Source organism: Mytilus californianus, unplaced genomic scaffold, assembly GCF_021869535.1.
Source record: "Mytilus californianus isolate M0D057914Y unplaced genomic scaffold, xbMytCali1.0.p SCAF_7, whole genome shotgun sequence".
NCBI classification, from domain to species: Eukaryota; Metazoa; Mollusca; class Bivalvia; order Mytilida; family Mytilidae; genus Mytilus; species Mytilus californianus.
Genome location: NW_026262723.1, coordinates 101697542 through 101841720, shown reverse-complemented (window position 1 = coordinate 101841720; position 144179 = coordinate 101697542). Strand labels below are relative to the sequence as shown.

General features: G+C 32.9%; 5 protein-coding genes and 1 long non-coding RNA gene across 7 annotated transcripts in view; 2 read left to right on the top strand and 4 right to left on the bottom strand.

Annotated features, from left to right (window-relative positions):
• Nucleotides 1-74636: 74636 nt before the first annotated feature.
• On the bottom strand, nt 74637-77414 carry LOC127708198 (kappa-type opioid receptor-like). Its single transcript, XM_052213048.1, has one exon. The coding sequence runs from the start codon at nt 77179-77181 to the stop codon at nt 76135-76137; it is 1047 nt and encodes a 348-aa protein (XP_052069008.1). The 5' UTR covers nt 77182-77414; the 3' UTR covers nt 74637-76134.
• Nucleotides 77415-86090: 8676 nt separating this feature from the next.
• Nucleotides 86091-89835, bottom strand: LOC127708201 (uncharacterized). The gene is made up of 2 exons (XM_052213050.1): nt 89400-89835; nt 86091-87680 (listed from the first exon to the last, which is right to left on the bottom strand). Exons 1-2 carry the CDS (start codon nt 89821-89823, stop codon nt 87463-87465), a joined length of 642 nt encoding a protein of 213 aa, XP_052069010.1. The 5' UTR covers nt 89824-89835; the 3' UTR covers nt 86091-87462.
• A 71-nt stretch (nt 89836-89906) lies between these two features.
• LOC127708202 (Golgi apparatus membrane protein TVP23 homolog A-like) lies at nt 89907-105062 on the top strand. Its single transcript, XM_052213051.1, has 6 exons — nt 89907-90072; nt 93045-93199; nt 94866-94945; nt 99587-99712; nt 102818-102946; nt 104869-105062. The coding sequence occupies exons 1-6, from the start codon at nt 90002-90004 to the stop codon at nt 104914-104916; spliced, it is 609 nt and encodes a 202-aa protein (XP_052069011.1). The 5' UTR covers nt 89907-90001; the 3' UTR covers nt 104917-105062.
• Nucleotides 105063-107754: 2692 nt separating this feature from the next.
• LOC127708194 (pentatricopeptide repeat-containing protein 1, mitochondrial-like) lies at nt 107755-131323 on the bottom strand. Its single transcript, XM_052213044.1, has 9 exons — nt 131244-131323; nt 119119-119814; nt 116709-116829; nt 116091-116231; nt 115491-115808; nt 114154-114855; nt 113247-113363; nt 110219-110401; nt 107755-108019 (listed from the first exon to the last, which is right to left on the bottom strand). Exons 2-9 carry the CDS (start codon nt 119802-119804, stop codon nt 107858-107860), a joined length of 2430 nt encoding a protein of 809 aa, XP_052069004.1. The 5' UTR covers nt 119805-119814; nt 131244-131323; the 3' UTR covers nt 107755-107857.
• Nucleotides 131324-136638: 5315 nt separating this feature from the next.
• LOC127708209 (uncharacterized) lies at nt 136639-137183 on the bottom strand. Of its 2 annotated transcripts, none has more exons than XR_007985187.1 (2): nt 137031-137183; nt 136639-136944 (listed from the first exon to the last, which is right to left on the bottom strand). It is a non-coding gene; the product is annotated as an uncharacterized LOC127708209 (long non-coding RNA). The 2 variants fall into 2 exon arrangements; XR_007985186.1 differs by having other exon boundaries at nt 136639-136901.
• A 5945-nt stretch (nt 137184-143128) lies between these two features.
• LOC127709593 (uncharacterized) overlaps nt 143129-144179 on the top strand; it is a 20747-nt gene continuing 19696 nt past the window's right edge. Inside the window, exon 1 of the mRNA XM_052215194.1 lies at nt 143129-143174. The gene's annotated coding sequence lies outside the window, so the exon portion shown is untranslated. The remainder of the gene's footprint in view (nt 143175-144179) is intronic.

Genomic DNA, 144179 nt, shown 5'->3' with positions numbered 1-144179 from the left:
TAACATCGGCGCTGAACTGCTGTTGCCTATATAATTAATTGTGTACCTCAGTTTACAGATTATTTTCCCCTTAATTTGAAGTCGAGTTCATGAATGATTTATTGTTGTTCGCTTAACGTCCACTGAAGAGTTCTTGTTTGGGTGTTTACATAATATGAAAAAAATAAAAAAAGGTTTAAAATCTTTTTTCGTAAAGTTTCAAGGAGATGAGTTTAAATATCATCTTAAGTTCCGAATGTCTGAAAAAATAATGATAAAATCATCCATCAATTCCATAATAGCTAATAGCTGATGCACAATATTCACATGTGTATAATCTATGTGAATCCTTTCACACTAAACTAGAACTCCTTTTATCAATTTTGCTGAGAAAAAAAGTACTTCTATTTTTAAACTTCGAAGAGTTGATGATACTCGAAGAACAAATACTAAGTTAACAAGTCTAAATAGTGGGAAAAATTATTAAAACTATTCCATTATATCAGGTGCAAAACTTCAATATGAACGCAATCTTTCGGTGAAGTTTCAAGGATGTGGTGTGATTAGGACTGTAGCAGGAGTGAGTAAACAAATTTGATACCGACTTTTCCTTGCCAACCCCATAGACATTATCATAAAATAAACCAGTTTTGTCTCCGTGCAACCAGGCCAAGAACATCATGTATACGATACCGTGTTGAGTAAATTGCTATGGTAAAATTTCAGTGATACATTGTTTGTTCAAGATCCGTTTTTATGGCTATTTGCCAAATAATTGTACCAGTCAAATTACAATTCTATGTTGCCGTTTAAATTGGTATATTAGCCTGAAAAAATAGATATTTAGCCTTGAAATTGAAATGTACGTTTATTGCATTCATTTACAACAAGAATTGTTTAATTTGGCCTCATGCTTTTTATCTTGTCAAAATATAGGACACAACATTGTTATTTCATGACGAAACTGGCTGAGTAAAAGTGCAAGGTTTATTGGCATTAATTGTATAATGAGAATACACAGGTATCTTAAGATAGTTTGACTAATTGCTTTTTATTTTTTATGTAAAAAAAAAAGTCTTCATAACAAATGGACAAAAATGGTTGTATTTACCCTTCGAACATTTCTCGAAATACCGACAAACCAGTGCAGGCTAGCTGGAAAAGTTTTAATGCCTAGCATCCAATATATAATGTATATATATATATGTTCAGTCTAGGTGACCGAGTGGTCAAGAGCGCTGAATACAGTGCAGGCTGTGTTGTCTCGATATCCCCATAGCATGAGTTCGAATCCCGGCGATGGAAGAACAAAAATTTGATTCCGCAAGTCTGAATTGAAAACAACGTTCAAACTTATGATTGCGTTAGATTTATATAGAAGTCTATAAAAAGGACCAACCAGCAAATCCAATATGTACCGGATCGTCTAGAATATAAATTTGTTGAAATTGAATGCGTTTTCTCTTTTAGAAAAAAATAATCTTTTTGTGATTTTGATGGGCATTTTGATTCATCACGTACTGCAGATGATGGTAAAATAAACAAACATTTGAGTTATATTTGATACAATGTCTACTCAGTTACACCCTTTAAATCACCTACTGCTGTATAGATATCTTTTCTATTGGCTCTATCAATCAATCGGCGCTTTTTCATAGGATATTTGAGCATTTTGTTATAGACATTTGGGCTTTTTTGATTTACACTTCAATTTTTAGAACATTTGCACATTTTCTACAGGACATGTGCATTTAACAAAATAACATTTTAATGAAGGCGTTTTATGTTTTCCTCCTCATTTTCCGGGCTGGAAGAAATTGATCTAACCATTTTCCTACTTCACATGAACAATTTTTATTCCGTAGAGTGTCTTTCTGACTGAATCTTTCGCAACCATTTTTGTGTCAGAAGAAAACGACATTACTTTATCGAATACAAAAAAATAAATCACAAATAATAACCAATGGTATTGAATGTTTTTGAATTTCGTGTGTTTAAAGCGCTTTCCTAGATTTAAAGGAATGCTTAAACCCAAAAAATTGAAAGCCAAAATGTACAAATATATAAAAACATCCGTTGGCTTAAAGATCACTTTTTGATCTCCGCCAATTTTAATAAGCTTAGATGAAGAATGATGATAGTTCTCCTTGAACTTTCCAGGCAATAGAATGAAACATAAGAGGAATGTCATTAAAGTAGTACATGTGTATATGCAAACAGCGCAATTGTCCTGTCAATATATACAGATATATCAAAGTTTAAAGCGCAAATGTCCTCTAGTGCTACAGGTAAAAATCGCAATTAAACGTTCTGTGTCCCAATCAGTACATGGAAAAAATGTTACCTTTCTGGTAAAATTAAATGCATTTTACATTTATGTGTCTAGTGGATGCATTGAAACTTTTCCATCTGCACAGGTTTATGTGTACTGTAGAATAAATTTTTAGTTGCAAATAAAGGCATTATTGTTCATATGTTATGATGACCCTTAAGATAGAAAAAGAATTTCAGCTCTCTTTTGAATCATTTTCAACTACACAATTATCCATCAGTTTTGTATCACAAATGAACTACCATGTAATAAAAAATCCAATTCAAAGGCCTAAATGACACACAAAATAATTAAATATTGACATATTTTGAAGGAATAATTGAAGATATAAAAACTTTTCAAGTTTACGTATGGGTCAAAATATAGGGTTGTTTTTTACTCTAAATATACAATATCGCAATGACATTTGAGTTACTTAAATTTTGGACAAGGTAAATGGCATGACGTCAAATTTATCACTTGGGGTAAGCTGACCTATTAATTGTCAAGGCTAAATATATATTTTCTATGTTAATATACCATTTAAACGGCAACATAGAATTGTAATTTGACTGTTACAGATATTTTGTAAGTAGTCATAAAGCTACGAATTAGTAAATGCATGCAACCGTGGTTTGCTTCGGTAATAAAAATTATTCTACGTGGTTTATGTTAAAATCTTGGGTTCTAAACTAGGTCTGTTTCAATATCAATATACTAATACTCTGGATACAGTACTGTTGTAAATATAGTCATTTTTTGTTTGTTTGTTTGTTTGTTTGTTTTCTTTCTTTCTTCTTTCGTGTCAATATTCCTTCAACCACTGTGGCTACCTTAACTAGCTTCTTGTAGAAATAAAACATTTTGACACAGTTTTCTGTCTGGCTTTTACGCCATATTTTCTAAATAGTCTGTTATTGCTCTGACGTCTGACGACCTATATTAGCGTACTGTGGTCGCTAGACGTCAGAGCAATCTCGGATTAGGTTTATATATGCAAAAAGGGAAAAAGAGCGGGGTTTAGGGTGTGGACATAAAACTGGTTTAACCTCACCACATAATATTTTTGAAACAAGTTTTTTTCATCCTAAGGGGTGTCTATTGTATTGTCAATTTCAGTTGTCCTTTTTGTGTACTATCATAATTTGATGTCTCCTTGAATTAATACTATTCATACCTTGGACACACTGTTTAGTCATATTAAAATCCATCCATGCTTTGTGACAAGTCTTCCCGTCGTCTACTTCATATTCGACATTCTAAAAGCATTGAATACATGAACCCAGAAAAGCGATTCGGACGCATGAAATTTATAACGTGTTGTTTTCATTTTTTTTATCTGAAACTGACGGCTTTTTATGATACCTCATTTTTTTAAACAGCCGCATTCATAATGTAAAGGTTTCATAACTGTAAAGTTATTTTTTGTTTCATATTTGATAAGCAGACGAAAATTTAAATTCCTGTATATTGCTAGATAGAAAATTTATTTCATTCTGTCTGGGGGGAGTTTTTTTTTCGTTTTAACTAAGCGAGGATAGTTATTTCCAAATTACTATCCCCCACCCAAACCGAAAATCAAAGGTTCGTACTCTCATCTGAATTGATCAAAGTAGTGACGATACGGTGAAAAGGATTCAAAAGTACTTAGTATTTAGATTTAAAATAAAAACTTCGTATTATATAATTGTTTTCTCCTCTAATGTAAATCTAAGCATTTTTGTACAATATGCTAAAGCCGTACGATAAACTGATAAAGATGTTCTTTTGAATGGGTATTTCAATTAATTTAGATATCGGGGGGTCAGATTTTATATATTTTTTTTTATTATGTAGTAGAAGATTATTTGCCAAAAAGACAAAAAAAAAATAATTAAGAATACAAAAATCAAATCACACCAAACAAAATTAACGACACGAAAATACAAAAAGGAACAAAATCTTTGGACGAACCTTTGAATTGTGTAAAGGGTTCGACGAAATCAAGAGGGAACCTTATGCCTTTCAATACTGTACAACAAATGCTTCAACGACTTTCCTTTTAGTATTTAACACGGATTTACACTGCTTTACAATCAAAACAACGAATATTCTTTAAAAAAAACACAATTTTGCTGTTGAAGATCGTATAGCTACTGTTAAGCATAGCGATATATGCGAAATCGTTGTAATCCTGGTATCTATGATCGATTAGATGATCCACACTGTGGCTGCGTTATTATTTTGTAAATTACCGGAGAAATTAACTATTTTATTGATAGTTCAGAGACGACTGTTATTTTTGAAAATATATCATCTTCTTTTGATATGGATAACAAAAGAATGTTTAAATACATGTATACGATACCTACATTTGTGTCATGTATACGATACCTACATTTTTGTAGTCTTCGATATATAGTACGGAATGTCGTTGTAATTTTGGTTTCAATACGAGGCTTATTTGGACAACAGTTGCATTTATAAAGGCTCTAGAGTTAGTGAAATCGTAGGCAACGTCCGCAGAACCATTTATATGTATGTAGTAAAAAATCTGTGCATCGTCTATATACAGGCGTCCTTCCCATTGATCCGGAGTACAACACACAGAATCCGATTCCAATCCATTCCCAATTCTTAAAATTATAGCCAGTATAAGCACCACTGTCGATCGCGGTTTATTCATATTGGCTGGTTTAAAGAATGACACGATAACAATATATACTTATAACATATCAATATCATATCATCATGAAGATAACCTGGATTACATTCGCACTAATCACTGAGAGACAAACTATGTTTACTGGTTATCGTGTTGCTCTACCTTACGTTATCTTTGATGTGTTTTGTTTACTGTTGTGTTTATTTTTGGTCGTTTTGTTTCGTTTTTTTGCCATGGATTTGTCAATTTGTTTTCGCCTAGAGAGTCGGAATAATCCTTTAGTATCTTTCGCCTCTCTTTTATCTCATTTCAATTGCCAAATTTTGCGAATTCTGGATCAATACTTAGACCTTTAACTCAGACACGATTAGCTAGTTTATGATCCCCGTCTATGCTAAATCGGGCTATATCTATATAGACTACAGCCTTAAATCACTGATTTCTTAAACACGACCTAAAATGACTATCTTAACACTTGTTTTGATGTATCTAGACAGAGCAATCGCATTGACAAAGTAGTGTAAACCTCATGATTCAATTTTGTATCTGCTGATTGATTTTCCAAGAAAAACTGATGTTATAATCTTCCGTGCTGTGCACAACTTGGTTGCAGAAAAAAAAATTATCTTCTTAAACTTAAATTTACAATATATCATATTACTCTCTTTTTAATATGTTGCATATTATTTATTAACCGAACTGTATATTGTGTTCTAACAAGTACTAACCTTATCTCTGAAATGCTTTATACTAACGTTAACGAGGCCGGGATAAGGTACCGGTACTTTATGTATCTCTAACAAATGGAAATTTCAAATAAAATTATATAACTAAAAAAAGCTTGAGAATAGTCTTATATAAGAACTCATTTAAGATTTAACAATAATAAAATCTGAAATAGTTATATGCCACATGTGGAGCAGGATCTGCTTACCCTTCCTAAGCATCTGAGATCACCCACAGTTTTTGGTGGGATTCGTGTTGCTTAGTCTTTAGTTTTCTATGTTGTGTCATCTGTACTATTACTTGTCTGTGTGTCTTTTTATTTTTGGCCATGGCTTTGTCAGTTTGTTTTAGATCTATTAGTTTGACTGTCCCACTGGTATCTCTCTTCCATCTTTTATAAAGTAATGGATTAGATATTTTAAATGACTACGATTGCTTTCATCTTTGATTTATTCCACATCCTAAAAACAGGAATGCTGTTAATTTCAGATCATTGTGAGCATTTTGTACAAGGATATTGATAAGGAGTCCTGAAATTTTGACCCCCCATTAATCATAATGGAAGTGTTGCAAAACTTTCTTTTAGAAGTATATAACATTAAGGTATATATGTAAAAACAATCAGAGACCACTGCCTGTCACAGCTTTTTCTCATTTTCGTTAAATAAATTGTATTTGAAAGGTTAATGTCATCAATATCTCATACATATTTTATGAAATTTATGCCAAAAGTTATGTCGGCAATATCGCAAATAAATTTAAAAAAAATTAGCGTGGACAAACGATCACACCAGTACTGATATAATGTGCTCCATAAGGCTAAGCAAATCCTGGTCTACATGTGGCACCCGTCGTGTTGCTCATGTAAGTACAAACCCGGTGATAAGTCTTATTCGTGATGTCACATTCGAGAAAAAGAGGACGGGATAGTTGTTACGACAATTGGAACATATCCTTCGTCATATATGAAACACATTTCATAACGGTCAACAAACTCGTGATTGCGTCCGTAACATTTACAAAGAGTTGAGTTTTACCTCACCAATTGGAACTCTTAGTTCAATAACTTCCTTGTAAGTAGCAACCCGATATCAAGAATATGTAAGCTCTGGAATATCATATCAAATGGGAGATATATACTCCATATGCGGATGCTACTGAAATGTTCCTACATAGAAATGTAATGTTCACATCTGGGCAGCTTAAATTATCTCTTTGGTTATAAAGGTTTGTTCTTAGCCAAGACCCATTGTCAATTTCTAGATGTAAGTCAAGATATGAGACTTAACTGTGTCTTTTGTATACTTTATACTTTATTCCAAGTTCTGGGGATAGATGCGTGCAACATTATTATTAAATTTTGAATTATTTAGTGCGAGGACATCATTTATATAGCAGATCGTGAAGTTAAAGGATAATGCTAGCTTCTTTTCGAGAAAGCTCATGTATGAAGTCAGTGTCAAATAAATATGGAAACAAGGCGGCAAGAAGAGGAGCACAGTTGGTTCCAATTGAAATGCAGATTTTTCGTTAAAAAACACAGCCTCCAAACGTAATAAATACGTTGTCAACCTAGAAATCAAGCATCTTGATAGTATCAATTTCTACATAAGAAAATGTCTGTACCAAGTCAGATTTATGACAGTTGTTATCCATTCGTTTGATGTGTTTGAGCTTTTGATTTTGCCATTTGATTAGGACTTTATCTAGAAATTGACTATGAGGGTAAGTTGAAAACAAAACTTTGCGACAAAAAAGATGATTCCGGCTTCTTAATTGTGACCTTTCCATTTTAATATCAAGAGTTCCAAATGGTGAAGTTGAAATCATCACTTCGTAAATTTTACGAACGCCATCACGAGTTGGTTGACCGTTATGGAATATCCGTTATATGGATGATATCGGATATGTTCCTTATGTCGTAACTACAATCCCGTTTCCTTTTCACGAATGTGACCTACCGAATTAGACTATTTACCGGCCTTGTAATAACATGAGCAACATGACGGGTGCTACATGTGGAGCAGGGTCTGCTTACCATTTCAGGTGCTATCACCCCCAGTTTTTGGTGGTGTTCGTGTTGTTGTTGTACCCCTATTTGTGACATTTTGTTCACGCATCGTTGTCAATATAATGTAATATTTTGCGACTGTCGTACAAGTGAGAGGTTTAGCGCTACAAAACCAGGTTCAATCCACCATTTTCGACATAAGAAAATGCCTGTACCAAGTCAGGACTATGACAGTTGATGTCTATTCGTTTGATGTGTTTGTGCTTTTGATTTTGCCATTTGATTAGGGACTTTCCGTTTTGAATTTTCCTCGGAGTTCAGTATTTTTGTGATTTTACTTTTTCAGAGAATTTTATGTTTGATTAAGAGTGATGATTTTTGCAAATATAAAAATAAGAAGATTTGGTATGGTTCCCAATGAGACAACTCTCTGCCAGAAACCAAATGACATAGAATTATATTTACCTAAGTTGTCTATCTTTCAACGTCAATTGTGACTTATTCAATAGCTCTGGTCCTGTCTTGGTACAAGTGATATGATCTGTATGTAACGTCTCAATATTTAGCTGTGTCGATCAGGGTCTTAATTCTGACAATTGATATTCTTGTATTTCTTTCATGCTACTACTAGCTACATATTGGTTATAAGCAATACAATGGTGCTAGTTCCATGGACCAAATTGGTTACATATAATGCATTTATCCCTTCGTTTTTGTTATTTGAGTTTCAAAGAGCTTCTACTGTTTTTCTGTTTTCATTTCAGGTTGGAATGCAATTGGATTTGATCAGTGTATTGTGTTAAGACAATTACCAGGTGCCCTTTCAAATGGAAAATAGCAGGTTCGTTTCAGAACCGGAAAACAGTCAGTTTATGCATAGTGTGCGACCAGAGGTGAGCTCCTTAGATCCTTTTGTTGTTTTTACTAATTATTGCAATATATTGTCTTTACTGTGCTATACCGAAGTGTAGCAGTTTAGCTTACGTACGTATTTTTTTAAGGCATGTTTTAGCGGTCTTTTCTAAAGCTAATTCACTTAAAAACCTTCATTATCCAAATAGTACTATGAATAAACTCATCATAGATACCAGGATTGAAATTTTGTATTTGCGCCAGTCTACAAAAGACTCATCAGTGACGCTCGAATAAAAAAAAGTTAAAAAGGCCAAATAAAGTACGAAGTTGAAGAGTATTGAGGACCAAAATTCCTAGAAGTTTTGCCAAATACAGCTAAGGTAATCTATTCCTGAGGTAGAAAAGCCTTTGTATTTCAAAAATTCAAAGTTTTGTAAACAGTTAATTTATAACTATGACCATATCAACGATGGTTCATATCAACACAGAAGTGCTGACTACTAGGCTGGTAATACCCTCGGGGAATAAAAACTCCACCAGCAATGGTTCTTGCATAACACATCACCAAAGATTCACAATGCATCATTGTCATGTCATTCTGATAATTCTTTAGAGTGACATGACTGAAGTATAATAGTTTCTCCTACATATTTGATATGTCTTTCTATATGAAACCTTAATAAAGATTTTGTCTCCCATATAATGCTAAATATTACACGTGTTACATTATAAAAGAGGCACGAAAGATGCCAGAGGGACAGTCAAACTCATAGATCGAAAACAAACTGACAACGCCATGGCCAAAAATAAAAAGACAAACAGACAAATAATAGTACAGATAACACAACATAGAAAAATAAAGACTAAGCAACACGAACCCCACCAAAAACTGGGGGTGATCTCGTGTGCTCCGGAAGGGTAAGCAGATCCTGCTCCACATGTGGCACCCGTCGTGGTGCTTATGTTATAATATTACAAATCCGGTAATTCGGTAGGTCACATTCGTGAAAAGGGAAAGATATTGTAGTTACGACATAAGGAACATATCCGATATCATCTGTGAAACGGTTATTCCATAACGGTCAACCAACTCGTGATGGCGTCCGTAAAATTTACGAAGGGATGAATTCAACTTTACCATTTGGAACTCTTGGTTTAATAGCTTCCTTGTGAGCAGCAATCATCTATCAAGGAAATCATGATAGGAAATACAAACCCGGGAATATCGTATCAAATGGGAGATATATACTCCGTATGCGCTGCTGGAATCTTGCTACATAGAAATGGAAAGTTCACACAATTGGGAAGCTGAAATCATCTCTCTTGTCGTAAAGTTTTGTTTTCAACCGACCCTCATTGTCAATTTCTAGATGTAAGTCAAGATATGAGGCAGACTTAACTGTATCTGTAGTATCCTTTATCTCTAGTTTGATGGGATTGATTCGTTCAACATAGTCACGAAATTTTGTGTTATTTAGTGAGAGAACATCATCTATATAGCGGAACATAAAGTTAAAGGATATTGCTAACTTCTTATCTTTCTTGCTAAGAAGTTCCTGTACGAAGTCAGCCTCATAATAATAAAGAAACAAGTCAGCAAGAAGAGGGCACAATTAGTTCCTATTGGAATTCCGACAGTCTGTTGAAAAACACGTCCTCCAAACGTAACAAATATGTTGTCAATCAAGAAATCAAGCATCTTGATAATGTCAGTTTCAGAGAATTTTTTGTTTGAATCAGAGTGATTCTTTACAAAGTAGGATTTATCCATTCCCAAGACAAGATACTTGTAACTACGTTCGCCATTCTTTTTAATGAAACTTAGTAATACTAACTCTTTCAATTTGTCTTTTAGTTTGGAATGGGGAATACTTGTGTAAAGTGTAGAAAAGTCAAATGTTTTAATACTATTGCAAGATGAGAGAGTCTTAGATTGTATGTACTCTAAAAGATTTTTGTAATTTTCTAGTATCCACATCTGATTCATGCCACCTCTAGAAAAGGCAGTTTCATAACAACTTTGGAGCCCGGCTTTGATTGCTGATTAATGGATGTTAATAATTTAGAAAGAGGTTTCGTGGAGCACTTGGAAGACCCAGCAATATACCGTTGTTTGTAAGGACACTTATGTAGTTTAGGTATCCAATTAAGTGATCTTTGGTTGAATTTCCAAAGGAACAGAGAACAGACCTATGATTATCCAGGATTTCCTGGATAAAATTTTATATCAGTTATCAGAACATTTATCAAATGAAACATTTCAAGATTTTGTTAAACCCATTGAGGAATAATTTAGGAGACGTAGCTGATATCTATTTTTCTTTGATTCAGAAGTGATTCCTGACATGTACAAATCCTGCACTCACAGTTGACTTTAGCTTCTCGGCAAATAGAAACTTGCAAAATCTTACTAACCATTGAAATTATCATGTCTGACTTGTTTACTTCAGTGTTAGCCAGAAGTAAGAAATAAATATTTCATCTTTTCTATTGTTCTAAAAAGGGCAGGAAAAGTGTCATTATCTTAAAATTTCAAGATGAATAACAATTCCAGAAGATAATTTGTAATTTGGATTTGGATTGAAAATTTAATTGCGTTTTTTTATTCTGTCATCAAATTGATACCTTATCAAGGCTTTTGTATGATAATATGAATCGCTGTACTATCTTGTTTTTTTTTCTGGTTACATTTCCAAAATCTGAATTTATTGCCTGATAAATTATAACACTTCAATGTAAGTTATAAAGTATAACCTCCTATTTCAGGGCCAGTTACTGTGGAGGTTACCAAGCTGACTGTTACAAACAGAATAAATAAGAAAACAGGATAATTGACACCAGTTAATAGTTAGAAATAACAAAATAACTAGTTTTTTTTGTATTCTTTATTTTTTCTAGAAAAAAACTTATTCACTTAAAATAGAGATCGTATTGCCTTATATTATAGCGGGCCATGGTTTTTACGAAAATATTGAGGCGTAGAGTGCGTTGATGGTTTAGCATTTTTACTAGCACAATGTGCGGTAAGGTGCATTTTTATCACAGATTTAATAAAACTAACCTAGATTTACCGTTCTTAAATCAACACTCATTGTTGGTTGTAGATAACTAATGTACTTAACTTCAAGGTCTATCATCGATGTCAATGTCCATAGATGCAAATCTCTTCAAACGATCATCACTAATTGGCTATTAACTATCATAGTCATGACTTGGTAAAGGCAGTTTCAAATGAAAGTACCACAAGGGTTGACTGCAGTGTAGAATGATAGTTAAAGGGACTTCCGCCTTTCGACTGTAAAACACATGCTAAAAAGAGACATTCTTTCTGTGTTGGATCTATGAATTCGCAGCAATGTTCAGACATTATTGGAATATTAAATCTGATGCCTCATGTTATTAGCTCACCTGGCCAGAAGGGCCAAGTGAACTTTTCTCATCATTTGGCGTCCGTCGACGACCGTCGTCGTTAATTTTTTACATTTTGCACCTCTTCTAGAGAACCACTAATTGGAATAAAACCAAACATGGCATGACTGTTCCTTATTAGGTGCTGACCAAGTGTTGTTACTTTGAAGCCGATCCATTATCCAAGATGGCCCCAAGCGGTGGACTTCGTTTAACATAGGTCCCTATATACAATACATACAAATGTCGTTTTTAGAGAACCACTGGATGGAATCAAATCAAATATGGCATGATGTTTCTTATGAGGTGCTGACCAAGTGTTGTTACTTTGAAGCCGATCCATTATCCAAGATGGCCCCAAGCGGTGGACTTCGTTTAACATAGGTCCCTATGGACAATACATACAAATGTCTTCTTTTAGAGAACCACTGAATGGAATCAAATCAAACATGGCATGAATGTTCCTTATGAGGTGCTAACAAAGTGGTGTTACTTTGAAGCCGATCCATAATCTAAGATGGCCCCAAGCGGTGGACTTCGTTTAACATAGGACCCTATGGACAACACATACAAATGTCCTCTTTTAGAGAACCACTGAATGGAATGAAACCAAACATGGCATGAATGTTCCTTATGAGGTGATGACCAAGTTTTGTTACTTTGAAGCCGATCCAGCATTCAAGATGGCCACCAGCGGGGGACTTAGTTTAACATAGGACCCTATGGACAATACATACGAATGTCTTCTTTTAAAGAACCACTGAATGGAATGAAACCAAACATGGCATGAATGTACCTTATGAGGTGCTGACCAAGTGTTGTTACTTTGTAGCCGATCCATCATCCGAGATGGCCGCCAGCGGGAGACTTCGTTGAACAAAGGACCATATTGGAAATATATACAAATGTCTTCTTCTAGAGAGCCACTTAATAGAATGAAACCAAACATTGCATGAATGTTTCTAACGAGGTGCTGACTAAGTGTTGATACTTTGTTGTCGATTTACTGTTCAACATGGCCTCCGGGAATTTTTATTACATTACGGGGCCAATATTAAACCAAATTTGACCTCAATCATTATTAGAGTATCTATTATGACCTTAAACTATTTTTACATGACTTCCAAAACGTAGAATCAGGTAAGCGACACAGGCTCTTGAGAGCCTCTAGTTTTTCTCTTCACGTTATAAAACTCTTCCAACAACTCTGAGGATCTGAAGGTAGCATGTAACAATGTAAATTCTAGTCACTATCCAACATACCCGCTTTTAACAAAAGAAGTCAAATTTCCCACTGGACTTATTGTTGATTTGTTCAATCCATGAATATGCATGCAATATTAACAAAAAGTAAAATAACAAAAACACCGAACTCCAAGGAAAATTCTAATCGGAAAGTCCCTTATAAAATGTCAAAATCAAAAGCTCCAACACATTAAACGAAAGGAAAACAACTGTCATATTCCTTACTTGGTACAGGCATTTTCTTATGTAGAAAATGGTGGATTAAACCTGGTTGTATAGCTAGCTAAACCTCTCACTTGTATGACAGTCGCATAAAATTCCATTATATTGACAACAATGTGTGAACAAAACAAACAGACATAGTAGGTAAACATGTCAAAAATGGGTACAGCAGTCAACATTGTGTTATAATCTTAATCATTTTAAAAACAAACAAATATGTCAACTAAAAAATACAAAATGGCATATAGACATAGCACGTAAGCAAAAATGAAAGACAAGAATACAAAAAATGACCACAGCACAACACATTGGCGAGATGCATAAGTACCGAGCCACGCCAAAATGACATTACCAAAAATGGTTAATAATCTAAAAATGAAGAACACTATAACACGTAATTAAGATAATAAACAACGTCAGTACCTAGAATCTATACTTCAAGACCATCATGTATTATTTGTGAAGTTAATACGGAATATTTATCAACAAGGTCTTGGTATCTTCCGATAAACTTTTTTAGAAAAAAGGACGAGACGTTCTTTAACATAACCCTGGTTCATCAACTTTCTGCTCAGACACTGGTGTCGTTCTTTAAAGTCTGGGTAGCAGCTGCAAGATCTTGAATACCGAATGAGTTGGGAAATGTATATTCCAAATACAGGTGAAGTTGGTATATTGCTTCTAAGGTTGGGAAATTGATAATTTTAAAATTAAAATCGTCTCGTTTGTCATAGCTTCTGGTATTTAGATTACCGCTTATGGCAAATTCGATGTATAAGTCTAATAAACTGTTAACACAGAGATATGTCTCGCATATTTGTTATTTTGATAATGCAAATGTTGAAATCAAAATAGCAATACTTTAACATGTAAGTTATGCAAATATTCAAAGTCAATGAACCATGACTGAAGGTACAGGGCTAAACCATCTCCATGGAAATGAGTTGTGACAATGCTAATATAACTGCATACCAAATACCATTGAGTTTTCATAAGTCGTTCCCTTTAAACAAACCTTAACACAAAACATTAACTTGTCAAAGTTTCAAAATCAATTAACAATAATGACAGAGTGGGGTAATATAATCTCCATTGAAATGAAACTTGTATACCAAATATCTTTGACTTAACATTAGTGGTTCAACTTAAACTGACCTAATCACAAACTAATACATGTTAATAAGTAAAAGTTTCAAAGTCAACAGTTCATAACTGAGGGGTAAGAACCAAATATTTTCCATGGAAATGAGATGTGCTAATGCTTATACAACTGCACACCAATTATCATTGACCTACCACTAACGGTTCCCCTTAAATTGACCTAATCACAAACTAATACATAAAAACTAAGCAAAAGTTTCAAATGTTTCATGACTGAGGGGGCGGGCCAAATAATCTCCATGGTACTGAGATGTGCCAATGCTTATACAAAAGCATACTAAATATTATTGACCTATCACTAGTGGTTCACCATAAACTGGACCTAATAAAAAACTAATACAATGTTGACGCCGCTGCCGCCGACACCGGAAACATCATACCTATGTCTCGCTTTTTGACTCCGTCAAGGCGAGACAAAAATGAGGCGGAGGAAGCCGTGTCTGTTGTTTCTTTGATTTCTATTTCTGGAGGATATATTAATGGAACCCAATCAGAATAGTTTGAATTGTTAACGGAAAGAACATCATCAATATATCTGAATGTGAAATTAAATGATCTGGCTTCTTTGATCTTCTTGGTCTTGACAAGTGTCTGAAGGAACTCCGACTCATATGAAAATAAGAAGAGGTCGGCAAGGAGTGGCGCACTGTTCGTTCCCATAGGAATACCGACAATTGAAAAAGTCTACCTCCAAATTCAACAAATATGTTGTCAATAAGAAACTCCAGCATACTGATCACTTGTAACTCTGTGTAGCATGTTTTACCTTTTTGTTCGCTATTAACAAAATATGCCGTATGGTATCCTAAAGTAATAAATTTTTAGCGTATGCTACCATTTTTTTATTGAAAAGCATTGTGGATAATTGCATTTAGACGATTTTTCAATTTCACATGGGAAATGGTGGTATACAGGGTTGAAAAATCAAAAGTTTTGATAGAATTAATTTCAGAGAAAGATCAAGATTTAAACTTATCCAGAAATTCTTTCAAGGGGCACTAGCTGTCAAATTCATGTTCACCGATTTGACTCAACTTCTCATATTTGTTATAAAACAATGTAAAACATTCAAGTTATAAAAATCTAAAATAAACAATTTACAGGGCATAGGGTCGATAATCTGTAGCTTCGTTTTGTGTGTAAGTTAGTCTAGACACCATCTAATTAACTGTCGAGTTGACCTCACGAAAACCACCGATGACCATATAAGGGATATAAACATAAATAAAGATATAAATAGATAGAACAACTCGTGCAATTGGATTCTTCTATGTCTGTTTAATTTCATTTATAGATTAAAAATATATGTTAATCATCATTTTTACCTGTATAAGAATGATTTTTTTGAGAATCGAATCAGTTAATTAAATGAATTACCTTTGTTTACTTTCAATGTTGACATTCTTTTACTTTAAATAATCAAACATGCACACAATTCATGCGTTATCCAACTCTATCTAAGGGGTTAAATTAAGGTTCACATGAATACGGATTCAATGAGGTCGAATTATTCACTTGTAAGTGAATAATTCATCATCAATATGTATTTGCTTATTTTGACAAAATTAGACAATACTGGCTGCTAAAAGCGAATTATTATTTCATTATTCCACTTTCATTAATGATTGAACAAAAAAAAAATCATATTTTATAAATTTTTTATATCTCGTTGCTAGTGCCCCTTTAAAGATTTTTTAAAATTCACATATGGTTAATACCAGTTCGCGAGTAAACAGTTCCACAGTATTTCTGAAGACCGTCTTACACTGCGGACAGAATATTTGTCAATCTAATGTACAATTCCTTTGTAGAACATGCAGTTTGGCGGCAATGTACAGTTGATTGTACGGACTTTTGTGAAGCTTAGGTATCCAATACAAACAAGGTAAGTCCTCAGATTTGCTGTTCAATGTAACGTTCATTGAAGCCACGAAGGACTTCTGATTCACCAAAATATCATTTTTGTCATATGATATGTTTTTGTATGTGGGATTACCTGAGTATAAAAAAGAAGATGTGGTATGATTGATAATGAGACAACTCTCCACAAGAGACCAAATGACACAGAAATTATCAACTATAGGTCACAGTACAGCCTTCAACAATGAGCAAAGCCCATACCGCACAGTTAGCTATAAAAGGTCACGAACGAAATAACAATGTAAAACTATTCAAACGAGAAAACTAACGGCCTAATTTATGTACAAAAAATGAACGAATAACAAATATGTAACACATATACAACGACAACCACTGAATAACAGGCTCCTGACTTCAGACAGTGCTCATTTATTCCTAATTCTTTTACAAGACACTCGCAGTAGTACGATTTCCATACAAAGACAATAGTATTTGAAGCTAAGGATTTTCTTATTCCAGGAATAGATAACCTTAGCCGTATTTGGCACAACTTTTTGGAATTTTGGGTCCTCAGTGCTCTTCAACTTTGTACTTGTTTGGCTTTATAACTATTTTGATCTGAGCGTCACTGATGAGTCTTATGCAGACGAAACGCGCGTCTGGCGTATTAAATTATAATCCTGGTACCTTTGATAACTATTAACACCACTGGGTCGATGCCGCTGCTGGTGGACGTTTCGTCCACGAGGGTATCACCATCCCAATAGTCAGCACTTCGGTGTTGACATGAATATCAATTATATGGTCATTTTTATAAATTTCCTGTTACAAAACTTTGAATTTTTCGGAAAACTAGGATTTTCTTATCCCAGGAATAGATAACCTTAGCCGTATTTGGCACAACTTTTTGGAATTTTGGGTCCTCAATGCTCTTCAACTTTGTACTTGTTTGGCTTTATAACTATTTTGATCTGAGCGTCACTGATGAGTCTTATGTAGTCGAAACGCGCGTCTGGCGTATTAAATTATAATCCTGGTACCCGCAGGAACAACAACATATTTTTCGTGAAGAGATGATAGACATTTAACAGCTTCTTTGTCTCTGAAAACGGACTTTGGTCGATTATAAGACGTAAAGCAAACAACAAAAGTGTGTATGTGTGTCCAAAAATTGTCAATTTCTCCTCTGACTTCTGTAAGGTTTCTCTGTCAAGATAAATAGTATATCAAAAATACCGAACTCCATGGCAAATTCAAAACGGGAAAGTCTATCAAAACTTAAAAAATTAAAAGTTATTAATCAACGGAACAAGTGAAAAACAACTTCCATTTTGCTGATTTGGTACAGACATTTTCCGACGAAAACGGTGGGTTAAACCTGGTTATATAGCTAGCTAAACCTCCAACTCTCGGATAAATTTCAGTTGTAATTTTCTTTTTTTTAGAGACTCAAAATGACCGATACTTATGTTTAAAAAAAGATACACAGGGTGTCCATAGCATTTGAAGTCACATCTTTGGCCTAGCAAATAAAAAACTCAATCTATGTGATGAAGTCAACATTCATGCAAAATGAAGTTCATTTATATGGTTTGATTGATTTTTATAGTTCAAATGAATTAGTTGTCCAAATCATTTTACACGAGTTTTTTGTCCAGTTGAAGCTACCTGATCTTTTCATCCCTTTCTCCCTCCAAACAAAACCTGCTGAAGTGTTTCTCGTATGTTCAATTTGAAAACATGCATACCGTCTTCCTGAAATGAGATATATGATGTATATTTTACACAACCTTAAATCTTTATTAAAAAGTATAAAACCCAAAATATCTGTACTTTATCATTCAATTACTAACAAGATTTTTTTTTTTCAAATTAAAGTCAACCACATCGTTATATAGACGCATCGATTGTGATAGGAATATCCTCTCTCGAGACCGTTAAATCTTTAAGATTTAATCGTCGATAACAGAGATAAAAACATATTCATGAAGTTTGGAGGACATCTTTTTCTAAAAACAGTTATCGGCATTCCAATGGGAACCAACTGTGCACCTCTCCCTGCCTATTTGTTCCTTTATTTATATGAAGCAGACTTCATACAGGATCTTCTTCGGAAGACTGAAAATAAGCTAGAATTATCCTATGAAATCACTTTCCACTATGTAGATGCTGTCTTCTCACTAAATAATTCAAAGTTTGGTGACTATATGAACGCATGTATCCCATTTAAATTAGAATAAAAAAAAACAACAACAGATACAGTTAAGTCTGTCTCATATCTTGACTCACATTTAAAAATTGACAATAGGGGTCGTTTGAGAACAAAACTTTCTGACAGAGATGATTTTAGCTACTCAACTGTGAAATTTTCATTTCTATGTAGCAACATTCCAGCAGCGCATGCATGTTGACTATATATCTACCAGTTGATACGATATTCCCAAGCTTGTATTTCATATCATGATTTCTTTTGTAGAGAGTTACTGCTTACAAGGAAGCTTTCAAACCAAGAGTTTCAAGTGATGAAGTTGAAATCATCCCTTCGAAAATTAAACGGACGTCATTTCAAGTTGGTTGACCGTTATAGTATATCTGGTTCACAGACGACGGATATGTTCCAATTGTCGTAACCACAATCCTGTCTTTTACTGCTATTCATGTTCACCTGGATTAAATTTTTTACTAGAGACGACTGGGATATCGTTTATAAGTTGTTAATGCTAAGGAGTGGGGAGCTGGATCTAATTTTTTTCTGTTTGTGTCCTTCCTCAATAATTGCAACATTTATTTATTAGACAAAAAAGATGGTTTAACGTGAATGAAACGATTTCCTAATAGAACAAGTTAACAAAAGAAAGGCAATCAGTGCTCATCGTATGGTCATAGACGGTAGATAATCACTCACTTTGTAAGACGAGCTCTAAATAGACCCGGTTGTAAACAAGCCCATACCGCGTATGAAAAGCTCTAAATTAATACGGGTTTCGACAAGCACACACAGCGTAATATAACAAGCTCTTAATTGGCCAGATTATATTTAAGGCCTTACAGCATGTTACAAGCCTTACACTCTGCTAACCATCCACATCATATGGTAAGCTAAAAATCGACAAGTTACACACAAGAACCTACAGCTTAGGACTTGTTTTCAATCGAGCCCGGTATAGACGAGCATTCATACCGAAGGGCAAGTTCTTAAACGACTCAGATTATAGACAAACATAATTTGCGTAGGACAAGTTTTAACTCGACCCAGGTAAAGTCAAGCACTAAGAGCGTATGACAAGCGTTTAATTAACTTGCGGGTATAGAAAAATACTCATAGCTCTACAAGGGACGATCGTTTATCTTTCACTTTTATACAATTCAAAAGAAAAAAAACATAGAGTGTTAGAGCTTTTGAGTATAGATCTATTATGGCTTTCTTTTTGAAAATTCACTATATGCTTATAAGGTTTATATCCAACAACATATAAAAATGAGGTGGGAGAAGACAAGACCACAAAACACTACATATAAACATACAGGTCTATAAAGTCAACTTGATTTGTTTACTAGTTGCTCTCATGAAATTATTAATCATTCACACATTTCAAGATTTTATTTCTTACCATCGTCATTCTGTGTTTTGGACTAGCATGTTTACATTGAGGAGGTATGTCAAATATCTTTGTGTCTTTTATACCCGTTGTCAAATTATAAACATCCACATTTGTCACAACTACTTTATGAGTGAAGTATAAATGCACAGGAACACAGCTACCTAAAACAAAAAAATCTGACATGAATATATTAATGTCAACAGGTTAAACAAAGTCTATATCAGGACTGATATGAACCATTAAAATATACAATTTCTGAAAAGATTTTTATAATATTGGTGTTGTTCAAGTGTACATGTTGACTGGTTAACAAGGAACTAGTCGGGATTAAATTTATTGATAAACAAACCCACACCAAAATTTGACCAAATAAATTCTAAACTGATTTTTGGTAAATAAGAAACTAATGAAATCATCATATACTAGTGAAGAGCTACGCGACACAAAATCAAGTATAAATTGACGAAGTCAACATATACTAGGGAAGAGCACTGCAACACAATACAAAGTTGGAATTGATGAAGCCAAATTGTACTAGTGAAGTCCTTCAATACACAAAACAAGTATGAATTGATGAAGTAAACATGCACTAGTGAAGAGCTATGCGACACAAAACCATGAATTAGTTGATAAAGTCAATGTGTACTAGTGGACAGCTATGCAACACAAAACCATGAATGAATTAATGGAGCCCACATATACTAGTGAAGAGCTTTGTGACACAAAACTAAGTATGAATTGATGAAATCAGTATGTACTTGTGAAGAGCTAGGCGACACAAAACCAAGTATGAATTGACGAAGTCAACATGTACTAGTGAAGAGCTAAGCGTCACAAAACAAAGTCTGAATTAATGAAGCCAAAGTGTACTTTGCGATACAAAGCCAAGTATCCGTCAACATAAAAGTAAAGACCTATGCAACACAAAACCATATATGAATTGATGAAGCCCACATATACTTGTAAAGATCTAGAAGTCACACACCTAAGTATGTTCTGTTTAGGAACCGATGTAGATCAAATGTACACGCATTTTGTTCTTTTTTTTTACTTTAATCTACTGTAATCTACTTTAATCGTAAAAGATTGTAAGCAATACCAATACATACCTCTCTCTATTGATGCTCTAATGTTTGGGACACTCTTATCAAGAGTTATATTGTATGTGTCAGTTATAATGTGTTCTCCGACTACACCACTATACAACAAATTATCTCCATCTTCAATATGAAAAGTAAATGAAAAGAAAAAAAATCGACAACATGTCACACAGTGGTTCCTGATATCTGAAACTCTCATTCGTCATTTTTTAAATATTATGACTTATATTTACAAGTATTTTTGTCTATAACTTTGACACTTGTCAAAGATTAAAAAATGCAGAGATTTCTAGTTTACTAATCGAATCTTATTTTACCTTGCATTATGTTTATATTTTATATCCGTTGTCTAGACATTCCATTTTTATTAGTATTCCAATTTAGTGATACTCATAACTAGTATTTAAAGTGTATTCGTTGTCTAGGCATACCATATTTGTGTGTTTTCCAATTAAGTGATACTCTGTATTTAAAGTTTCTTTGTTGTGTAGACATACCATATTTTTAGTATTAAAATCTAGTGATACTCTGTATTTAAGGTTTATTCGTTGTCTAGCCTTATACGTATACATTTATGTATCGTTTTTACATACACTGTTTTCCATGGCCAAATTCAACGAGGTAGTTCACCGGTATTCAAAACTCGTGAATCGAACAAGAAGAGACAAATCAAAATTACAAACAAAGAAATGACCCAATCGCATTGACTTCAAAAGGGGTAAGTGTCTCCTGCTATGCATGCATCACATACCATGCGGATTCACTCAGTCAAAATGTCAACATCGGGAATAGGAAACAATATGTAAAATTATAGATCAGACAAGAATATTGGTTTTAAAATATCTAAGACAGCGGAAACATGTCGAGTGAGTTGAGACACCGACACATCGCATCGGCTAAGCAATTCATGAAGATGACCGTAAAAGTGTGTTTGAGCAGTTTCTGTTTAAGGGGCACACCTCGGTTAATGAATTTATATTGTGTGAACATGCACCAGCGTAAAGTAATAGCTGCGATATGAAAACCTCACACGATGGAGCAGAGGGTATGTTACTTCTGAAAAATGGAAGTTTACAATTGGATAGTTTAAATCATCACGTTTGTCATAGATTCTAGTTTTAAAGTGGTTCATCTGTGTCAATTTTGAGAAAAAAGATCCAGGTATGAAGCAGACCCTTTACTTTCGGTAGTATCCTTGATGTCAATTTCATTAGGATATATGAGATTTTAGCACTCATTGATATGTGGGTTATAGAGTGGCAGAACACTATCAACATGTCTGAAAGTGAAATTAAAGAACTTTGCAAGATGCTGTCTTTAAGAAGGTTAATACGAGTATAAAAAAAGTCGGCCAGTGGTGGTGGACAATTAGTATCAATTGGAATACCGACTGTCTGATGAAATATCTATCCACTTAACTCAACAAATATGTTGTCGATAAAAAAGACCAGCATTTTGCTAATATCATATTCAGTGTATTTGCTGTGGAAATTAGTGTGTTTCTTCACAAAGTAAGGTATTTCATTACCTAAAACAATGAATTTTTATCTACAATTCCAATGTTTTGTTTAATGAGACGATGTAGTCGACCTTGTGTTGGTAGTCGATGTAGTCGATCTTTATCATAAAATTGTTTGGAATAAATGAGAAATTGAGGACGGAAACGGGGAATGTGTCAAAGAGCCAATAACCCGACCAATGTACATTTAGTTGTGGTCTGTACATACTGGATTGATTTATTACCTAGACATGCATATTTTATTCATCGTCTATGTATACTCTTTTTATGCATGCTCTAGATTTAGTGTGGTAGCTCATTGTGTCCGTTATTTTGTATGGAAGCCATAAAATGACATGAATCGAGATAACAAACACAAAAATCTAGGTACTAAATTGACATTTTTATATATATAACGAACATATAAGTCGTGATAACAGAAATGAATAGAATTGAAGTTTGTCCCTTCATGGCTTCCGTCACATTTTTATTCTGATTCATAAATCAAGTAATCATATATTTGATTTTTCACACTTTTTTTTTAATTTTTGTATTTGCGTTGGTAATTTTAATCAAAAAGTCATATCCCCTATACTTGTTTAGGCCTAAGCAAGATTCAATTCATACCTTGGACACATTGTTTAGTCATATTAACATCCAACCTAGTTTTCTGGCAATATATACCGTTGTCTAATTCATATTCATAATTCTGAAAACACAAATATCGTTTTATAATAAATGACAAAAAAGTCTTCTTTGCCATACTGCCATACAAACAAACTTTGGTCAAATCGCAGAACTTTGAAATGACACTTCATAACACATGCAACGAATGTATGCAAGTAATTATTCATCTATCACAATACATTATGCCGTTGTCTTTTCATGACATTTCTTGTTTACCATTATATTTGTTGGGAACTCATTTTTCACTAACCCTTTTGGTAATCAATGTACACCGCTAACGTTTTGTATGCTTTATTCCAATCAAATTAAAATGTAGATCTCGGATTTCGTTATGTTCGATAAGACTGAAATAATTTTATGCTTCAAGTTTTCAACCACATTTGTAGATAATTGTTATCTTTCCTAAACGAATTTTACCTTTTTCCTTTGCAACAGATCCAGTGTATATTAAGTTTGAATTCAGTTAGTTTATTTTCACTGTCGTATGCGAATATTATTATTGTAGAATAAAAGATGATGGGAAAAACTGTGTTTGTTTACGTGTTGAAAATACAAAATAATTGATTAGAATGAATGTTTTAACACAAATTCATCAGAATATAACTTTTTAATGTATATCAACAGTATTAAAGTCCAAAAAGTGTAATTAAAGCAGCGAAATCTATAATATTGATTACTGAATGCGATTCATTTTAACTATAAATGCGATGAATTATCACTGTAAGTGATATCATTTCTGATGTGAAATTTTTGAAGGTGAGATGAATTTTCATTGTTGTTTTATATGATAATTCGACATGCAGCAACTGAAAATAGTCTTTTAATGACTTTAATATTGATGATATTTACAATTTGAAATACAAGCTAGTCGTAGATGCTTACTTTAATATACACGGGTATAACCAACGTATGGTTGATTCCGGACGTTGTGCGTTGTGTACCGTTCGTCGATTGTATTTTCTGTACGTTCGTTGCGTGTTTTCGTCATTGTTCTGTACCGTTCGTTAGTAAAACATCGATAACATAATTAGCTGTTTCTATTAAAATACCTATCTTTTATTTTTTGTTAGCAAGAATTTGCAACTACTAAAACTATTTGACATCTCTAACATTTCATACTGAAGATAAAAACAACCTGAATTTTGTATTTGTTTGACGTGAAACAGAACTTACTGAATGAATGAATGAATGAATATTTTATTGCAGAAGCAAACATAATGCTATAGCAAAATAACATAATATATAATGACTATAATGACAGTAAACATGAAGAGAACAACACAATAAGGTCATAACAAGCACAGAACTACTAGAGCAAGAGAAGACCATTTATCGGGAGCGCCTGATTGCAATCTAGTTTCTTAGAAATCCAGTATTTTAATCTTCAGGTCAAATGTCAAGCTCATATGAAGGTCAGGGTGATATGCGTCACATCGTCCTAAGGTGATACACGTTCATATCATGCATATTCAAATATTGTTGGTGAGTTTGCTATTAGTGTGTCCTGGGTCCGAAAATATACTCGACTAGAACATATTTGAATATAACGTATTTTTATGGCGATTTTTCTTGAAAAGTTTTAGTACTCGCTTAAAAAAGCTTTGAAAATTTGTCACGCCGTTTCGTACATATTTCTACCATATTGATAGTCTTTCGCACAACGAACAGTACAAGAATTTACAACACACGGTACTAAAGAAAACAAACAAACTAAAAAGAGAATGAATCGTACAGTGCTGAAATTCTAAGGTCATTTTTTTCAAGTAAATGTCTACAAATAAAATAAAACAACGGGTTTCTCATTCGCATTATGTATTTTAAACAACAACAAATCACAAAATACACGGTCGCATTTAGTGTAAGAGCCAACCAACTATGCTTTATTTGTAGTTTAATGAAGTTTGAGTTCTCAGAGTGTTTGTTTCGCGATGTTAACAAGTAATTCACAGACCTGTCTATTTAAAATAGTCGCAGGGTGTTTATGTAATATAAATAGTATACAATGCTGTCAGGAGCAGTAAACATTGTTTTCATAAACATTGAATACTTAACTGAACAGTACGTCATTTAGTCTTTGGTGAAAATATTAGGACGGTCTATCTACCAACCTCGCTTCGCGATGCAGCGATTAACGTCCGGAAATAACTCTACGGCGGTTACACCCCGTGGCATAGAACTATTGAAACATGTAACAATAAACTGTATTCAATATATCCTTGTATTCTTACAATTATGTATATGCTTATTTGTAACAACAATTTATAAGAAATTCAAACATAAATTAAGGTGACTCGATTGTTGCTCGAACATTCTTTACTGTATAAGATGTATACACAATGGCATGTAAAATATCTATATCCAGTCATCCAAGCGTCAAATGTAGGGCCATTGTGTGTGCGAGATGAAAACGTTACCACTCACTCAATCGTTGAATTAAGATCGTTTTGTGAACGCTCTTTGTTATCTAAGATGCATCTAGTAGAGCTATTTTCCTAATGCTTGTAGTTTAAATGTTTGGTTGGCTTGCTTGCTTTGTTTGTATAAATGTTTGCTCAATCTTACTTACAATGCTTAAGCAAACATTTTTTCAAACAAAGAAAGCAAGCCAACCACACCGTTGAACTACAAGCATTTGGAAAATAGCGCTAATTACGTTTTATTAGTATGTGATGTAGATTTAGACCGAAATCGAAAACTTTTTTTCGGTGTTGTGGATTGGCTTAACTGTCCAAGATATATGTATTCAATGATGGCGTGTCATAAGAAAGGATAAATTTTATCCTACATTTGAATCTCGACAAATTATCAGAGAAAATGGAATTAACTATATTAGCAATAAATGTATTTTTACGGAATTTATTGATATATTACCTCATCTAAACTTCATTACAGAAAAATCTGTTAAAAAATGGCCATCAAAGCAGATCTTATTTTAGAAAAAAATATCTAGGCAAAAAACGAAAAACGACCAAAAGACAAACAACGGTTTACAACCAAAATAAAAACTAAAGACTAAATAACACGAACCCCACCAGAAACCGGAAAGGTAAACAGATCCTGCTCCACATGTGGCACGCGTCGTGCTGCTCATATAAGTAAAGCCAGTGTTAAATCTAAATCTGTAGGTATTTTTCGAGGAAAAGAGGACCTGATTGTGGTTACGACAATTGGAATAGATCCGTCGTCATCTGTAAAACAGATATTCCATTACTGTCAATCAAATCGTGATGGAGTCCTTAAATTTTACGAAGGGATGATTTCAACTTCACCACTTTTGAAATTTTGGTTTAAAAGCTTCCTTTTAAGCAGCAACCAACTATCAAGGAAATCGTGATAGGAAATTTAAGCCATGGAATATCGTATCAACTAGGAGATATATAGTCCATATGCAGGCGCTGCTGGGATGTTGCTACATAAAAATGGAAAATCAGAATTGGGAAACTGAAATCATTGCTTTTGTCATAAAGTTTTGTTTTCAACCAACCCCATTGTCAATTTCTATATGCAAGTCAAGATATGAGGCAGACTTAACTGTATCTGCTGTATCCTTTATTTCAAGTTCAATGGGATAGATGCGTTTAACATAGTCACCAAACTTTGAATTATTCAGTGAGAGGACATCATCTGCATAGCGGAACGTGACTTTAAAGTATAATGCTAGCTTCTTTTCAGTCTTCCGAAGAAGCTGCTGTATGAAGTATGCATCATATGAATAAAGGAACAAGTCTGCAAGAAGATGGGCATAATTGGTTTTTACGGGAATGTCGATTGTTTGTTAAAAAACACGTCTCCCAAACGTAACATATACTAGTATGCTGTCATTCAAGAAATCAAGCACTTATTGTTAGAGTCCGAATGTTTTTGTTTTACAAAGTACGATTTGTTCCTCTACAAGACAAATACTTTATTTATGTTGGCCATTTTTTTATTTGAATAAAGCAAGACCAATTCTTGCAATGTATCTTTTACTTTGGAATGGGGTATACTTGTGTAAACGGTAGAAAAGTATTGATCTTGGCAACCCTTTTTAGGAATCAAAAGATTGATCTCGGAGACTTCTGTGACCTTACTGTCTCTGACAATTTGCTCTAAGACTTTTGAATTCTTCATGTTCTTTGGATATCAAACCATTTGCAGGCGCGGATCGTGGTTCGAGGACAGGGGTGTAAGTGTCTTATAATGAAATGATATTGTCGAGCATCGCAGTTGGAAATATTTTGCCATATCTGTGGGAAATATAGTGAACGAAAACAAAGTAAATTCACTCTTCTTATGATCGAGTCGAGAAAATCAAAAATAAGACAATGCCGGTGACGATACTGATCAAAAGTTATTTCTAAATAACAATCGTACATTTTAAAGAAACAATCTATTAAACTGTGTCATTAGAAATGTACATGCAAAAACACGATGTTTTATGTTCAGTATTTATCGATATAGAAGCTTGTGAAACTGAAATCTAAAAAATGTTAATCTTTGCTCCATATTGATAAAAAAAACATGGGAAAAAATCATGTACATACAAAATCTAAAGATCTTTCGGGTCACCAATTTTCAAAGTTTTCGAGTACACCGGTCTGCCTTTGTCACATGAACATTCAATATAGAAATATTGTCTTTTCATGAATATAGCAATTTAAAAGTTTGTCTGTGCAGGTTTAAAATTAAAGATAAATATTTTTATAAAGTAGGTATCTTTTTACTATCTTTTCATACTATTTTCAGAAAAAGTCGCCTCGATTTTTGTACATGTATTTGCGGTCTTCTCGATCTATTCACATTCAATGTTTATATAGGGATAAGGTCCGTTTGAATTTGCTTAGTAACTTAATTTCAAAAGTGTTAATCTTTGTTGCATATCAATCGATTCCTTTGGAATTTTTTCCCCGACTTTCTCTGATCTAGCTGCATATATACACGGATAATTAGCATGTTCCAGAGAGGTAAACAGCCAGTAGAAAAATAAATTGAAGTTGTTTCTTCAGGAATTTATTCGCATAGCAACATTTTAAACAAATTTTATATCAAGCTCCTTTAGTCTATTGTACTCGTCGTTTGCTATTTAAGGAGGGAAATGGAAGTTTTGTTTTTATGTCAACTTATTTCTATTTTCACTTTTTGAATGAACGTTTTCCCGTGAATTTATAATTGATAGCGTCCTTGCTAAAACGGGAAAAACATTGAAAAGTTCTAGTTTTCAGTGTTTACAGGGGAGATAATGATTTGTCACTAGATTTCCCACTTCATATATTTAATGACATCTTCCATTCTGTACATTTAGTCTAGTGATCAATGCCGTAATTTATCGCTTCAGCATAGTCACTGTTTGGTGACAACTTTATTAAATAGTTTTTTGCTATTCACAATATATATTTATTTAATTATTGGTGAAAACAATTTTTTTTGGTAACTTTTTAAAAACAAACAGAAAAAAAAATCTCTCTAGTACACTCTTCCACGGAATCAAATAGTTGCTCCCTAATGTTTCATCAACTCTGCTCTACTCAGTTTTGATAACGTCGTTTTGTAAGCATGTGCTTCTCCAATATTGATAAAATATACACAATTAAAAAAGACCGTATTTTTAGTTAATGCATTGTTTCATAGTGTATGACCAGCTGCTTCTATTTCATGTTTTTTTTATTGGTAACTAAATCACAAGCCAAAATAATAACATTGCATGTTAACCAATAAATAAATAATGTTGCATTATTGGAACGACATTGATTCAGACATCCGATTTACTAGGACGTTGACACTATGTGCACCGTTTTTACAAATACGGAAGTTTAAGTTTTGGATGTGCCTGTTGTTTTTTAATAAAAAAAAATGAACAACAAAGAAATAAAACAAACGTATAAAATACTTTACATGTACCAGAACTTTTAAAAACAACTTAATATGTATAAAAAAGAAGCAGAAGATACTAAAGGGACAATAAAAAAATAATGTCGATGAAAAACAGACAATGGCCAAAAAGAAAAACGCCGAAAAGACAAACACCAGCCCACAAATCACTACAATGAAAACTTGTGGATACAATCATCATAGATACAGGCTTAAAATTTTGTACGCCAGACAAAAAAAAAAAATGAAGTTGAAGATCATTGGAAACCCAAAATTCCGAAAGGTTTTACCAAATACAGCTAAAGTAAAATATTCCTGTGTCTTAGTAGCATGAACCCAATCACAAATTTGGAGGGATACCAGATGCACTGGAAAAATATCCAGATTACTTTCAAAATCCATTTGACATTTAAGTTACCAGGTAAAAGAAGACAGTTATTTTTAAGGTAAAATTCAGACAATAAATGCAAATTTAAAGGGGCATTAGCTGTCAAATTCATGTTAACCGATTTGACAAAAATTCTCATATTCGATTTATAACATACAACACAGTATATCCAAATTACAAAAAGTCTAAAATGAACAATTAACAATGCATGGACTCGGTGATATATATCAGGATTTCCTGTCTGTTTTAGTTCAGACGCCGTCTAATTGACCTTCGAGATAAACTCCGAAAACTGCCAACGGTCATATAACCCGATATTAACATAGATATAAATATAAATAGATAGCGACCACGTGGAAATGAATTTTTCTAGGTCTGTTTGATTTCGTGTTATAGGTTAAAAAATATATTAATCATCGTTACAGTGTATAAGAATGATTTTTTTGTAGATCGAATCAGTCAACCAAATGGTTAACTCATGTTTCACTTTCAATGTTCACTTGCAAGTCAATAATACATCAGCGATGTTGTTGAGCTTATTTTGACAAATATGGGCCAAACTAACTACTTATAACGAAATATTATTTCAAACTTCCGCTTTTATCATTAAGTGAAACAAACAGAATCGTATTTTAAATGGTTGTCTAAATTGTAGCTAATGCCCCTTTAAAATAATCGCATCTGCGCTTTATCAATGAAATCTTTACAGTGTAATGTACTTCTTTTGGTATAAATTATATCAAAATTATAGAAAACTTCATCAGACCTAATTCTAAATATGAACAAGTTTATATTTTGGGGGTCTTGAATAACATTTGACGGCTTCAGAATATTTTTTTTTCAAATGGAACAAATCACTACTTTACCTTAAAATTAATGACCTAATTTATTTAAAGCGTAATTTCATCCTCCATACGTTCTATTTAATGCAAACATGAAGAAGTAATAAAAAGTTGCAAGTAATACCTTTCGAAATTGTGGGACCTCAGTGCTCTACAACTTCGTACTTTATTTGGCCTTTTAACTTTTTTGACTCGAGCGTCACTTATAAGTCTTTTGTATACGAGATGTGCGAGTAAAAAAATTAAATCCTGGTATCTGAGTTCTTATAATACACTGTCCACGCTTGGGACTATATTCGTAGACGACAATAACTAACTGCCGAGCAATCAGTAACACTTTACTTTTACTGCAAACTTCCAATAATATTCAGGACCGTAAAGGTAAATAAAGGTCGATTTTGAATAGATATCAAACTTTGTCAAACTACTTTTTGTAGTTTTCAAACGTCTTGTGCTGATAATTTTTTTTTTATTATTTCGTTTTATTAATTCAAAAATCTTAATTCATTCCACTGCTTTACAATGATAAATGAATATTTAAAAAAAAACTTTTAAAGTTTTAAAATTAAGGTCAATGTCAAACGACATTTGTCCAAAGTCTTATCACACCCTTCAATATAACTTAGACAAAATATCCTCGACATGACATGTGCGGTCCAAAGCTGTTTATAAACAGACCTAACCCTTAAAAATTAACAAAGCACTTATGATGAAATGATCTCTGATTATCCAGACCAAAATAATGGTCATCGAACTAACTTGCAAAGTATAATGCATCCGCCCCTCATAGCTATTTAGAGTTAGACATGTAAGAATCCTTACCACCGTAGCACGAGGTCAAGATCTAGTAACAACAACGTACAAGGATTATAATTTGGTACGCCAGACGCGGCTACATTAGACTCATCAGTGGCGCTCGAATCGAAACAATTAGAATGCAAAATACAAAATTGAACAGCATTGTAAAAACCGATTATTCCGAAATGTTGTGCCAAATATGGCTAAGGCAATCTATACCTGGAAGTAGACAAACTGTAGTGTTTCAAATAATTCAACATTTTATGAACAATAAATTTACAAAACTCCAATAAAAATCTAATCTGACTATAGGAGCATAACATTCTTCTTATATTTTACTCTTTTTGGCTTAAAGTTCAGTGGCAAATATTTCATGCTAATTCAGAAAGAGATCATATAAACCAAATAAGTATGAAGAAAAAGGGGGTGGAAAGAGTCGATTTCCATTAAAAAGTGTATATGTTGGATAGGACAGAAACATACTCAGTTACTTAGTATCATTAATAATAGTTCAACTTTATTTGGTGTACAGAACCATCGTAAGGTGTAAATGTTCACTTTCACTTGATCTATTTTTTATGGTTTATTGGTCAACAAATAGTATTTTTGATACATCTAATAACAACTGACCTGTATCTCAAAAACTGTCAACATTTGATTCAGTGATAATCAATTAAGCGGGCGAGACATTTCAGTATCTAATAAACATGTTTTATTGAATTCATAGGTCATTTATTTTCTATGATTTATAGCTATGATCAAAAGAAGTGGTTATATACGGACAAATGTACATATGCACAAAATCATACTTACATTTTTATAATCTTCGAGATATAATGTTGAATACTGCTTCCTTTTCGGATCTGCAAAGGGACTCTCTCCGACAAGTGTTAAGTTAATAACAGCTCTAGAATTTGTGAAATCGTAAGCAACATCAGCCGTACCATAAGTATGAACGGCATATGGAAACACAAAACTGTCTACATACAGGCGTCCCTCCCATTGGTCAGGAGCACAACATACAGGAGTCGATGTCAATACACATAGCCTTGTTAACACTACAATTAGTACTAAACTCAGTCCTCTTACTTTATCCATGTTCTTTGGCTCACAGAAAGTGTGGCACAATGAAAAATATATTTTAAAAATATCTTTATCTCATAGAAATGGAGATAAATAATGTAACAGTTATTGTACAATCACGTAATGATGTCGTTCGGGTCAAGTTTATAGGGTTATCCATTTGGTTGTGCAGTATACCTATCAAAGTGTTTTAAGATATGACGCCATCAGCTTACTTGAGCGTTTTTTCAAGCAAATATATTATATATGTGAAAAATCAAATATACAATAAATATTAAAAAGCACAACATGTTCATTTCAAAACCAAACAATCCCCCTCGGCAAAAATAGTTCATTATTATTATTATTATCATTATTATTATTATTAATATTATTATTATCAAGTTTGTATTACAGTTCTTATGTCGATACTGTGATCACGTAGTATGATCTATTGTCAACTTGTTTTAATGTTGAGATGTAACAACCAAGGATAGGGACGATAACCGTCAAAGATAATCGAAAAATAATCGATTACTTGAAGGATTTTTGTGTAATAACAGATTATTCTGGTGTGTATGTGTGTCTGTTACATTTCTTGCGTTATTTTTTCATATTTTGTAGCATGTAGGTAACAGTATTAAATCGAAAAGTAATGTAATAACTTTTGATAAAGTAATCGAGTGTAAAACTCTGAAATTAAAATATAAAATGTAGATTACTATCAATAAATAAGTTAACTTTTTATTTATTGTTTGTTTGTTTGCGATAAACTGATTCATCTCGAATTAGTTTAACTAAGATGTTCATTCTAATTTTAGCAATAATAACACGTAATAGTAGTTCCCTTTGAAAGTTTTTTTTTATAATTAAAAAGGGTATAACTACGCATAAAATTTAAATTGTTAGTAATCTACATCTTAGATTTTAATTTCAGAGCAATTTCATTAAGCTACTTCTCAATGTTAATCATGATTCTTGTGATCTGCTGACTCTTCCGAGTACCTGAGGTCCCCTCGGTTTTTGGTAGTGTTCGTGTTGCTCAGTCTTTAGTTTTCTATGTTGTGTTTTTTATACTGTTGTTTGACTTTTGAATGTCCCTTTGGTATCTTTCGCCTCTCTTTTTCTGAGACACACAATTCAAATTTTCCATACTGTTCGTATGCCCAAACTGTGATACAAACTTAAACAATATGACTCAAAATGGTAGAATTTAACCATGTATCAATCCGGTCGTTTAGTGCTGTATGACATGAATGAAAATGTCTCAAACCGGGTTGTGATGTGTGTAAAAGACAATTTTCGACCAAGTATTTATACATTTTATTACAAATATGTATCTATTATTTTTGAAAATTTTGGTAATACAAATACTTTTCTTTATAATTATCTGGATAAAAAAAGGTTCGAATTTGAAAATCTAATGTACTCGTCCTTGTTAATTTTTTTTCAAAAATACTACCTTAGATAAAATTTGATAAATCAAATATACTAAGAAATGATCAATTATGTCGCAATATTGAAAGAGTGTTTTGTTTGGGGTAACTCCCTATAGCATTTTGCTTTGCTGAAGGCTTTTTTATCCTTCATTACTTATTATTTTGATTCTGAGTTTAACATTGTAGTAACAAGTTCAGACCGTTTTGTAAAATAAACGCAAACCAGGAGGATTCTGAGAAGACAATTAATGAATAGAGGTCTCAATTCAATCTGTTTGTTTTGTTTTACTCTTTAATACAAATCAATCTTAAGAATTTTAAGAGTTGTTCCTCATATAAAAACACAAAACGGTTGACGTGAGAGTCTTGGAAGGTAGAAATAAACGTTTAGTAAATGGTAGCAAGGTCAATGTATTCAATTTCAAAATCCTCCTCCCAGAAAATCAATTCGTCTATGTATAATTACCAGGTACTCATGGCTATTGACAAGCTCTTAATCGGAACGGGTGTTGACACAATCGTCCACTGCATTTGAAAAGCTCTAAATTGCTCCTGGTATAGCAAGGACAAAAAATGTATAATGTGATATATTAGTTCGACAATATAAACCCATATGAGTTATACATACATACAGCTTCTGAGAAAATATCTAATATACATTTATACCAATTTAGGCAAACATAAACCTAGGGCATTCCTCTGGTTAGAAGTTTTTTTTTCTTAAAAAAATGATGGTCATTGTGTAACATAGTTTACAATAAAATCATGTTGTAAATCGATACAAAAAGCTTCCTTTCCAAAAGCAGTCCTGAACATTATAACCAAATATTGAATGAATGAAACTATTTTAATTTTTAGCTTTTGCGACTAATCTGAAATCCATGTTGGTTCTCACTATAGCTTTTGGACACTGTTTCATATAGAGCCCTATGAGAAAGACTTAAAACCTATTCAGAAAACATCTGGCAGGGGCACTAACATTCATAGATTGCCGCAGAAAAGTTTTTCAAACGATGGAAGTATTATATATTACAAAATAATACTTTCAAGGTCAACATACTTACATTAATCAAACAAGTACTATCCACACTTATCTGCAAAACGAAGTATCAGGAATATAGGGAATTTATGTAGACATAAATTGTGTATAGTAATTGTTCTCACATATTGTTCATTTTCTTGATATATATTGTTTAATGTGGTCTATATGTATTGTCTTATTCAGTTATCCTATAATTACATTTTTAGTGTATATGCAATTCTAATTATAAGGACACGATCCAAATCAATCTAATGCTAGTGACCCCATTAACTTATAATGCCCAACTCTGAGCAGAATAATATTAATGGTTTGGTTATCCCTTATAATATTGTCTCCTTTAATTTACAATGCAGTTATCGCTACATGTCAGAAAATACAATCCTGAATGATATTCGAGGGATTGGATTTCCTATCATGATTTCCTTGATAGAGGGTTGCTGCTCACAAGGAAGCTATTAAACCAAGAGTTTCAAGTAGTGAAGTTAAAATCATCCCTTCGTAAATTTTACGGACGCCACCACGAGTTGGTTGACCGTTATGGAATATCCGTTTCACAGATGATAGCAGATATGTTCCAAATGTCGTTACTACAATCCCGTCCCCTTTTCCAAGAATGTGACCTACCGAATTAGACTTATTACTGGGTTTGTTCTAACATGAGCTACACGACGGGTGCCACATGTGGAACAAGATTTGCTGACCCTTCCGGAGCACCTGAGATCACCCCAAGTTTTTGGTAGGGTTCGTGTTGTTCAGTCATTCGTTTTCTATGCTGTGTTTTGTGTACTACTGTTTGTCTGTTTGTCTTTTCTTTTTTAGCCATGGCGTTGTCAGTTTATTTTCGACTTATGAGTTTGAATGTCCCTTTGGTATCTTTCGCCTCTTTTTTATTGAATTGAATATAACATGAAACTTGTATTAAAATTAAGTATAACTTATAAAAAGTAAGAAACAGTCCACGTTGTACACACACTTGATATCATGCAGGATAAAGATCTTAGTCCCTCAATTATTCTTTTTGGAACATAAGGTTCAATAGTTTAATTTATATGATAACCTTATTTACATTACTTAAAAGCCGAATTATTTTTATTTTCATCAGAGAGTTTAATAAAAACTATCATTGTAATTGAATATTTAATCAGTAAACAAAGTAATCTTTTCAAAAGCGTTTACGTTCTTAGACAAATAACGTTGCCATTCGTCAATATCAATGTTACAATATATTTCTTTCTCAGATTGTATAGAATGACTCTAAATGTTGTTAACAATATTTTATCATTTTCAGTTCAACAACTTAAATTTTGTTCTTGTATGATAATTTTGGCCGTCTTCAAATTTGATCTTTGACAAGTATGACAATTCAAGTTTCCCACTGTGGACTTCTCTTTTTCAGTAGTTACGTAATAACTGTCCAATCGTATAGCGCTTTTATTTATTTTATTTTATTCTACACGAGCGGCTATGCGTTGTTACTCAATCGTGTGTCTGTGTCTCAACTCACTAGCAACATCTTTTCGCTGTCTTAGATCTTTAGATGTTAGAATAGTCGCATGATCTGTAAATTTACTGATTGTGTCTTATTATTTACTATTTTGAAATTGTATGCGGATTCCCATAGCGGATGGTGAATGCATAGAACGACACTTATTTGGAGTTCTAGCGATTCCTCTTGATGTCTTTTTAATCTTTATGAGATTGGAACATCAGTAAACTACTGTTGCCTCTAAACCAGCAGGATCATCAGGAAAAACAACTGAAATCGACAATGTCAGCATCGCGAGTTGATTGACCTATACGAATTGTCCATATCTCAGCTCAATAGAGACATGTTATCGTGGCCTTAGATCTTTCGATACAAGAAAAGTCGTAAGATATGTAAATCTATCGATTGTGTCCTATTCCATATCATAAATTTTTTTTTTTGATTTACTCTGGATTCGTTTGGCGGGTGTTACATGATAGCCGGAGACGCACATAGCCTCGTTTTTATGCGACTCCTTCAGCCTTTTTATCTTCTTTTGTGTATCCAAAATGGTCTTACGAGATTTGTACGTCCTTAAACTATTGTTGCATCTTATGTTAATGTGAAGTATGATATTAACTATTTTCCAACTTTAAAACGTATCTTATTATCTTTAAAAAGACCTTTTAACAAAATTCGTTTAAATTTAGTTTGTGGACAACTTAACCTTTTATTATAATATAATTCATCTATAACAACCATAAACCCTATTTAAAAAAATAATCGCATTTCATATTAGAAAGAGGTTTTAGTATATAACGAATTATTTATTTCCTGAATTCACCAAACTTGATTCTCGAAAAGGCTGAAATATCAGATAAGATTTTTAAAGCAGTCCATATTCGTGTTGGTAACATTAACCAAATTGTCCTAAGCCTAATACTTCGAAAAGGCAAGCTTAGATTTATACCTTGGACACATTGATTAGTAATATTGAAATCATCCAAGAATTCTGGAAAGGAGAAAGTCCGGTAAGGGCTAGTTTTGGCCTAAAATTCGAAGTACATCTGATGAAAGAATTTCTACATTTTTAAAACATCATCAAATACAACATATATCTAAACATTAAGGCTGGACACAAATGCGGCCACTTCCATTTTAGACAAAAACCGTCTTAAAATTAGCACAAAAGCTAAAATTGTGAAGATTTCAGTAATATTGCATGAAATTATGATAATAGTTTCTGATGCATGTGCATTGTATTGTCAAAAACAGTCCATATTTATGGACCAGAAGTATTCTTCCTTCCAATAAATAGCTAAAAGTTTACATTTCAACAAATTTGTAAAAATGCTTTATTTTGGGGCCAAAAAGGAGTCTTACCGGACCTACTCCTTTGTCCCGTTGTCAAAATCATATTCATTATTCTGAAATCATCAATATCGTTAAAAAACAACAAAAAAATTTCTTCTATACAAAATAAGTAAATTTCATAATTTGCTTATGTATAAGAATGTGTATTTATATGAAATCCTTTCAAATGGTTTTTTGAATACCAATGGTATATCTTCTTTAAATAAACATTGACCATAAAAATAATTAGTATTTTTCTGAAATTGAACTTGGTAGTTAAGTCATTTTATCTGATATTCGTAACGGATATGTTCAATACCAAAAACGGAAAAGATATGTTTTTTTTTATATAGCTGAATATATAGGTAAAGGTAAACATTCATGTACAAGGGAGCACTCTTCAATATAATGGGATAGCATAGTGTTGGAATACAGGTACCTGAAATGCTATTGTTTAATGATCATAATTAATATGAAATTGATTTTTTTATAATTTTTTAGTCATTTATCCAATACTGTGGATTCGCTATTATTCTTGGGATACTAATTTTCGTGGATTTCATGGATATAGGTGAACCACGAATTTAAATGTGCATCGAAGTATACATGTTCATTTTATTTAGGATTGCATACAGAATTTGTAAAAATTAGATGAAAAGTGCTAGAATCATTAGAACGGTGTTATAATCCAGCCAGCGGACACTGTGATGTCAAAATGGATAAGGATCGTCCACTTATGATATATGAAAGCTTAAATTTTAATCCCGTGTAAATTTCTAGAGTTACAATCCGTTTACTCCTTTCCTGTATTAATTTCGATCCGTTTTAGTTATTATGATATCAGACGTTAAAATTAAAAGGCGTCTTCCTCTCATATGTGCATATGACCATATATACATGTGTATCTAAGTAGAGTGGCAATCTGATATAAGTATTTGATTTATCTTCCGGAAACCAAGATGATTTACCAAAGAACGTTCAAACGAGTCAAAATAGATTTATTCTGCTTCGTAGCTCGGAGTACAAGATCAACGTAGTATTTTTATATTTCGAGTTCATATGCACAAAACACAAGCAGCGTAAATGTCACATGTGCTAAAATACACCAAGGGTTCGATCATGTAAATTGACACTTATTGTAAATTTGCATGCACGTTTCATACATATATGTATTTCTACATGCATGTGCATATAAGCATATATGTGCAAAAGAGTGCATGTGAACTGGGCTAAGACTAACATTAACGGTACAAACAAATTTTACTGCACCAGCTTCGCATTTCGACACTTAATGTCTCACGGCCAAATACTTGAAACAAATTATAATAATTTACAAATATATTCAAACGTATGCGTACTATTAGTGAATGTAAGCACCAGCTCATTTAAGGCAATGTCTATGTGCCAATTTTATCTATTTCTTACAATCACATTAGAAACCTTTTGTTATACCAAAATGTGCAATTACCTTTTATGTAGAGAATACAAAGAAACATTGGAAAGAGAGTTTACATATCATTACCATATAAACTCATCTTAGATACCAGGATTATTTGTTTACGACAGGAGCGCGTTTGTTTCGTCTACAAAATACTCATCAGTGACGCTCGCCTAAAAATTGTTAAAAAGGCCAATAAAGTACGAAGTCGAAGAGCATTGAGGACAAAAAAATCCGAAAGGATTTGCCAAATACAGCTAAGGCAATCTATTCCTGGTATAGAAGATCCTTAGTTTTAATGAGAAACAGAAGTAATAAGAAAACTTTAACCTAACCAATGCATTAATTACAAAAATATTCTCCTCTGTAACTATTGGACCAAATTTAATCAAACTTGGCCACAATCATTATTGGGTTATCTAGTTTAAAAATGTGTCCGATGACCTTGCTTGCCAACCTAGATGGCCAAAATGCCTAAAAATAGAACAGTGGTAAACGTTTTGCCTATTATTTTGAAAACCGCGATTAAAAGAGAAATCTGACAGTGGCAAAAATGTTCCGAATGCTGAGCACTTCTTATTGAAATTTTACGTCATAACTTTCAGTCGTCTTCTTATAGGAGTTATGGCCCTTAAATGATGAATTTTACCATTTTAAAACTGCCTATTATCTTAAAAACTACAATAGATAAATAGAAACTTTAAAAAGCAAACATGATCAGCAAGACAAAATCCACAAATGAGCTATAATGGCCAAAATCTTCAGTCGACTCGTTATTGGAGTAATTGCCTTTAATGATAATTTTTAACATTTGTTTGCATTTTTTGACCATTATCTTAAAATCTATAATAGAGAGATAAAAACTTTAAAAAAAAAAGAATAATTATACTCTTTATAGAGTTATTCCCCTTCAATGATGAATTTTACTAAAAAGTGGGCATTGTTAAAGATGCAGGTGAGCGACACAGGCTCTTTAGAGCATCTAGTTTTTATATGAGGATGATTGAGTTGTATGTCTTTATCCAAATCTAGCTTGATGTCCTGCACTTTTACTGTACAGTAGTTATACCATCTATCTGATTTGTACATCCCTACTGCAGTAGTTTCTCGGTTAATTGCGTCGTATTGCGTGGTTTTCAAGAAAATGGATGTTATACATAGTAATTCGGAAACGAGAATGATCTGCACGGAAGATTGTTTTTTTTTTTTTATTTGGGTTATGTAAGTTATTCTGTTGCTTATTCCCTCGCACTAATATTATGCCTTTCACAGGTTTGGAAAGAACGTTGCTCATTTTTACAACTCCGCTTCCTATCAAATTGCTTATCCCCTCGCACTAATGTTATGCCTTTTCATTGACTAACTATTAGGTTACACATTTTATCAGTTCGGAGTACATTCGGAATGCATTGAAATTGAATACAAATCAAATCAAATTAAATAATTTTATTGGCGTAAATTCCAATACAAGAAAAATACCATCTGACATTTACAAAATACAAATACAAAAATAAACAAAGATAAATATACAGAGACACATTTTCTCAAAGATAAGAGACACATATTATATATCTACATTGCGTTGAGGTGTTATTCATACTTTGTTATCAAGCTATTACAATAAGCTTTAATACTACAACAGCATTTGACAGCATTATGTTTGCTTTAAATGAATGTTATTATCTTACATAACGCTTATTCCAGCTACACATAGAGTAAAAATGTTAGTATCATTACTTTTTAAAATGAAACTAAATCTATCTTATTCACACATATTAATAAAAGATCGAACTATATCACTTAAATCACATAAGGTTATATTTCCCTTAATTTCTAACGCTTTACATATAATGAGGAAATGCCGGGAATTCATCTTCAATTCCATCCTTGCAAAGTGGACTAAAGACGTTTTAGCATATCTGCCTATTTCTATAAGTAAATTGCTATTACTAATTTTAATTTATACCATTTTAGAAATAACGCTTTTGTTAAGGTCCAGTAGGAGATATTTAACTAATTCGAAATTATTTTTAACTTTGCGATACGCTCTTAGTTTATTACCATGACTATCTTTATTAGAGTCACACAAAAAAAAGAGTTCGTTTCCAGGATTTTATGAATTCCTCCTCTAATTTCTTTTCTTTTGATATTTCTTACCCATCGTCATATACCAATATTTTGTTTTGTCTATTTGGCAGTAATAACTTTATTTCTTAAAGTTTTTGTTATAGAGTATGTATTGTTTGTTAAGAATCAATTATTTTTTCCCTCTATAAATGAATATAAATTGCAGAAATGCAATACCTAATTTTTACAAAAATATGCACTTCGGAATATTCCGGACTGAATGAGAAATTAGAAAAACGGACACATAAAAGGCTTCTTATTTTTTATCACCATGTGATATATATCGGAATATTGATGTTTTGTATTAAGGATAATCAATATACTACCAAAAAATCTAAAAAAGATCGACCAGTTGTTACAACCCATTAGAAAAAAATTAAAAAAGGGGAAGTCTATAAAAACTGACAAAATCAAACGCTATTAATCAACGGAACAAGTGAAAAACAACTGTTATTTTCCTGACTTGGTACAGACATCATCCGAAGAAAATGGTAGGACCTGGTTTTATAGCTAGCTAAAGCTCCCACCCTTAAATAAATCTGAGTTGTAATTTTCTTTTTTTCCGAAACTTTAAAGGACCGATATTTGTGTTTATAAAAAGATGCACAGGGTGTCCACAACATTTTAAGTCACCTCCTCGGCTTAGTAAATAAACAACTCAATCTTTGTGATGAAATCAAAATTCATGCAAAATGAAGTGCATTTATAAGGTTTGATTTATATATTTATAATACAAATGAATTAGTTGTCCAAATCATTTTTATACTGGTTTTTGGTCCAGTTGAATCTTTCTGATCTTTTCATCCCATTCTCCCTCCTAGCAAAAACTGCTGAAGTGTTTCTTGTATGCTCAATTTGAAAACATACATAACTTCCTGAAATGAGATATCACATGAATATTTTACACAACCTTCTATCTTTGTTATTAAGTATAAAACCCAAAATATCTGCACTCTATCATTCAATTACTAAAAAGAAATATTTTATTTCAAATTAAAGTCAACCACATCGTTATATAGATGCATCGATTGTGATAGGATTTTCATCTCTCGAAACCGTTAAATCTTTAAGATTTAACTGTCAAGAACAAAGAAAAATATCGTATATGATGACGAAATATAATCAAACTTTATCAAGATGCTTGATTTATAGAAAAAAAATATATTTATTAAGTTTGGAGGATATGTTTTTCTACAAATGTTCATCGGCATTCCAATGGGAACCAACTGTGCTCTTCTTCTTGCCTACTTTTTCCTTTATTCATTATGAAACAGAATTCATACAGGATCTTCTTCGGAAGACTGAAAAGAAACTAGCATTATCCTATGACTTCACTCTCTAATGTGTAGATGATGTCTTCTCACTAAATAATTCAAAGTTTGGTGACTATATGAACACATGTATCCCATTTAAATTAGAATTAAAAAAAACCATCAGATACAGTTGAGGCCGTCTCATATCTTGACTTGCATCTAGAAAATTGACAGTGAGGGTCGTTTGAGAACAAAACTTTACGACAACAAAGACGAGTTTAGCTTCTCAATTGTGAAATTTCCATTTCGATTAAGCAACATTCAAGCAGCGCATGCATATTGACTATAAATCTCCCAGTTGATACGATATTCCCGAGCTTGCATTTCATATCATCATTTCCTTGATAGAGAGTTTCTGCTTACAAGGAAGCTTTTTAAACCAAGAGTTTCAAGTGGTGAAGTTGAAATCATCCCTTCGAAAATTAAACGGATGCCATCACAAGTTGGTTGACTGTTATGATATATCTGGTTCACAGATTAGGACGGTTATGTTCCAATTGTCGTAACCACAATCCGGCCTTAACTGCTTTTCGTGTTCACTTGGATTCCAATTTCAGTTATAAGTCGACTGGGATCTCGTTTATCAGTTGTTTATGCTAAGGAGTGGGGAACTGGATCTAATTTTTTCTGTTTGTATCCTTCCTCAATAATCTCAACATTTACGTTTTAGAAAAAAAGATGCTTTAACGTGAATGAAATGATTTCCTAAAAGAAGTCAATCAGGGGTCATCGTTTGGTCATCGACCGTAGATAAGCACTCGCTTCGTATAACGACCTCTAAAGAGACAAGCCCCTACATGGTATGAAAAGCTCTAAATTGATAGGGTTTCGACAAGCACCGACAGCGTAATATAACAAGCTCCAAAGTATACTTAAGCACTTGTTACATGCTTTAAATTCTGCAAAGCATCCACATCATATGACAAGCTCAAAATCGACCAGGTTCAGACAAGGAACCTACAGCTTAGGAATACTTTTCAATCGAGCCCGGTATAGACGAGCATTTATTACGAAGGGCAAGTTCTTAAACGACTCAGTTTATAGACAAACATCCGTTGCGTAGAGCAAGTTTTTAATCGACCAAGGTGAATACAAACACTAAGAGGGTATGACAAGCGTTTAATTAACCCGCGGGTATAGACAAATACCCATATAGTTCTACAAGGGACCACCATGTATCTTACGCTTTCATAAAATTCTATAACAAAACAATGACAGCGTCAACCCATAAAAAGTAAAATAACAAAAATACCGAACTCCAAGAAAGTTCAAATCGAAAAGTCCCTTTAATCCGAATATGAGACAGTCACACAAACATGTGACTTAGCTAACTTATTTTATTCTTTTATTGCAGAGTGAATGTTTTCAATCCGATTCTATTTGACTAGCTTTTGAGTATAGTCCTATCATGGCTTTCATTTTGAAAATTCACTTTATGCTTATAAGCTTTATATCCAACATTATATAAAAAAGAGGCGGGAGAAAAACAAGACCACAAACACTACATATCAACATACAGGTCTATAAAGTCAACTTGATTTTTTTTACTAGTTGCTCTCATGAAATTATTAATCATTCACACATTTCAAGATTTTATTTCTTACCATTGTCTTTCTGTGTTTTGGACTAGCATGTTTACATTGAGGAGGTATGTCAAATATCTTTGTGTCTTTAATACCCGGTGTCAAATTATAAACATCCACATTTGTCACAACTACTTTATGAGTGAAGTATAAATGTACAGGAACACAGCTACCTAAAACAAAAAATCTGAAATGAATATATATAAATGTCAAATAAATAGGTTAAACAGAATCTATATTAGGACTGATATGAACCAATAAATTATACAACTTCTGAAAAGAGAGATTCTTTATGATATTGGTGTTGTTCAAGTGTACATGTTGACAGGTAAACAAGGAACTAGTCGGGCTTAAATTTACTGGTGAATTTAAAAAAAAATTTAAACACACACCAAAATTTGACCAAATACATTTTAAACTTATTTTTGGCAAATAAGGAACTAATATTAGGCACTGAGCAATTGGAGGGCGGCAAAGTTGAAATTCAGATAACATAAAAAAAAACAACAACTACGCGACACAAAACCAAGTATAGATTGATAAGCCGGCAATACCCAGTGAAGATCTAACCGATACAAAATCCAATAGAAATTGATCAGCCCACATGTACTAGTGAAGAGCTACAAGACACACATCTGTGTATGAATTGATGAAGCCAGCGTTTACCAGTGAAGAACTACAAAACCAAATGTGAATTAATGAAGCCCATATGTTCTGACTTGATGAAGCCTACAATAACCAGTGAAGATCTACCTGATACAAAACCAAATATGAATTGATCAGCACACATGTTCCATGTTCTGAGCTACGCTTCACACAATCCAGTATGAATTAATGAAAACAACATGTACTAATGAAAAACTACTCGACTCAAAACCAAGTAAGAATAGATGAAGTCAACATGTACTAGTGAAGAGCTTCACGACGCAAAACAAGTATGAACTGATGAAGTCAATATGTACTAGTGAAGAGCTTCTATTTCGAATGTACACGCATTTTATTCTTATATTTTTACTTTAATCTACTGTGCTTTAATCATAATAGATTGTAAGCCATATTCATACATACCCCTCTCTATTGATGCCCTAATGTTTGGGACACTCTTATCAAGAGTTATATTGTATGTGTCAGTGATAATGTGTTCTCCAACTACACCACTATACAACAAATTATCTCCACCTTCAATATGAAAAGTAAATGAAAAGAAAAATAATCGACAACATGTCACACAGTGGTTCCGGTTATCTGGAACCCTTATTTGTTATTTTATAAATATTATGACTTATATTTACAAGTATTTTTTTTCTATAACTTTGACACTTTTCAAAGATGAGATTTCTAATTTACTTATCGAATCTTATTCTACCCTGCATAGTGTTCATATTTTATATCCGTTGTCTAGACATACCATATTTATTAGTATTCAAATTTAATGATACTCTTTATTTAAAGTGTAATCGTTGTCTAGACATCCCATATCTATTAGTTTTCCATTTTAGTGATACTCTTTGTGTAAAGCGTATTCGTTGTCTAGACATATCATATTTATTTGTATTCTAATTTAGTGAAATTCTGTATTTAAAGTGTATGTTTTATCTAGACACCATATTTTTGTATTTTCCAATTTAGTCATACTCTGTATTTAAAGTTTCTTTGTTGTCTAGACATACCATATTTATTAGTATTCAAATTTAGTGATACTTTGTATATAAAGTTTATTCGTTGTCTAGATTTACACGTGTACTTTTATGTATCGTCTTGACAAACACTGTTTCCCATGGCCGAAATCATCGAAAAAAGAAAAGACAAATCAAAATTACAAACAATAAATGACCCAAATCGCATGAACTTCCAGTTGGGTAAGTGTCTCCTGCTATGCATGCATCACATACCATGCGGATTCACTCAGTCAAAATGTCACCATCGGGAATAGGAAACAATATGTAAAATTAAAGATAAGACAATAATACTGGTTTTTAAAAAATTTAAGACCGCGGAAACATGTTGAGTCATTTGATATATGGACACATCGCATCGGCTAACTAATTCATGATGGTGACCGTAAAAGTCTGTTGGTGCAGTTTTTGTTTAAGAGGCACAACCCGGTTAATGAATTTATATAGTGTGAACATGTACCAGCGTAAAGTAATAGCTGCGAATTGTAAACGTCATACGATGGAGCAGAGGGTAGGTTACTGCTGAGAAATGGAAGTTGACAATTGGATAGTTTAAATCATCACATTTGTCATAGATTCTAGTTCAAAGTGGTTCATCTGTGTCAATTTTGAGGAAAAGATCCAAATATGAGGCAGACCTTTTACTTTCGGTAGTATCCTTAATGTCAAGTTCATTAGGATATATGTGGGTTATAGAGTGGCAGAACATCATCAACATATCTGAAAGTGAAATTAAAGAACTTTGCAAGATTGTTTCTCTTTTTGTTGGTAGCGAAGGTTCTGTATAAATTCTACTTAATAAGAGATAAGAGTATAAAACAAGTCGGCCAGTAGTGGTGCACAATTAGTATCAATTGGAATACCGACTGTCTGGTGAAATGTCTATCCAGCAAACTCAACAAATATGTTGTCGATAAAAAAAGTGCAGCACTTTGCTGATATTATCTTCGTTGTATTTATTGTGGGAATCAGTGTGCTTCTTCACAAAGTAAGATTTTTCATTACCAAAAACAAGGAATTTTTATCTACAATTCACTTTTTTGTAGAAAAAGATCTGTTGAACGAGACGATGTAGTCTACCTTGTCGCTGCAGTCGCTGTAGCCGATCTTGATCATAATAAATGTACATTTAGTTGTGGTCTGTATATACCGGGTTTATTCATGACATAGACATGCATATTTTATTCACGGAATATTTATATACTTTTATGTATGCTCTAGATTTAGTTTGGTAAATCAGTGTGTCCGTTATTTTGTATGGAAGCCATGAAATGACATGAATCGAGATAACGGACAAACAAATCGGGATAACGTAAACAATAATCGGGATAGCTATCAGACAAATTCAATTACTAAATCGAGATAACGAACAAATAAATCGTAATTACAAAAATATATAAAATTATAAAATTGATATGTGTCCCTTGATGAATTCCGTCAGACTTTTTCTCTTATTCAATAATCAAGTTATCACATATTTGATTTTCCACACTCTGTGTATTCGCCGGGGTTATTCTAATCAAATATTCATATCCCCTAGTGTACCTTGTTTAGGCCTAAACAAGATTTAATTTATACCTTGGACACATTGTTTAGTCATATTAACATCCAGCCTAGTTTTCTGGCAATATATCCCGTTGTCTAATTCATATTCATAATTCTGAAAACACAAATATCGTTTTATAATAAATGATAAAAAAAAAGTATCCTTTGCCAAACTGCCATACAAAGAAACTTAGGTCAAGTCAAAGAACTGTAGATGAATAATTCATTCAAATAAAAATGACACTTTATAACAAATGCAATGAATGTATGCAAGCAATTCATCCATCACAACACATTATGCCGTTGTCGACGAATTTTCCCTTTCACCTTTATGACAGATCGGCATTTTAATCAGTTTAGCTAACTTTAAGGAAATATCAGTCAAAAATTGGCCATAAAAGAAGATCGTATTTTAAAAAAATATCCAGACGAAAAACCTCTCAAATTCACATACCTAAAAGAGTAGACAAAAGATACTAAACGGAAAATCAAACTCATGAATCGAAAATGAAACAGATTGTAGGTATTCCTATGGGCACCAATTGTGCCCCTTTAATAGCAGACTTGTTCCTTTACTGTTATGAATCATAGTTTATGGCAAAACTCATTAAAGAACCGTCTAAATTCCATTTAATTTACTACATTCTTTCATAGATACAAAGATCTGGTCTGCAAGTTTGGCTGTACCTGTACTTACTGCAAACAGAATAGCGCATCCTAAATTTTACGGTGATGTTGTAAACCGAGCCCGGAAATTTAGATACGACCCGGGTAAACTTATCAATCCTTTAAATTAACTTATTCTAAAAGGTTAACTATTCAACACTGTAATTCAATCTTTGAATATTGTTTTTATTGGTGTAAATATTGATATTATAATCAATAAATTAAAACAATACTAAATATTACACTTATGTACTTTTACGGTACTACAATCTCTCGATACTTATAGCTTGGCATTTCACAAGGTCATGTTTTTCTCTGACTGTTAATGACGTCTTTTACACTAAATCCATTGGATGTTAGATGTGCACTGATTGATATTTCAGTCTTAGATACATGATTTTTTTATTAGTTGTTATAGGCTTGCTTTGAACTAGCTGTTAGTAACTGCGAGTACTCTCAGATCTGTACTTAGTGTCTTTTTGTTTTGGGATATATAAGTACCCGTCCACGTCCACTTTGTGTTTTTGTTTGATGTATTTCTATTTGTATCCATCTGATGTGTTAAGCCTTTTTCAACTGATCTTTATAGTTTGTTCAAATGTTGTACTGTTACACCACTGTCCCAGGTTAGAGGAGGGTTGAGCGCTCATAAACATGTTTAATCCCGCCACATTCTTTATGTGCCTGTCCAAAGTCAGGAGCCTGTAGTTCAGTGGTTGTCGTTGGTTCATGTCTGTCATATTTGTTTTGTTATAAATTAGCCCGTTAGTTTTCTCAATTGAATAGTTTCATATTGTTCATGTAAGGGGCCTTTTATAGCCGACTATACGGTATGGGTTTTTCTCATTGTTTAAGGCCGTACGGTTGCCTACATATAATTGCTTACATCCACTTCATTTAAACTTTGGTGGAAATTTGTCTCATTGACAATCAGACTAGTACCACATCTCCTTATTTTTATATTGACAATGCCATGGCAAAAAACGATAAACCACAAAAGACAAACCACGGTATACAAAACACAAAAAAAAACCCTTAAGACTGAATAACACGAACCCCACCAAAGTCCGAGGTGGTCTTAGGTGATCTGGAAAGGTAAGCAGATCCTGCTCCACATGTGGCACCTGTCGTGCTGCTCATGTAAGTACAAACCAAGTGTTCAATCTAAATCGATAGGTCACTTTCGAGGAAAAGAAGACCGGATTGTAGTTACGATAATTACAATGATATTCCAGAGCTTGTATTTCCTATCATGACTTTTTTGATAGAGAGTTGCTGCTCACAAGGAAGCTATTAAAGAATAAGAGTTCTAAGTTGTGAAGTTGAAATCATCCCTTCGTAAATTTTACGGAAGCTATCACGAGTTGGTTAACCGTTATGGAATATCCGTTTCACAGATGATAGCGGATATGTTCCAATCGTCGTAATTATAATCCCGTCCCCCTTTCCTCGAATGTGACCTACCGAATTAGACTAATTATTACCTAGCTTGTAATAACATGAGCAACACGACGGGGTGCCACATGTGGATCAGGATCTTCTTACCCTTCCGAAGCACCAGGGGCGGATCCAGGATTTAAGATTAGGGGGGCGCAAACTTAAATTTTCGCCGAGCGGAGCGAGGCAAAAATGTTTTTGAGGTAAATTATCGAAATATTCTTTATTAAGCTGAGGACAACCCATGCTTTGCAAATTTTTTTTTTTTTTTGGGGGGGGGGGGGGGGGCTGGAATGTTGCTACATAAAAATGGAAAATCACAATTGACAAACTTAAATCATCTTTTTGTCGTAAAGTGTTGTTCTCAACCGACCCTCATTGTCAATTTCTATGACAATGAGGCAGACGTAACTATATCTGTTGTATCCTTTATTTCAAGTTCGATGGGATAGATGCGTTTAACATAGTCATCAAACTTTGAACTATTTAGTAAGAGAACATCATCTATATAGCGAAAATTAAAGCTAAAAGATACTGCTAACCTCTTTTCTTTCTTCCGAAGAACTTCCTGTAAAAGGTCAGCATCATATGAATAAAGGAACAAGTCGACAAGAAGATGAGCGCAGTTGGTTTCCGTTTGAATGCCGATTGTTTGTTGAAAAATACGTCCTCCAAACGTAACGAATATGTTGACAATCAAGAAATTTTTGATAATGTCAGTTTCTGAGAATTTTTAGAGTGATTTTTACAAAATTCAATTTCTCCCTCCCTTAGACAAGATACCTGTATCTACGTTTTCCATTCTTTTTTATGAAACGAAGCAGGACCAATTCTTTCAATTTGTCTTTCTTTCCGTTTTGAATGGGGAATACTTGCGTAAAGTGTAGAAAAGTCAAATGTTTTAATACTTTTGCAACATGAAAGAGTCTAAGATTGTGTGTACTCTAAAAGATATTTGGAATTTTTTATTATCCACATCTGATTCATGCCACCTCTAGAATAGGTAGTTTCATAATAACTTTGAAGCGTGGTTTTGATTGCTGTTAAAATTGATGCTAATAGTTTAGAAAGAGGTCTCGTCGAGCACTTGGAAGAACCAGCAATATAAGGTTGGTTGTTTCGTATAATAAAAAAGCAAAATGAGGATGTTAAATTTGATGTATGCCTTTTTGTGCTTCTTCGTTACATTTGTTTGTTTTTATAGTGATTAAGATGATAACACAATGGTGACTGCTGTACCCCTATTTTTGACATTTTTACCTATTGTGTCTGTTTGTTTTGTTCACGCATCGTTGTCAATATAATGGAATTTGATGGAACTGTCATACAAGTGAGACGATTAGCTAGCTATAAAACCAGGTTCAATTCCACCATTTTCTACATAAGAAAATGCCTGTACCAAGTCAGGAATATGACAGTTGTTATCCATTCGTTTGATGTGTTTGAGCTTTTGATTTTGCCATTTGATTATGACCTATATCTAGAAATTGACAATGAGGGTCGGTTGAAAACAAAACTTTAAGACAAAAGAGATGATTTCAGCTTCCCAATTGTGAATTTTCATTTTTTAACCAAGAGTTCCAAATGGTGAAGTTGAAATCATCACTTTGTAAATTTTACGGACGCCGTCACGAGTTTGTTGACCGTTATGGAATATCCGTTTCACAGATGATATCGGATATGTTCCTTATGTCGTAACTACAATCCCGTTCCCTTTTCACGAATGTGACCTACCGAATTAGACTATTTACCCCTATTTGTGACATTTTTACCTATTGTTTTTGTTTGTTTTGTTCACACATCGTTGTCAATATAATGGAATTTGATGCGACTGTCATACAAGTGAGAGGTCTAGCTAGCTTTAAAACCAGGTTCAATCCACCATTTTCTACATAAGAAAATGCCTGTACCAAGTCAGATTGAGCTTTTGATTTTGCCATTTGATTGAGGACTTTCCTTTTTGAATTTTCCTCGGAGTCCAGTATTTTTGTGATTTTACATTTTGCAAGGACACTTATGTACTTTAGGTGTCCAATACAGTAAAGGAAGATCCAGTTCTTCATCTTTGATTAAAATTTCAAAAGGAATATAGAACAGACTTATGATTATCCAGATTTCCTCCTTGGTAAGTATCGTAGGGGTATATGTGAGTTTCAATACCGAATTAATTTATCAAGCAGTTTATGTAATGTAATTTACACACAAGTACGATGTTTTTTGGGGCTATATCTGCGGGGACAACAACATATGGGTCATGGAGGGAGAACAGGTGTTTTGCACATTTGAGTCCTTAAAGATTGATGTAGCATGGGTATTCATAGACCAATTGTGTCTTTTAATTCTGATTTGTATCAACGACTTCACAGTCTTAATCAATTCGGAAAGAGTATCTTCGTCTTCTTTCTCGCGTTTAACCTGGCATAATCCTCGACTGAATCCTTCAGTTTTTTGAAGTTGTGTTTCCAATTGATGGATTTAAGATTTCGATATTCGGGCCTTTGGATAGCACATTTTGCAGAGAAGTGTTATTGACAATGTTTAGGTCACCAGTAATAACGTGGCCAGTCGGAGTACATATGAATGGGGAACTAGGTGCAATCAGGAGGTTTGGACTTGAAGTAGTCAATATTGATATCCTGCAAAACGTGTTTGTAATTGAAAATTTTAGTTGCAATTGGTTTGGTATAGTATAAGATATGATAGGTACAGACTGATCTTTGAAATATGGAGGTATTTTGGAGTGAACTGATTTATGATGAAGTTGATGGCATCAAGACCTTGTTGGCAAAGGAAAGTTTTAGAAAGGATCTTTTCTCCTTATCATCTTTTCCAATGCAAACTGGTTTGAAAAATCTGTGATTGGCAATATCCGAGAAGATAGCTGTAAGTTTGTATAGGTTTGAAGAGGGGTTTGTAACAGTGGTTTCCAAACATAAGTTGTACAGAGAATGAAGTTTTTAAAGGGATAATGATTCAAGCTTCGTGCTAATGTGGCTTTTGTATAAATGACAGCAGGTCATTAATAGAGACATCATGGAGAGTACGTGAAGTATAATGACGATGACCATTACTTCGTTTACGTCGAGGAGTAGAGTTGAAAATGTTCATCACATTCACCGAGCTACTGGAAGGACTAGATAAAATACCTATACCATCAATGTTGTCATTGCAACCATATGGTGTCAGTTCCCATTTCTAGAATCGAAATATTTCATGATATTAGAAAGAGATCATATAAAGTAGGAAGAAAAGGTGGTGGAAGGAGTTGACTAAAATAAAAAAGTGTATCTGTTGGATAGGACAGAAACTTACTAAGTTACACAGTACCATTAATAATAGTTCAACTTTATTTGGTGTACAGAACCATCGTAAGGTGTAAATGTTCATTTTCACTTGATCTATTTTTTATGGTTTATTGATCAACAAATATTAATTTTGATGCATCTAATAACAACTGACCTGTATCTCAAAAACTGTCAACATTTGATTCAGTGCTAATCAATTAAGCGGGCGAGACAGTATCTAATAAACATATTTTTATTGAATTCATACTTCATTTATTTTTCTATGATTGATGACTATGACAAAAGGTGTGGTTATATACGGACAAATGTACAAATGCATAAAATCCCACTTACATTATTATAGTCTTCGAGATATAATGCTGAATACTGCTTTATTTTAGGATCCACAAAGGGACTCTCATCGACAAGTGTTGCGTTTATTAAAGCTCTAGAATTTGTGAAATCGTAAGCAACATCAGCCGTACCATAGGTATGAATGGCATATGGAAACAAAAAACTGTCAATATACAGGTGTCCCTCCCATTGGTCAGGAGCACAACATACAGGAGTCGATGTCAATGCACATATCCTTGTTAACACTACAATTAGAATTAACCACATTCCTCTTGCTGCATACATGTTTTTGGCTCACAGAAAGTGTGACACACTGATAAATATATTTTAAAAGTATCTATAACTCATCATAATGAAGATAAATTATGTAACAGTTATTGTACAATCATGTACTGATGTCGTTGGGGTCAAATATATAGGGTTATCCATTTGAGTGTGAAGTATATAAACTCATCATAGATACCAGGATTAAAATTTCGTACGCCAGACGCGCATTTCGTCCACACAAGACTCATCAGTGACTCTCGTCTCACAAAAAATTAAAAAGGTACCTAACAAAGGTTTTAAGATATGACGCCTTCAGCTGACCTGTGCGTTTTTTTAGATAAATTTTTTCACGCAAATATATTTCATATGCGAAAAATCAAACAAATACAATAAGTATAAAGAAAAGCACAACATGTTCATTTCAAAGCCAAACAAACACCACTCTTGGCAAGAATAGTTGTAACGATAATCGAAATCTGACATATGTATAAAATACTATGCATGCATATATACTATACTTAGTCCTCTATGCACGTGTTTTAAATTTATCATGCATCTAGAACGTATAATCGACAAATAATATTTCATTCAGTGATTGTTGATCTTTCAAGTTTTTTGCCGAAGTTTACCGGATCGTGTCATTGATAAACAATCAACATAGAAGCAGGTGGGGCATGTCAAAAATAAGTGATAGAGTGATGTTATTATTTTTATATTTCCCATCCATTCCCATTTGCTTATTAAACTTCTCCATAACGGCTGTTCAATGATTTGTCGTATTCAATTTGTTCTTTTAGAGTCAATTATTACTGTTTACTTTCCAGTGCACGTTTGTTTACATTCTTTCATCACCGGTTTTCCCTCGCACTTGCGCTATGCGGTGGACGAAGTTCTAACGAAAGTTTTCGTAGTTAAGGTCACTGCATACGGAAAAGTGTCGGCGAATTAGAGTACGGGAAGACAATAATTCAAAAGCAGTACATTTATGAAGATTTTGATAAGATAAAGGATTTTCTTTTACAAGAAAGTCCACGTATACTTGTTTTGTAGTATAGCCATTCAATAGATATAGGAAGAAGTGGTATGAGTGCCAATGAGACAACTCTCCATCTAAGTAACAACTAATAAAAGTAAACCATTATAGGTCAAGGTACGGCCTTCAACACGGAGCATTGGCTCACACCGAACAGCAAGCTATTAAGGGCCCCAAAAATGACTAGTGTAAAACCATTCAAACGGGAAAACCAACCGTCTTATCTATATAAAAACGAGAGACAGACGAGAAACACGTATGAACTACATAAACAGACGACAACTACTGTACATCAAATTCTAAGATATATTCAAGTATGTAAAATATATTCAATTTTTTTTTTAGATTTGAAGTATCATATGACTTTAATGTAAAACAAAAAACAGTTCACGTGAGAGTTTTGGACAGTAGAATTAAACGTCTAGTCAATGGTAGCAAGGTCAATTTATTCATTTTCAAAATCCTCCTCCCTGAAACACAACTGGTCGTCCATGTATAAACAGGTATTCGTGGCTATTGACAAGCTCTTAATCGGAACGGATATTGACACAATCGTCCACTGCTTTTGAAAAGTTCTAAATTGCTCCTGGTATAGGCAAGGACAAACAACGTATAATCTGATATATTAGTTCGACAATATAAACCCATATGGGTTATACATACATACAGCTTCTGAGAAAACATCTCATACATTTAAAACAAATTATGCAAACATAAACCTAAAGCATTTCTCTAGTTATAAGTTTTTTTTCTTAAAATAATGATGGTCACTACTGTGTAACATAGTTTACAATAGAATTATGTTGGAACTCGATACAAATAGCTCCCTTTCCCAAACAGTCTGAACATTATAACCAAATATTGAATGATTGAAACTATGTTAACTTTGAGCTATTGCTACTAATCTGAAATCCGTGTTGACTCTAACTATAGCTTTTGGACACAGTTTAACATAGAACTCTATAAGATAGACTTAAAAAAATGTTCAAAAAACATCTGGCAGGGGGCACTAACATACATAGATTTCCAGATAAAAATTTGTCAAACGATGGAAGTATTTTACATTACAAAATAATACATCCAAGTCAACATACTAACATTAATCAAACAAGTACTATCCACACTGATCTGTGTCTTAGTCGACCCATGTAAAGACAAATAATACTATAAATCGACAAGGGTTATGTAGTGCTGTAAATATTTTCTTGATAAAAAGTTTACAGGAAACTAGGACGACTCAAATGTTCAGGTAAAAGCTAATTGGGACAGGTTCAAACCCTACGCGTATACAGGATCAATACAGGGAAACAGCAATCTGAAACACAATATCGGAACATATTCATATGTGTAGATAGCTAACGAAAGACGTGTTTATGGCTCATTTTTTGTCCAATGAAAAAACTTGATTATGAACCGATTGTGCAAGTTGATAATTACGTAGTTTCATTTACAAAGGGTTACATCCTCATTTAATAACTGCATGTCAATAGCAGTGAAAAGCTAGATGGTGCAAAACTAGGTATCAGGAATATAGAAAATTCATGTAGACATAGATTGTATACAGTAATTGTTCTCACATATTATTCATTATTTTAGTATATATTGTTTAATATGGTCTATATGTATTGTCCGATTCAGTAATCCAATAATTAAATTTTTGGAGTATATTTAATTCTCATTCAAGGGACAAAATCCAAATCGGCTTAATGCTAGTGACTTCATTAACTTATAATACCACACTCTGAGAAGAAGAATATTAATGGTCCCCTTATTGTATTTTCTCCTTTAGTTTACAATACAGTTGTGCATGTCAGAACATACAATCCTGAATGATATTTTTTTTTTAAATGAATATAACATGAGACATGTATTTAGATTAAGTATATAAACACATCACAGATACCAGGATTGAAAATTTCAAGATTTTTTATAGTATCAAGAATGAACATATAATAAACTTATAAAAAGTAAGAAAAGTCCACGTAGTACACACACTTGATTTCATACAGGATAAAGCTTTTAAACTAGTCCCTCAATTATTCATTTAGGTAATTCTTTTTTGGAACAGTAGGTTCAATAGTTTAATATATATGATAACCTTATTTATCACTTACATTACTTCAAAGCCGAATTACTTTTACTTTTATCAGAGAGTTTGATAAAACTATCATTGTAATTGATTATTTAATCAAAATATGGTTTCCGTATTGGCATTGAACTCGGGCATTAAAGTAAACAACACATTTCTTTTCAATCGAGTTCTTACACACAAAACATTTCCATTCATCAATATCAAGGTTACAATATATTCCTTTCTGTATGTTCAGGCTGTATGTTCTTGCTCTAAATATTGTTAACAATATTTTATTATTTTTATTTCAACCACTTAAATATTGTTCTGGTATGATAATGTTTGACAACTACAAATTGAATCTTTGACAAGTATGGCAGTTTCAGTTTTCTCACTTTGACGTATCTTTTCTCAGTAGTTAAGTATTCACTGTCCAAGCACATATCGTTTAAATATTTTAACTCATTCCCACGAGCGTATATGCGTTTATTGCCCAATCATGTGTCTGTGTCTGTTAAACAGCGGTATACTACTGTTGCAATTATCTAAATTCACTAGGAAATGTTCTCGCGGTCTTAGATGTTTAGATGCAAGAATAGTCGCATGATCTGTAAATTTACCGAATGTGTCTTATATTACTGTTGTAAAAGTGTATGCAGATTCGCATTGTTGATCATGAATGGATAGCACAACACGCTAACCATGCATGTTGACACGCCAATTTGGAGTTCTAGTGATTCGTCCAGATTTGATTTGTTTTAACTTTATGAGATTTAAACAGCGGTAAACTATGTTGCCTCTAAACCAGCATGATTCATGTCTTAGTTCAAAAGAGACATGTTATCGTGGCATCAGATCTTTAGATGCCAGAAAAGTCGCAAGATCTGTAAATCAACCAATCGTGTCCTATTCCATATCCTGAAATTTATCTTGAGTAAAGCTTGATTCGTATGGCGGGTGTTTCATGATAGCCGGAGACTCACACAGCCTCGTTTTCATGCGACTCCTTCTGTCTTTTTTTTTTATCTTCTTTGTTGTATTCAAAATGGTCTTAAGAGATTTGTACATCGGTGAACTATTGCTGCATCTTATCTAATGTAAGATATGATCTTAACTATTTTCCAACTTTAAAACGTGTCTTATTATCTTTGAAAAGTCCTATTAACAAATTTCGGTTGAATTTAGTTCGTGGACAGCTTAAACTTTTATTATAATATAATCAAACTATAACAACCATGACCCCTATGTACAAAATAATCGCGTTTCATATTGGAAAGAGGTTTTTGTATATAACGTATCCCGGATTCTTTATTTCCTGAATTAATTAAACTTGAGCCATGAAAAAACTGGTATATCTGACAAGATTTTAGAGCAGTGCTTTTTCTTGGTGGTGAAATTATGCAAATCGTTCTCACTCCGATACTTATAAGCAAGCTTAAATTCAAAGCTTGGACACATTGTTTAGTCAAATTGGAATTTTCCAAGATTTCTGGCAATTTGTCCCGTTGTCCAATTAATATTCATAATTCTGAAATAATCAATATCGTTAAAAAATAATAAAGTCTTCTATGCAAAATAAAACAAACTTTCATCTGCTCGTGAGCAAATTTGCCTATGTACTTAAATGATAATTTACATGAAGTGCATTCACATAGTTTTTATACCAGAGGTATATCTTCTTTAAATACACATTAACCATAAAGAGAATGGGTTTTTTTTTAAATTGAACTTAGTAGTCAAGTTATGTTATCTGATATTCATAATGGATATATTTTAATACCAAAAGAAATCAAAGTACTGAAGTACTGAACATCGGATGACCGCAGGTTCTTGTGGATGGTCAAAAGCACATGTCACAGAAACAGATCACATCTCTATACCTGAAACTGAGGTTAATTTACAGAGATTTTTTTTTCTTATACAAGTTCGTGCTTGGATGATGAATAAATGACAGGAAATTCAACCTCACCGTAATAACTATTATATTGTAGTGATACAAATCAGTATACCTTAGACTATTATACTAATATATTAATAGTTCCAGAGAATACACTGGTTTGTTGTTATATATTATATTAATATTACGGTTGCATGTATATATAATTTTCATCTATTTGTATATCATACTATTCTACTATTATTATAGTGTAATGCAAGTGCATGGTGGACACTCTTCTGTAAAAAAAAATCAAAGTCTTAAAGGCTGTAAAAGCAATTGCTGCCATGTTAATGTTTTGTGGACTTTTATTTTTCATCCATATATATAAGAATTAAACCTAACAGGACAGGAGTGTTGACTAGTGAGAAGCAAGACGGTTTTAACTTTATATCAATATCAGACTTTAGCAGGAAATCATTTTAAATATGCTAAAAATATTTTACTAGGAGACATAAACATGTAAAAAATAAATATATATTTCAGCTTACTAAAAATATTTTCATAATGTTACTTTGACATCATTTCTTAAAACTAAGTCCCAAACATAATTGTTCAGTTGACATGTGTCATCCTCATGCGATACGAGATAACTATAATTCTGATGCAATCCCGAAAAGGGGGGTCATCACAAACAAACATGACATTAAATTGTCATTATACGAACTAGAACAAACAGCTCTATGTTGCTTTGATATTTATCAATTTTCAGGAAACATGTGAAATAAATTTCAGGTCCATTTCATTATAGTGCCTAACAAGATTGTGTGAGGTAGACGAAATTGACCTTAAAACGATCGTATTGTCTTTTGATGTCCAAATATAGGCAGATCGGACATATAAGGACTTTATCTAATGACTACATAAATTTGGGATTTATTATTATTATAATATTCTAATGAAACTGAAAATTGTATTTTTTTTTAGGATAAACAACAATTTTACCTGGCGTAGCCGTTCATAAATGTTTTTCTGCATTTATCTTCGAAAAATGGCGTATTTAATGGAATAGAACGTTAATACAGTAAACTTTCTCTTTTTTCTCCGCAATAGGCTATCAAAAATAATTTATCTAATGTGTATGTGGAAAATTATGTAAAAAGATAAAAATTGGCAATTGTTACCTTTCATACCTTAAGTTTCGTTCATCTGATTCTGACCAATGCTTATTAACTAAATATCTATTTATATGCCGCTATTATTGTTGTTGTTACCAATTATGTAAATCAATTGTATCTGATTTTATGCCCTTTATGGGCCCTGTAATTTGGGAAATAAAAAAAAAATCTATTCATTGATAAAACGTAATATGGACTGGTCCAGTGTCCAGTTTGCAGGTCATTTAATTTTCTGTACAAATTCATGCACGCTCTGATTTAATCAATATACTCGTACGAAAAAGCATGAACAGTTTGATGGTAATCTAATAATAACTTAATCCAATCAAATTGCATAAGATTCAATAACAATGTCAAGTCCACATCATAATGAGTAATAGAGGTAAACTGGGTAGGGAGAAAATGACAGATATTTCAAGTTAATATTTATGCAATAACGAATTAAAATTTGTCAACCAAAAGTTTTGCTACAATTTCAAAAACATGTCGTTCTGTATGGGTATAGTTTTCGGATCTTTCATTAGCGTATTTAAGGCTATAAAAAGTTTGGGCTTCAAAAGTTCACACAATTATTGACTTTATACAGAAAATTCGTCCTTGTAAAACATTTAATAGTTCACAAATGATACACGATTTTAAAGTAAAATTATTTCTTAAAACACTGCAAAAAATTTCATTCATATTGATAAAGTGGTATCGTCATAAAGTGCGTTAAAATGAACAGTGGTATAGCAAACATCGAATTCCCTCACAAAATGTTATCACACACTACAGTAAGGGGAGTCAGTTAAGTTTGTCTATTTTTAGATACTATTATTGCTATATAATTTTAACATTTGCCTTGGCAGGGCACCTATTGACTAGAAATCGTTAGGTTGTAAAATTTTTATTTATTCATATTGGTGAATCAAAGTGCCGTAATTTGTAACGTGTGAATAATATTATTTTTTTTTGTTTGTATTAATATCTTTTAAAATATCATCAAAGACATTATAAACTTTTATTTTATTCACTTTAACTAACTAATTTTATTTTAAAATTATATTTTTCATATCGTAAATATAAAAATATCCGCTTTTTCGGTTAAATATTTAAAATTTTAATACTCATTCGATAAGTGGAGTGCTCCGATAAAACGGAGGAATATACCAGAACAGAACAGATACTATACAGGTAATCTTTTGACACTACGTATACAACCCGTGTGACCTGTGTAGTGATTTTGATTTTACGATAAATTCATGAATGAACGATAATTTTATGAATGAACATGAGCACCTGACCTCTTTCTTAAACACCTATTAAACATATAAAACCGTATTTAATAAGGAGATAATTCAGTCAAATTTTCAGTACTAAATCAACAACTGAAATGATTCCATTTTTTGATGAAACATCGTACGAACGGAGAACGGAATCGCAGGTATAAAAATGCACTTATTTCCCTTGTAATGACCGCGGATCTATAATTTTTATAGATCGGTTGAAATCCCAAAACTAATTTGCATAATGGAAATTTAGGCGATAGCAATACATCGGAGTGACCTCAAGGTCATCCTCTGTAAAAAGATATGTACTTCTCTTGTATATAGCTGAAGGTAAATATCCATGTACAAGGGAGCACTCTTCAATATAGTGTGGTCGCATAGTTTTGACATACAGGTACCTGAAATGCTATTTTTAAAGATCATAATCGATATCAAAATGTTTTTGAATTTTTTTTTTAGTAATTTTATCAAATACTGTGAATTTACTTTTATTTTTGGAATACTAATTTTCCTGGATTTCATGGGTATAGGTGAACCACGAATCTAAATGTGCAACGAAGTATACATTTTCTATAGACTGGCATACAGAATTGTCAACAGTTAATATTAAAACAAACTGTAAAAAATTGGTGTTATTATCAAGTTATGACCCTGCTAGCGGACACTGTGATGTCAAAATGGATAAGGATGGTCCCTTAATCATATATTAGAGCTTAAATTTCAATACTTCTAACGTTCTAGAGTTATAATCCGTTAACTCCTTTCCTGTACAGTGTATTAATTTCGGTCTATTTTAGTTACTAGTATTATGACATCGGACGTCAAAATTAAATGGCGTCTTTCTCTCATATGTGCACATGACCATGTATACATGTGAATATGGTGGACTCTTTTTTTAAATCAGTAATGAACATAGTTGATATACGTATTCAACATTTTAAAGAACATTTTACTCTTAACAATAACTACAATAAACCTATTTCTCGTATCAAACATAAACTAAAAGAACTAGCCAAGGAATTTGTTTTTGTCCCGGCCGATAAAGCTGCTAATAATATTATTATTGTTTGACGTAAATTTTACATTGAGGTTCTGAAAAAAGAAATCACCAATTCACCAACATTCCAACTGACTCCATTTTCAGAAAACGACATCTGTAACAAACATAAACTTTTAGCTACCGCTTTACAAGCAGAACCAAATACAATGAAAGTCCCAACTATGTATTGGCTTCCGAAGCTACACAAAACACCTTACAAATATAGATTCATTTCGTCTTCAAGCCATTGTTCCACTACTAAATTGTCTATTCTTCTTACCAGTACACTTGGTACAATCAAAAACCTGATAATAAATTGTTCAAATAAGGCCTTCGAAAATAGTGGAATTAATTACTTTTGGAGTGTCAAGAACTCGTTGGAAGTACTTGATAAATTGCATGCATATATTGGTGATTTTGAATCTGTTCAAAGTTTTGATTTTTCTACCCTATATACCACATTGCCTCACATTCTCATTAAGAAAAAATTCACACACCTAATTAAATGGGCATTTAAAAAGTCAGAATGTGAATATATATGTTCAAACTCTTTTAGGTCATTTTTTAGTAGCAATAAACAAAAAAACTATGTCAATTGGACATGCTTTGATACTATATATGCCCTTGAATTTTTACTAGATAACATTTTTGTTCGCTTTGGAGATTCCGTATATCGTCAGGTTATCGGAATTCCAATGGGGACTAACTGTGCACAACTTATTGCGGACCTTTTTTTGTATTGCTATGAGTTACAATTTATGACAAAAATCAGTAAAGACCCATCGAAACAACATCTGATACACAAATTTAATAATACTTTTAGATATTTGGATGATATTTTGGCTCTCAATAATGACGACTTCAGTATGTATACTAAAGAAATTTATCCTGTTGAACTTACTTTAAATAAAGCTAATACTAACAATGACCACTGCCCTTTCCTCGATCTTGATATCTATATCATTAACGGAAAGCTTAATACTAAAATATATGATAAAAGAGATGATTTTTCATTTCCTATCGTTAATTATCCATTTTTAGATGGTGACGTTCCCTTGTCACCATCTTACGGTGTTTATATATCTCAACTTGTACGATTCGCTCGTGTATGTAACAATGTTTTAGATTTTAACGAGAGAAATTTATGTATTACTGAAAAAATATTACACCAGGGTTTTCGATATCACAAACTAGTCAAAACATTTACTAAATTTTATCATCGGTATAAGGACATCATTCGTAAATATAGCTCAACATGCAGACTTCTTATACGTTCAGGTATTTCACATCCAATTTTTTATGGAAATATTCTTTATAAAGCACAAAAATGTCAGTATTCACCTCTGAAACTAACAAAACCTTTAAATAGACTTATTAAGAAGGGATATAGTTACGATACTGTTGTCAGGTCATTAAAGATTGCATATTTTGGCGTTAATATTGATTCACTTATAGGGTCTTTGCATCGGCACTAAACACATTTATTTAAAAACCAGTTGTTGGCATGACACGGGTTATGTTCTTCTCATATATGTTATGATGGTATGATACTAAACCCCTAACGGGAAGGATTGTGCCTGATATTCATATGATGAAGACATAATCTTTCAATCAGTTTAATTGAAGTCTGGAGCTGGCATGTCAGTTAACTGCTAGTAGTCTGTTGTTATTTATGTATTATTGTCATTTTGTTTATTTTCTTTGGTTACATCTTCTGACATCAGACTCGGACTTCTCTTGAACTGAATTTTAATGTGCGTATTGTTATGCGTTTACTTTTCTTCATTGGCTAGAGGTATAGGGGGAGGGTTGAGATCTCATAAACATGTTTAACCCCGCCGCATTTTTGCGCCTGTCCCAAGTCAGGAGCCTCTAGCCTTTGTTAGTCTTGTATTATTTTTAATTTTAGTTTCTTGTGTACAATTTGGAGTTTAGTATGGCGTTCATTATCACTGAACTAGTATATATATTTGTTTAGGGGCCAGCTGAAGGACGCCTCCGGGTGCGGGAATTTCTCGCTGCATTGAAGACCTGTTGGTGGCCTTCTGCTGTTGTCGCTTCTGTGGTCGGGTTGTTGTCTCTTTGACACATTCCCCATTTCCATTCTCAATTTTATGTGAATCCAATTAAAGTGGCGATCCGTTGTTAGTAACTGATTTATCTTCCGGAAACCAAGATGATTTACTGACGAACGTTCAAACGATTCGGAATAGATTCTTTCCGCTTCTTCGTAGCTCGGAGTACAAAAACAAAGTAGTATTTTTATAGTTCGCGTTCATATGCAAATAGTACACGAAGCATAAATGTGCATATGTGCTATAATACTTTTGTAGCAAGGGTTCGATCATGTAAATTGACACTCATTGTAAATTTGCATGGACTTTTTACATATATATGTATTTCTACATGTGTGCATATATGTGCAAATGTGCGCAAATGGGGCGCACCAAAAATTGTGAAACCATCAATCAAATCGAAAGTCACCTCTGAAGCATATTTTGACTTGAGAGCTCTAATGTTACAAACTTTTGTTTGGTGATTTTATAAAAAATTATATTTTCCATCTGGGTTTTACTAGTATTGAAAATCCATTAAACCAATCTGTCTTCTACTGTTGACCTCTTTGGATAAAATAGGTTTCACTACTATTCCCTTCCCATAATACTTTTTCTTCATGTTACAATTTTCACAAAGTGAAAGAAAAAGTTCGAAAAGGACAATTTGTCTAAATTCTACATTCCGTAGATATTCAAATTCTCAGTTAAAATAATCCAGAACATTAAAATCAAAGATGATGATGGGAAACACGCTGTATATTAACTAATATGAAAAACCATTATCGGATAGAAATGGAATACTCCGGTAAACATGAAATTATTTAAAATATTGTAATATTGTAATGTAATATCAATTTACTCTTATTAGATATTCTCCCTGGATACCTAATAACTACTAGTAATATATCAGGGATACTTAGTGCAATGCTGTACACTAAGTAAATTGTTAACAGCAGTAGTGTGCAATAAAATATATTTGTCACGTTAAATAAAAAAGATATAATTCGATGGAATCAGGAGAAATATTTGCATAGCCATGGAATCTCGAGAAATATATGCATAATCATGGAATAACGAGAATTATTAGCATAGCCATGGAATCACGAGAAATATTTGCAATGACATTATTAAGTTGGTTAAATCATACAGTATCTGTCGCCATGATCTGTGTATGTACCTTTTCCAAAGTACCATACAGTTCCTCTAGAAAAACATTTTCTTTTAATTTTTTCTCTTAATTCTCCCTTACTCTGCATTTTATCTTTCAAAGCATTCAAAGTAGTCTATGGTTGCTGTCTTTTCTGAGGATTCTAAAAGGTAAAAGTTCAATCTTTGCCAAAAGATCACTGTACTATCTTGGGTTTATGCTCCTTGTTTTCACTGATTCAAATTTAGACCGCAAAGATTCAAATATAATCACTTGTTTAAAACATATCAGTTTTTGTAATACCACAAAGAAATACTAGTTAATTATGTTCTGAATATGAAAAAATACTAACATTTGATGAAGATCTGTTAAATTAATGTATATTAATACGTGGAATATAATATAAACAAAACTTTACATAAAGAATATTTCACCGGATGTAAATTTACATTGAAGACAAAGCAAAAATCTCAAATTTCACTTATTGCCTGAAATGATGTTTGGCAATAGGTTGAATAATCATCTTCAGATTTCTGGAAATAAGCTTAATGCCTGAAAATTTCAGTCAATAACTTAATGCCTATGGATGAGCTTATTGCCAAGTATTTAAGCTTAATGCCCAGTTTTACTTATTGTCGCTAATATATACATATTATTACTACTAGTATATAAACTCATCATAGATACCCGGTAGACGCGCGTTTTGTCTACAAAAGACTCATCCGTGACGCTCGAATAAAAAAAGTAAAAAAGGCAAAATAAAGTACGAAGTTGGAGAGCATTGAGGACAAAAATAGGTTTTGTCAAATACAGCTAAGGCAATCTATTCCGGGGGTAGAAAATCCTTAGTATTTTGAATTTTGGCCTATAAAATGATAAGTTAATGAGAAACAGAAATAATTAGAAAACTTTAACCTAACCAATGCATTAACTAATTTCGAAGAAACACTGATATCAAAATAATGCGCATTTGTCAAGCAAACAAAAAGCTTAAAACAAGATCAAACATATGAAATTCCATTCTTACTATAACCAAAGGCAGACACGAAACATACGGATAACGTTATATTATGCCTGTCGGGCGGGATCGAACAATGAAGCACACAAATTAAATTATCTGATACCCGTCATTTGAATGTGAACAATGAAGCACACAAATTCGGCATCTGATACATGTCAGGCGGATGTGAACGTGAACAATGAATAATGCAGATTGGGTCATCTGATACCTGACAGACCGACGTGAACAATGAAGCATACATATAGTGTCATTTGTAACCTGACAGACCTATGTGAACAATGACACATACAGATAGGGTCATCATTTGATACCAGTTATAGACGGATGTCAACAATGAGGAAAAAAGCACAAAAATAGGGTCATTTGATACCGGTCACACGGATTTGAACAGTAAAGAATACAGATGGGGTCATCTAATACGTATATATGCACTCAGTACAAGAAACTTGCTTTTTTATAATCATCGATATATGATAATGAATACTGCTGCGTTTTAGGCTTCAAAAATGGGTTCTCTTGGACAATTGTTGCATTTATAAAGGCTCTAGAGTTTGTGAAATCGTAAGCAATATCAGTTGATGTGTATAACATAGATTAACCCAGCACTTTTTAAATACAGGTGTGGTTCCCATTGGTCCGGGGCACAACACTCAGGTGTCAATGCAAATACTAAACCTTGTTAATGCTACACCTAGTATAAATATCATTCTCTTGATATAAACATGTTGTTTGGTTCATAGAAAGTATGACACATACCAGATAAAATGTATTTCAAAAGTATCATTATAAAGGATGTTCACATGCACAGCCTATATAGATATATACTATACATCGTTTACATGTATTTTCTTTTCTACGTTGTTTTAATGCATTTCAAGAAAGTTTCTTTGTATTGGATTTTGTATTTTTGAGAGTATTGTATTTCTGTATGTCTTGCTGACGATCCTGTATTTGGATTATAAACCAAAAGATAATTTGGTTTAATTTGATTACTGATCGGATGTTTATGATTGAGTTTTATTGATGAAAGGAATATGTCCAACACATATAAATAAAATTGGGATGGTTATTTATTAGTATATCTCAAACAGCCAAACGGACTTGGCTGTATATTTTTAAAACCTTGATGACATTTTACAATAATCAAAAGACTTTACCATCGACCTAATAAAAATCTGACGTCATGGGTTTTTTTTTTTAAATGCAAAAAATGTATATCAAAAGTAGGGGTAATCGAAAGCCGCAACTCGAAGGCAGACATACTACGTCATGACCAAAAAGAAAACAGAAGCCTCCAAAGAGTGTGAATCGCTCATCTGGCAAGGCTATAGCATTTTTATATTTATTGTTACCCTTTTTCTCAATAAAATAATGTTTCTTATAGGAAACAAATAAATTACTTTTAAATATACAGCTTTTTGAAAGCATTCAAATCATCAAGGGGGTAAATTATTTTATCTTCAGTACCGGAATCACATAAGCAATTGACGAAAAAAATCACTTGTTTGTCAACTTCTTCCATGCACCTACCCCAACCCCTCCTTAACTCAAATGGCCCTGCAGTAACAAGTCAGCACAATATTAAAGACCAATGAAATGATTTGTAGATCTCAATTTGCTTGTTTATCAATTTTAATTACTGTTAAGTTTCATTCTACCCATAACAGTTTTCAAGATAATACCCCTAAACCAGTAAAAGTTCATAAAGAAAAAAATCATCATTAAAGTGCAATAACTCTTATCTGTACCAATTGATGGTTTCAGTCATATAACCATTGTTGTAGATCTTGAATCTCAGACCATATTCTTGTTTACTACTACGGTGTGTTTTTCGACCTTTGACTACCCATGAGGGTATCGAACGATCGGTAATTTTCTTGTTTACAGTTTCTGTTTATTTATTATACTTATCAAGATGATAAGCAAAAACATCGCAAAAACGGGCACAAACCCTCGTTTTAGAGCAATAGCTCCTATAGGCAAGCATTTTGTAGGTCTTGTCTTAATAGATATAAGAAGATGTCGTATGAGTGCCAATGTGACAACTCTCCATCCAAGTCTAAATTTGTAAAAGTAAACCATTATAGGTCAAAGTACGGCCTTCAACACGGAGCCTTGGCTCACACCAAACAGCAAGCTATAAAGGGCCCCAAAAATAACAAGTGTAAAACCATTCAAACAGTAAAACCAACGGTCTAATCTATATAAAAAACGAGAAACACTTATGAACCACATCAACAAACGACTACCACTGAACATCAGGTTCCTGACTTAGGACATGTGCAAACAAATGCAGCGGGTTTAAACGTTTTAATAGGCGCCAACTGTCACCCTACCTGAAACAATAGTGTAACATCACAACATACAAAGACACACTATAAAATATCAATTGAAATGACTTAACTTAATCAAAAGACATATTAATAAAAACAAGTGAACATACGCTGAACGAAAAAAATTGATCTATGACACAATGTAAATACAAAATTAATAAAACAAGGGGGTTAGATGTTTAACAATATCAGAAAAACAATCATAACCTTGGACAAAATGCCGCCAAATAAAAAAACGTACACAGGTAAATAAAAATAATTTTGTTGTAAGGTATACAAGGAGTAGGGAAATAATTTTTACAAAATAAATAATTTTGTTGTTCCTAGTACGAGAACAAAAGTGAAAAATTATCGTCATACTAAACACTTATCAAAGGTGGTATATATTAAAAATAGTGAGACGAGATATAACACAAAATAAGTAAACATTAAATAACAAATATGCATTACAAATTGTATCAACAGGTCAAATAAACACGAACATACGATTTGAGAGTACTCGCAGTTACTGAAAGCTAGTTAAAAGCCAAAAACAATTAATAATAAAAAAATCATGCATCAGAGACTAAAATCAACTAGAACACATCCCAGGAATTTAGTGTTTTAACGTCATGGACAGTCAAAGAAGACATAACTTGTGCAATGCCAAAATATCGACAGGCAGTAGGATATTTAGGAGTTAATCTGTTAATAAATATGTAGAATGTACTATATGGATAGAGTAATCTCTATATAGAAAATGAACGTGGATGTGTATTTATACATCCAAAAAAATGGTTTGAAAATAATACAAATTTAGTTATGTTGTAATCTGCTGATGACAAAATCGATATTTGTGCCAATTTAAACTATATTCAAAGATCTAATTACAACATTGGTAAGATAACCTTTACTAATAAGTTTGTTTAAAGGTTCGATGAGTTTACACGGATCACATAGTGATTTCCGCGCTTTTAGTACAATATTACCGTAAAATTTAGGATGTGAAATATCGTTTTTAATCAGTTTTCTACAGGTACAGCCAAATTTACTTATCAAATCTTTGTATCTATGAAAGAATTTAGTAAAAGTTTTAAGCAATTATGGTAACGAAATCCCTGACTTAATAATTTACCAGTGATGCATTGATTACGTTCGTTAAAATCTATGACATCACTACACACACGGGCATAACGAACGAGTTGGGATATATAAACACTATATGATGGAGCCAAAGGAACATCGCCATCTAAAAAGGGAAAATTAACAATAGGGAATGAAAAATCGTCTCTTTTGTCATAAATTTTAGTATGGAGTTTCCCTTTAAAAATTGAAATGTCTAAATCTAGAAAAGGACAACTACTGCTGTTTGTGTTTGATTTATTTAAAGTAAGTTCCTTTGGGTAAATTTCGGTAGTATATTTAGAGAACTCTGGATTATTTAACGAAAAAATATATTCAATATAACGGTAGGTATTGTTGAATGTATCAACCAAATGTAACAATGACGTGTCTTTACTGAGTTTGGTCATAAACTGAGATTCATAGCAATACAGGAATAAATCTGCTATTAAAGGGCGCAGTTAGTGCCCATAGGAATACCTACTACCTGTCGATACATTTTATCGCCGAAACGTACATATATTTTGTCCAGGAGAAAATTTAAAGCTTCAATCATATCTTCACATTTCCAGTAAGTGTATCTAGCATACTTTCCTTTTTCGTTACAGAAAAGGCTTTAAACGAGTTACAGCAAATAAATTTGCAATGAGATTTTTCAAAAGATCATTTAATTAAATATGAAAACTTTTTCTTGATAAGATTGTGTGGAAGTGTAGTGTAGAGAGTAGAAAAATCATAACTGTCAACAGAATTAAAATGACCATCAAAAGCACGTATTTTATCTTAAACCTTTAATGAATTTTTAACACTCCAAAAATAATTAATACCATTATTTTCATAAGCTTTATTACAAAATTTAATAACAAGTTCTTTGATAGTAGTACTAGTAAGGGATGTAGTTAGAAGCACTGACAGATTAGTAGTAGAACACTTACTAGATGCGGAGATGAAACGGAATTTAAATGGTTGCTTGTGTAATTTAGGTAACCAGTACATAGTTGGGACTTTCAAATGTTCGGAAGAGGCTTTAGGCTGGGTAGTGGCAGTGATATGCTTGTTTACAATTTGACTCTCTACCTGAATGTAGACGAATTGATAATTTCGTTTTGGAGAACTTCCGTGTAGTATATGCGTCACACCACCACTACATTACTGGTTGCTTTCTCGGCCGGTACGAACACAAACCGCTTTGCGAGTACTTGGAGTTTATTTTTATTCTAGAAATGGGTATATCATGGACCCTATTATTAATTTCAGAATTGTTTTCAAATGAGATATACGAATATCAACAGTATTCATAATTTTATTCAAATAATCGTCAAGAGATTTTTTATCAGATTTTTCACGTTAACACAAACAGACAAATAAGCGTCTTTAATGACCTGACGACACTGTTTCCAATCTATTATAGATGGAGAACGATATTTAGGTCCTTTCTTAAGAAAGTTTTGACCTCACGGTCTTCGACGATGTTGAGGTCTCCTGTAATGACATGACCATAGGGAACATATCTAAAACTAGATGTTTCACAGTCTCAAGTGGAAGGAGCATTATTTTCTATATTAACGTCTGCTGTAACTGACGTATAGTTAAAAATGTTCATTTTTTCTGTTAACAGTTTATGTCAAGCTATTAAAGTTTTCGAGAGTGTATATGAAAACTCTATAAATAAATTTAAATCTTCGATTCAGGGCAATAACCCTTATATAATATAGTGTTATTAACTGGTTGTTTCTGTATTGGCCCTGTTATAGATTCGAGGTTAGCTGTATTGGACCCGAGACTCGAAGAGTCGAGGTCCAATACAGCTGATCGAGAATCTATAACAGGGCCAATACAGAAACAGCCAGTTCATAACACTTTTATTAAATGATTTTAATTCTTTTAATTAGAATAAACTAAGAAACTTTCCGTGAAGAAGATGCAGAATTTCATATCTAACTTGTCTTTTCGCATTCACGTCCATGGATTTTTTGTCAACATTGTCAGATGTAATTTCTGTACTTAATATTATGCTATTACAATTCATTTTATCTAGCAAATATAAAGAAGCTGGGAAGAATGAATCAGAAAGTTTAACTATTCTTACTCTTGGATCGTCTGCGTTCTGATGCTTTTTTTTCAGTATTGGCCCTGTTTTTTTCCGTATTAGCCCTGTCCGAAAAGCAATATTAACTCTTGATTTATATCGACAGGGCAACGTCATCAGTATTTCACATGCTGATTTATCCGCATTAGGGCTGATTTGCTCATATCATTTAATAGTAGAAGTCGTCTGATAGTTTCGATCATATCGGCATTTTTGTAGATCTTGTATTACTGATCATTTGTGCAGGTCATAGTTTTGATCATTTGTGCAGGTCATAGTTTTTTGTCCATCTATTATGGTATATTTTAAGATAATAGGCAAATACACGAAATTAAGTCAAAAATCGTCACTATAGGACAATAACTCGGTTAATGTCATATTAACATTTTGTAGATCTTGTATAGCTGATCATTTTTACTGTTCACAGTGTGTGCCTATCTATTATATTTTCGATATATTTGGCAAAATCACGAAAATTGTCAAAAACTTCCTTTAACGGCATTCGAATATCTATAAGGAATCCTCTTAATGTCGTGATCATTTGACATATTTGTAGGTTTTATATTGCTGATCATCTTTGCTTGAACGATTTCTACCTACATGTATATCATACTTTTTTTTTCATTCAAGTACAGGCAATTTTTTTTAGCAGAAAATGTCTAATGGATTTGGCCATTTCTGATTTTTTATACATCTTGTATTGGTGTTAATTTTCTATGTTTACAGCTTCTATCTTTCTATTTAGTTTTCGAGATAATAGATCAAACACGAAAATTAGCATAAAAACTTCGTTTAATGGCAATAGCTCCTATAATGAGTCATCAAATAATTTTGGTGAAAATGGGAAATAGGTAGATCTTTATTTTTGTGAGCATTTTGGCATCGTCAATTTTCTATATTCATCACTGGTTTTTTTTCCAAGAAATAAGCCCATTAATCCATTTTACCCTAATGTTGTTTTTTTTTAATTTTAGCTATGGAATTCATATCGATTGATTGTAGGATAAACACACAAATGTATACGATATACCCTAAGGACCATTCAGTTAAAATTTGGCTGTAATTGGTGCAGTGGTTTCAGAGAAGATTACAAAAGCTTACCACGAACGATGACGGCGGATGCCAAGTGATGGCAATAGCTGGCACGGCTCATAGGGTAAGGTGGGATAAACATAATATTCAATAACCAAAAATTCATACAAATCTGCATTAAATAGATGACGAAGATGGATTAGATGCACTAGTCTAGTGGCGATTATTACATGCATATAGAACATGTTAATGTGATATGAGTCTAAACTCTGTTTCGTACTAGTCTGACAAGCTAAGCAGGGTTCAAACGTGCATGTTTACAAGGTGACAATCCTTAGGAAGACATGTCGTCCAACAAAGTAACATTATTCCGACTCCGAGCAGACCAATATTTGCTCTTACTCTGACTCATAGTAGAGAATAAAGAAAGACGTAGACACCCGAATTTAGAAATGTAACTTATGTAAAGAAACAGTAGAAGATTAAATGCATTTTTATTAGACTGTCCTGTTCTTGAAAATTTATCAATGGTCTGAATTATAAATATTATAGTTATTAAGCTTTCTTCAGAGAATTTTGTTTATGGTTAATACCCTTGTGAAGATATTTCTATTAAAAAAACTTGTATTAAATATGATATCAGAACTAAGAGAAAATCGTGATTTATTACTAAATCAAACCCAAATCTGAACTATGAGGATGATTGAGTGGTTTCTCTTTGTCCAAATCTAGCTAGATGTACTGCAACCCTACTGTAAGCAGTTTCTCGGTTACTCGGTTTCGTCGTGTTGCGTCGTTTTCAAGAAAATAGATGTTATATAGAGTAATTTGGAATCGAGAATGATCTGTACGGAAGATTGGTTTATTATTAGGATTGATGGAAGTTATTCTGTTGCTTTTCCCCTCACACTTATCTTATGCCTTTCATAGGTTTACAAAGAACATTAGCTCATTTTTACAACTCCGCGTCCTATCATATTGCTTATCCCCTAGCGCTAATATTATGCCTTTGCATTTACTAGCCATTACTTGATGGTCGTAATGGGTACCTTCTTGATAAATAACGGTAAAAAATCTTGCCAAATGACGTTAACGGTAATTTTTGGTGCATGACGATAAAATGTACATGTTTTTAATTTATGACGATAAAAAAATCGGCTGATTTTGACGAATCACGTTAAGTTCTTTCCAAAATAACGGTAACAGATAATTATTTGAGACCTCTGACGAATCACGATAAGGATATTTTGACGAATTTTTATACATTTACTTAAAATTTCGGTTTCTTGGATATGTCTATCATTTTTTTTGTTTTTTTTTTTAAAGATTTGGAATATCTACTTTTCTAAAGTATGCTCTTAATTTCTATAACAATTCTTTGGAAATAATTCATTTATATCAAATGTTCATGATTTTAGAAAAAACGGCATTTTTTGCTGTATATCTATCGAATTTAAAAAATATTCATCGGTGATTTCTTCATAAAAATGGAACAAATAATCTTCATACAGTGTCAAGTCGAATTTCATTTTAAAAAAGAAGGGTCCATGTACTCGTTTTCAAGCTAATGATTAAAATCACTCGAAAAATGCATCTTTTCCCGATATGTCTCCGTTTGACGTCGCGAAAAATAACATTTTACGTTAGCAACGTCATAGCATACGATACAGTTACAGCAACTGAAGATTATTTGTTCCAATTTTTATGAAGAAGTCACTGAAGTATCTTTTTTTAAATTAGATAAATATACAGCAAAAAATGCCGTTTTTCTAAAATCAAGAAAATCTAATATAAATGAATTATTTACAAAGAATTGTTACACAAGTTAAGATCCTACTTTTGTAACGAAGATATTCCAAATCTTTTTACAAAAATCCTCATGTATTTATCTTTTGAAATACAAAAGTTAAGTATGTCTGTTCAAAGGATAGAAATGTCCAAAAACCGAAATTTTAAGTAAATATCCAAAATTTCGACCCCATTTTCTCTAAATTTAGCACATGAAGGTATATTTTTTATTACATATTTAAATTGATTAGGTAAAAAATAGTTTGTAAGCAAATTTTCGTAAACAAATCACCGTGGAATCAAAACTGTATCGGTACCCTTAAACAGTTTATAGGTTTGGAATACATTGAAATTGAATACAAATCAAATCAAATCAAATAATTTTATTGGTGTAAATTCCAATACAGGAATGATACCAGCTGGCACTTACAAAATACAAAGACAAAATAAACAAAGACAAATATATTTATATATATACAGAGACATATTTTCGCAATGATAAGAGACACATATGTTATATCTTCATTGCGTAGAGGTGTTATTCGTACTATGTTTTCAAGCTATAACAATAAGCTTTAATACTACAACAGTTCTTAACAACATTATGTTTGCTTTAAATCATGTGAATGTATCATAAATATCGCTTATTCCAGCTACACATACAGTACACATGTCAGTACCATTACTTTTCAAAATGAAACTAAATTTATCTCGTTCAGACATATGGAACTATATCACTTAAATTACAAAAGAGTATATTTCTATTAAATTCTAACGCTTTACATTTAATGAGGAAATGGAGTTCATCTTCAATTTTGTTCAATTCCATCCTTGCAAAGTGGACAAATTCTATGTTCTAAAGGCGTTCTAGTATATCTACTAACTTCTAATAGTAATTTTCTATTACTAATTCTAATGTTTACCATTTTAGAAATAACACAATAACCATGACTAGCTTTAATAGAGTCACAAAAAAGAGCTTGTTTCCTGGATTTTAAAGTAATTTTGTCTTTGGCATGGTATTTTTTATCCCCCCCCCCCCCCCAAGTTTACCCAATAACACTTTTATTTAACTACAAAAACTATTAGACAGGTTAAAATTTTCACTGAATACTGTATATTGTTGATAGGTACTTAAATACTAATTAGTTTTTGTCAACAATAATCGTGATAATGAACATTGGCCTATGATAACTTCAACGACCGTAATTTTAGGTTACAATCAAGATAGTCAAGGGTAACTAATGGTATGGCTATTAATTCCAATCTCGCTAAATAAAAGTTTCAAGGAAAATTATATTTAGGTATTAATTTCTTGTTTTCGTTCAATGTTATTACAATGTTTATTGCTGATTGATACGTGTAGGCCTACAACCATAACAACTCGCAAATCTATTAATAAAAAAATACAAATATTTCACAACATATTATTTACTTACATTTTCAAAAGAAACATTTACATAAAATATTCCAAATAAGAATTAAGAGTATATAGAATATATAATATTCAAATTAACGGCACTCGATTGTCAACATTACACTAGTAAAATCAGAAAAAAGGGGGTCCATTCAAATTAACGGCACTCGATTGTCAACATTACACTAGCAAAATCAGGAAAAGGGGGTCCATTCCCAAAGCGCCTGTGATTATAGCTGATGGATAGATGTAGGCCTCTACCTCGCAGATCTATTTGATAAAAAATTACAAATATTTCACAACATATTATTCACTTACATTTCCAAAAGAAACATTTACATAAAATATTCCAAATAAGAATAAAGAGTACATAGAATATATAATATTCCAATTAAGTACACTTGATTGTCAACCAGACACTACAATTACAATACGACATGTATATCAAATCATCCCAATAAAACAGCTTTTGTTGAACGGTCAATGCGAAGTTCCATGTCAATTTTCTTCCGGCTACAAAACATAGCGGCAGCGAGTTGTTTTAGCCTACGACATACTTTCCTAAATGTAGAATCCCCAATGTAATACACAATAACGTTCACAACATTGTTTATAAAGTACGATCTGAACAAAATTGGTAATATCCCAAGAACTATAGGACTAGGTGGCATCACATTGCCTCGCTTTATGGTCCTAATAGCATTAAGTGTCAAGTACGGTATGTAACTTACAATATATGCGAGAGTTAAACACAAGAATATTTTTGTTACAGTATGTTTTTTTCGTTTCAATCCATTCTCTAGCTTCATAAGGCGATTCATCCTGAAGTGGTCACGCAATTCCCATATAATTTTCCCATACAAGAATATCAAGACGCAAAAAACTATCGCAAAAGTGACAAGTAAGACAGTAGCTTGGACAAATGGATAATTTGTCGGTCTGAAATCGTCATCAGTTGAACATCCATATCCTGTAATATTTCCGGGAAAGTGTTCGACTGTTTGACCTTGGATAAAAGCTGTAGGCCATGAAAGAAGAACAGATACTGATATTGCCACAACACACATTATCTTTGCTGTTTTAAGAGACATGTCCTCACTAAAAGGAAAACAGATCTTCCTATACCTCCCAACTGCCATTACAGTCAACACAAAAGCTGATCCTAGCTTAGAGATGTCTCCTATAAACCTTGAAAACTTGCAAAAGCCTTCACTATAAAACATGTGAGGGTAAGCATTATCTACGATCTCGGACGGCATAGAAATACAGCAAGCAGTTAAATCTAAAACTGCTAAACATAAAACATAACATCTCAAATTAGAAGGTTTATACTTAAATCCATAAATAAAAAGAACCAAACTGTTGCCGATAACGCCAAATGTAACAAGAAAAGCTAAGTAAATAATGGTCGGTAGTCGCTGCTTTGCCTCTGCATCATTTATGTCTTTCAATGAATGAAAAAGGATGATTTCCTCTGAATGATTCGTGGAAATCATTTTCTCAACTAAAGTGTCGATACTGGTCTGGCAAATTTATACGTGTATATCAGTTTGTACTTTAGGTTCACTGAACCAGTAACCTCAAGGTCGGAATCCTCAGTTATGACAAGCACTTCATTGTACACATGGAAAATGTCATTAAATGCGTATAGAAATCCTGTTTATTATATTTGAAAGTTTACTAAACGATCGGCAAATAAAAACAAAGAATAATTAATTCCTTTACCGTGTAAACATTTCTTCTGCTCTTTGTTTGATCCAGTTTACAATCACTGGTTTAACGTGAAATCGATATGCTAAAAAATCCTTGAACTCTGTGTAACACTTTAACTTTATCATGTGTCACCTTGCACAGATGCGTATGTTTTAACGGGTATAAATCTGAAGAAGGTGGATGAATCAAGTACAAGGTCAAGATCTTTATTATAAATATGTGTGTTGAAATAGCTTAATGTTTTTCAGTTGGTGTTTAATTGTCCGTGAGCAAACATTAAACCATACGACATTCTTTTATATATATCTTTTACCCGCAGGGTTTTTCCATCGTTTTTTTTAATTATATATATGCATAATAATGTCCTCATATCACAGATCATTATTAAAAATTGCTACTGTCGTGTTACATCAACTTCCAGTAGTCGACTTGATTTGAAAAGGTCTGCGATAATTGTAGGTGATTTTGAATAAAAAGATCAATAAGGTATGGCAAAAACATGTACCCCCTCCTATGATTGTCTATGGATATGTAATAAACAATTTCAGTAGCATAGCCACTCGAAAATTAGTTGTTGGCAGGGGGTCTGGAGGGCGGCAGCCCCTTAGCTCACCGATTATCGTAAAATTCTTATTGAAATAAAAAACAAAATTGCTAAAATTATTTGTAAGCATATGCTAACAATGCTACGCTGCAGCTACGCCACTGAATTTAGTGCAAACAAAAATACTTCGTATTAATCCTCACAGGACCCATTATAGACATATAATATTACAAACAGTACCCAACGACAGGTCAACATACGGTCGGTCTTTAACGATTTTAAAGCCATATGCAAATCATTTTCCATTAAACTTGGGTGGTTTGAACTATCGTATAATACTATTTTATTTATTTCCGTAATGCATTGATCATTCAGTATTGCAATGAATCAAATGAGGCACCCCTCTCTGTTCAACTAGTTAATGAATGTGTGATATATGATATATAATAAATAGTTTCGAGCCTTCGCAGATTCTTGCCCTTTCGGTTAAGATTAAAGTCTATACCTAATCTGAAAAAATGTTGGGATTAACAAAAGGTACGTAAAAATGGTATAATAAAAATTAGCGCATGAAAACTGATCGAGACTAGTACATTTATGTATTGGCCCAGATGAAAAGCACTCAAGTCTATAAAAGAGAAAAAAAAAAAAAAACCACATGCACAACATGTACAAGCAAAAAACAAAAATTTATCCAGGACAGAAAGTTGATGGTTTCAGCCTGTAGATCTTTAATAATTGTTGATCATATTTAGCTGTTTACAGTTTCTGTCTACCAAATAAAGTCTTCAAAATACTATGCAAAAGCGTCTAAAAATTATCATAAATTCCTGAATTAATTACTTCATTTGTGTTTTTAGATCTTGTATTGCTGATCACTTCTGCTTTAAACAATTTGTAACTTTATAATAGTTTTTAAGAGAATGTCTTAAATTGGCGAACAATATGCATTTATAAGTAGTCTAACCATTTTGGAAGGAACTTGGCAGGTAGAAGATGGATTTTTGACATTCTCAGCATTTTTTACCTCTGTAAATATTTAACTACGATTGTTTTCAAGATAAAAGAAAATTACTTGAATTTTTTACGTCTATGTGCTATTTTTAGCTATAGCGGCCATATTGATTCGTGTATTGATCCATCGAGTATAACTCTTAAAGTAAATTCCACGAGGATGCCAAAGACTAAGATTGATTCCAAATGGTTTCAGAGAAGATTTAAAAACAGAGTCAACAGAACGACGGTCCTCAAACTGCTCATTTGGGCCATGAGAGCTAAAAAGTGCGGAAACTATTATTTTCTAGGAAGTGCCGATGTCCATTAGGGGAACTACTTCGACAAACTTCGCCCGAACGGAATGAAATTCAAAATTTATTGCACAATATCTAATCAATGGATTTTAGCATTACAGAAACTAGAGGCTCTAAAGAGCCTGTGTCGTTCACCTGCATCTTCAGTAAAAAAAAATAGCCTTAAAGGTAAATAACTCTAGCGTTAACTGACAAATTCAGTCATATTGACGTATTGGCAGATCTTATCCTACTGATCACTTTTCCTTTTGTAAGATTCTATTTGTTCATTATAGTTTTCAAGATAATAGGCAAAAATGCAAAAATTGGGAAAAATCGTCATTAAAAGGCAATAACTTCATCAAGGAGTCGATGAACGATTTCGATCATGTTGACTTATTTGTAGATCGTGTCTTGTTGATAATTTTTGTTATTAAAGTTTCTATCTATCAATCATTATCATTCGAGATAATAGGCGAAAAATTAATGGTAAAAATCACCATTAAAAGGCCATTACTCCTATAAGTTTTAGTCTAACAGTTTTGTTGTCAACAGATATTAAGTAGATCTCATCAGTCTGCACATTTTTGACCCCTCCTGTCAGATTTTCTCTATCTAGAGCGTTTTTCAAGATACGTTGTAATAGACAAAAATTGCATGTTACCACCTATGTTCTATTTTAGCCATATCGGCCATGTTTGTCGGTAGGCGAGGTCATTGGTCACATTTTTAACAAGATACCCCAATGGTGATTGTGGCCAAGTTTTGTTAAATTTGACCCAGTAGTTTCAGATGAAATGATTTTTGTAAAAGTTAACAGACGACGACCTTCGTGCAAGATGAGCTAAAAAGTACTGAATACTAAAATGTGATGACAAGCGGAAAGCACGCCCAAAGTCCTCCTCGGGACTAACAAATGGGGCTCAACTTGAGACTTAATGTACACATACAGCAATTGCAACCTAACGTTAAGCAATCAATAATCAATCAATCAACCCGAGACAAACCCATAAACACCACGGAAATAGTGTCATAATTCGCCAGGAGAATCCTCGAAAGAATACAAATTTAAAGTTTTACTACGCAACAATAATGTTTCATTTTTTAAAGATATCTATTTGATTATTTACATATTTCAAATACATGTACATGCATGTTACGATACTTTTAATATGTTATGATTGAATGTTGTTTGCCTTACGTCCAGTGGCAAATATTTCATGTATATTCAGAATATAGTAAGAATAGTTCTAATAGTCAGACAGAGGGATTCACAGAGGTAAATATGGGGCAATAAGGAGTGTCACTTGAAAACTAACGGAATATTGGATAGGGCTGGCATCTTTCTTTGTAATGCGACACCCACGGACCCTCAAAGGTTTGTTGTTTTTTAACCTGCAGTGAGCGTACTTGACACTTTCCCTACAAGGACAACGTTTTGAACGTCACCGTGGCTGCGGATTTGTGCGAAAAGGAAAAAGTCATAAAATTGACAGGACAAAAAGGTCACAATTAGATTAAAACTTTTTTTATATACTTGAGAACGTTCTTGAAATAATTTCATTTTAAAAGATAAATCCATTCGGTACAGTTTAGGACAGTTTAGGTTCGTTTATCTTGATAAATGAAAATTTATCAAATCTTATCATTTATTCATACAAATGATATATCTGGCTTGGCACCATGGAGCCAGTCAAATATCAGGCCACTTTAACAACTTGTTCACAACAATTATCTTAGGCAGTGGCTATTTTGCCGGTCTTATTTCAGATTTTTATCAGACAAATTTTTTTATTGAAATCATTGACGTTCGAAAATGGAAGACGACACTTCGTTGTCCAAAAAACTTGAACTAAATGTTATGTTCGACTCAAATGAAGATTTAAAGCAGATTTTGGAGCACTTTGAAAAGGACAAATATGTTTAACTTTGGAAACGTGATTCAATGACAATAAAATCTATGAAAACTAGAGCTTCAAACAAAACCTTTAATAACTATCTAGGCTATGGTGCAATAAAGTACTGTTGTGTTCATGGCGCCGTAAAGACTACAAACCTTCATCCACTGCTTAATCAAGTTGTTTCATCATAACATGTACATGTATCTTCGTTTTTATCTTGCAACTATAATAATTTACGGACACATGGCGGCACGCATTTTAGATGACAAGCAGCACAGAAACTCACATTGTCAATACTTGCGAAATTGTCCGTCATTCAACATCTTTCAATCGATTTAAACCAAACTTGGTATACACTTTGCACTAACAAATGCGTTCTAATGTAGTGCATAATATTATAAACCTAAAATAACAATTAAAACACAATTGTGTTTATATCGCTCAACAGCAAATCATAAACAAACTATTCTAAGAACCCTATCCAACAAGTTTTATGTGCAGTTCATGTCTGCACTGGCAGCATCTTTTTTGTGCAAGACTAAATAATGCACTAAAACAAGGCACTGATTGTGTTACACTTGTAAATAATTTTGAAGTTATTGAACTTCACTTTTAATTTCAAAACTTATGGGATATTTTCATAATTTTTAATTAGAATATCAATTTTAATATGCATGCTTTGCTTATGTATTATATTTTTTTTTAAAAGACATAGTTCGTTTTGTATGTAAAGTAACTTTTAATTTCAAACTTTATGGGATATTTTTTATTAGAATATAAATTTTAATATGCATGCTTTGCTTATGTATACGTTTTTTTTAAAGAAGACATAATTTTTCAGAGATTTCATATTAACACGTGTTTCTACATTTCTTTCTATTCGTAATTAGTATATTGAAAAAATCTGAATAATGACCGGCAAAATAGCCTCCTGAGCGCTTTTTTGCCGGCTCCGGCAAAATACAGATTTTTATTTTGCTATTTTGCCGGAGCTGGTAAAATAGCACCTCAGATGCTATCTTACTGGAGCTGTCATAAAAGCCACCGCCATTATGCATTACTTATCTTTTTTTAATACATTTTGTTTGCAATTTTGTTCAATTTGTTGTAGTTCAAGAAAGATACAAAAAATATTTGATCAGCATAAAAAGATAAATCCATCTTGAAAATTGTAGAAAATACTCGTTTTGGAGTTATTGCCCCTGAAATGTCGATTTTTTTTCTCTCCATTTTTTTGCAGGGGGTGGCTGTTAACGTGAAATCTATAGGAGCTAGGTTACAAGAGTAAATTGCACAAACGATCAGCACAAGATTTATCAACCCTAGAAATTTTTGAAAAATCTGTCGACCAGTTTGAGAGTACAGGACATATACATTTTTTTCTTCAATTATAAGTATTTTTCAACTGATATTTTGAAAACTATAGAAGCTAGGTTAAAAGTGTAAACTGCAAAAATGATCAGCATGGCACGATCTATCTATTCTGATATTTTGGAAGTTATTGCTCCTGAAATGTTGATTTGTTGTTTGCAGTTGTGGCTGTTATCCAATGAAAGCGTGATTGTGCTATAAAGGCAGTTACCAACAGGTTTTGTGATTTTATAGTCCAGATTGATTATAATCAAACATATTACTTTTCAAGAAAGACTAATATATCAGATATTAGACATTTTTCAATTATTATGGCATGGAAATGGTAATGCTACATTGCATTTTCAAAGACTTTTTCGAGAAATTTGTTTTTTTATTTATACTCAAAAAATTGCAATTGAATAATTAGGGTCAATTTTGATATACAGTATTTACACATCTTGAGTTTAAAAAAACCTATTCCAGTTCATCATGATGGCTTGGTGTGAATTTATCTCAAAAACATTGAGTTATATAATGCATCTCGAAGTGTCCACTCTTTCCAAGAAAATCATTATTCTTAAAAAAAATAACTCTGAGCAAAAAAGTTAATAATTTGGTCTCTGGTGGAGAGTTGTCTCACAACTGTGAACATATATTTGTTCCACATAATAAATGTTCACCCTGGAACAAAACTATGGATAATAAAAGTTCTTGGGAACAAACATTACATAATATTATTTCCACCTTCACAAGATATTTTCCTGAAACTAAAACATCGTATGGTTTCATAATATTTGTTCCTTTAAAGAACCACTGGACGTCAGTAAGCAACCAACTATCAATCAATCCTTTAAAGAAAGCGTGTCATGTGATTTTTTACACCTGATTGCATCTTAATTACTGCTCACCTCATCTGTGTATGACATTTACCTGAACATATAGTTCTCATGATAGAAATCAGTATATTTGTGATAAGGAACTTTTGTTAAACAAAAGTTCCAACTCGAAGTTTCATACTGGTGGAAAATGTCAAAACATTGTCCATATAAATATTTATTCCAAAGAACTTTTAGCATATAATAAAATTCCATTGGGAACTTTCCTCATGTTGAGGGGGAAATTTTCTTATAGCATTGGATTAAATATTATATAAGGAAAGTTCCCAATGGATCTTTTGTTATATGTTCAAAGTTCTTTGGAACAAAAAATATGGGGGAACTTATATTCTGTCACATCTCATTGGAAATCATACCAAATCTTCTTATTTTTATACAATAGGAAAAAATTGACTTTTTAGAGCAATAACTCCTGCATAGGTTAATTTATGATTTCAAACTTTTGACTTTTTTGTAGATCTTATTATAGTTTTTCTTTATAAGATTAAGATAAATTAATTTATTTCCAACAGAGGACCCATTTTGGGCAGATTCAGTACAATGATTATTATATTAAACAATTACAATATAGGCAATACAAAAGAAAAACAGCTCAAACATGAAATATAATACCTCTTAATTATCTATATAATATAGTTTCTACAAAAAAGACAAAAATGGGTAAAAATTTTAAGTGCATAAACTCCTAAAAGGTGTCATTTGATGATTTTGACCATGCTGATTTGTGTAGATATTATTTTGCTGAACTTTTATACTGTAAAGGGATTCTCTCTATCTGGTTGAGTTTCATCAAATAATACACACATGGGATTGAATTCATCTTTTAGGGCAATAACTCCTATAAAGTTATAAATCATCTTTATTCAGATGGAAGACTGGAAAACTTACAGAAGAAATAAACTGTTAACACAGAGATATGTCTCGCCTATTTGTTATTTTGATAATGCAAATGTTGAAATTAAAATAGCAATACTTTAACATGTAAGTTATGCAAATATTCAAGGTCAATGAACCATGACTGAAGGTACAGGGCTAAACAATCTCCATGGAAATGAGATGTGCCAATGCTAATACAACTGCAAACCAAATACCATTGACTTTTCATAAGTCGTTCCCTTTAAACAAACCTAAACACAAACACTAACTTGTAAACTATGTAAAAGTTTCAAAGTCAATGAACCATAATTAGGGGGTGGGGTTATATAATCTCCATGGAAATGAAACTTGCAAATGCCAATACATTTGCATACCGAATATCATTGACTTAACATTAGTGGTTCATCTTAAACTGACCTAATCACAAACTAATACGTGTAAACTAAGTAAAAGTTTCCAAAGTCAATAGACCATGACTGAGGGGTAAGGACCAAATATTCTCCATGGAAATGAGATGTGCTAATGCTTATACAACTGCATACCAATTATCATTGACCTACCACTAACAGTTCCCCTTAAACTGACCTAATCACAAACTAATACATGAAAACTAAGCAAAAGTTTCAAAGTCAATAGACCATGAATGAGGGGGCGGGGCCAAATAATCTCCATGGAAATGACATATGCCAATGCTTATACAACTGCATACCAAATATCATTGACCTACCACTAGTGGTTTCCCATAAACTGACCTAATCACAAACTAATACATAAAAACTAAGCAAAGTTTCAAAGTCAATAGACCTTGACTGAGGTGGCGGGGCCAAATAATCTCCATGGTAATGAGATGTGCCAATGCTAATACAACTGCATATCAAATATCATTGACCTACCACTAGTGGTTCCCCATAAACTGACCTAATCACAAACTAATGCATGTAAACTAAGCAAAGTTTCAAAGTCAATAGACCTTGACTGAGGGGGTGGGGCCAAACAATCTCCATGGTAATGAGATGTGCCAATGCTAATACAACTGCAGACCAAATATCACTGACCTACCACTAGTGGTTCACCATGAACTAGACCTAATCACAAACTAATACATTGTTAACGCCGCCGCCGACGCTGGAAACAGCATACCTATGTCTCGCTTTTGGACTCCGTCAAGGCGAGACAAAAAAGGGGCAATCGACCATATTGGCCTTGTCGACTTATTTGTAGATCTTTTTGTTCTGTTCATTTTTGGAATAAGTTATAATTGGTCAATCTAAAACCAACTAACTATAGATTATGTTAAAGGTTGTATTTTTAAAAAGGAAACAAATATTTGAATGACATTTTGAGAGTAATAAAAAAATCTATCTGTTGAGGCAATCCAACTTGATTGAAAAATTTCATATTCAATTATAATCAGTTATACATTTATACCCCAAAAGGTTTAGAGCCCACTTTAGATGGTTGCAGTATATTATGTTTTGTTGCATATTCAGTGAACTTTAAAGTATTACTTTTCATTTCTAATGCTTAAGAATTGAGAATGTCATTCAAGTTCCTGTTGGCTTTTTCAATACACAACCAAAAGTTGGTTGGTTTTGGCTTAACCAATTTTAACTGACCATCCTTTGCAGTTTTTTTATTGATTGAACAACACCTATACAGGTAAAAATACAGGGATTTAGAATGGGGGTATTATTTTGTTAATTATAAATAAAAGAAATTTTTTCCTGTAATGTTTTGGTTGGTAATTTTTTAATAAGTTCTCTTGGGAGTTATAATTAATTGTGCATAACAATTGTGATAGTTTATTAAAAACATAAATTTATGAAGGTTCCTTTTCCATGTAGTGTTAATAATAGAACAGAGTTACAATGTCCCCTACATTGCACATATTTTATCTATCCAAGGTACAAGTGCAATAACTAAAAAAAACGCTTTTTTTGTTGTTCTTTAAAACTTTTTATAAAATATCTTAGAGAAATGAAAGCTTCAGAGCAAATGCAATGTGATTTCCGTTAAAATTAATATTTCCAAGGGGCATAACTCGTTAAAAATATTTGATCAGCACTTATTTTCAAGTGTAAAAAGACATTACTGATATAAACCTATGATATACATAAGTTTCATAAAATTCTGGCAAGAATTGTACACATGAGAGCGCTGACAATGCAATTTTCGATAAAAATCAATATTTCCAAGGGGAATAACTCTTTGTAAAATAATTGTTGCCCTGATTTTCGAATTTGTCATAGACATTGATCATATAAACCTATAATATAAATTTCATAAAAATCTGGCAAGAATCGTACATATGAGAGCACTAACAATGCAACTTTCCATATAAACAATATTTCCAAGGTGCATAACTCTATTAAAAATAATTGATCGGCACTGATTTTCGAACTCCTCAAAGACATTGCTGATATAAACCTATGATGTAAGTTTCATAAAAATCTGGCAAGAATTGTACACCTGAGAGCGCTAACGATGCAATTTTCCATATAATTAATGTTTCCAAGGGACATAACTCTTTTAAAAATAATTGATCGGCACTGATTTTCAAACTCGTCCTAGACAATGCTGATATAAACCTATGATATAAATTTCATAAAAATCTGGCAAGAATTGTTCACGTAAGAGAGCTATCAAGACTGGACGGACGTTATTTCAAATGCCAATAACCAGCACTTACCTAACCAGACACAAATATAAATGAATCAATTCTGGTTGTTTTTTGTCAGGAAGTTTTTTCTTAATATGCTATAATTCATTAAAAACATTGTCTTTAAGGACAATAATTAACTACTTTATAGAGTTTTTATAAATTTGGTGGAAAATGAGAGTTTATATTGATCTGACCATGGAAGTATTATATTGATATAATACTTCCATGATCTGACAGAGGTGAAGTGATATCAAAATCTCAGGCTATTGATGTTATAACTTAAGTTATCTAATCATTCCTTAAATAAATAACTGCATGAAAGTTAATGCAATTAGCATTTCACTTCTAATTTTAATGGAATAATTGTTAAATTAAGCACCATGCTGTGACAATAGGACATGGGTCTTTTTGAAGGAAAATCACACTCTTGTTATTAAAATAATGATGATTGGAACTTTATTATTATAAAAATATAATGAATGTATCACATAAAAATGACTATGAGTTTGATATAAAATTTTCATATTTCTTTTGACTCATTAATTAATTCTGGTTTGGATCAAATTTTAACCACAGCTTCTCAAATTCTGATATAAATGGCAAAACAATATCCTCATTGTTAGTGATGAGTATGTTTTCCTGGTTCCCTGTTATGGCCTTCTGTGTCCAGTTGAAGGAACCATTCATGAGGTGCTCTTGATCAATTATAGCAAACTTGTGATGCATAAAGAAAGAGGAGTTGTCTATCCTGACTGGAATACCTGAAAAGGGACATATGATCACAATAAAAATACTTATGAAAAACATTTATGTTTGATCTTTAAATATGTGACAGTGATTAATGTTGATAGAGAAAGTGCTAAATAAAAACTGCCAGTCTGTTTGTCTAGAGCCTGTAAATCTTGTCTAGAGCCAGTGAAACTAAGCAAAATTGGTACAATTTTAAAATAGGTATTTTCCTTATTTCATGAACTGTAGCTATACCCAATGGGCTGATTAAAATTAAAACTTATTCTTATTATCTGTAGAAAAGATAAAAAATTATGATGTGTCCAGTTTCAAGCATATAATTATTTAAATCCAGTTCTAGAAGTGCTAGAATAAATGTTTTTATTGTTCATGTTAATAGCACATTTATAATAACGATTTCAAAGATGTAAGCAATAACTCCCATTTTATCCCTATGTTCTATTTTTAGCATAGGTGGCATGTTGGTTTTCAGGCAAAATCATTAGACAAAAATTTAAACAAGTCTGGTTCAAATAGGACTGTTCAAGGATAACGGACAACAAGCACTGACAAGTGATGGCAATAACTCGTACTGTCCCTTTAATTAAACATCTCTACTTACAATACAATACAATATTTTTATTATCAAGGACGCCCTAAGAGAGCAGTATAATTACAAATAATTTATTACAATGATTATTATTAATTCTTAATGATATATAATGACAAAATATAGAATAGATAAAAAAATAAACACAAAAGAAAAAGCAAAACCCCAGATATGTATATATATTTAACATATAGAAATGTTGAGGCATATATTCAACTGTTTATGGATGTCCAACTCATTGATGATTTATATTTTTAATTTTATGACATTATGTTTTATTCTCCAAATTTGTATTCCTGTTATTAGATTCTTACATTACAACATAAAGGTATCAACAGAACATTATTTATCCTGTAAATTGTGTTGCACTGACTATCCTCAAAGTTCTGCCTTTTGGAAATTCTAAATAAATACCTGCCTTCATGGTCTATTCTTAAATTCTTAAACCATATCCTAGGGAAACATGACAAATTTTGAATTGTTGCCTTAAAGCCTAAAATTTGTACATTGCTGTGACAAATTCAGAAGTTGACAAAACCGTTGGACCATGACAAAAAAACAAGATGATGAAATGATAATCAAGTTAACAAAACACATAGAAAACTAAAACCTGAGCAACAGTGAGCACAAACCCCATAAAAAATTGGGGTGATATCAGTTGCTTCAGAAGGGTAAGCAGATCCTGCTCCTCTAGTAGCATTCATCCTGTTGCTCATGGTTAGTACAAATTCAGTGAGGAGTCTCAATTGGTTGTTGTCATAATCAGAGGGAAAGAGGAGGGGACTGTGGTAACCAGTTTGAACATATCTGTGACAAAGATTTTCCATAAAGGTCAACCAACTTTTCGAAAGGATGACTCTAACTTTACCACTTGGAACCCTTGGTTCAAGAGCTTCCTTGTAAGCAGCTTCTAACAAGGGAATCATTAATGGTAACACAAGATTTGGAATAATATATTAACTGAAAGATATATAATAATGTAAAGTTATGAGGTAGACTTCCAACTGTTGGAAATAATCATCTTGTATCTCATTGGTCTAAAAACTACTACTAGGGGGGTCTTTAACAACCTTGACTATTGTTAATCTCACAAGGCAAAATATTCACCAATAAAAGTATTGTATTGTAGACAATGTATTACCTGCTTTTCTCAACTTCCAAATCTGAGATCCAGGCACATCTACTTGTTCATTATCTGTAACGACTCGGACCACAACACCTTTTTTATGTGACTTGATTAGTAACTCAGCAAGATCACTACATGTTATCACAAATACACATATATCGATTGATGTTCTAGCAGACATTAAATACGTAAAAAGTTTGCTTAATGAATTTTCTTCGTGAGAAAAACGACAGTTTGAATTTCTACAACCATAATCATCTGTAAAGTATGATTTACATGCCACTGTTTCATCAGGGAAAAATAAAACTTCTGTCTTTGGAAACTTTCTTCTCTTCCCCTTGTTCTTTATGTTAACTCGTTTGTAAATTTGGTAAATGATTTCTGATGCTATGCCAAATGACAAAATCAAAACTCCAGATCTCAAAATGAAAGTAGACATTCCCCGCGGTTTTTCGATCCTCTCTAATTTTATTAAAAATCTAAGAGAGATTCTGTCCGTTCGGAAGTTTATTTTCATTTTCGAAAGGTTCCTGTTGACGAATATGAACCCGTTGGCAGATTGAGATTGTCTTTAGTCAACATATACTCAAAGCCTCATTATTTTGAACAAAACCGTTATGGATAAAGCTGATGATGTTACCCTCAACTTTGGGGAAGAGGACGAACTAGATAGAAGACAAAAATTCAAGTATATTTGTGTAGAACATTTATCCAAAAATAGAAGTATAAAGAGGCATAATTTTTTCAATCCACATCAGGATTAAAAAAAATATGACATTTTGAAAGGTTTTTTAATTATAAGTTTACAAACAGTATTTTTCGATTTGGATATTTGAAAGACCCATCATTGATGCATACGTGTACGACTTTCGAATTGGTGCACTTTCCCCGTAAATTTCCGTAAAAACTCGAGATTGGTGTATAGCCTTCCCAAACTCCACAATTATTTAGACTGTATTTATGATAAGCATACGATAAACAGGGTTGGGGACAATCAGTCAAATGGAGTAAAATATCCCATTTTGGATTATTTACTTACAGCAGGAACATATATATTGACGGGACTTGACACTACCTGATTGTAGTGGATTATATCGTCGTGCCATAGTTAATAAAGATACGATACAGAAACGGATATGTGTAAAAAACGGACTCGCTATTATCCTAATAATTTCTGATATTATCAATAAAATGTCATTCAAACTAGTTTTATAGTGATGCTAGTGTATCAAACTTGTATTCTGTCACTTCAAATTTGTTAAAATCGCAAGCATTTTATCACAGAATTGTGCAGAATGCAAACCAGGTAATAAAAAAATGGCGGCCATTGCCGCGATGATTTACAAATTCCCAAACTATTATAAAACACTTCACATCAAATAAATCAAACTTATTTTGGTAATTTTATATGACAAAATATATCTACTAAATGATAAAACTTGTATTTATTTACAATTAGAGTTATGTGGTTTATTTGTTGAGCAGTTCTGATAGTTTTTCAGTCAGACGCTACCAAAATCCGTAAATCTCGGGGAGTCCGAGATTTTATCAATTTTATACTGAAAAGCGTATCAGATTCATTTCCCGTTAGATATACTGTTCCCAGCTTACAGCTGCGGATGACATCGGCGTGTAGGGCAGCAACAAAGATCTCCATTTATGTCAGTTGTTGGCAGTTTTATGTAGAGTACCCCATCTTTTACCTTCTGGGGTTCAGTGGCGTGCTGTCTTAGTAATATGAGGCAGGCGTTACCTGTGAAAGGGGACGAAGTCTGTATGAATTATTTTTTTTTAATTCAAACATATCATGTTTTTACTTCAAAATCTGTTCAAAAAGAACGGAAATACCCTTACGTTTCCGATTTCGGTTCTGTTGTTCGGAATTTTAGTTGTGACGTTATTTATATTATGACGTCATATTCAATGTAAACAAAGAAACGCGATCAGGTAACGTTTTTTCATATCAAGTCATTCAAGGAATTATTAAAAATGGAATTGGTATTGCGTTCCTTCCTATATTTTACTAGACTGATAAATATATATATTACTCAAAGACTCATGCAAACGAGACCGGAAAAAGGAAGTAGATTTCTGCGCAAATGCGGGAAAATAAAAAAGTCTGAAAATAAAAAAGTTAACGATTTTGAGTTCATTAGTACAATGAAAATTTCGGGAAATTTTCCCGATTTTTTTTTTTTTTTTTTTTTTTTTATTATTGATTTTTCTACCGTAATAGGGGACTTCGTCCCCTTAATATCCTCTTCCTCTTTCTGTAGGACATTACCAATCCACCTCCAGCATCTTCTCATTGTAGTAGTGGCTATATCTTCTTGTAGGTATCTGGTGAGAAGGTTCTGGTTTGAAAATTTTTGTTGTCAAAAGATTTGCAATACATGTACATGTATCCTTCTGAGGCTTTTGATTTGGAAGACCGCTCTGAGTTTGTTTTAGACATTTGGGATATAATACTAATGGGATATAAATTCCTCTGCCAATAAAAGGTTTTTTATTCTAGGGAAAATATTTTAAAGAGCAACAACTTTTGGCTGAATGTACACACATGTACACATGTAGCAATTTCTTTATAAGTGGTTGTTTATGAGTGTATCCCTTGGAAGATACTGCTTTTCAGAGGTTATAGTTGCTAACTAGCTGCAACTATTGACCTAAACAAATGGACTTTTCATTCTTTTTGTTAAATTCAAAATTTTAAGATTTTTTTGGACTGAAAATGTGTATCACATTTGGGCTGGAATGAAGTAAATGGAGGCATTAGATGGTTATGTTATTGTATCATTATTAGTGTGGTATAAGTGCCCTATTTGTATATGTAGTATTATGTCTTCACCAAGAAGGCTACTTGGCATTAATCTTTGGTATTGGTCAAGTTTGGTATTAGGTTGATCCGTTCACATCTCTTTTTGGCCTTTAGCATTGGAATATTACAATTTTATTAACAAAAAAAGTTAGAAAATTTAACAATATCTAATAAAAGTAGTTGGAAATCAGGTAATATCTGATGTAGTACAAATGTAGTATTTCACCAAAACTGGTTGTGGTATATTTTCATTGTTTGCAATCTAACTGTCAGAGCATGTATCAAATTGAACAAAAGTCTGAATTTTATAAAAAATCAAATGACATTTCAATAGTTTTACTAATACTACTACTGGTATATTTGAATTGTTATAGGATACAGAAGATTACTTTGTATATACATGTATCTGTATATTAGGCAAAGTACATGTAGCATTCACCTGAATAATCCAGTGGTTAAAATCCATTCACTATGATCATTGTATAGAGTCCAGTAAAAGGCTCGGATCAGAATAATTTGAGTTAACACATGGTTAATATACTATGGACTCATCAGAATCGGCTGGATCTCACCAATTCATAAAAGGAAAAGTCCCATGATTCTAACTCTAAAAATACCTTTGTGAGAACACTGGTATATGGTAGCGTATTTGATTTTTAAAAATATGTTTTTGTCTCATGTTGAAATGTTCAGTTTCAGCATTTCCTATTTCACCTTGCATGTACAGATCTAGAATTGACTCTTGGTGCCAAAAATGAAGGGCATATATACATATAAATTTAAAATACCTGCATACCTCACATCTCCCTTTATTTTTTAATATTTCTGGTTTTCATTTTCAGACATCCATTAGCAGTATTCTTTCATTTGTTCTTCCGATCAGCAGCCATTGTTTTATATTTTATGTGTGACTTCTTCATCGACAGTTTTGTGACCAGTTTTGTTATGATTGTAATTATGCTATCAATGGACTTTTGGACCGTTAAAAATGTTACAGGTAACTATTGAGTAATCATATAATTACATAGAATACATATACTGTAGTTAAGGTTGAAAAGAATGATTCTTGAAGGATGATCTACATATATAAATTTCACAAACATATGTAGGTAACAAGTACAAATGTAATTTCCTTATAAAAATTGGAAAAATCACAGCAGTTTTTAAAATAAAAGTTAAATGTAGTGAAAATAGTAAGTTGTGTAAATAATCTTATTTTGCATGGAAAATAGACTATTACAACTTTGCAAAAGTGCAAATTTAGTTTAAAAAAAAAATGTGGATAAAAACTGCTTTTATTACACCTACTGCTTTGTCAGTTTTTCCACTTACCTACCTTATTACACCTACTCTGTGTCAGACATGGGCAAATACAAGTTTGTTTCTTGAAATATCAGAAAAGTTGCCCAAAAATATAAGAGTTTTCCATAAAACCTATTAATACTTTTAAGGACATTTATTTGAACATTACCTTCAAAATGTTGGATAATACTAGTACTAGTCATTCATAAGTAACATTACAAAACTAGCATGGGTATCCCAAAATGTTTTTTAGATTCAGACGAATCAGGGTGCAAAATGGAAGAAATTTTAAGGGCTTTTTTTTTATTAAACTTGACAATGATAAGAAAAAACTTGTCAAATTTTTGACATTTTTCAAAAGTTCATGGAACATAAAATGCAGGTATAGTTAAATTTTGCTGATTCGACATGTATTTGCCATTTAGGAGTAATGCTTTTTCCCAATTGAACTGAAAGCAAGGGTATCTGTGGTCTAGGTTCCCCGTTTTTAGTTCTGATAAATTACCTTATATTTGATGTTTTTCAGTCAGAATTATAGATGTTACACAGAACATTGTCTTCATTAAAATGATGAATCTTTTATGTCTTTCCAAGTTACAAATAATATGATTTATTGTTTAATTATGTTTATAAATAAAGTAATTGAAAACTTGACAACATATTTTATGGTATTATAGGCGAAACGTTGTTTATTTTAAATAAACATCTAAAGTACTGCAACATTTGCAAAATTATATGAATTTTCATCTAAGACTCTTTGGTTATTATTTAATCATTCAATGTAATTATTTTTTATAGTATTTAAGTTGAATAATAGAGGCTCCTTGAAGATTGTTGTTTTGCTTTTTGATCATTTTTATAGGAGTGTGACAAGTTATGTACCTTGGAAATGTAAATTCTATGGAAAATTCCATTGTTAGTGCTCTCAAGCAATGTCTTGGACAATTTGAAAAAAAATCAGTGGCAATTCACTATTTTTAAAGGAATTATGTCCCTTTGAATTGTAAATTTTATAGAAATTGCATAGAAAGGGCTCACATGCATACATTTCTTGTTGGATTTAAAAATAATTTATATCAAAGGTTAATATCAGCAAGGTCTTGGATAAGTTATATAATCAGTGCAGATAAACTATTTTTACAGGAGTTATATTCTTTGGAAAAAGAAAAATTATATGAAAAACTGTATTGTAATCTGTCTCATGCCTACATTTCTTGTAGGATATTTATGAAAAAGTTGAAGAATGAAAAAAAAACATTGGAGTAATTCCCATTGAACAGATATTGGCATAAATATTTTATAAATTTTCAGAAATATACGTCCTTGTAATTTGATAATGGGTATGTCATACATTTATTTAGGTAGATTACTGGTTGGGTTGAGATGGTGGAATTATGTAGATGATGATGGTAAAAGCAATTGGGTGTATGAAGCAAGAAAGGTACATTGTTTTAATCAGATAGTATAAATACATAATAATCTGTTGCATATTACAAATGTATTACAAAGGAAAATGTACAAGTTTAATAGTTTTATTTTTGTAAAATGGAAATGTCAAATTTTTGTGCTAGAATTAAATGAATATAACATCATATGACACTAAATTTAGTAAATTGACAATATTTAAAAACTTAACCATTCTCACACATGCTGACAATTGATAAAGCAGTATAACACATGCTCAAAGAGATCCATGTAAAGAGTGTTAACTAAAAAAAAAGAAGAAGGAAAATGAACTGTTTTTTTTGAAATTTTGTTTAATTGGTCTTCAAATTCACTAAATTAGAGCGGAAAATGTTGCCAAAAACACATTTCATGTAAGAATGTTTGGAGAATTTTTTTCCGCATATTTGGATGAAACAATCATTGTACAGATTTTACTGAGATTTCATTGTTGGGGGTTTGTGCAAAACTAATATAAAGTATGTTGGGAAGATGTATGTATTATCTGCTGTTAAATTTACTACTCCATTTAATGTCACGTTTTGCAGTCAAGGACATTTATAATTTAAATGGAAATTACTGGAATGAAAAAAATAAGCAATTCTTATTAATAAAAATCAATCAATCTTTCATTTCATGTCATGTTTTCACATTTCTGTACAATTTTTATACGACCGCGGTCGTATATTGGTATGACGTTGTCGTCGTCGTTGTCGTCGTCCGAAGACACATTGGTTTTCGCACTCTAACTTTAGTTTAAGTGAATGGATCTCTATGAAATTTTACCATAAGGTTCAATACCACAAAAGAAAGGTTGGGATTGATTTTGGGGGTTATGGTACTTACAGTTAAGGAATTAGGGGCCAAAAAGGGGCCAAAAATAAGCATTTTTGTAACTTCCAGACATAACTTGTGTGTTAGTGTATGGATCTCTCTGACATTGTACCACAAGGTTCCATATCATAAAGGGAATGCTGGGATTGATTTTGGGGGTAATTGCCTCGAAATATTAGGAATTAGGGGCCAAAAAAGGGGCAAAAAACAAGCATTTTTCTACTTTCATGACAATAACTTGTGTGAAAGTGTATGGATCTTTCTGAAATTGTACTACAAGGTTCCATATCACAAAGGGAAAGCTGGAATTGAGTTTGGGGGTAATTGCCCGAAACGTTTAGGAATAAGGGGCCAAAAAGGGGCCAAAAATAAGCATTTTTCTAGTTTCCAGACAATAACTTGTGTTCAAGTGTATGGATCTCTCTGAAATTGTACCACAAGGTTCCATATCACACAGGGAATGCTGGGATTGATTTTGGGGGTAATTGCCTCAAAATTTTAGGAATTAGGGGCCAAGAAAGGGGCAAAAAACAAGCATTTTTCTAGTTTCATGACAATAACTTGTGTGTAAGTGTTTGGATATTTCTGAAATTGTACTACAAGGTTCCATATCACAAAGGGAAAGCTGGAATTGAGTTTGGGGGTAATTGCCCGAAACGTTAAGGAATTGGGGGCCAAAAAGGGGCCAAAAAACACATTTTTCTAGTTTCCAGACAATAACTTGTGTTCAAGTGTATGGATCCCTCTGAAATTGTACTGCAAGGTACCATACCACAAAGGGAAGGCTGGGATTGAGTTTGGGGGTGATGAATCATAAGGGGGTTCAAAAAATTTGGGGGGGGGGGGGATTTTATTTTTTTTTCCTTTTTTTTCTTTTTTTCCTTTTTTTTTCTTTTAAAATTTTCCATTTTAAGTTGGTTATTTCTGATTTATATTTAAAAGCAAATAAGAATGATATGGTAGGAGTACACACCAAACAGGATGTGTAAATTATTATATAATAAGTATTGTGCAATAGCAAGAAATTTTCAATTGCACAGTATTGCACAATAGCGAGAAATCTTCAATTGCACAGTATTGCGCAATAGCAAGAAATCTTCAATTGCACAGTATTGCGCAATAGCAAGAAATATCCAATAGCACAATATTGCGCAATAGCAAGAAATTGTCAATTGTGCAGTATTGCGCAATAGCAAGAAATATTCAATTGCACAGTATTGTGCAAAAGAAGATACTTCGTATAAATTGCTTATTTCTTGACCAATTTCAATGGGGTTTTATTCTTGAATTCTTGGGGTTGTTTAATATGCTGAATCTAACCATGTATTAAGTTTTTGGGTTTTGGGCCCCATTTTTTAAATTGGTCCACATTGAGGTCCAAAGGGTCCAAAATTAAACTTTGTTTGATTTCATCAAAAATTGAATTATTGGGGTTCTTTGATATGCCGAATCTAACCGTGTATTTAGATTCTTAATTTTTGGTTCCATTTTCAAATTGGTCTACATTAAGGTCCAAAGGGTCCAAAATTAAACTAAGTTTGATTTTAACAAAAATTGAATTCTTAGGGTTCTTTGATATGCTGAATCTAAACATGTATTTAGATTTTTGATTATGGGCCCAGTTTTCAAGTTGGTCCAAATCGGGGTCCAAAATTAAACTTTGTTTGATTTCAACAAAAATTGAATATATGAGGTTCTTTGATATGCTGAATCTAACCATGTATTTAGATTTTTGATTTTTGGGCCCCGTTATCAACTTTGTCCACATTGAGGTCAAAAGGGTCCAAAATTAAACTTTGTTTGATTTCATCAAAAATTGAATTCTTGGGGTTCTTTGATATGCTGAATCTAACCATGTATTTAGATTTTGGATATTGGACCATAATAAGTGAATGTCCAATTTAAAATTTTTAAGTTCTTAGACCACATTCATTCTGTGTCAGAAACCTATGCTGTGTCAAATATTTAATCACAATCCAAATTCAGAGCTGTATCAAGCTTGAATGTTGTGTCCATACTTGCCCCAACTGTTCAGGGTTCGACCTCTGCGGTAGTATAAAGCTGCGCCCTGCAGAGCATTTTATTAAGGTTTTGATACATGTACATTATATATGAGGGTCTTGATGGGGGGGGGGGGGGGGGGGGGTGTCCTCCTTTTCTTTAACTTTTTTGACCATTTTTCTCCATTATTTATTTTGACCATTCTTCTCTATTCTTTATATTTCAGCATCCAATAATTCTTTATTCTTTATTTTTTTTTTTTTTGGTTCACCTGGCCCAATTGGCGTCCATCGTCATCTGTTAACTTTTACAAAAATCTTCTCCTCTGAAACTTCTGGGCCAAATTCACAGACACTTGTTCTCTGAAAAAAAAATTCCTTTATGCCTTACTATAACACAAGGTACTTAACTTGCATTTTTGAAAAATGTCACCTGGTCGAAAAGTTCTGTTGTATATATGTCTGTAGTGGGTTAGACAACCGAGAAATCAAAATATAATGGAAGTATATTAAGGTATATAGGATTTTTTTTTCAGAGACAAGTGCATGTGGCCAAGTTTAACCAAACTTGGATGCAATCATCTTTGGGGTATTTAGTTTTTAAAAAATTGTCCCTTGACCCCGCCTTCAAACCAAGATGGCCGTCATGGCTAAAAATAGAATGTAGGAGTAAAATGCAAATTTGCCTATTATATCGAAAACTGCTATGAGTAGAGAAAATCTGACAGGGGCAAAAATGTTCAATATGTTGAGCTCAACCTATTGTCCATTTTCGTCAAAACTGTCAGGTGACTTCTTATAGGAGTTATTGCCCTTAAATGATGAATTTTACCATTTAAAATTTTGTTTGCCTATTTTCTTGAAAATTATAATAGATAGACAGAAACTTTAAATGGCAAAAATGATCAGCAAGACAAGATCTACGAATAAATAAAATGACCAAAATGGTCAGACAACTCCTTATTAGAGTTATTGCCCTTTAATGACGATTTAACTAATTTTTTGCATTATTGCTCAATTTCTTAAAAACTAGAATAGATAATAGAATTTTAAAAAAAAATGATCAGCATGACAGGATCTACAAATAGGTCAAACATGCCTGAAATGTTGAGTTTGGGGTATTTAGTTTTATAACTCCTTATTAGAGTTATTGGCCTTTGATGATTATTTTTACCAAATTTTTGTCTCATTTTTATTTAAAAACTGTAATAGATAGATAGAAACTATAAAAAGAAAAAATGATCAGCAAGGCAAGATCTACAAATAAGCCATGATGGCTGAAATCTTCAGTCAACTCGTATTGGAGTTATTGCCCTTGAATGATAATTTTTAAAACTTATTTTACATTTTTTGTCTATTATCTTAAAAACTATAATAGATATTTAGAAACTTTAAAAAAAAAATGATCAGCAGGATAAGATCTACAAATATGTCAACATGGCTGAAATAGTCAGTGAACTCTTAATAGAGTTATTCCCTTTTAATGGTGATTTTTACTAAAAAGTGACCATTGTTGAACATGCAGGTGCGCAACACATGCTCTTTAGAGCCTCTAGTTTATATTCTTTAATATTTTACCATTTATTCTGCACATTTTGCCCTTTAATTACTATTCTGTAAGACCAATTCAGACCCTCGTATATTACCCCAAAATTGTGGGTCCTAAATATATTATGAAAAAACATTGATCACCAAAAAATCTTTTACAGTGATCATAGTCATTCTAGAGAGCCACAGTAGTTTATTATTGTCACTGCAAATGTAAACAGCAAATATGAATGTTGTTATATTGTTATATATTTCAGGGGGCACAAAAGAAAAAGGTTACTGTAGTTGAAGCTAGAATATTTTGGTTATCATTAGTTGCTTGTGAAATTATATGGATATTCTTAATATTTTCAACATTATTACGATTGCGTTTTGCTTGGTTGGTAAGTATTTATACATAGACTTTTAGTAGTTATGTAATGATTTGTCTTTATAGTGACTATTGTCCATCTGTGGACACATTTTGTTTTTGCCTTTGTGCACCATAATTTTAAATACACAGTTGTGTAATTTAAACATTTTTTTTATATTCTTCCATACTACCTTAAATAACCTGAAAAATGTAGACAGCATGCTCAAAAGCTTTTAAACAAAAGTATATTTCGATATCTCAACTTGTCTATACTTGACTATTTTTATGATTAAATTACCCATTTTCAATATTAAGATCTTCATTTAAGAATGACAATTTTTTCATAATTGATTCCTATCCATATACATTGTACAATGCCGTAGACCAATTTTCAGTAAAGGTTGTATTAGTATTTTGGTTTTCAAATATATTGGCCTCGAGCAACACTGAAGAGACATTGATTTAATGCGCATCTGGTGCAATAAAATTAGTACCTTTTATGTTATTGCACGTTTCAATTTAACCAATATTTCTAAGCATTATCATGATTATGAAGATGCATTCATAAGTGAAACAACATTTAGTTAAACAATATAATAAAATGAATATTTGATTGAACCAACAGTGTACTTAGTCTTACCTGTAAGCCTTTAAAAAAAACTTTTGATTTGGGGAGGGTGTGTTGAAAGGTAGCTGTAGTTTGGATCTAGTTTTTTTTCCCCAAAACATGTGATACCAAATTTTAAGTGATTTTTAGCTCACCTGACCTGAAAGGTCAAGTGAGCTTTTCTCATCACTTTGCGTCCGTCGTATGTCGTCCGTAAACTTTTACAAAAATCTTCTCCTCTGAAACTACTGGGCCAAATTTAACCAAACTTGGCCACAATCATCATTGGGGTATCTAGTTTTAAAAATGTGTGGCGTGACCTGGTCAACCAACCAAGATGGCCGCCACGGCTAAAAATAGAACATAGGGGTAAAATGCAGTTTTTAGCTTATAACTCAAAAACCAAAGCATTAAGAGCAAATCTGACATGGGGTAAAATTGTTCATCAGGTCAAGATCTATCTGCCCTGAAATTTTCAGATGAATCGGACAACCCGTTATTGGGTTGCTGCCCCTGAATTGGTAATTTTAAGGAAATTTTGCTGTTTTTGGTTATTATCTTGAATATTATTATAGATAGAGATAAACTGTAAACAGCAATAATGTTCAGCAAAGTAAGATTAACAAATAAGTCAACTTGACTGAAATGGTCAGTTGACCCCTTTAGGAGTTATTGCCCTTTATAGTCAATTTTTAACCATTTTTCGTAAATCTTAGTTATCTTTTGAAAAAATCTTCTCCTCTGAAACAACTGGGCCAAACTAAACCAAACTTGGCCACAATCATCATTGGGGTATCTAGTTTAAAAAATGTGTGGCGTGACCCGGCCAACCAACCAAGATGGCGGCCACAGCTAAAAATAAAACATAGGGGTAAAATGCAGTTTTTGGCTTATAACTCAAAAACCAAAGCATTTAGAGCAAATCTGACATAGGTAAAATTGTTTATCAGGTCAAGATCTATCTGCCCTGAAATTTTCAGATGAATCGAACAACCTGTTGTTGGGTTGCTGCCCCTGAATTGGTAATTTTAAGGAAATTTTGCTGTTTTTGGTTATTATCTTGAATATTATTATAGATAGAGATAAACTGTAAACAGCAATAATGTTCAGCAAAGTAAGATTAACAAATAAGTCAACATGACTGAAATGGTCAGTTGACCCCTTTAGGAGTTATTGCCCTTTATAGTCAATTTTTAACAATTTTTCGTAAATCTTAGTAATCTTTTACAAAAATCTTCTCCTCTGAAACTACGTGGCCAAATTAAACCAAACTTGGCCACAATCATCATTTGGTTATCTAGTTTTAAAAATGTGTGGCGTGACCTGGTCAACCAACCAAGATGGCCGCCACGGCTAAAAATAGAACATAGGGGTAAAATTCAGTTTTTGGCTTTTAACTCAAAAACCAAAGCATTTAAAGCAAATCTGACATGAAGTAAAATTGTTTATCAGGTCAAGATCTATCTGCCCTGAAATTTTCAGATGAATCGGACAACCCGTTATTGGGTTGCTGCCTTTGAATTGGTAATTTTAAGGTAATTTTGCTGTTTTTGGTTATTATCTTGAATATTATTATAGATAGAGATAAACTGTAAAAAACAATAAATGTCGGCAAAGTAAGATCTACAAATAAGTCAACATGACCGAAATTGTCAGTTGACCCCTTTAGGAGTTATTGCCCTTTATAGTCAATTTTTAACCATTTTTTCGTAAATCTTAGTAATCTTTTACAAAAATCTTCTCCTCTGAAACTACTGGGCCAAGTTAATTATAGATAGAGATAATTGTAAGCAGGAAAAATGTTCAGTAAATTAAGATGTACAAACACATCACCATCACCAAAAAACAATTTTGTCATGAATCCATCTGCGTCCTTTATTTAATATTCACATAGACCAAGGTGAGCGACACAGGCTCTTTAGAGCCTCTAGTTATGTGTTATCCTTGTCCGTACGTCCCAAAATTAGTTTCTGTTCTCTAACTTTCGTTTACCTCAACCAAATGTTATGAAACTTATACACAATGTTTATTACCACAAAGCACAGATTAAGTTCGAATTTGGGTTGCGTCTCTTGTACCGTTCTTGAGTTATGTCCCTTTATAACGGTATATGCAAGCAGGGGCATCATCTGTGTCCCATGGACACACTCTCCATTTATTTTTCTATAACTTCTTCAGCAGCAAGATTTTAGAAACAATGATAACCCATAAAATTTTGAATGAAAGTACATTCCAATCCTGTGGAAACCTTACTTGAAAAATAAAAAAAATCAGAGAATAAACTATTGTAAATTCAGAAACTATTGCGAGGGTTTTATTATTGCGAATAATGCGACTTGGTGAGTATCGCAATAATAATTAACTCACATTCTAATATCTGATACATATATCTCTATGCATATTTTTCATGAAATCTCAATAATTAATCTGGCGTTTTTGTCCATTTCTCAAAAATCGCAATAATTCCTGAATTTACAGTATCTAATTTATAGTAAGAACCACATATAAACCATATAAATATCTTTGTAGATGATAGTTTTAGTTGGAACAGCAATGAATGGAGCTAATTTATATGGATATATAAAATGTAAATATGGTGCTAATAAAAAATTATCAACAGTAGCCACAGGTTTCTTAGGAAAACAATTATGGACTTCTGTAAGTATTTATAAATGCTTAATTTTGACCCTGCAATTTTGCAAAAAAGGGACTGACATTAGAAGATTCAAATGCAAAAAATTAATTTACCATCTTGTTTTTCTGAAATTGGAACTTAATTATCCTTTCAAGAGGTTGATCCAGCCAATTTAATCTAAAATAAATAAAAAGTTTTGGGTATACATCAGTGAGAAAGCAACCCAACAAAACCAAAAAAAAAACCCTATAGATGTCAACATTGATTTTTAGTTTTCAACAATAGACAACACCAATAAGTTAATTTCAACATTCCCATTTTACTATCAAATTACATACAGGGGACATATCTTGCTATGTCAGCAGTTTACTTATCTGGATCAGTGCGGATAAGGTACAGAGTCTGAGAACAAACATACATTTCAAATCAGTTCAGTAAAAGCACTCTCAATATTATCACTTTTACAGACGGCAAAAACATTGAGTAAAACAATAGTAAATACACATTTATCATAGATAACCCCAGGTTAATTGAAAGCTAGTTCAAGTCTGTTGATCTGCTGATACAGAAATCATGCCTCTTTCACTATTACATCAGCTACTGTACTACTACATGTAAGTAGATTTCATATAGCAAAGTCATATATTAAATGCAGAAAAAAAGACAACTTTGTCTGATAGTTCTCTGTTGATCGTGTTGTATTCAGGAACAATTACTGCTTCCTGGTCAGAATATTTTGGGTTGGAATATCTACTCAGTAATATCTGTAGAAAATACAGCTTACCATGAGTGCATGATATGGCCATCAATTAATGAGTGAGAGTGAACATTGTATGTAGATTAAACATAAACAAAACAATTGTAAAAAACTTTCATAATGATTCAGGGAAGCATACTTCATTCATTGTGAGATACATTTGTATTTAAAAAGCTATTTTTTAAAGATTAAAGTCTAATAGCTCTGGAATGTCTATTTTGAAAATTATCAAAAGGGGGCTTTATGTTATTTTTTGTGACATTGTCTATAATTTTTTGTGATTCAATGAAAGCAAATTAAACTTGAGTTACTATGAGACATATGACAAATTGACAAATTGTGATGATAAGCCATTTAAAGTGTATTGTGTGCAGAGGTGTTAAGAATAAGTCCATAATATTTTAATTTTGAATAAGGATCTATGATAATTTTACTTTAAAGGTCTGTAGTATTTTTATTAAACAATAATGAATATAGGCCACTTTTTTTGGCACATTGTATAAGCTTAAAATATCTACCAAATAACATCCTTTAGATGTTCATGCGACATTAGTCTGTCGGACATCAGTATTTATATTTTTGCATTTTTTCTTACATATTGGCATCAGAGCTTCAAACTTCTTGCATTTAGTGCAAAACATCAAAATCTGTCAAAATAGTCTCATTTTGATAACTTGTCATTACTATTTAGATATGAGCAACAGCTTTACCCAAAAAGATATTTTGCCAAAAAATTAGTTTTTCCAAAGATGTTAACGTATGTAAAATATCTTTTTTAGGGTAAAGCTGTTGCTCTTTATATTTTGACATATAAAAGCTCTGCGTAAAATGGCAATTCAAGGTCAAATGTGTAAATTTCAACGTTTATGACATCATATTTACATCACTGGTTACCAGATTGAATTAACCTGTTCATTTATCTGTAAAATTAACATGATTTTGAGTGGCTTGAATAAGTTTACTATTTTTGTTATTTCAGGGGCAAAATAATGGCTCTTATCATACCTCCTTCTATTCTGTCAAAACTTTGACCTTTGAGGTAGAGATATTTAAAAATCAATTAAGAAAAAAAAAATGAACCCCTATTGTGAAGGGGAAGATGAATTTTGAAGTATTCGATATACATATATATACCTCATTTTCATTGGTTTTGTTGTATATACAAAATAATATTATTTCTATTTTCAGATGTTATCAATGGGTAAATCAGAGACACCAGATCAAACACAACAGTAAAGTGACAGATCTGTGGGACGTTTTAATAATGACTTTATCTATACATATACTTCTTTTTGTTGGGAATCTTCACATAATGTTTTATTATTTATTTCTCATATAATTATCATGAATAAATAAACATATAAACTATGTTTAACCTCAAACATTGCCTTTTAATGTACGAATGTTCAGTAAAGGCCAAAAGAAATTAATTCCTCTAGATTTTCATTAACTCAAGCTCTTTATTTACCTCTTGGTCATATTTTTCAATCTCCTGCTTGCAAGATTTAAAGGATATTATATATACAAGTAAAAGGAGATTTGGGGTAAACATAAAACATGAGACCTTAAAAAATAAACAAGTGTCAAAACCATATGTAAAGCTTCAATATCACCTTCAAGTTTTTTAAAGTAATGAATGAATTAACAGTCACCAAAGAGCTGCCACCATTTAGCAGGGTCAAACTAGTTTTTGAGTACTCAACCTTTTCCTTATCTAACAACAATAGTTACAGAAAAAAATGCACAATAATAATCTATAAAAAAGCTCTTAATGGTTTCCACTGTGTATCATCACCACCAGATATAGGTACCCTTGGCCTGGTTCTCTGTTCATTGTCTTAGAAAAACTACATTACTGTACATATACCAACATATAGGTACCTAGGTAGCTATACGCTGGTATTTGTACAGTAATGTTGTTTTTCTTAGACAATGAACAGAGAACCAGGCCAAGAGTACCTATATCCTGGGTGATGATGCACAGTGGTGTCGGTATTACAGATGACAAGTAAAACAATAATAATATCATATCAAAGAATGCTCCCAGTTTATCAAAGCACTCAATGAGCTGATGTAGAAATCATAACTTCACACACTCCTTATATTAGCTGCTTCCCTTCATTGTTTGTTTGTTTGTTGATGTTTACAGCCACTTTCAGCGTCCTGTATCATGGTGTGCAGGAAGCCAGAATAATTCGAAGTAGTAAAACCTCAAAGTAAAAAATGCTAAGGGATGCCCCATCTATTTAAGCCTTAAAATCTAAGTAAGCAGTCACAGTATTCCTGAATGTATATAGAATTTTAATTAAAATATCCTGACAGTTGTATTTATACAAAGAAACCCTATGGTCGGTCTTTTATTTGATTAATATCAAGACCCCTAGGTGTGTTATAAGAAAGAAAAACCATTATCTACAACATAATCCTCAACTTTGACTGTTTAGCTAAAATGAAAAGTTGAAAGATTATTTGTTTGCTTCATAAAATGACCATAAAAAGGTGGATGTGAAATACCATTTATTATTAAATTCCTGTTACACCATACTTCTACTTCTAGTTCCTCTATTGGTGATTAATTCAGAAATAATTTCCTATAGGAATATTCAGTGGATTTTTAGGTTTTCTGGACTTTTCCCCAGGAAATTTAAACTTGATATTTGGCATGTAAGTACATTGTGGTGAGTTACAGTTTAATTTTACTGTAAGTTTGGGTTTGAGTTTATAGTCATTGAATTTAAAGGTATGTGACTGTTTTTCGTAAACTAACCTGTTTTTGGTGGGGTTCGTGTTGCTCAGTCTTTAGTTTTATATGTTGTCTTTTGTATACTGTTGTTTGTTTTTTAGTCCTTTTCTTTTTTTGTCATGGCATTGTCAGTTTTTTTTAGACATGAGTTTCAATGTCCCTTTGATATCTTTCGCCTCTCTTCTGATTTAGATCTGAGTTGTATTTGGTATGAACAGACATTATATAATATTAAATTTTAAGTTAGCATTTTGTTCTTAAACGGGGATATTTTCTCAGAGGTATAGCCCTTATACTTACAAAAATTATTGAATTGTAACATGTTCCAGATATTAATTCACAAAAAACTCTTCAGTTTTCTTATTTTTACCAGGAAGATGCTTTTAAGTTTGTGTCGTGTTCCTGTTTGATTTATTTTACAAAGTTACAGCCCTTGAAATACAAAAAAATGGTTAAGGTAGCCTATACTTCTCATCAGGCAGACATGTTAAAAATATTGGTTATAAGTGCTGGTACCACAATTAGCAGAATTATCCAAATATTTAGTTATAACTTTGGTGAGAAATACGGCAGTAAACAAGGTATCTTAAAAGAAGAAGTTTATCTTTCGTCTGTTTTTTTCATGCTCCTCTGCTTTTGCTTTCAGTTCACCTCAAAGTTCATACATTTGGTTCTTCATATAACTGATCAACTTAATTTGCATGTGGTTTGCTTTAGACCCACACAATATTAGGTAAATTTAACTTATTTTAAATGCTTATGAAATATCTAAAGTAGATGTAGTATGAAGACCAATGAGACAACTATCCAATAGAGTCCAATGATGTGAATTTAAGCAACTCTAGTTCACTGTAGGGACTTCAGCAATGTGCAAAGCCCATACAATATAGTCAGCTATAAGAGTATTCAGTAAAGGAATTATTTAATTTTGGTTTCAAGTTCACATCAAAGTATTTGTCCATCTAACCTTGTATGCAAGTGTAAATAAAGGTCAACATAAAGGCAAATTGGCTATTCTGATAAAAAAAAAATCATGTTAATTAAGATAAGTTAAAGTTGGCCTTGGTATTCACCGGTACATTTAAAGATATCTTTTGGTTATTGTGTTGTTGGGTTTCTATCTCATTGACATATAACCCACATATGCATTATAATAATATTTTTCTGGTACATGATTGTGTATATCATGGATGGGGTTGAAAAGTTTATTTAGGTTAATAGTTCATGTGCTGGATGATTTCTAATCTTGTAACAGTGTTTGGAGGTGCATACATTACATTAATGGAATTACATGATCACTAATAATTTAAATCATTGGTCTTAGTGGCATTCAGACATAAAACAACCTATTTCTTTGACTTGTGGATCAATTTACTTCTCAAATTAGCAATTCACACTAAGTTTCTCAAAATCTATTGCTTAAACATAATGCTTTCATTTTGTTTCTACCATTTTCTTTTCTCTAAAAGATGTCCAAGGATGTTCAGGTACATCCAAATCCATTCTATGAAGCCATGATTGGTAGAACTTTTTAAAATCTTCATAATTAGCATCAAATCTCTTATATTCCTCAGTATTATATTCTTTGGCCTTTTCCTGAAATAGAAATAAATAAATCTGTCAGAAAAGTTTTAAAAACATACCATTTCCCTTTATGAAATATAGAATGCCTATATCTTTGTCTGGATGTGTTTTATATCAAACTCTTAGTTGAGACAATTTTATTTCAAGTTAGGGTAGGGTTAGATGGGGGCATGAAATCTTGATGGAAAATAAATAATTAAAGATAACAAGAAGAAGAAGCAAAAACTGAACCACAGAACCAAGAATAATCAATGGTCATTATTTAATGGTGGCTACTAATTTGACCATTTTTCAGACAAGAAACAGGCATTACTCAGAACTAAAATGGTAAAATATATAAACTTTGAAAAAGATCTAACAACATCTCTAAATAATTACTCATTTTAAATGATTTTGTTCGGGCTGAAAACAAACACAAATAATGGACTATCAGACATGTAAGGGTACATTGAAAGCCTCTTTTAGCTTACAGGGGAGATATTAAACATTGGTAATCTATGATTATGAAGTTTGAATCCTCCCCTTTTGGCTTTAAGAACCAGATTACAATAGTAACCAAAACTGTTGTGGAGGGAAATTCAACTTCAGAGGAAAAGGACAAAAATCTAGGTCAATTAGTATCTGTAGATTCTTGCTTACACCAAGTTATATGCTTGTAGGCAACATAGTATCTGAGGTCAGAATTTGAACTAAAAACTTAATACAAGTTAGTGAAGTGTAAATTTTAAATCAGAGTTACCTCGCTTATATACCTTTAGTCACATAAAGCTGCTATCTTCCTCTATATCCTTATTTCAAGTTATAGGATTGATAACTTAAAACAAGTCAATAAGTGAAAAATGAAAGACAAAGTGACCTTCTTTTTGTGGGAGGCCATTATAGGCTTGGTCACATGAGATTTTAACTGGTTTGTTAATATGTTCATATCAGAGGTTTAAGACTTAATCAAAGCCTCTGAACCATGAAACAAGGGTCGTGCCGCTTTCATCTTATGGCCCACTGTTGGTTATTTTGCTGTTTGATAGCTGTTTCATAAATGCATTTATTTAACATTTTATCCATGTGAATACCTCATTTGAACAGGAGTTTTCCATACCTAGAATATTACATAGAATTTAAACTACTCATAGCACAATTACTTACAAAGAATTAGCCTCATATTTAATAGGTAGGCCAATAATGTTTCAGACCAAAGATTGTTAAGTCAGAAGTTTGTCAACTGGAACTAAGTTGCTGTATTGTTTGTGATTACAAAAACAGTAACCAATTACACTAATATGCGGTACTGGTATGGAATTTTGAATTGAACACTCATCCAGGAAAATAAGTCAAGATAGCCCTTTAAGAAACTAACATAAGAATGAATACCTAATGTTTATCATAGGACCATCAAAATGAGGTCAATGTTAGGTGAACCCATGTACACCTTACAAAAAATATATACACCAAATATAGTTCACCTACAACTAAGCTACAAAACTTAAACTTAATGTTGATCACTGGTCAAGGTAATGTGATTCATACAAGAACACTAGACAAAATATAGTTGACCTTTTGACTCATAGTATGACATGTATGAAGGAACTGACTTTAGTTCAAAACTTAATGCTATACCATGAAAAGAGGTCAAAATCAAATGCCACTCTTGTCAGAAAGACCATACTATTGACCAAATATGGTTGACCTTGTACTGTAACCTTATTAACTGAGAAACTGAGCAATTGACCTTAACCTCACAACTGAATTGTAAAAAATAAATAGGGGTGGGTATTTTCAGTAAGATATGTACATCTTATTACCCTTCTATAGGCCAAAAGTAGTTTAGATTAGTTGACACACTATTCAGAGAAACCAACCTGAGTGAGGTGTGTCTCCAGTCAATTATGTAAACCTTACAACATTTTATAGACCAAATATAGTTGGCCTTCTTTTTGTAGCAACAGAAAAACCAACCTAAGTGTGATAACAAAGTTGATCACTGAATAATGAAAAGAGGTCAAGGTCAGATGACTCCTGTAAGACAGACGTGAAGTTTTGCATTCATTCTTCATGTAAGATTTAGTTGGCCCATTATCTTTATACATGGTTTTCCTTCTTTATTCTATGTTCTAAATTATGATGCTTTATAGTTTACACCAGCTGAAATCAGATAAGTATAAATATGTGTCTTGCAGTCTGCTACTTGGCCACAAACAAAACAAAAAATCAAACCTTTTCTAATATTCTATTTCTGGCCTTCTTAAGCTGAAATTCTATTGTCTGTAATATTTTAGTATTTGGTTTCAAGCCCTCCTCTTCCATTTCTTTCAATAAAATCTTTTTATAGTAAAAATTGTGATGACTTCTACGTACAAGTGCTCCATAAACTGTTATATTTGGAGTAATCCCAGCATCCTATTTGAAATAGTAATGAAAATAAAAATAATGAAGATTTAGAAATTACAATAATATAGATTGATATGATTTTTGTAAAACAAATTTGTTAAATATAAGGTAAAAACATGCAGATGAAATATTTAAAATCCTTGACTAGTAAGTTTACATATTTTTTTCAAAATCTTAACTATATAATATTTCAATTCTGAATTTTGTTTTCTTTACCCAGATCTGATTCTATTTCAAACGAGAATTTTTCCTGTTACTGATAAGTCATTTGTATTTTTCAATACAATAATCAGTCACTAGTTTGTTTTCTCTCTCAATATGTTGAATGGACTTAAGTAAATTCATCTCGCATTTCTCCATTACTACTGAAAAGAGTTATTTCATATTTGGTCGGTAGATGAGTTGTTAAGTGTGAGCACTTTTCAAATCTGTCAGGCACCTACTTCCTGAACTTCACGCTTTACAACTTATTGAAATCACTGTCTAGCTGATGACTAAATAGTTAGTAAGTAGTATATATACCATGGTTCTTACAAGTTAACATATTAAAACAAACAAATTCAAAGGATGAGTTTGTTTAAATATGTTAATGAGTAAAACATGTGGTATATATTTTATTTGTAATATAAATAAAACGATTGACAGCTTGAAGTAATATTAGACACTGATCACATTACCTATTTATCCAATGAGATGGTGGCTCCCGCAAGTCAGTATTGCAGTGGTGGTCTGGCACACATGAAGATTTGTAACAAGCAGATGCCGATTTAAAATTTTGAAAGAGGGTGGGGGAAACCAGGCAACGTTAGAAGTGGAAAATGTAAAAAGTCTATCCATTAACCATATATGTAGCTCCATAAAAGGGGGGTCTCAGGCCCCCTGCCCCTCCCTAAATCTGCCTATGACAAGGATATCAAACATTATTCTGACGGTAAGTTTTTGTTTTATTATCAATTTTTCAAGATATTGTCCAAACATTTTTATTTTACAAGTTGTTCATTTCATTTGAAACAAGAGGCTCTCAAGAGCCTGAATCGCTCACCTGTATTTCAGAGGAGAAGATTTTTAAATGTTAGCAAACTTGATGAACAAATTGTGTAAAATTGTCTTTAAAGGGCAGTAACTCCTTAAGGGGTCAATTGACAATTATGGTCATATTAACTTTTTTGTAGATCTTACTTTGCTGAACATAATTGCTGCTTACAGTTTATATATATCTATAATAATATTCAAAATAATAACAAAAAACTGCAAAATTTTGTTAAAACTACCAATTCGGTGGCAGCAACCCAACAATGGGTTGTTCGATTTGTCTGAAAATTTCAGAGCTGATAGATCTAGACCAATTGAACAATTTTATCCCATGTCAGATTTGCTCTTAAAGCTTTAGTTTTTGAGATATAAGCCAAAAACTGCATTTGACCCCTATGTTCTATTTTTAGCCATGGCGGCCATGTTTGTCGATGGATCAAAACTTCGGATATAATTTATAAACTAGATACCCTAAGGAACATTTAGTTAAAGTTTGAAGGTATTTGGCCCAGTAGTTTCAGAGGAGAAGATTTTTGAAATAGTTTACGACGACAGACGACGACGACAGACGACGGACGCCAAGTGATGGCATAAGCTCACATGGGGCCCTTTGGGCCCCGGTGAGCTAAAAAGTGAGTGCATTCGTACATTTACCTTTTAGCTTTTTCGTACAAATGGCTTAGTATTTTAATTTGATTTGTTAATTTTCATCCAGCAGGCCTTAAAAGTGAGCATACAAAAAATTAAAAAAAATAAAATAATACTTCATTTATGTATTATTAAAAAGAGACTATACAATATGCTTTCTCTTATTTTGTTGTAGGGTTGGTTAATGGTTCTCATTTAAAATCATATTTATACATATTCTTGAGAGGCGGCAAAACACAATTTTAAGGATTTTTACCAAAAACCAAAGACAACAAATATATAATGGATTTCTTCTCTCTCTCAGTTAATCTTTGTTCAGTTTTCTAAATATATTTCAGATAATGGAGTGAAGCTTCAGCCATGGAAAAACATCAAAATGAACATGTTTTACCATAGCTAAGCTCTGTCTATATTCCTCTTAGATTCTAGTTGGGTTTCATGTCTAGTTATCGAAGTATGGTACAACATCACATTGCAGATAAAAGACCATGGTTTTTCATCAACAACCTTTTTAAGCAAATCATTTCATTATAAACATTAAAAGAAAAATATTCAATTTATATTACAATTCTGTTCAGCAGTACTGGAAGAAGACGTGAATAAATACTTAAGTTGTAAAATTCAACATATTGAATAATTTAAAGTACAAAGTATGATAAACAGTAAAGAAAGTGTCTGATAGATTGGAAATGTACTCACATGTTACAACTAGTCAACATTAAATTGTTGACCAAATATGCAGTAATAATGTTCTGTTATACCTGGGAAAAGTTTGACAGAACTACTTTTGGAAAGGAGAAGAATGAACAGACAACAGGACAGTGAATGCAACTATAATGTTTCCATTTTATATTTGATTAAGATATAGCAAAATTTGGAACATGCTGTCCCTGACTCATTCATCTTTGGACGACAGCTACAAACTATGTCTGTTAACAGCCTGGATCTCCCATGAGGTATCAGTAACAATATATTTAAGTTTCTCCTTCATAACTACTCTCAACACTCAAATAAGTGTTTATCAAGGAAATCTCCCAACTCAAACTTAGAAGTTAACAAAAGGTCCTTATCACACACCCTTTTTTCTTTATAAAGATGCCAGATGCATATAGGTGTTAACAGTGCATATAATTCATAGATACTTTTACAAAATAAAAAAATTAGTAAAACAAACCCGTATATTCTGTAGTAGTTCTTTACCATCTTTCAAGGTCACACAGGTCATTGCCAGTACGCTGTATGTTCTCATGTTTGGTACAAGCTTATTAGAGGCTATCACCTTTAAGACTTCCTGGAATAATATAAATGTCAATATACATTGCTAAGGATTTATTATGATGTGGGATACTGTTGACTTTATAAGATATCTGTATATAAATAAATTTCCTCATAACAATATCACATAATTTTTAACCCACAAAATGAAATAATTCCACATTAAGTTTTAATGTAATCGAAATTAATTTCAATCCTGCACTTTTAAAAAGACCAGTAAACTTTACCTTAAAAAAATTTCCATCAGAAACCAATAATAAAGAATACAAAGTAAATAAAAAATTCTGAACTTATTCAAAGTACAGCTGTTATATCTCCAATTAAGGGTTGCTGTACAGTTAACCATCTGGGATGAAGATCTAGATAAATTACTGTAAATTCAGAAATTATTGCGATGTTTTTATTATTGCGAAAAATGCGACAGAGTTATAAGCGCAATAATTTAAACTCGTATTTTGAAATTTTTTATCTGAATTAAACAGGATTTTTCTCAATATTGCAAAAATTAAAATCGCATTTTAGTCTAAAATGACAAAATCGCAATAATAAATGCATGCAATAATTTCTGAATTTACAGTACTAAAAGCTAAGTTAAATTGGCAATGAAGCGTCAGATGGTTGTCCAAAATAGTCTTATTGTTTAGGTGGTACAGCGACTTATAGTTGCTAACATCGACATCATTTGGACTCTGGTATATAGTTGTCTCTGATATTGGAAACCTTACCACATCTTTTTTTTCTTTCAAATTCTCAATACATTGTAACTAATAACAAACTATTGCATCTATAAACACTTTTAAAAATACCTTTGCTGTTGAATAATCCATAGATTTACATCTTTTGTACATTAAATTTGTTAGGAGATCTATATCTAGTTTGACTCCTTTATTTTTCATAACATCAAGCATTGTCTGCTCTTCCTCTGGACTGATGAGTGATAACATTTGATCAAATGTTTCCACATTTGGTGTCACATTGTATTTTTCCATATCTGATAAATATCCCATCATCCCACCAACCATGGCAAACCTATCAGGCGGCGAATATAGATTATTTACTGAGATAATATGGGAAAAATCTTCATTAGGTTTCAAAACATTTGGTAATTTTACAGTTGGAACTTTTTTATTTGAAGTGGATTCTGCAACAATATCAGATGAATTTTGACTCTCTTGATCTCTCATTATAAGTGTATCTGGACTTTCATTTAGCTGTAAATTAAAGCTGCAGCTTTCTGATTTAGGAAAAGTGTTGTCTAGTTCACTTCCTTTCCTGTCTGCACTTTCTGTATATGGAAGGGACAAGATGTCTCTTTTGTGTAAATATTCTTCTGTTTTTCCTGACTTCTCTCCCTTTAATAGTTTTAATGTTGCAGCAGGATTTATCGGTGATAACAACAGCTTGGTCAGTTTAGGATCGCTGATCTCACAATCTTTTATCACACGTAACATTAAGTTGTATAACTTAAGATCAGGCTGCACACGTTTTATCAACATCCATCTCCAAATCTATAAGAAACATTTAAAAATAAAATTTTGAAACCTTTTCACACCATTAGATATTTCAACAATGTTTTGTTCTGAAATAGTACTATTAAAATGTAGAAATAACCCCCAAACTAACAGTCTGTTAGACTATATATATAACTACCACTTCATCATACTATTTCCAAATCATAACACAATTGGAACAAGAATGTGTCCATAGTACACGGATGCCCCACTCGCACTATCATTTTCTATGTTCAGTGGACAGTAAAATTGGGGTCAAAACTCTAATTTGGCATTAAAATTAGAAAGATCATATCATAGGGAACATGTGTACTAAGTTTCAAGTTGATTGGACTTCAACTTCATCAAAAACTACCTTAATGAAAAATTTTATCCTGAAGTGGGACAGACAGACGGACGGACGAATGGACGCACAGAACAAAAAAAAAAAGCCCCTAGGTGGGGCATAAAAATTTTATAATTGGAATCATATTTGGATATTGTAAACCAACTTATTTTTTTCTGATACTTTATTTTGGGTTCAGCCTGTGAGTCTCAATTTATATAAGAGTTCTTTTTTATACTAGTGAAACTTGCAAAAAATTGTTGATCTACAGTATAATCCATTATAATTATAATTTTTGACATCTTACCTGAACTGCGTACCAGAAGCCAGCTTTTTTATCAGCTATAGCTGCCATCAGTAAATGGCTGAAACCTTTTGGAGATATTTTCTCTATGCTTGTTAATTTATCTGCCAAGAGGAAAGCTGTCCTTGCATCACCACAGAAAGCAAAAGCTTTGATCATAGAGTGGTATGTGACTGTGTTAGGTGTGATGTCTTTAACAGCCATGTCTTGTAAGAGGGTGTTGGCTCTCTGTAAACCATCCTCAGGCCATGGAGAGTTAGCACAGGCATTAAATAGAGCAGAGTAGATGTAATCATTTGGTATAATCCCAAGCTTTTTCATCTGCAAAGTAAAAAAACAGTTCTTACACAGTGGCTGACCAAGAGTTATCCTAAGGAAATCATCGGTTTTATTTGATATAATGAACCAGAAGGGCCATTTTGAAATATTTGTTTTCAATTTATACTCATAGAGTGTAGCACCATGTGATTTCTAATGCTATATATACATGATGGCATGATACAACTATAAAAAGTTTGAGAGAGTACAGTTTAATATTGTTTCTTTTTTCCAGTTTTATTATGTTGTTTTTTTTACTAATTATATAACTTCAATGCAAAATACCTGGTTATAGACTTGAAAAGCTTTCTTTGTATACCCAGCTTTGGCAAGAACTGACAAAATCTGAGACATCACAAAGTTGTTTGGCATTACTCTATCATGTTTCAACATCCAAACATCAAGAACTCTTATAGCTTCTTTAACCTAAAAATAAAATTATTCTATCATATTTCTACATAACACTATCCATCCTGTCTTAGCATTTCATACTAGTTACTTGAAATTAAATATCATCTGCATTGAAATCACAAAATTAATCAGAATATTAAGTTTTGGCTGCCATCTTAGTTTTCAAACTAGCATGTACATTAAATCAGAGACTTATAATGTCATGAAATAGAAGTTTCTTCATAATATGAGTTCCAAGTGCAAGAAATATTCTGTAAAATTTATTCCACTAGAACAAATATTACAGATTTTTATAGAATATTTGTTTCAACAGAAATAGATATTATGGCATTATTTATAAAAAAAAGTTTCCAGGGGAAATTCTGTTAGACAGAGAAAAAAAAATATGTGTTGACAATAATACATGTATTTGATTAAATCAACAATGCATTTTCAAACCATTAATAAAGTTCTTCAGTACCAGTAAATACACGAAGTTGATTTTAAATGTACCTTTCCCTGCTTTCCATATTCCTCTATTTTCTTCCCATACCAATCTGGATCATTACGTCTACCTTTACTAGTTAATCTAATGTGAGGTTTCATGTCTTTCTCATCAAATGTTTCATCAAATCTGTTGTAAGATTAAAAAAAAAAATCCATTATTCATTAGCTTGAAATACAAAATATTTGGTATTAAGATAAACCCATGTGAATTTGTCCAGGTCAATTGCAAAAACAAAATAGATTTCAGTGGATTTAGTAACCTTAAAAGCAAAAACACATGTTTCTCCTTCAAGCCTTACTTGAGGTATATTTTACTTTATCTTACCTCCTATACATTTCTAGGATTATCATTGGTTAAAAGCAACCACATGGAGACCGTGTATATTTCATATGGGGTCAGTAGGCGTGTTTTATTTTAATACACGGTTAGTAGTGGTGTTATGTCCCTTTATAAAAGCAACATGACACTGAGGAAAAATTTGAAACGTTTTGCCTGGACAACAGACGAAGATATTGATGATGAACGATTGAAATAAATGCAGAAAACACACTAAAAGCTAACAATTTGTTATTGTTGGCATAAGTTTTTGTATAGACCAATGGAAGTACGTTTTTTATATTGAAGACTTGATCACATTGATAGTCCACTAGTCTAAATGCCACATGTTAAGATAGTCGGTAAGATAAATTTGTTACAGTGTGCTAGTGACCTAATACAATAAATATGGGGTCGTCAGTAAATTTCATATGGGGCTCGAGCTTCCCTCTCACCCAAAATGGAATTTACTGACCCCATATATATGGTATTAGGTCACTAGCATACTATGTAATTAATAGTATGGGTAAAATAAGAACAGCAAGACACTCAAATGCAGAATATCATGTAAAAAATAACAAAGACATGGTGTAGACTTGCAAATTACATTACATGTAGCAATTTCATCTTGTGTTTAGGGTTAAATGTCATACGTTTGTATGTCAGTCATGACAGCATACAACACACTGAATAAGGGTGATACACCTACAAAGTTTATGACAAAAGTTGACAAAGTTCTGACATCAAACAATAAAACAGTTCTGGGCTGGACTCTTTTTCCCTCAATTACTGCTAGCATTCATTTATATTGACATCTGATGCAGTATCGGATGTCAATATCAAAGAATGCTAGGCAAAAGAGTTAATATTGTAATAATATTTTTCATTATTGTTGCACTTGTACTTGTTTTTTTAAAACTATTATACTAGCAGTGATCATAGAGTTACATGACTTTTCTGAACTTTTTTTTATTGTACATTCTTCTATGTCCTTTAATCATTTCACTGATTAAGATTAAATACGGGAAGAGCGAGTTCTCTAAATAAACTGTTGACACAGAGATGTCTTGCCTATCGGCATAAAATTCAGAAAAAGACAATCTGATGGACAGCAACATGATTTATTAATCCAGTCGCTGGACCATTATTTAGTAGGCAGGGCCTGAAAATAATCGTCAAACTGATATGTACTGATAGTAATGCAATTTTATACAAAATATCATTGATTTTGATTTTTGTGTTTTTAATGCTACTTTTAAGCACCGCTTTTGGGCCATTTCGTTGCGGCCAGTTTTTATTGGTGGAGGAAGCCGGAGTGTCCGGAGAAAACCACAGACCTTCGATAGGAAAACTGACAATCCTAGTCAATACAGATTGGAGTCGAGTGCACCCGCACTAGCGGGGTTCGAACTCACAACCTCAGTGTTGACTGGCTAGTGATTACAGAAGTAACTACTTAGACCACTCGGCCACCAAGGCCCCTAAAATATCATTGATCTATCACAAGTAAAGCTTATCAAATTGACTTAAGCAGAAAACTTAACATTGAAAATTGCTAATTAATTCAAAGTCAATGGACCATGTCCAAGGGGGCAGGGCCTCAAAATAGTCCTAAAACTGATATGTACTGATAGTAATGCGACTTCATACAAAATATCATTGATCTATCACCAGTAGATCCCATCAAACTAACTTAAGCAGAAAACTTAACATTGAAAATTGGTAATTAATTCAAAGTCACTGGACCAAGTCGTAGGGGGCAGGGCCTCAAAATAGTCGTCAAACTGATATGTACTGATTGTAATGCAACTTCATATTAAATATCAATGATCTATCACAAGTAGTTCCTATCAAACTAACTTAAGCAGAAAACTTAACAATTGTTGACGTCAGAGCCATCACCATCGTAGCCGCTGGAAAAGCAATCCCTATGTCTCGCTTTCCGCGACTTTCATCGCAAGCAAGACAAAAACTAGTCCTTACACATGACCAAGTATCTATGCTTGCTCTGACATGTACATGTACTACATGTATGTAGCTATAGCATGAAACTAAGGTAGGGAAATACTTTAAATTGAATGGAACTTCATTTAATCTTACTTTTCTTGTTTACTATCATCAACTTCATTACTTAAGGTACCAAATGTATTTCTCCATTTTCTATCATTTTTGCTGAAATTCAATCTGTTGTCAACTTCAGAATCGGAAGGGTATTTCTGTATCCTTTGTCTCTGTTTGGTAATTTTATCAAATTGCCTATCACTTGTATCAATATGCCATCTTTCCTTTTGAATACTAATTTTATTTGGATCTCTTTCAACATTTAAATTATCATTTTCATAACTCTCTATTTTTTCTTCTGTCAAGTTTCCAAACTGGTCTTCAATAGGCAAGTTCTTTACTGATTCCACCATTTGCTTATCATCTTCAATGCAACCCTCTGACAAGATCCTATTATGTAATTTGTATTTTTCTTTTCCCTTATGACTGAAGCTGTTGGTTCCTCTCGGCTTTTGTTTGACCTGATATCTTCCAAACTTGTTTTCATCTTTAAAATATGCTGCAGACTGTGAAAGTCTTTGGTTACATTCGTCAGTTTCCTTCTTTGATGAGACTTTATTTTTATGTATATGAATACTTCTCTGGTTCCCAAATGTAAAACATACAAATCTAAAATCAGGTTTGATAACACAATGAAAATTTCTTCTGAAATATGACAGCTGCCTGTAAGTTAGTCTTTTTGTGAACATACATGTTTGTATAAATGTTGTTTGTAGATATGACATGATCGTATTTCTAAAAATAAAAAAAAATAAATATCAACATTAGGTTACAGTATAGACAAACTTGCATAAATGCATGAATGCATTTAATTTCATTTTGAAAATCAATCTGGAAAAAACCCATTTATTATTTTAAGTCGAAAAAAGAGTAAGATGATAGATGGACCAAGGGGGACAATCAAAATCACTACTTGAAGAAGAAAAGCCAACACTACTGAAATCGAGAAAAAAGACCAAAGAAAAATGTATTCTTTAAACAAGCAGAGCATTTCCAAGAAACTATTTATTTGATTTTAGGCATTTGACCTTAATATCAAATTCTGTATATCCTGTCTAAGAGAGAACTTAATTGTAACAGTGTAAAGTTTTTAAAATGCTACTTGGTAACACACCAAATGGAAATTAAGAGAATATAAGATTTATTATTTCAATTAAGGAGGGTTAGCCATGCATGCATTTGGCTAAGGATGGTTAGTTAGTTCATACTGAAATATTATGAACAAAATGAGAACCTTAGCATGGCTTACCCTCTATAGTGAGGTTAGTTTCATCATACATTTCTTATCAATTATCCAGAACTCAAAATTATTCCAGATTCAAATAATTTCTTGTTTTAAGATAACAGTTTTACTACAAGTATCATATCAACTTAACAAATTCTCAAATGAAAATGAGGTCAAGGTCTAATGAACTCTATTGCTTATGGTATCTGAAAAACAGACCTAACCAATAAAACTTAACATTGAAAATTGAACCTAGAAAATAAGGTCAAGGTCAGATGAATCCTGCCAGACTGACTGTGTACACCTTATTCCATACACCAAAACTAATTTACATATTGTTTTACATGTATATAGTATTTAAGAAAAGGATCTAACCTGTAAACTTAACATTGACCAATGAACCATGAAAATGAGATCAAGGTAAGATGAACCAGACGGACGTGCAAAATTTACAATCATTTCATACAACAAATATATTGAACCAATTTTCAAAATCTGTAAGTATCTGAGAAATAGACCTAACCAAAAAAACTTCACTGACAAATGAACCATGAAAATGAGGTCAAGGACAAATGAACCATGAAAATGAAGTGGAGGACAAAAAATCCTGCCGGATGGACATGATGAAGATGAAATCTTTACAATCATTCAATACACCAAATATAGTTTACTTATTGGTCATAATATCTGAGAAACACTTCTTATCACAAAAAAGTGGACAAATGAATTATGAAAATGAGGTCAAGGTCAGATGAACCCTGCCAGATGGACATGTACATGCACCAAATATAGTTAACCTATCGCTTATTGTATCTGAGAAACATGAAAAAGTCGTACTTCAAGGGCAATAACTCCAATAAGGAATTGAGTGAGGATTTTAGATATAATATGCTAACATATTTGTTGATCTTGTCCTACTGACCATTTATGCTTTTTCAGTTTTCTCAATCTACAACTGTTTATGCATAAACACAAAAATTGTCTTTCAAGTAAAATAACTCCTATAAGTAGTTCACTAAGGATTTAGACTATTCTAACTTATTTGAGATCTTGTTATTCGGGTCATTTATGTTTTAAGTTTCTCTCCATCTATTCTAGTTTTCAAGTTTTAAAAAAGAAATTATGAAGATTGTCGTTAAAGGAAAAAGCACTTTTAAGGAGCTGTCTGACAATGTTGATCAATACAGAGAGTAGATCTAACAGTTTTCATGATAATAGACATTACTCCTGTTAATGGCAATTTACCCCTATGTTCTATTTTTAGCCTTGGCAGTTGGCAGCCATTCTAAAAGACAGCTTTGATCATCAGACAATTTTTTTAAACCTGATACCTAAAGCATAATTGTTGCTAAAATAGGTTCCAACTGGCATTAGAATATAGCAAAGTGCTCTCGACCAATGAAATTGTAGGATTTGGTGTTACTTAATTGTGAAGAATGAGTGAAATCATGTTCTTAGAAAGGGATTGTCCAATTGTTTAGGCCTACTTACAGTTCAAAACAAAGAGTTTCTATAAATGAGTTACAACTACCCTGAAGCACATTCATCAGCTTAAAGACTGAAACACTGATTCTATTCATTAGATAATTCACAACATTTCTTTAAATCCTTTAATATCATTAAAGTTTTGGAAATACAGTCCTGTTTTATTCATTTGTATTGTGCACAATTTTCATACCAGAAAACTAAAATTACAATATTAATTATTAAAACAAAAGAATGTTGAATGAGAGGAAAATGTTTTTTCTAAAATTTATAACAAGTTACAATGTACATGTACCTGCTGTACCTCTAGTTTTGGGGAAGTCAGATATTGGTGGTGACTGTAGTTTGTAGTACTGTCAGATATTGGTGGTGAGTGTGGTCTGTAGTACTGTCAGATATTGGTGGTGAGTGTGGGTCTGTAGTACTGTCAGATATTGGTGGTGACTGTAGTTTGTAGTACTGTCAGATATTGGTGGTGAGTGTGGTCTGTAGTACTGTCAGATATTGGTGGTGAGTGTGGTCTGTAGTACTGTCAGATATTGGTGGTGAGTGTGGTCTGTAGTCCTGTCAGGTATTGGTGGTGAGTGTGGTCTGTAGTACTGTCAGATATTGGTGGTGAGTGTGGTCTGTAGTCCTGTCAGATATTGGTGGTCAGTGTCAGTCTGTAGTACTGTCAGATATTGGAGGTGAGTGTGGTCTGTAGTACTGTCAGATATTGATGGTGAGTGTGGTCTGTAGTACTGTCAGATATTTGTGGTGAGTGTGGTCTGTAGTACTGTCAGATATTAGTGGTCAGTGTGGTCTGTAGTACTGTCAGATATTGGTGGTGAGTGTGGTCTGTAGTACTGTCAGATATTGGTGGTGAGTGTGGTCTGTAGTATTGTCAGATATTGGTGGTCAGTGTGGTATGTAGTACTGTCAGATATTGGTGGTCAGCTAGGTCTGTAGTACTGTCAGATATTGGTGGTGAGTGTGGTCTTTAGTACTGTCAGATATTGGTGGTGAGTGTGGTCTGTAGTACTGTAAGATATTGGTGGTGAGTGTGGTCTGTAGTCCTGTCAGATATTGGTGGTCATTTAGGTCTGTAGTACTGTAAGATATTGGTGGTGAGTGTGGTCTGTAGTACTGTCAGATATTGGTGATATGTGTGGTCTGTAGTACTGTCAGATATTGGTGGTGAGTGGGGAGTGTGGTTTGTAGTACTGTCAGATATTGGTGGTGAGTGTGTGTCTGTTGTACTGTCAGATATTGGTGGTGAGTGTGGGTCTGTAGTACTGTCAGATATTGGTGGTCAGTGTGGTCTGTAGTACTGTCAGATATTGGTGGTGAGTGTGGTCTGTAGTACTGTCAGATATTGGTGATATGTGTGGTCTGTAGTCCTGTCAGATATTGGTGGTTAGTGTGGTCTGTAGTACTGTCAGATATTGGTGGTTAGTGTAGTCTGTAGTACTGTCAGATATTGGTGGTGAGTGTGGTCTGTAGTACTGTCAAATATTGGTGGTCAGTGTAGTCTGTAGTACTGTCAGATATTGGTGGTCAGTGTGGTCTGTAGTACAGTCAGATATTGGTGGTGAGTGTGGTCTGTAGTACTGTCAGATATTGGTGGTGAGTGTGGTCTGTAGTACTGTCAGATATTGGTGGTCAGTGTGGTCTGTAGTACTGTCAGATATTGGTGGTGAGTGTGGTCTGTATTACTTTAAGATATTTGTGGTCAGTGTGGTCTGTAGTACTGTCAGATATTGGTGATATGTGTGGTCTGTAGTCCTGTCAGATATTGGTGGTCAGTGTGGTCTGTAGTCCTGTCAGATATTGATGATGAGTGTGGTCTGTAGTACTGTCAGATATTGGTGGTGAGTGTGGTCTGTAGTACTGTCAGATATTGGTGGTCAGTGTGGTCTGTAGTCCTGTCAGATATTGGTGGTGAGTGGGGAGTGTGGTTTGTAGTACTGTCAGATATTGATGGTCAGTGTGGGTCTGTAGTACTGTCAGATATTGGTGGTCAGTGTGGTCTGTAGTACTGTCAGATATTGGTGGTGAGTGTGGTCTGTAGTACTGTCAGATATTGGTGGTCAGTGTGGGTCTGTAGTACTGTCAAATATTGGTGGTTAGTGTGGGTCTGTAGTACTGTCAGATATTGGTGGTGAGTGTGGTCTGTAGTCCTGTCAGATATTGGTGGTGAGTGTGGTCTGTAGTACTGTCAGATATTGATGGTGAGTGTGGTCTGTAGTACTGTCAGATATTGGTGGTGAGTGTGGTCTGTAGTACTGTCAGATATTGGTGATGAGTGTGGTCTGTAGTACTGTCAGATATTGGTGGTCAGTGTGGGTCTGTAGTCCTGTCAGACATTGGTGGTCAGTGTGGTCTGTAGTACTGTCAGATATTGGTGATATGTGTGGTCTGTAGTACTGTCAGATATTGGTGGTGAGTGGGGAGTGTGGTTTGTAGTACTGTCAGATATTGGTGGTGAGTGTGGGTCTGTAGTACTGTCAGATATTGGTGGTGAGTGTGGGTCTGTAGTACTGTCAGATATTGGTGGTCAGTGTGGTCTGTAGTACTGTCAGATATTGGTGGTGAGTGTGGTCTGTAGTACTGTCAGATATTGGTGGTGAGTGTGGTCTGTAGTACTGTCAGATATTGGTGGTGAGTGTGGTCTGTAGTCCTGTCAGGTATTGGTGGTGAGTGTGGTCTGTAGTACTGTCAGATATTGGTGGTGAGTGTGGTCTGTAGTCCTGTCAGATATTGGTGGTCAGTGTCAGTCTGTAGTACTGTCAGATATTGGAGGTGAGTGTGGTCTGTAGTACTGTCAGATATTGATGGTGAGTGTGGTCTGTAGTACTGTCAGATATTTGTGGTGAGTGTGGTCTGTAGTACTGTCAGATATTGGTGGTCAGGTAGGTCTGTAGTACTGTCAGATATTGGTGGTCAGTGTGGTCTGTAGTACTGTCAGATATTGGTGGTGAGTGTGGTCTGTATTACTTTAAGATATTTGTGGTGAGTGTGGTCTGTAGTACTGTCAGATATTGGTGATATGTGTGGTCTGTAGTCCTGTCAGATATTGGTGGTCAGTGTGGTCTGTAGTCCTGTCAGATATTGATGATGAGTGTGGTCTGTAGTACTGTCAGATATTGGTGGTGAGTGTGGTCTGTAGTACTGTCAGATATTGGTGGTCAGTGTGGTCTGTAGTCCTGTCAGATATTGGTGGTGAGTGGGGAGTGTGGTTTGTAGTACTGTCAGATATTGATGGTCTGTCAGATATTGGTGGTCAGTGTGGTCTGTAGTACTGTCAGATATTGGTGGTCAGTGTGGGTCTGTAGTACTGTCAGATATTGGTGGTTAGTGTGGGTCTGTAGTACTGTCAGATATTGGTGGTGAGTGTGGTCTGTAGTCCTGTCAGATATTGGTGGTGAGTGTGGTCTGTAGTACTGTCAGATATTGGTGGTGAGTGTGGTCTGTAGTACTGTCAGATATTGGTGGTGAGTGTGGTCTGTAGTACTGTCAAATATTTTGGTCATTCGGACACTACTGTTAACCTTTTTATATATTACATAATCAAAATTAGTTTAGTTATAACAAGCTTTACATGCTCTTGGACCTTTATAATACAGTATTTATTCACTTATCTTTTTTATCATTTATTTGCCAATCAATTAATTTTTATTGTATATAAAAGACATGTAATCTCCTACACATGAACATTTCTATTTAGGTTGGGATATATAAAGAAAGCACATTTGAATATTTCATATTATATAATCTGGCACAATACCCTACAGGGTAGCCAACATTAAATCAAATTAGCATAGCATAGCATTCCATTTGCATGACTGGCCCAAAACTGCATGTTCATTGCAACTGTCATGTATTCATTGCAAGTCAAGGGAGACTGATGGACCTATCTATACCTTGTCAATCTAGGTCATTACTCCAGCAGTGTCATTTGACCAATAATAAGTTCTTGTCAGTCTAGGTCATTACTCCAGCAGTGTCATTTGACCAATAATAAGTTCTAAGTAGAAACTAGGCTCAACCAGTCTCATTAATACAAGCAATTATGAATATAAGAATAAGATGTGGTATGATTGCCAATGAGACAACTATATGCAAGAGACCATACATCTGACTTAAGAGCATTTAGTTGTTACGTATTAGGTAAAACACCTCAAACTACTTAAGAGACAAAGTCTTGTAAGGCCTTTTACTAAATTTTGCAAAGTTATTGAATGTGTCAGAGAAAAAAAAAGTAAAAAAGCCTAACAAGACGTCATAATTAATTGGACTACCAGTCACTGTCTCATTTGACCAACACTACAGGGAGATAACTCTGTAAAAATCAGCTGAACGTTTTAATCACATTCTATTGTTAAGGGAATATTAAGCTTCTCAATGATCAAAATAAGTGTTTGTCAAACTGCTATATATCCAATGAAATTTTTCTGATAAAGTGTGTGGTTCAAGTTTTTTGAAATTTTTATATTTTTGTCAAAGGGTCAAAGTTATTATTTTGTCAAAATTTTATGAAAATTAAACGTGCCAAATTAATTTTAGTCAAGGTATTTATGGTACCACCTTGAACAGTCAGGGGTCTTATTGAAATAAGTGATTTTTAAATCACCTATTTAAGTAGCAAATTCGAAGTTTTGTCACAAATTGTGATTTTGTTGTTTTACCAAAATTTTAAACACATAGGTTTAGATAATATCTTTTCATTAGTAAAATTGAAAAAATGAACTTTTTGCTTCTTTTAAGCAGCAAGGTTTATGCCTTTGATGCAATCATTTAGCTGCAAATTCTATTTTAGTTGAAAAAATGCTATAAAAATGGCTTTACATAATGAACTGATACTTTCTTAACAGATTTTTCCCAGCAGTGGAGTATTTTTCCTGTAAAATTCAAGGTTTCATCTTATAGATTATGTAATAAAATTCTACTGTTCGCGATCAAAATTTCACTGTTCGGGGGTGTTGAAATTAGTGGGGGTTATTAAAATAATGATACTTAAAGAAGTGATTTTTTGGAGGGAAATTGAGGTATGATACTTAAACAAGTGATTTTTATTTCATTATCCTAGATTTAGTACAAGGTCATCACCTGACATGACCCGGTCATCCTATCAACACAGATGTTGATTCTGATAATTTTAGCAACATAATTAGTCCCTGGATCATTAGTATTCTATATTTAAAGCTACAATAAAATTAAATCACTTAGTCTAGTGATTAATTTGTACTACTTAAATAGGTGATTATTAAAGAAAGACAACTCTTACTTCCAACCTTTAGAAAATCACTCATTTAAGTAAGTCCCCTGACTGTTGAAAGGAGAGATTTATTAAGGTTCATAAGAAATATTAAAAATAAGTTAAGTTACATGTTTACACCTCAAAAATTACTCTGAGTACAGACAAACCCAAGCTTTCCCAAATGTGTCTGGACTGTTGGACAAGTCCCAACATTTTATGTTGACGTGTAGACAAATATTGGCAACTCAACAGTCCAAATCTCCAGTTAACAAAAATGTGTGGTCCCATATTTTGCTGCCGAAATCAAGTTTAAACATGTTTAGATAATGCTTTTCTCTTTGACATCATTCATTGTGATTACACATTTAATAATGTAACTGCTTAGTTTTTCTTTTTAAATTCACAATTTATTATGTCATGTATGTAAATTCTTTAAAAACATGATTTTTTGGTTTAGTCATTTACAGACTTTCCAAAAAAATTTAGTTCAACTGAATTTTGGTCTTTTTGTTAGGTATGATGAATAATTGCTGTCTATCGGACCAAATGTCTGACAGTCCTTTGGTGAATTTTGAGAAGCCTACAACCCAGTCATGCCAGTGTTTCAGCTGAGGAAACAGAAAATAAAACACAAGCTTTATTCTAGATACCCTGAGAATCATTCAGCTTCAGTTTGGTTGAATTTGGTTCAGTAGTTTCAGAGGAGAAGATTTTTTAAAGTTAGAAAACATGATAAACAAATTGTGTAAAATTGTCCTTAAAGGGCAATAACTACTTAAAGGGTCAATTGACAATTTTGGTCATAAAAAAACTTATTTGTAGATCTTACTTTGCTGAACATTTTTGCTGTTTACAGTTTATCTTCATCTATAATATTCAAGATAACCAAAAACTGCAAAATTTCCTTAAAATTACCAAATTAGTGGCAGCAACCCAACAATGGGTTGTTAGATTCATTTGAAAATTTCAGGGCTGATAGAACTTGACCCATATCAGATTTGCTCTAAAAGCTTTAGTTTTTGAGATATAAGCCAATAAAATGCTTCGCTGAGCGCAGCCTGATACGACCGCAGAGGTCGAACCCTGAACAGTTGGGGCAAATTTGGATATAATATTCAAGCTTGATACTGTCTGAATTTTGATTGTGATCAAATTTTTGACATAATATAGGTTTCTGACACAAAATAAATGTGGTAAAAGATCTTACAAATCTATTGTGGAATAGAAGATTACTTCTTGAAACTTTTACAAAATTTGAAAATTTTTGAAAAAAATATGAATTCCTTAAAAAAAATTGGCAATTTCATAGAGATCCATTAACTTAAACTAAATTTATTGTCCGGAAAGCATTGTGTCTTCAGGAGACGACGACGACATCATACCATTATACGATCCCAAAAAATTTTTTGCGGTCGTATAAAAACTGCATTTTACCCCTATGTTCTTTTCTTAGCCATGGCGGCCATGTTTTTTGACGAAGCAGAAAATAAAACACAAACTTTATTCTAGATACCCACAGGATCATTCAGCTAAAGTTTGGTTGGAATTGGTTCAGTAGTTTCAGAGGAGAAGATGTTAAAAATAGTTTACACCAGACGGACGACAACAAGGGACGACGACGACGGACGCCAAGTGACAGCAAAAGCTCACATTTCCTTTGGAAAAGCGAGCTAAAAATGCCAAAAACTGGTAAAATTGCCATCAAAGAGCAATAGCTCTAATAAGGAGTTGACTGACAATTTCACCATGAGACTTTTTTGTCGAACTTGTCTTTCTGATCATTTTTGCTATATCAAGTTTCTCTCCATCTATAATAATTTTCAAGATAAAAGGCAAAAATGAAAAAAAAATGGTAAAGTTTGTCATGTAAGAGCAATAACTCCTATAACAAATCGCTGACAGTTTTGACGTATATGGACAATTGGTAAAGCTCAACATTCCAAACATTTCTTTCAGATTTTCTCTATTCATAACAGATTTCAAAATAATAGACAAGACTTGCATTTTACCCCCTATGTTCTATTTTTAGCCATGTTCGTCATCTTGGTTAGCAGGCGGGGTCATCAGACAAATTTTTAAAACTAGATACCCATATGATGATTGTGGACAAGTTTGGTTAAATTTGGTCCAGTAGTTTCAGAGGAGAAGATTTTTGTAAAAGTTCATGGATGACGACGACAACGACGGACGTCAAGTGATGAGAAAAGCTCACTTGGCCCTTTGGACCATGTGAGCTAATACACTGTTGACACAGAGATATGTATTGCCGGTCAGCATAAAATTCAGAAACATTGAAAATTGCTAATTTATTGAAAGTGGCTGGACCATGACTTAGGGGCAGGGTCCTGAAATAGTCCTAAAACTGATAGGAACTGATAGTATTAATGCAACTTCATTCAAAATATCATTTATCTATCACAAGTAGATCCTACATGTATCAAACTTACTTAAGCAGAAAACTTCACATTGAAAATTGCTAATTAATAGAAAGTGGCTGGACCATACCTAGGGGGCAGGGTCTCGAAATAGTCCTCAAACTGATATGTATTGATAGTAATGCGACTTCATACAAAATATCATTGATCTATCACAAGTATATTCTATCAAACTAACTTGAGCAGAAAACTTAACATTTAAAATTGCTAATTAATTCAGTTACTGGACCATGACTTAGGGGGACAGGGCCTGAAAAATAGTCATCAAACTGATATATACTGATAGTAATGCAACTTTATATTAAATATCAATGATCTATCACTAGTAGTTCCTATCAAACTAACTTAGGCAGAAAACTTAACAATCATGTGACAATTGTAGCCGTCGCCAGAAAAGCAATCCCTATGTCTCCATGTCTCTCTTTTAGCGACTTTCGTCGCAGGCAAGAAAAAAAATTGTTCTGAATACCATTATTATCCACAGGCGCTTGGGTATATAATACAGATTTTTTTTTTTTTTTTTTTTGTTGATTAAAATATTCAATTTTCTATATTTATACTACATATCTATCACTACTGCGCATGTCTCACCTAGTTTCGAGTGATTTAACCAACTCTGAGACAAACCCCCATATTACAGTTGGTAAAATCACTCGAAACTAGGTGAGACATGCACAGTAGTGATAGATATGTAGTATAAATATAGAAAATTGAATATTTTAATCAACAACAAAAAAAAAAAAAAAATTCTGTATCATATACCCAAGCGCCTGTGTTATTATCATAATTATAAATTTGGCTCATTTAAGTCGATTATCAAACTATTATATAACAAGAGGCTGTCAGTTTGAAAGAAAACAAGATTTTCCTGCATGAAAATTGATATTTGAAAACCTGGACCCCAAACAGGATCAAGTAAAAAAAATAAATGAATTTTTGTAGGCTTCAGAAAATGCAAAAGCCAAAATCAATCTAAGCATCACTTTCCCGACTTAAAGGTCTACAACGCAAAAACGATAAAAGCTAAAATCGTGAAAATCGAACTTTGCAACGACTCTGACTACAAACCCCCAACTGGCCCAAGGCTCAAAGCGGTGACATCAGATCAGGAACATATATATTGACGGGACTTGACACTACCTGATTGTAGTCGATTTTATCGTCGTGCCATAGTTAATAAAGATACGATACAGAAACGGACATGTGTTAAAAACGGACTCGCTATTATCCTAATAATTTCTGATATTATCAATAAAATGTCATTCAAACTAGTTTTATAGTGATGCTAGTGTATCAAACTTGTATTCTGTCACTTCAAATTTGTTAAAATCACAAGCATTTCATCACAGAATTGTGCAGAATGCAAACCAGGTAATAAAAAAATGGCGGCCATTGCCGCGATGATTTACAAATTCCCAAACTATTATAAAACACTTCACATCAAATAAATCAAACTTATTTTGGTAATTTTATATGACAATATATATCTACTAAATGATAAAACTTGTATTTATTTACAATTAGAGTTATGTGGTTTATTTGTTGAGCAGTTCTGATAGTTTTTCAGTCGGACGCTACCAAAATCCGTAAATCTTGGGAAGTCTCGGGGAGTCCGAGATTTTATCAATTTTATACTGAAAAGCGTATCAGATTCATTTCCCGTTAGATATACTGTTCCCAGATCAGATCAAGAACATTTTACAGATTATTTATAGGATAGCTCATTAAATGATGTTGCTTTTCTAATCCGTGCATGCTGTTTTACTTGACAGTCATTTACCTCCACTTAACAAAGTACAGAACATGTATGCAAGGAACGCATTTTGGTTGTGACTTGGCTCAATATGGCGAATGGGGAAAGACATAACTACATAGTGGTTATGTATGTATGCTCTGTATAAGCCTCCTTTTTTTAAGAGCACCGCCATAAGTTATGGTGTAAAGGAGAACATTTAGCCTACTCAGTCACTGTATTTGCACAGGTCAATGTGAGCATTTGCAGGACCTTATATTAAGGGATGTAGACAGCTGCCTCCTATTGTTGGCCGATCAAAAGGATATAATAAATGATAAAAAAGGAAATCAAAAGAAAAAATAATATGTTATTTGATAATTCTCGTCTTTACACCGGACATATGTTTTAATGCAAGACATAATAGTGTCCTGTGTAAAAGTGTCTGCCTGGACAGTTTTTCACAGAATTAAAGTATTAAATAATGTCCTTTGCTATGAAATTTTGTCTCTTAAAAGGACAGAATTTTACAGCAACAGTTATGAAAAAGTGTCCTTCCACAGGACAATATTTCATAGCAGATGTTATTAAATTTATAATGTCCTCAAAGGGAAGTAATACAAAGGTCATAAAAATGTTCTATCATACTTTAATTCTAATTAATTAAAGGATGGAAGTGAATACTACACGTACATAAGTACAAAGAAAATTCAAATACCCAGAAAAGTTCGATGTAAATGTTAGGCGAACACTTCGAATAAAATGTCAAAATTATAAAATCAAATTGGAGGAGTTATATTTTATTTACAGAAATAAAGTATGAAATAATGTCCATTGCCAATGAAAAATTTTGTCCTGCATTTTTTTTTTAGTTGTAATCTCTGTCCTGCCTTTTCATTTTTCACTCTATCCGGTCCTGGTTTTTTTTTTATTAGTTTATCCTGACTTTTTTTTACATAAATTGTCATTCTGCCTTTTTTTTGGGGGCCAAATTGCTCATCCTGCCTTTTATTACTCAAAACTACTGTCCTGCCTTTTTTCATAAATTTCATCCAAACTTGTGATATTAATTACAGCAGAGACATATATGCCTGTGTACTATTTTATTTGGCGGCATTTTGTCCAAGGTTATGGTTGTCTTTCTCATATTGTTTTACATCTAACCCCCTTGTTTTATTAATTTTGTATTTACATTGTGTCATAGATCAAATTTATTCGTTCAGTGTATGTTCACTTGTTTTTGTTAATATGTCTTTTGATTGAGTTAAGCCATTTCAATTGATATTTTCAAAGTCTCTTGGTCTCTTGAGATATTCAAGTCTCAAGTGACCAAAACCTCAAACTAAATCAACAGAACAATTTGTTTTAACAGTCCTGTTTTTAATCATGCGCAACTTGCCAGAATATTTATCATGTTGAATGTGGGCAGTATTTGGATTAAGAAGAGGAAGAGGCACTCCTTCATCATTCTTCATTTTCTCTCTCGCTCAAATGTCCTATGCTTATTTTTATTTCCGTTCAAATGTCCTAAAATTTTGGCGCTCAAATTTCCTATACTTTGGAGTTCAAACGTCTTTTTTATCTCTCAAATGTCCTGCAATTTCGCTCAAATTTCCATTGCCGAGGGAGACATGGATTGTCATTCTACGGACTGGTACCTTGTGAACTAGCACGTAAAAAGTCTAGCTGGCTCAGCGTGTCGGTCTAGTACAAAGCAGGGTTAATATTAGTCCAAATAATTATGACGTCTTGAAAGGCTATTTTAATTTTTTTCTGTGACTCCTTCCTACGTAGGAACAGGAAGGCGTCGACACAGAAAAAATTAAAATAGCCTTTCAAGACGTCATAATTATTTGGACTAGGTTAATATTAAATTAACATGTTCTCGTCCTGATAATGCATTTAATTTGCCGCTGCACGTTAAACATCTATCCATTATCAGCATCATCGATCATCATCAGACATGACGTATTGATAATTTGATTAGATAACCAAAAAGAAATACACAATCTAAAAAAGCATGGAATATCAGTATGGGCAATTAGCCGTTTTGTATTTCCTAAAATGACGTATTGATACTTTTATTTTAGAACACATATACCTGAAATACGGAGATTTCGTGATGTTGAAACACTGATTGGTATTATATTGAGGTGATGGCCTGACTCTTACACATGTTACAGTCATATAGATAAAGTTATTACCAAAGACTGAAGAAGTTTATGGTTATGGCTCAAATGCATATCCTCTGTGGATTATGTTCTATTTGACTAATAATTGAAGTTTTTAATCCACAATTAATTTATGTATAATTCAACAGGATGTGAATAAAATTAGATATATCTGGGTATAATGTGAAACAACGTGACTAATTAGGAAAACATTAACTGAATCTGCTGCCTGTCATACAGGTATGAGAAGGGAATGTTTCGGAAACATTTCAACAGATTTATACATTATGCAATTAATTAATTTCTCTAGAATACATTGTATATATACTGAAAAATAAACCGTATACACCGATGTAAATTTATCTTGTACTGGTAATGTTTCAAAACCTTATAAATTTCTTCTTTTGCCATGCTTGTGCAATTAAAAACTTGTACGTTTTGCTACAGTATGATCGAATGAAGCTGAGAATCCAAGTAGTATTACGTGCCATTAACACAAAAGCTACTTATAAAGGTCCTAGACTTTTAAACATTTTTCAGGAAATTTTTCAGTGGTATTCAGATCATCTGAAGTAAGTTTCCAATAACTGAATTAGTTAGTATCACGCACATAGCCCATGGTATTGATACCGTTTTACAGTGGTCCTCTGTTCATAGGAAGAAAGTTTCATTTTAACTGAATAAGTTAGCATGTAACCGGAGAGCATGATTCTACATACAAAATCACTTTGTCTCCTCCGGGACCTCTGTGTTACAAGGCAGCACTCTAACTGACTGATCCGTAAAGAAGTTCTTCCTTATCTACTACATGTACTAAGGGAAGCTATCATGTCACAAGCATATATATAGCACTCCTGTAGCCCATGGTTACAATGGTTGGCATATCATTGGAAAAAAGTTTCATTTTAATTTAATTACTTAGCATATCACGCCTGTAGCCCATAGTTACAGTGGTCGTCAGATCATCGGAAGAAAGTTTCATTTAACTAAAATAGTTAGTATATTACGCCTGTATAGCTAGCCCATGGCTACAGTGGTCGTCAGATCATCGGAAGCAAGTTACATTTTCACTGAACTAGTTAGTATATCACGCCTGTAGCCCATGGTTAATGTGGTCTTCAGATCATCGGAAGAAAGTTTCATTTTAACCGAATTAGAAAGTATATCAAGCATGTATCCCATGGTACTGAAATATGTGAGGATTTCCCGAGTTTAAATATATCGTATATATCTGTAAATTGAAATTGCCTTTAAAAAAATTAAATTAAACGATATTTCTCATTCTGCCTTCCTATCTTAATGTCGCAAAGAGATCTTAAAACATCGAAAACGATATATTTGATCGATTTTAAATACTAATTTACTTCTTCTCACAAATACTACTGAACTGAACTTGATGATGAGACTTCATTAAACCTGTTAGAAGTGTTGTTTCTGATTATTCCATTTCTTGAGCGACGATATATACAACCAACAGCAGTTTATGATTTAAGAAATAATTCATGGGGGCTTGAATATATCGTGATTTTACCACGGGTTGGCCCTTTATGACAAATATTTTAACCTGAGCGATAGCGAGGGATAAAATATCGGCATAAAGGGACAACCCGTGGTAAAATCACGATATATTCAAGCCCCCATGAATTATTTCGATTCTAATAGGACAAATACGGCAATTCTTTTAGATCGAAGCGCTCTAGGTAAAGGCATTATTTGCCGTTCCCATAAATAAACGCACTATTAAATTGACGTAAAAGAACGGAGCAAACTGAATAAATGGCATGCTTAAACTATTTACAATGACATATTTAGATCGGTTTGGATGAATCTAAATGATAATTGTATTTATATGTCTTATATGTAAACAAAAAATGGCTTATTTAACACATTATAGCATCGTTTGTTTACGTTTCCTTGTTGTGATGATTTTCGGTTTCACAAGCGTGTATTTTCCCGTAAAATGCTTATATTCTTACGTCATCGTTCGTCGGGTAGCTCATTCATAAAAAAGCATATGACGCGGGAGTACGATCGGAACAGCCCAAACAATATATTCATATTTTACCACGGGTGTGTACTCAAAGCGTTTGAAGAACGTCATGTTAGAATCATTACTTTTCCCTAAGTACAACAAATCTCGAGTGAGAAAAAATTAAGAATACATTGATCTTATCTGATTATTACATGGTTGGTAAACCTTAAATGACCTGTACCAAGTTAAGATAACATGTCCGGTAATTAAGGAGCTTGTAATGATATTATAAGGACTCGCTGTATGAATGAAAACAAGGATATCAACAAAGTGAATTGACACATTTATGAAATGAATATTGAAATAATCCTATATTGCATTTGGAAAATCATCTCAGCTAATTTTGAAAATATTAAGCGGTTTGTCCATTATCCGTTCTTGCTTGTCCGTACACCTGCCTAGTTATTTTAATCTCCCTTCTTGGTTTTTTTTTCTGTACGCCCGCCAAGTAGTTTGTTATCTCTCTTTCAAGTCCGTATACCTGCCAAGTTTTTTTTTTTTTATCTCCGTCCTTATTTGTCCATACAACTGAGAAGCTGTTGTTTCTTATCTCCCTTCCTGATTGTTCGTACACCTGCCTGGTTGTTTCTTGTGTTTTTTTCTTGTTTATCACACACCTGCCAAGTTTTTTCTTATCTCGGAGTCCATTCTTGGTTACTCGTACACCTGCCTGGTTGTTTCATATCTCCCTTCTTGTTTGGTCGTACACCTGCCTTGTTATTTCTTATCTCCCTTCTAGTTTGTCAGTACAACAGTTATTTGTTTCTTTTCTCCCTTCTTGTTTGTCCGTTCTCATGCCTTGTTTGTTTCTTTTCTCCCTTTATGTGTGTCCGTACCCATACCTTGTTGTTTCTTTTCCTTCTTGTTTGTACGTAAATATGGCAAGTGGTTTCTTATCTCTCTTTATTTTTGTCTGTACAACTGCTTTGGTTTTTTTCTTTCTCCTTCGTTGTTTGTCCTTTGCTCTTTCTGTTGTCTCTTATCTCCAGTCCTTGTTTGTCCGTACATTTACCAAGCTTCTTGTTTGTCCGTAAACTTGTTGTATCTTATCTCCCTTCTTCTTGGTCGAACCCTTGCATAGTGTTTCGTATTCCCCTTCTGGTTTGTAAGTACACATACCTTTTTATTTCTTATCTCCCTTATTGTTTGTCCGTATATTTGCCTAGTTGTTTGTTTATTCCCCTACTTGTATGTCCTTACACCTGCCTTGTTGTTTCTGTTCTCCTTTATTGTTTGTCTGAAAACCCGCCTTGTTGTTTCTGATCTCCTTTATTGTTTGTCTGAAAACCCGCCTTGTTGTTTCTTATTTTCTTAATCATTTGTCTGACAATTCGCCTTGTTGTTTCTTATCCACTTTTTTCATTGTCTGAACACCTGCCTTGTTGTTTCTTATCTCCCTTATTGTTTGTCTGTACATCTGCCTTGTTGTTTCTTATCTCCCTTATTGTTTGTCTGTACACCTGCCTTGTTGTTTCTTATCTCCCTTATTGTTTGTCTGTACACCTGCCTTGTTATTTCCTATCTCCCTTATTGTTTGTCTGTACATCTGCCTTGTTGTTTCTTGTCTCCCTTATTGTTTGTCTGTACACATGCCTTGTTGTTTCTTATCTCCCTTATTGTTTGTCTGTATACCTGCCTTGTTGTTTCTTATCTCCCTTATTGTTTGTCTGTACACCTGCCTTGTTGTTTCTTATCTCCCTTATTGTTTGTCTGTACACCTGCCTTGTTGTTTCTTGTCTCCCTTATTGTTTGTCTGTACATCTGCCTTGTTGTTTCTTTTCTCCCTTATTGTTTGCCTGTACATCTGCCTTGTTGTTTCTTATTTCCCTTATTGTTTGTCTGTACACCTGCCTTGTTGTTTCTTATCTTCTTTTAATAATGGTTTGTCTGAAAACTCGCCTTGTTGTTTCTTATCCTGTTTCTTGTTTGTCTGAACACTCGTCTTGTTGTTCTTTATCCTTTATTGTTTGTCTGTACACCTGCCTTGTAATTTATTGTATCCTTTATTGTTTGTCTGTACACCTGCCTTGTAATTTCTTATCTCCCTTATTGAATGTCTGTACACCTGTCTTGTTGTTTCTTATTACCTTTATTGCTTGTTTGTGCACCTGTCTTGTCTCTTATCTCTCTTATTATTTGTATATACACATACCTTGTAATTTCATAACTCCCTACTTCGTTGTTTTTACAACTGCCTTGTTGTTTCTTATTTTCCCGTCTTGTTTGACTGTATACCTGTCTTGTTTTAACTTATCTTTCTTATTGTTTGTTCGTACACAATATTTTTATTTTCTTAACTACCTCCCGACTTGATTGTTTGTGCACCTGCCTTGTTGTTTCTTGTCTCCCTTCTTGGTCGTCTGTACACCTGCCTTGTTTTTTTTTTTCTTATTTGTAATTTCATTACTCCCTTCTTGGTTGTCTATACCTGTCATGTTATTTCTTATCTCCCTTCTTGATTGTCTGTACACCTGCCTTGTTGTAACTTATCTCTCTTATTATTTATTCGTACACATACCTTGTAATTTCATAACTCCCTTCTTAATTGTCTGTATACATGTCTCGTTGTTTCTTATCTCCCTTCTTGATTGTCTGTACACCTGCCTTGTTGTAACTTATCTCACTTATTGTTTATTCGTACACGTACCTTGTAATTTCACAACTCCCTTCTTGGTTGTCTGTATACCTGTCGTATTTGTTTCTTATCTCCCGTCTTGATTGTCTGTACACCTGCCTTGTTGTAACTTATCTCTCTTATTATTTATTCGTACACGTACCTTGTAATTTCACAACTCCCTTCTTGATTGTCTGTACAACTGCCTTGTTATTTCGTATCTCCCTTATTGTTTGTCTGTACATCTGTCTTGTTGTTTCTTATCTCCCTTATTGTTTGTCTGTACACCTGCCTTGTTATTTCTTATCTCCCTTATTGTTTGTCTGTACATCTGCCTTGTTATTTCTTATCTCCCTTATTGTTTGTCTGTACATCTGCCTTGTTGTTTCTTGTCTCCCTTATTGTTTGTCTGTACACCTGCCTTGTTGTTTCTTGTCTCCCTTATTGCTTGTCTGTACACCCGCCTTGTTGTTTCTTGTCTCCCTTATTGTTTGTCTGTTCACCTGCCTTGTTATTTATGATTTTCTTTAAAACACAGTTGGTTTCGTGTGTTCTACCTTCGAATTATAATTTGAAAAAAAATTTTAAAATAAATTTTAAAAGCTCTATATTTTTTACTTGACCTATAAATCTAAAAAAAAAGAAAATAATATTTAACGTTTCAGTGCAAAACACACACAGTGGGAAATCTAGTGACAAAATATTACCTCCCCTGTAAATACTGAAAACCTGGTCTTTTCAATGTATGTCCTGTTTTAGCAAGGGCGCTTTCAATTATAAATTCACAAGGAAACGTTCTGGTAAATATCAAACATAAAAATCAGTTGAAATAAAAACAAAATTTCCATTTAATGTTATCATTTCTCTTCTCAAATAGCAAACGACAAGTACAGCAGACTATAGGAGCCTGGTAAAACAATTGGTTTAAAATGTTGCTATGAAAATTAATTCCTGAAGTACTGACTTCAATTTATTTTTCTTCTGACTGTATACCTCTCTTGAAGATGCCAATAATCCGTATATTTATGTAGCTAGTTCAGAGAAGTTCAGGGGAAAATTCCAACGGAATCGATTGATATGCAACAAAGATTAACACTTTTGAAATTAAGTTACTTAGCAAATTCAAACGGACCTTATCCCGATGTAAACATTTAATTGAAGAGATCGAGAAGATCGCAAATCAAAAACATGTTCAAATATCCATTGTCACTTAGGGACGGGACAATTTTTTTTAGCCCTCCCCCTTTTTTCCAAAATCCGTGTTTTTTTGTTTTTTTTCAATTATTTCAGTTATATAATATATACCGATGTGGATAGTTAACTTGGAAATGATAGTAAATAGCAAATACAAGTGATTTCTAGTATATTTAGGTTATATAATACAGAATAACGCGAAAATAATTGATAATAACAAAAAATCACGTATTTTGGAAAAAAGGGTGAGGGCAAAAAAAAATTGTCCTGTCCCCAAGTACCTATGCAGAAATCGAGACGACCTTTTCTTAAAAGTTTAAAAAATAGTAAAAATATTTTAACGGATAACCTACTTTATAAAAATATTTATCTTTAATTTTTAACCTGCACATACAGAATTTTAAATTGTTATTTTCACGAAAAGACAATATTTCTATATTCACTTAACAAGAGCCGGCCGGTATACTCGAAAAATTAGATGTAAAATATAGGTATATTTTGGGAAATTGTAACATGCTATGGATTGTATGGAACACCCCGAAAGTTGGTAACCTGAAAGATCTTTAGATTTTGTATGAACATGATTCTTTCCATTTTTTTTTATCAATATGCTATTGCAACAAAACTTAAAAGTAGATTTAAAGGTAATGCAGATATATATATATAATTAACAAAATTAAAGAGTTTCTTCTTCTCCCTGCATCCGTATTAGCTTCCTTTATAAGGAACATGCACTAAGGATAATCATGCATTCGAGATGCGAAGATTTCTTATAGGATAACACCAGTAGGAATTCTGTAATACGTAGATAACTTCTTGTTCAAATTCAAGCCTTGAAAATTGTTATAATAATTATGGAAGTATACAATGACATACAATTAAATTATTTGAAATTATATGAGTATGAATGTCAACAAGTCCTAGCATTCTGCATTGAACCCCTGTTTTATACATATTGTTTATCATGTTTATAAAAGGTTTCTTTTTGCTTAAATATTAAGCCTTGGTTATACCCATTTGAACTAAAAACTCACGAATGCCTTTCTCCATGTCCTTTTTCGATTGTTTGTTATTTTTAGCGGGAATATTAAGAGAATTACAGTTCTCAACAATAGATGGAAGGCCTACATATTTCAATTTCCTTGATCCGTGATAAGTTGGATAAAGTAGAGATTCCAGTTGTTTGAATCTGGAATCTTTCGACACAGCTGGCAGACATTTCCCTGGTTGTATATTTGTCGATTTCATTTGTGACCATGGAATAAGAGATGAGGTAGGTAAACTCTTAGACCTTTCTCTGTGCAGACCAGGGAATCTTTCAAATGTTGGCTCCCTACTTCTTTGGTAAGATTCATGAGCACTAAGGCGAGGGGAACTAGTTGTTAGAACACTGTCGAATTTAACAGTTTTGATATATGTTCCTTGTGAATTTGGTTTATCGTCTATTGGAGGCAATGTTAGCCACTGAAAGTCCACTCCACCACTCTTTTCTTTGTCTTTATCAAGCAAAGCAACACGCGTTTTCGATAATATCCCCTTTTCACTATTCTTTGGTACGTAACCGTGTGTCACGGATATTCCCTCAGATGAATCATCGAAACTGACATCTCGCTCGCCGACGCTCCAACCTCTGTTAAGAGCTTCATGGACAAGTGCTCGTCTCAGTTCATCAGATTTATTCATTTGTTTATCCAAAAATATTTTTTTGTTGTAGGCATGCTTTGAATTGTATTCGTGTCTTTGGCGAGCCAGTTCGTACAACAAATTGTTTAACCTCCTCTCCTCCACAACCACTCCAGGAACACCTCCAAGAGTAATAGAACTTGCCTTCTTCTTCTCATAAAGCTGATCGCCAAGAATCCATTCATCATATTCGCGCTTCAATTTCTTTCTTCTAAGTTGTGATTTCTCTGACTTAGTTTTCGGTTTCGGAACATATGGATGGAATTCCATTTCATATATAGCAAATTACATGTAGTTACAAACATATATTTCCTTTGAATCACCAAGTGAATAATATACAGTCACCCCAAAACCAATATTTCTGACAATATATGTAGGCACTTAATCAATTATTCAACATTAAAATTAATGAAAGATGTCGAACTGATAACTTTGTTAGTTACCAATTAACAACATGAACAATGACTTGTTAAAATATAATGACAATTTAAAATTTTAAATAACACACAAAAGACAGGTAGGCGAAATACGGCATATTTGTGTCAGCAATTATTTATTTTTGGTTGACCTTTTATTGTTTCGTAGATTGAATGCATGAACATCGATATTTTATACATGTACACGGGATCCATCGAACACTGACTGCCATAAATGTAACCGTGATATCATAACGGTGTGGACCTTTGGATAGTTTAAAAGTCATGGATTCTATACTGGATACCATATTAGTGTATTAAAAAAAGACAGTTAGCACAATCTGATTAAAATGCATATCTATCGTAACTCACTTCTGAGACTTCTATAACACTAGTAATCTCAGTTCACTTACTCGGCAAAGTATGAGCATAACGGAATAAAAGATCTATATTTTATTAATAATTAGACTGTTATCTTATATTCTGTTTTTTTTAATTATTTAAAGAAACCATACCCTTATGTCGATTTTTTGTTCTATATGTTTACTACTCAAAGACAGTTTTGCAACACTTCCATTGAGAGTAGTTGGGGGACAAACTTTGAGGGCTCATATCTTTGAAGAAAATGATGGTGTTGATTAAAGAAGAAAACTAAATATAAAAATTATAAAAAAAATAAATCTCATTTCTTTTGCGAGGGAAATGTTATACTATGAGATTCGCCACTTCGTCATTTTTGTGCGTTGTATATATTTTTTTAACTAGACAATATGCAAAAAAAATGTTAAAATTGTGATTTTCGATTTTGACCCCTTACCTCAAAGTTTGCGAACAATGCAGCTGTCTGAAATTTGACCAACACAACTGTAGTACTTTTGAATAAACAAATGATTGAAGATTAAGAAAACACAGATTTAAGTATGATATATCGAGATTTTGTTTTGCTTTATTTTCTGTCAGAAGTTGAACTTTTTTTTAATAGTACATGTACCCTCCATATCCTGTTGTTTTTAATTCGGGGCAGTTTTAATCAGCTTATCATCCAGGTCAGTTAATAACTTCTAGTACAATAATTTATACTATGTTTTGCCACTCTATAATGTCCATTTCAGTGAATAACTTCTGGTTTTGATTCATAAAGACTTATCACTATAATTGATTGGTTGATTTGTGCTTGCTGAACGTCCAGTAGCAAATGTTTCATGCATATCATTTTGACAATTCACTGAGGACCGGCCGACTAAAATATCTAAAAAAAAAAAGGTCAATTAAGACTGAATAAAAAATCACGAGAAATAGAAAAACTAAAGAATAAAATGATGTTTATTCAGTCTGTGAGATTGTTTGTCTCTGATTATTGAAAATCATACAGTAACTCTGCCGGCTCCAATCACTAATTTAATACAGTGTCAATGATACTAATTCTTGAGAGGTAGGTAGAAAAAATATACCAGAATTGATAGAACAAAAATGGCATCAATATAGACTAGTTAGATCTGAGACTACTATACCACTGTAGTCTCAGGAGGTGACAAGGGGTATTTCGCATGATTTCCAGTTTTCAGTTTCGGGGGGAGGGTAAGTTTTTTCCACTTGCCACTTTTTTCTAAGTCTATTCCCAGATCACAGTTTTGTATCCCCTATATCCCCACATCCCACCTTTTTGTAATCCCGTATATCCCACATAACCAACTCAGTATTTTACCCCAGAAGCGTGTCATCTCCTCTCTCTGGTTAGAGTAAAATAGTTCCGGATACACTAACGTTTGTGCTGCGACATTAGTTTGATATACTATGCATTATCGTTTACTTCCGTTGTTAACGAACAGACGACAAAAATATTTCCAAGTCCAAGATTTCTTTTAATGGGTAACTCCTTACTGCATGTACTACTTGCAAAATATGCAATTACTAAAACAGATCACATAGATCATACATTAAGCTGAGTTTTCAAAAGTGTAGGGAGACCAGTTACAACAATATATTGTAATATTTTAAAGTTTTGTCAAATTATATTGACCTCTTGTTAAGGTTCATGTGGACCTTATGGCTAAAGTGGCTGTGTTAACACCTCAAAATTTACTCTGAGTACAGACAAACCCGTGCATCTGGAATAGTATGACCTAGATAAATAAAAATTCAGATGCATTTAATGTTTTAGAAAATTAAAAACTTAACTGGATTTTGCTGTTCAATTACTTTAGTTTAGTTTACATTATAATTATTTACAGCAAGACAAGCAACTATGTCTTGGGGGTGTAGGGTAATACAATTTAGTTATGCCTATTTGTTTTATCCTCCCTGCGGTACTGTTACAAATTATATTATATGTTAATACATAGCAGTCATGCTGAAGCCTGGTATCTGTTCATTTTCTGAACAGCTGAAAGTCTGTCAGACATTGCGCAATTTATAATCGAATATACATTAATTGTATAGCTGGTAAAGGATTTTTAGTTGAAAAGTTGTGGGGACCAAGTGATTTCAAAATGTACTTTGAATTGATATGTCAGCCTTGTTACTTAAAAAAATTCCAAGAGAGACAATTAATATGATGATTTAGGTTTATCAAAACTTTTTTTTCCAATTTATGCAAAGGTAATTTTTCTGTACAAGAGTAAATTTCATGGTTTAAACCAGGATTGGCAAAGTACTACTTGGGCTGGGCAAACACACTAAGGGGACAGGTCATGAACACTTATAGAAATGTAAGTCTGATTATTGTTAGATAAACAAATCTGTACGCGTGTTATAATCTGAATAATTACTTATTGATTAGTGAAGTACATATATATATATATATATACTGCTTAGTAAACATTTTTAGCAATGAACAAAAATTGTTTAAAAGTAATTTTCCTTACATACAATTAT

Coding starts and splice junctions, on each gene's coding strand:
- LOC127708198 (XM_052213048.1), bottom strand. CDS start 77,181: ATGATTTCCACGAATCATTCAGAGGAAATCATCCTTTTTCATTCATTG.
- LOC127708201 (XM_052213050.1), bottom strand. CDS start 89,823: ATGTCTACTTTCATTTTGAGATCTGGAGTTTTGATTTTGTCATTTGGC. Junction 87,681..89,399: donor TTGGAAGTTGAGAAAAGCAG/GTAATACATTGT, acceptor GTCCCTTTTCAG/GTATTCCAGTCAGGATAGAC.
- LOC127708202 (XM_052213051.1), top strand. CDS start 90,002: ATGGATAAAGCTGATGATGTTACCCTCAACTTTGGGGAAGAGGACGAA. Junction 93,200..94,865: donor GACCGTTAAAAATGTTACAG/GTAACTATTGAG, acceptor ACATTTATTTAG/GTAGATTACTGGTTGGGTTG. Junction 99,713..102,817: donor GATTGCGTTTTGCTTGGTTG/GTAAGTATTTAT, acceptor ATATCTTTGTAG/ATGATAGTTTTAGTTGGAAC.
- LOC127708194 (XM_052213044.1), bottom strand. CDS start 119,804: ATGTCATATCTACAAACAACATTTATACAAACATGTATGTTCACAAAA. Junction 116,830..119,118: donor GATGATAGTAAACAAGAAAA/GTAAGATTAAAT, acceptor ATCTTACAACAG/ATTTGATGAAACATTTGATG. Junction 114,856..115,490: donor GCTTCTGGTACGCAGTTCAG/GTAAGATGTCAA, acceptor TGTTTCTTATAG/ATTTGGAGATGGATGTTGAT.